Raw genomic sequence first — 144179 nt, 5'->3', positions numbered from 1 at the left:
GAAAATTGGTCTGGACAGGTGGGGGGTTTAAGTGCCCAGTAAGCAAGTGGTTAAAGTATAGGATAGAAGGGACATATGAGGGGCGTTCAAATCAAAACGGGACTTTTGAGTTTATATATTAGAAACAAATTTCAAGGAGTGGAAACTGCATTTATTTTTTTTGACATACTCCCCTGCTACATTTATGCACTTATCCCAGCATTATACTAATGCCTGGAAAGCTTTGGCATAGAAAGATTTGTCAGTACGCCTTAACCATCTTAGGACAGCTTGCTTCACCTCATCATCAGAAAAAATAGTCTCTTTTCATGACAGGTTCTGTGTCGATTATTCAAGATCAGGCATTCCACTCACTGAATGTTCACAGGAATGACTGCTGTGGTCTGGGAACCACCATGGCCGGGATCAGACATACGGCCATCTTTGAAACGTTTATACCATTCAAATGTCTTACTGCAGCTGAGCATCTCATCACTGTACTGTGCTTGAAGTCTTTTGTTGACATCCATGAGTTTTACGCCTTCATTCACAAGAAACTCCATCACCACATGCGGTTCCATGCATACACTAACACTGTTGTCTGCCATCTTGATTAGTAGTCTCTGGACTGACCCACAACATATGCTCCGCCTATCAGTAATAGGACACACTTGCCTCTTACTACTGCGTGTAGTAACACCATGCTAGTATCCCTTTTTATACCTGTAAAATTAAAAGTCCCTGTTTGACTTGAACGCCCCTCTCGTAGATTAGAACACTTATCAGTTTTTAATGCTGTCTGTGCCCCTGGTAAGGAGATTTACCTTGTTTACCATCATCATTGAAAGTGAAAGTAAAAGAAAATCCCAAATTTTGGGTTGTGCACAGAAAGTAATAGAGAAGAAATCTTTGAATGGTGACACTAGTTCTGGTGGCCTGGGGGTCCCTAATTGTTTACCTTAATTTTCAGGGATTTCCTCTCACTTCCTGTTTGGCTACAAGAAGTAAAGGTAAATCTCCCCAAAGGGACAAAGATGGGAAAAATAAATCCTACAGGTGTTATAACCCTCCCTTACTCTATTCAAAATTATGAAAAAAAGTTTTGCCTATAGTTCAACGTTAAGGCTTCATGTACACAAAACATTTCTCAACCTCTCCTGAATGCTGGAATCACAGCTAGTAATGCACATTTAACCCCCCTGATGGTCTTCCTGAGTCTGGCTCGGGGTGGAATTTTTATACCAAAAGCGGTAACCCCGAGCCAGACTCGGGACCGCATCGCTGGATCCAGGAGGAGGTTTACTTACCTTCTCCCTCGTATCCAGCGTTGTCTCCCCGCTGTACGAACGAGCCGTGTCTCGCTCGATCTATCACATCGCCGATCTCCGTTCCCTGCGAGCGTTGCGACGCAATGGGGACGGAGATCGGTGCCAAATTCAAAAAGTGAAACACACAGTATACATACAGTATAATGTAATCTTACAGATTACATTGCTGTATGTAATTATTTCACATCCCCTTTGTCCCTAGTGGTCTGCCCAATGTCCTGCATGCAGTTTTATATTATAAAAACTGTTCTTTATGCCTGGAAACTGGAGATTGTCCATAGCAACCAAAACTGTCCCTTTACATCAAAAATGATTTTAGACCAGCTAGAAAACAGCGATAATAAATTGGAATCACTCGCAGAATTGAGGGATATCGATTTGTGCGGAGATCCGTCATCAAATATTGAAAAGTAATGACAGTGACAATTCTGCAACTGAGCAAATTTCAGTGTTTTTGATTTGATTACATTATTGAATAATTTTTATTATTGTTATATTATTATTTGGTACAATTATTTATAATTATTTATTATATTATAATTTATGATTTCATTTTTCAAACTTTATTATATCCGGGATGTCTGCTAGACTCTGGTTTGGACAGATTTAAGAGAGTTATTCCTAAGAATTACAGGACTACAATATAAAACGCCAAATTTTCATGCAAAATAATTGTACCGCTTTTAGCACCTAAAATCCAAAATAATCGTACCACCAGGGAGGTTAAAAACGTGTGTTTAGCAGCGTTTACAAGCCGAATTCAGCTGAGTTTACTAAAGATAATCTCAGAAGTCCCTCCCAAATGATTAGAAAGCACTAAAAACTAGTATTTATTAACTATTTCAGTCATTCTGAGAGAGAACAGTGTGAGTAACAGTTGAGAAAGCCGTGTGCTTGTAAATAGCTGTTATTTTTTGGTTGGTTTGTTAATATGGATCCCATGATGAGCGTGTGTGAGGAAATGTGTGAGGATAGCAAATTGCTTGAGAGGACCAGAGTTTGTCGCTACTGGACACATCCATTGATGTGGGGGTCATTAGCTTAAATTCTCAATGGTTGACGGATGAGTGAAATTCATATTCAACTTCAGAGTCAAGTAATGCAAGTTGTGTATTGTACAGCATAATTGCCTGATGAAGGGAATATCATATGGTATATCAAGCTAGCATACAGTGATAATTGAGTTTTTGGTGTGTTTTTAACATTTCCCAGGCTCAAAAATAATAAATAAAACGTTTCCCTCTAAAAACGCTATTAGACTAAAACGCGCCTAAACGCAGGTAGCCGCGTTTAACCGCATTTGGCGTTTGAAATGCCTCTAAACACAGATTCTGAATGCATTTTTTGGGTTCCAAAAAAAGCTTCTAAACGCAACTGCCTAAAAACGAGATAAGATAACATAGAGGAGAGTTGAGGTATAGTGATTGACGAAACTTCCGACGGGACGTTTCGCGAACGCGATCCGCGAATGTGCCCAAATGTTTGTGAACCGCAAGGTTCGTGGTGGACCCCATTCACTTTAATGGCAGGCGAACCTTAAAAACCCCCAGGTCATATTTTCAGCCACAAAATACTTACTGGCTGTGCACACATCGTCCCACAACATGGACACTGACATACCAGAAATATTAAGTGAATCTGGGATCGACAACGACAAGCATTCTTTTTTTATCTGTGAAATTTTGTCAATTCAGGAGCGCATGAAGGCCATGGAGGAGAGGGAAGGTCAGGCCAGGCTATGAAGGGGGTGCAGGAAATGATCAGTGCCACAGTCAGGGCAGCGCAGTCCTGTGCCAGTGTCCCAGTGTGCCAACCTGTGCTTGAGCCCTTGACCCCTCCCTCTGAGCACTGACACCAGCACCGAGATAGAGAGCACTGACACCAGCACCATGATAGAGAGCAATGACACCAGCACCGTGATAGAGAGCACTGACACTAGCACCGAGATAAAGAGCACTGACACCAGCACCGTGATAGAGAGCACTGACACCAGCACCGTGATAGAGGGCACTGACACCAGCACCGAGATAGAGAGCACTGACACCAGCACCGTGATAGAGAGCACTGACACCAGCACCGAGATAGAGAGCACTTCTGCAATTTCCCACTTTGGCTCAAGCCTGTTGCCCCTGCCCTACCCCTACCACCCCTGCGGAAGGGCCTGCCTCTTCCTCTGCCTGTCATTTTTTAAATGACCCTGTGACAAAAGTCTCTAGAGAACTGCAGTATATGTGGAAGAAGGTATATAACACCCCACTTCAATCTGTCGTTTTGGGGGGCCACTGGTCTATCACACCAGTTATAATACTTTTTTCTAATTGCGTTTGTCACTCTTTGTAGTATCGCTGCAGAACCGCTCAGCAGTCACAATGCTGCACAGTGGAAATGCACTATATTATGCTTTCTATATTTGAAAGTATTTTATACGTGTATTACACCCTTGTATACTGCACACCAAATAGTACACCTATACCAGTCCTTAAAAGTAGCTAGTGAATTGCAGACTGTCCTTGCTCCAAACACCAAACTGTCCCTACACTGAGAAACGACAGCTGCAGAATCGGTCAGCAGCACTGCAGTGCACTATAATATGCTTTCTATATTTGAAAGAAAGTATTAGGGTATTACAACCCTATATACTGTACACCTATACCAGTCCTTAAAAGGACCTTTGTGGACCTAATAGTAGCTAGCTAGTAGCTAGTGAATTGCAGACTGTCCCTGCTCCAAACACCAAACTGTCCCTACACTGAGAAACGACAGCTGCAGAATCGGTCAGCAGCACTGCAGTGCACTATAATATGCTTTCTATATTTGAAAGAAAGTATTAGGGTATTACAACCCTATATACTGTACACCTATACCAGTCCTTAAAAGGACCTTTGTGGACCTAATAGTAGCTAGCTAGTAGCTAGTGAATTGCAGACTGTCCCTGCTCCAAACACCAAACTGTCCCTACACTGAGAAAAGACAGCTGCAGAATCGGTCAGCCCTGCAGTGCACTATAATATGCTTTCTATATTTGAAAGAAAGTATATTATAAGTGTATTACAACCCTATATACTGTACACCTATACCAGTCTTTAAAAGGACTTTTGTGGAACTAATAGTAACAGACTGACTGTCCCTGCTCCATACAGCGTCCTTTCCCTACACTGACAAAAGACGGAATGTAAAATGGCCGCCAGATCAGGTCTATTTAAAAGGTAGGGGGTATGTCCATGTGCTGAAATGTCTCAATTGGCTGTCCTGTACCCCATGATGGATGTGTCATGGGTCAAAGTTCTTCACAATGTAAACGAATATGTCTGCTGTGAACAGCGCCAGAAGTCCGCCGGTTTGGCGAATCACGAATGAGCAAAGTTCGCCGCGAACCAACCGCCGGGTGAACCGCAAGGGCATCTCTATTCAGGAGCAGTTGAAAATGCCCCACTGCTCTTAAATGTCCGTTTACCAGCAGAAGTGTACATGAGGCCTTAGCGAGAACCATGCAAGTCTTTGCCCTACTGAACCTCCTCAATAAGGCAGTACAAAGAACTAATGTATGTAGAGTATATATATCTGTTTAATTGTATCTGACTTTTGCCAATACTATGGGCCAGATCTGTGAGCACCATGTCTGATACTCCTCAGAGCCTTTTCCAAAGAATTTTCTCGGCAAACTTTTAAGAGGTAGGTCACCATGAATTTCCCCAACCCTCCTAACTGCTTAGGTGGAATGTGATAATTCATGTATATAGCCAACTTGTACACACATGTTAAGGGCAATTTAGACAGGAGCCAATTAACCTGCCAGCATGTCTTTGTAGTGTGGGAGAGTACCAGAGTACCCGGGGGATACTCATGCAATTATCATCTGTCATCTGCAGTGCCACATAGGAAATAATTGTTTCCTATGAGTCCCATTCACACTGCAATGCAGCCTGGTGCTGCAATGCAGTGTGCTCCGGTAAAACACAGGCATGCTGCATTTTATCGCAGAGCACCGTACCAAATCTCACTGTAGGTCAGTGCAGAGCAGTGCACTGCCCTATATTGTATTGAATGAACTGTATGTTTTGTATACTCAGCAGATAACCTTGAACTTGATTGAAGTTCTTATCCATTACACTATGAGGCTGCATGACCCCTGACCCTCTGTCTGGACAGTGCTGATTGGCCCTGTGCTGATCACATGCACTCTTCCAAAAAAAAAAAACTCTAGCAATACACACCAAACTGAGCAAGCACAGAGTGACTCCAAAGGCTTTATTCTATCAGGAGAGGGATTGGGGACAATGGAAAAAGGAGAGGATCAGAGAAGATAGGATCAAACACAATGTGGAGGATTAACCCCTTAGGTTCCACAGTGAGGTATAACAAGCATGCTTTACTGCATATACAGACTGATTTTACTGTTGTTGTTTAGTAACACTTTAACGCAACACAACACAGGTCAACATAGCATTGTAGTTTGAACAGGGCACATAAAAAACAATGTTTTTTAAGTGTTCATACGTTGACCTGTGTTTTACAGCTGCACTAAAATTCAGATCAGTGCACCAGTATGAATTAGCTTTAAAGTGGTTGTAAACGATCACCTTGTAAAACAACCCACTCAGTTTGAAATAGAAATAAAAGGCAAAACATTTGTGTATAGATTAAAAAAAATACCTTTTTTCTCCTTTTTTATAAGTGATCACATTCCCTCTGTTCTCAGCTACATAAGAGAGACATAATAATCTTCCCAGTGAAAAGCTGTGCAGGATAGGTACAGGCTGAGTTCCCAGCATTAGACATGGGCAGTTTGTTTTGTTCCAAATCAATATTTGTAAGAATTTTTCGTTATTCTGAGATTCAGATATATCTGAATACCCAAATTACACGAAGTTTACCAAATGCTCTGAATAACGAAACAAAATTCAACTGAATTAGTTAAGTCAATGAGTATGCAGGCTAGATACTGGGCCATGGGGAGCAGAAAAGAACAGTCAAAGGACCTGCGTAACAGGGTAATGAAACTTTACAAAGATGGAAAAGGATATAAAAAGATATCCAAATCCTTGAATATGCCAGTCAGTACTGTTCAATCGTTTAATAAAAAGTAGAAAATTTGGGGATCTCTTGATACCAAGCCAAGGTCAGGTAAATCAAGAAAGATATCAGCCACGATTGCCACAGAAATTGTTCGGAATACAAAGAAAAACCCACAGGTAACCTCAGAAAAAATACAGGCTGCTCTGAAAAAAGATGGTGTTGCTGTTTTTAACCACTTAAGCCCCGGACCAATTGTCAGCCTAAGGACCAGAGGTCTTTTTACAATTTCGCACTGCACTGCTTTAACTAGTAATTGCGCGGTCATGCAATGTTGTACCCAAACAAAATTTGCGTCCTTTTCTTCCCACAAATAGAGCTTTCTTTTGATGGTATTTGATTGCCTCTGCGATATTTATTTTTTACAATATAAAAGGAAAAAGACTGACATTTTTTAAAAAAAAAGATATTTTCTACTTTTTGTTATAAGAAAAATCGAATAAACTAAATTTTAGTCATACATTTAGGCCAAAATGTATTCAGCCACATGTCTTTAGTAAAAAAAATGTCAATAAGCGTATATTTATTGGTTTGCGCAAAAGTTATAGCGCCTACAAACTAGAGTACATTTTCTGGAATTTACATAGCTTTTAATTTATGACTGCCTATCTCATTTCTTGAGGTGCTAAAATGGCAGGGCAGTACAAACCCCCCAAATGACCCCATTTTGCAAAGTAGACACCCCAAGAAAATTGCTGAGGGGCATGTTGAGCCCATTGAAAATTGTTTTTTTTTGTCCCAAGTGATTGAATAATGACACAAAAAAAAAAAAAAGTTTACAAAAAGTTGTCACTAAATGATATATTGCTCACACATGCCATAGTTATATGTGGAATTGCACCCCAAAATATATTCTGCTGCTTCTCCTGAGTACGTGAATACCACATATGTGGGACTTTTTGGGAGTCTAGCCACGTACGGCACCCCAAAAACCAATCACTGCCTTCAGGATTTCTAATGCCGCGTACACACGTAGCGGACTATCTGGCGGACTGTTCGCCGGACTTTCCGAACAGGCTACTTGCCCACACAGGGCACTTTTTCAGCGGACTAATACGGCGTACTAAGTCTGCCAGAATATCTACTTTTGAAATGAACGGACTCACCCACACACGCGAATGAAACTCCGCTCATTTTGAGCACGTCTCCAGGGGCCAGCGAAGGAGGCGTCGCTGGCCCCGTCACCTGGTATGGACTTAAAAGGGAACCCCAACGCCGAAAAAATCGGCGTGGGGGACCCCCCCAGGTCCACATCAGACCCTTGTCCGAGCACGCTACCCGGACGGCCAGGAAAGGGGGGGGCGAGCGAGCGCCCCCCGAGCCGTACCAAGCCGCGCGGCCCCCCACCCCAAAGCACCTTGTCCCCATGTTGATGAGGACAAGGGCCTCTTCCCGACAACCCTGGCCGTTGGTTGTCGGGGTCTGCGAGCGGGGGGCTTATCGGAATCCGGGAGCCCCCTTTAATAAGGGGGCCCCCGGATACCGGCCCCCACCCTATGTGAATGAGTATGGGGTACAATGTACCCCTACCCATTCACCTGTAAAAAAAAGTAAAAAAAAAACACAACACACAAGGGTTAAAATAGTTTATTGCACAGCTCCGGGGGTCTTCCGTCTTCGGGGGTCTTCTCGCCGGACTCCTCCGCTATCTTCTGCTAGCTCTTTTGCTAGCGGAGGAGCCCAGCTTTCTTCTTCGCCGCCGCCCTCTTCTTCCGACTTTGGGGGTCTTGTCCCCCTCTTCGGTTCTTCTTGCCGGGCCACCGCGCCTTCTTCTAGCTCTTTTACAGGCGGTGGCCCGGTCTTCTGTCGCCGCTGTTGCCGCTTTCGCCGTCTTCTGTTCTTCTCTTCTTCTCTTCAGATGTTGCCTCGTTGCATCCTATGCTCACCATGGCACGGACGCGACGCGCGGCGACTTATATAGGGACATCACCGGATGATGTCCCCGCCTATTATGATGTCACAGTCCCAGCATCCTCTGGGACTGTGACATCATAATAGGCGGGGACATCATCCGGTGATGTCCCTATATAAGTCGGCGCGCATCGCGTCCGTGCCATTGTGAGCCGAGGATGCGACGAGGCAACATTTGAAGAGAAAAACAGAAGACGGCGAAAGCGGCGACAGAAGACCGGGTCACCGCCTGTAAAAGAGCTAGAAGAAGGCGCGGTGGCCCGGCAAGAAGAACCTGTCACGAGGATCCTGGCAGCAGTGGTCAGTCCGGACCTTCCACCGCGCGTCCGCGCGCCTGCGCGGGTGCGCGCGGTCGTGCGCGCGGTCGTGCGCGCGTGGGTGTGCTCGTTGGCGCCAGGCGGGCTATTTAACTCAGTTGATCACATCCAGTTCTTGCTGTCTGATCTACAGCGTGCGAGTACCCTGATTCCGAGAACCTGCCTTCTGTGACCTGTTGACCCGGCTTGTTTACTTACTACTCCTGCTATCCGCCTGTATCTGACCCCGGCCTGCCTGACCTCCCCTCTGCTTGATCCTTCGGTGCCTTGCTGCCTGCCCGTTTACCGACCCGGCTCGTCCGACCATCCACCTGCTTGATCCTTGGTACTCTTGCTGACCGTCTGAACTCCGACCCGGCTTGTCTGACTGCTTTGCTTCCAGCCTCCTGTTCCGGTGTCGTCTGCGGCTCTACCTCCTGTAGTGGTTCCAGCACCTGCCTGAAGTCCTGCCTCTGCCAGAGTTCCTGCATTGGTGTCCTGGTCCAGCCTCTCTGCCTACCACTCTGCTTCAGCTTCCTGCACCTGCCTGCTGATCCTGTTTCCCTCCGATTCCAGTCATTCCCTGATCCAGCCGTTGATCCTGCCAGACACTCGTGCCCCTCTTGACTCTTGTGTTACCTGTATACACTACCAGGGCCCTTGAGTCGGAGCCGCAAGAGAGGTTTCCTCCTGCAAGTCGGGCTCTACCACCAGGTACGTGACAGTATCAGACAGCCATGTCCGAGTCCGCGCAGGGAGCCTCTCCCATGGACGAACTTTGTTTGCATCTGGCTGGCCTCACCCAGGCTGTTAAGAGTCTCCAGGAGGGATACACTCGTTTGGAGGAAAAGGTCCAAGCTCTCACTTCACCCACAACCGCTCAGGGGCCTCTTCCGTCCGCTGCCGTCTCCAGCACCTCTTCTCCGACAGTGGTAATGTTGCCTCCCGAACCCAGGGTTCCCACGCCTGAAAAGTTTTCTGGAGAGCGAAGTAAATTCAGAGCATTCCGGAACTCTTGTGAACTGTACTTTGCCCTACAGCCTCGCACCTTCTCACTTGAGGCCACCAAGGTGGGATTTGTGGTGTCCTTGCTCCTGGGAGATCTTCAAGCTTGGGCTCATCGTTTGCTGGAACAGAAAGCAGAGGTCCTAACCAACCTGACCACCTTCTTTGATACGATGGCCCAGCTCTACGAGGACCCTCCGCCACGGCCGAAGCCGCTCTGCATACCCTTCAACAGGGGCGTAGGGCCGTTGAGGACTATGTAGCTGAGTTCTGCCGTTGGAGTACAGACTGGAATGATGTGGCTCTTTGTTACCAGTTTCGTATGGGGCTCTCAGACCCACTGAAAGATGAACTGGCTCGTGTGGGAGTCCCACAAACTCTGGATGCCCTGATTAATCTGGCCATTCAAATTGATCGACGGCTGAGGGAGCGAAGAGCTGAAAGAGGTGCTGGGTCTACTTGTCCCTCCTGGATGCTGCCTCGGGTACCTAACTACTCTTATCCGGCTCCCACTCCTAGTCCTGTTCCAGCACCTGATACTTCCGAACCTATGCAGCTCGGAGTCCTTCGCCCTGCTCTCACGATGGAGGAACGCCAACGTCGTCGGGTCAACAACTTGTGCCTTTACTGCGGGGAACCTGGGCACTATGTCAGGAACTGTCCTGCCAAGCTCCGTAAGTGCATGTCTGTCTCGTCTGGCTCTACTACTGCTTGGCTTAAGACCTCTTCTCACCTCGCCCTTTCTGTCTCGTTGCAGCTCCCAGGAAGGACTTTGCAGGTCCCCGCTATGATTGACTCGGGGGCTTGTAGCTGTTTCATGGACTCTTCTTTTGCCAGTAAACACCAAATCCCTTTGCTGTACAAGGCTCAAGGACTCTCTATCCACCTGGCCAATGGCTCAACAATAAAATCTGGACCAGTTACGCAAGAGACTACCCCCCTTTCAGTTTCTGTCTCCAATCTGCATCAGGAACTGCTTCGCTTGGACATTATCCCATCTCCTTTGTTTCCAATCATCCTTGGCAAGCCATGGTTGCAGGCCCATAACCCTGCTATAAACTGGGTGACCAGGGAGATCACATTTTTCTCTCCTTATTGCCAGCAGTACTGTCTCCTGAAGAATCCTGGCGAATCCTCTGCCTTACTATGTCTGGACTCTGATTCTGAGCTTCGCCAAGCAGTTCCTGAAGTATATCATGACTACCTAGACGTCTTCAGTAAGAAGGGGGTGGAAACTCTGCCGCCCCATCGGGCATATGACTGCCCCATTGAACTCCTTCCCGGGGCTGAAATTCCCTTTGGTAGGATCTTTCCACTGACCGAACTGGAACAGGAGACTCTGAAAATGTACATAGACGAAAACCTGAAGAAAGGCTTCATTCGACCCTCCACTTCCCCAGCGGGTGCAGGCATCTTCTTTGTGGAAAAGAAAGACCATACCCTCCGGCCCTGTGTTGACTACAGAGAGTTAAATAAGATAACAGTAAAGAATCGATAGCCGCTTCCTCTGGTACCAGAATTATTTCAGAGACTGGGAACTGCCTCTACCTTCACTAAGCTGGATCTCAGAGGGACCTACAATCTGGTTCGTATCAGAAGTGGGGATGAGTGGAAGACAGCTTTTCGTACCCGCTTTGGCCATTTCGAATATCTGGTGATGCCCTTCGGATTGTGCAATGCTCCCGCTACCTTCCAGTATTTCATTAATGATGTCTTCCGGGACTATTTAGACTTGTTTGTCATTGTCTACCTTGACGATATCCTCATTTTTTCCCCTTCTCTGGACTCTCATCGCAAACATGTTAAATGTGTCCTGGACCGGCTCCGGCAACACGGGCTGTACGCTAAGGCTGAAAAATGTGCTTTTGAACAAGAAAGTATCTCATTTCTGGGCCTAGTTATTTCTGTGGAAGGAATAAGGATGGATCCACAAAAGATTTCTGCAATTCTTGACTGGCCAGCTCCCACTGACAAGAAAGGGGTCCAACGTTTTGTTGGCTTCGCCAATTTTTACAGGAAATTTATGAAGTGGTTCTCCGCTATCATCTGCCCAATCACGCAACTAACCAAGCAAGGGGTGCGTTTTCATTGGTCCCCGGAAGCTCAAGTCGCTTTCGAGTCCCTCAAGAGACTGTTTACCTCCGTGGATGTCTTAAAACATCCCGATTCTTCTCTACCATTTGTCCTGGAAGTAGACGCCTCTGAAATCGCTGTTGGAGCTGTCCTCTCCCAACGACAAGGTACCAAAGCTTCACTTTTTCCAGTTGCCTTCTTTTCCTGAAAGCTGTCCCCCGCGGAGAGAAATTATGAAGTAGGTGATCGCAAATTACTGGCCATAAAATCTGCCCTGGAAGAATGGCGATACCTGTTAGAAGGAGCTGCTCATCCTATCCTGATCTACACAGATCACAAGAACCTGGAATACCTGAAGTCTGCAAAGAGGCTGAGACCGCGACAAGCTAGGTGGGCCCTGTTCTTTTCCAGGTTCTCATTCCATGTTACTTACCGGCCCGGCTCCAAGAACACGAAACCCGATGCCCTCTCTAGGATGTTTCACAAATCCGAAGAAAGTTCGCCCCCTGACACTATCCTGGCCCCAGGGAACTTTCTCCTGCTACAGGAAGATCTGCTCTCGCGGTTGAAACAAGCTTCCATGGGGTCAACACCCACCGTTGGAACTGAGTTACAGGTCAGGGATGGACTGTTTTGGTACGGCAGCAAAATCTTTGTACCCGAATGCTTACGGGTGGCCATTCTCGAACTTTGCCATGATCATGCACTAGCAGGGCACTTTGGTGCCTACAAGACTGCTGTTCTTGTCCAGCGTACTTTCTGGTGGCCCCCAAGTACTTAAGGACTGTAGGAGTTACGTGGAGTCCTGCACCACCTGTGCTCGGAGCAAAACCCGTAGGTCCAGAGCCTGGGGGTTACTGAAACCTCTGCCCATTCCAGACAGGCCTTGGAAGATGTTGTCTATGGACTTCATTGTCGATCTACCCCCTGCAGCTGGGCATACTGCCATCTTTGTGGTGGTAGATCGGCTGTCTAAAATGGCCCATTTCATTCCGATGAAGGGTACCCCCTCTGCTTCCGAGACTGCCCAGATGTTTATCAGGGAAATAATTTGACTTCATGGAATCCCGACCAATATAGTTTCTGACCGCGGAGTGCAATTTACCTCACGGTTTTGGAAAGCGTTGTGTAAAGTCCTGGGAATTATGCTATCATTCTCCACCGCTTACCATCCTCAGACGAATGGTCAGACCGAGAGGACCAATCAGACCCTCGAGCAATACCTGCGTTGTTTTTCATCCTTTTCTCAAGATGACTGGATCACACTGCTTCCGTTGGCCGAATTTGCTTATAACAATTCCATGCACTCTGCTACCAAGCAAAGTCAGTTTTTTGCTAATTATGGTTTTCATCCAGCTTTCCTTCCTAATTCCATTCCCGAATGTTCTGTGCCAGCAGTCTTGGAAACTATACATTTTTTCTCCTCGAACAACCAATTATTACAGAAGACCATGGCAAGATCCCAGGAGCAGAATAAGGAAGTGTTCGACAGGAAGAAGAGGGGTGAATTGTGGCTCAAACCAGGTGACCGTGTATGGTTATCCTCTGCGAACCTTAGATTGTCTTGTCCTTCCAGGAAATTGGGTCCCAAATTCCTGGGCCCTTTCCCTGTAAAGAGGAGAATTAACGAGGTGGCTTATGAGCTGGAGCTCCCGGATTCACTCAAAATCCACCCTGTTTTTCACGTCTCCCTGTTGAAACCCCAATCCTTTTCCTGACCGGAATGTGAATCCTCCGAATCCTGTAATAGTGAATGGGGAGGAGGAATTTGAATTTGAAGCTATCCTGAATTGTAGGAAAAGGAATAACCAAGCTCAATTTTTAATTAAATGGAAAGGCTATGGCCCGGAGGAGAATTCTTGGGAGCCTGTGGAGAATATCCATGCAAAGACTTTAATCCAAGCTTTCAGGAGATTGCACCCTGAAAGATGGGCCCGGTTGGGCATCCGGAGGCTGCCCCTTGAGGGGGGGCAATGTCACGAGGATCCTGGCAGCAGTGGTCAGTCCGGACCTTCCACCGCACGTCCGCGGGTGCGCGCCTGCGCGCGTGTGTGCGCTCGTTGGCGCCAGGCGGGCTATTTAACTCAGTTGATCACATCCAGTTCTTGCTGTCTGATGTACAGCGTGCGAGTACCCTGATTCCGAGAACCTGCCTTCTGTGACCTGTTGACCCGGCTTGTTTACTTACTGCTCCTGCTATCCGCCTGTATCTGACCCCGGCCTGCCTGACCTCCCCTCTGCTTGATCCTTCGGTGCCTTGCTGCCTGCCCGTTTACCAACCCGGCTCGTCCGACCATCCACCTGCTTGATCCTTGGTACCCTTGCTGACCGTCTGACCTCCGACCCGGCGTGTCTGACTGCTCTGCTTCCAGCCTCCTGTTCCGGTGCCGTCTGCGGCTCTACCTCCTGTAGTGGTTCCAGCCCCTGCCTGAAGTCCTGCCTCTGCCAGAGTTCCTGCATTGGTGTCCTGGTCCAGCCTCTCTGCCTACCACTCTGCTTCAGCTTCCTGCACCTGCCTGCTGATCCTGTTTCCCTCCGATTCCAGTCATTCCCTGATCCAGCCGTTGATCCTGCCAGACACTCGTGCCCCTCTTGACTCTTGTGTTACCTGTATACACTACCAGGGCCCTTGAGTCGGAGCCGCAAGAGAGGTCTCCTCCTGCAAGTCGGGCTCTACCACCAGGTACGTAACAAAACCGAAGAGGGGGACAAGACCCCCGAAGTCGGAAGAAGAGGGTGGCGGTGGCGAAGAAAGCCGGGCTCCTCCGCTAGCAAAAGATCTTGCAGAAGATAGCGGAGGAGTCCGGCGAGAAGACCCCCGAAGACGGAAGACCCCCGGAGCTGTGCAATAAACTATTGTGTGTTGTGTTTTTTTTTACTTTTTTTTACAGGTGAATGGGTAGGTTTTTTTACAGGTGAATTGTACCCCATACTCATTCACATAGGGTGGGGGACCGGTATCCGGGGGCCCCCTTATTAAAGGGGGCTCCCGGATTCCGATAAGCCCCCCGCCCGCAGACCCCGACAACCAACGGCCAGGGTTGTCGGGAAGAGGCCATTTTCCTCATCAACATGGGGACAAGGTGCTTTGGGGTGGGGGGCGCGTGGCCCCCCTTCCCCAAGGCACCCCCCCATGTTGAGGGCACGCGGCCTGGTACGGCTCAAGGGGGGGGGCGCTCGCTCGTCCCCCCTTTCCTGGCCGGCTGGGTAGCGTGCTCGGACAAGGGTCTGATGTGGACCTGGGGGGACCCCACGCAGATTTTTTCGGCGTTGGGGTTCCCCTTTAACTCCATACCAGGTATGGGGTTAAAGGGGAACCCCAACGGGGCCAGCGACGCCTCCTTCGCTGTCCCTGTCTACCTGGAGACGCACTCAAAATGAACGGACTTTTCTCCGGGCGGGAAAAGTCCGTTCATTTCAAAAGTACGGCGGACTGGCACACGCGCGGCCGGATTGTCCGCCGAAATGCGAGTCCGGCGGGAAGATTGGAGTGCAAAAAAATACTTTCTAAGTCCGCCGTACTTTTGGGTAAAAAAAGTCCGCCGGAGGCTACACACGGGCGGATTGTCCGGCGGACTTGAGTTTGCCGGACTATTCCACCGGATTATTTGATCGTGTGTACGCGGCATAAGGGTGCAAATTTTTGATTTCACTCCTCACTACCTATCACAGTTTCGAAGGCCATAAAATGCCAAAATAACACAAAACCCCCCCAAATGACCCCATTTTGGAAAGTAGACACCCCAAGGAAATTGCTGAGGGGCATGTTGAGCCCATTGAATATTTTTTTTTTGTCCCAAGTGATTGAATAATGACACACAAAAAAAAAAAAAGTTTATAAAAAGTTGTCACTAAATGATATATTGCTCACACATGCCATAGTTATATGTGGAATTGCACCCCAAAATATATTCTGCTGCTTCTGAGTACGAGGATACCACATATGTGGGACTTTTTGGGAGTCTAGCCGCGTACGGCACCCCGAAAACCAATCACTGCCTTCAGGATTTCTAAGGGTGCAAATTTTTGATTTCACTCCTCACTACCTATCACAGTTTCGAAGGCCATAAAATGCCAAAATAGCACAAACCCCCCCCCCCCCCCCAAATTACCCCATTTTGGAAAGTAGAAACCCCAAGCTATTTACTGAGAGGCATGTTGAGTCCATGAAATATTTTATATTTTGCCACAAGTTGCAGGAATTTTAACATTTTTTTTTTTTTACAAAGTTGTCACTAAATGATATATTGCTCACACATGCTATGGACATAAGTGAAATTACACCCCAAAATAAATTCTGCTGCTTCTCCCGAGTACGGAGATACCACATGTGGGGGACTTTTTGGGAGCCTAGCCACGTACAGGACCCCGAAAACCAAACACTGCCTTCAGGATTTAAATATAAAACGCTACCAAAAAAAAACTGTTAGCGATCGCAGGGATCAGGCCTGACTCTGCGAACGCTGCAGTTATGTGTTTAGTGTTTTTGACAGTGATTGATCGATACTGCACTTGGGTGGGCTGGGCGGAGGGGCAAAACGCAGGTGCTAGCAGGTATCTGGGCTGATCCCGCTAACAATGCGTTTTTTTTGGAACCCTAAACTGCTGAGGACGCTAGTATAGATCTGATCAGATCAGATATTGATCTGTTCAGATACTATACCACTACGGGAGGTGTATGCTTTGCGCGTGGGTGTTAGCGGTACTGGCACTAACCTAGCGCTTCCTGGGCGACACAGACCCTGACCCTAAAACCTAATTGATATCACCCGTCAGGTGATCAGGGGGTTAAACCTTTATTGGGTAATAAATGGTGGGTGCCCTGATGCTATAAAAAGCAAACTAACTAACCAGAGTCACCCGTAACACTTATACGGTGATCACTGGTGAAAGTGTTAACTAGGGGCAATCAGGGGGTTAAAATCTTTATTAGGTAGTATATGGGGGTCCCTGACGCTATATAAAAACCTGACGGGGAACCTAAATAACTAACTGGCTAACCAGCGTCACCAGTGACACTTATACGGTGATCACTGGTGAAAGGGTTAACTCTAGGGGCAATCAGGGGGTTAAAATCTTTATTAGGTAGTATATGGGGGTACCTAACGCTATAAAAACCTGGCGGTGAACATAAAAAATAACTAGCTACCTAGCGGCACCAGTGACACTAATGCAGCGATCAGAAAAATGATCGCTTAGTGACACTGGCAAAAGGGGGTGAAAGGGTTACCTGGGGGCAATCAGGGGGTTAAAACCTTTATTAGGTAGTATATGGGGGTCCCGGACACTATATAAAAACCTGACGGGGAACCTAAATAACTAAATAACTAGCTGGCTATCCAGCGTCACCAGTGACACTTATACGGTGATCGCTGGTAAAAGGGTTGACTCTAGGGGCAATCAGGGGGTTAAAATCTTTATTAGGTAGTATATGGGGGTACCTAACGCTATAAAAACCTGGCGGTGAACCTAAAAAAATAACTAGCTACCTAGCGGCACCAGTGACACTAATGCAGCGATCAGAAAAACGATTTCTTAGTGACACTGGCAAAAGGGGGTGAAAGGGTTAACTCTAGGGGCAATCAGGGGGTTAAACCTTTATTGGGGGGGGTAGGGGGCTACCCTGGACCTAACACTAACTGCCCTGATACTTTTTACTGTCACAACTGACACTAAATGCAGTGATCAGTAAATAAATGATCACTGCAATCAGTGACACTGTGACTGGGGGGGGGGCGCGATCGGGGGGTGATTTGTGTGCCTATGTGTACCTACATGTCAGTGTAGTGTTTGGTGCACTTACTATTGTGTTCTCCTCGCAGGAGAATGACATCACTTCCTCCCTGCTTGTGTTTACACTACACAGGCGGGGGAAGCTTCTCATTCGCCAGGAGCGATTGAGAGGGGATAGCCAGAAACCAACGGCCATCCCCTCATCCCGGATCACTCCTGAAGCAGCCAGCGGGAGGGGGTCCGATCGGACCCCCCATCCGCTGGAAGGCAAGCACATACATGTACGTACTTGTGCCTGTCGGTGCCATTGTGCCGACGTACATTGCCGTGCGGCAGTCCTTAAGTGGTTAAGGAGCACAATACGATGATACTAATGATACTTGAACAAAAAATAACTGCATGGGCAAGTTTGCCTTTACTGTACAAGTTCCACAAAAAAGCCTGGTTACAATATGCCCAACAACACCTTGACATGCCTCGTTGGCTTTTTTGTGGCATTGGCACAATAAAGGCTTGCTTCTGGCAACTCAACCCTGCAGCTCTTTTTTGTTTAAGTATCGTTGAATGGTGCTCCTTAAAAACAACCACAGCATCTTTTTGGGGAGACGCCTGTATTTCTCCTGAGGTTACCTGTGGGTTTTAATTTGTATCCTGGGCAATTCTCCGGCCAGTTGTGGCTGCAATCTTTCTTGGTCTACCTGACCTTGGCTTGGTATCAAAAGAGCCCCGAATTTTCTACTTCTTAATAAGGGAGTAAACAGTACTGACTGGCATATTCAAGGCTTTGGGTATCTTTTTATATATTTTTCCATTTTTATAAAGTTCCATTACTTTGTTACTCAGGTCTTTTGAATGTTCTTTTCTACCTCCTCATGGCTCAGTGTCCAGCCTGCTTAGGGCATCCAAGTGAGAGCTAACAAACCATTGACTATTTATACACAGACACTAATTGTGATTTAAAAAGCCACAAATGTGAGAAATGAACCTTTAAAGAGGAAGTAGACCCCAATGGGTTTTACTTCCTCTTTTGGTCCCCGCAAAGCCTGCAAATTAAAAGCATAATGGACTAGTATGCATTGCATACTAGCCCATTATATGACACTTACCTGAAAACGAAGCCCGTGCTGTCCCCTGAGCAGGCTGAGTCCATCTTCACCCCTCTTCCTTCTGGGGCCGCGGACTCCGGCTTTGTGATTGGCCAGAGCCACGTGATGTCACTCCCGTGCATGCACATGGGAGCCATCAGTCACAGCACACGTTGGTAGAAGAAATGGCACGGTGGTCCGTTTCTTCACTGTGCATGCACCGATGACGACATTGACGCATTATAAGTGAAATATCTCCTAAATGGTGCACGTTTAGGGGATATTTCCACTACCTATAGGTAAGCCTTATTCTAGGCTTACCTAGAAATAAAAGTAAGACAAAAGGGTTTACAACCACTTTAACTGCCATTTTAACCTGTGTGTGCCACCTTCTGTGTCTGTACTAAGGCCAAACATTCCAGTATATGTAAACTTTTTATCAAGGCCATTTGGATGATTTCTGTTATCATTATGATTTAAAAAGGATCCAAAAGAATATTTGATAATACATGGCTTCATGCGATCACTATCCTTTAAGAAAAGACAGTTTTTTTGCATGATCAGTCATATTTTTACTATAAATGCCAAAATTGCACAATTTCTGCCAGGGTATGCAAACGTTTGAGCACAACTATAGCTAGACAACTGACCATAGTTTGCTCTCCTGCTTAGTGTGGTCAGTTTTTGATAGGAAAGCAGAGGGGCAGGCAGGAACACCAGGGATTTCACACAAAGGAAGCAACACAAGGAGAACAGGATAGTTTCTCATACAAGCACATGGTACAGCAGGTACATATCAGGACTATGAAATGTTGGGGTAACAAACACTTTAGGACTGGGTTGACATTGTTGCGAATCGGATGCATCTTTCCTCTCATCCAATTCGCATGATAGGAGACTGTGACTGGCCTTCAATGGAGCCGGGTCACACATCTTTGGGGCGGCCACAGAGTGCGTTACATAGTTAAATAGTAGGTGAGGTCGAAAAAAGACACAAGTCCATCAAGTCCAACCTATGTGTGTGATTATATGTCAGTAATACATTGTATATCCCTGTATGTTGCAGTCGTTTAGGTGCTTATTTAATAGTTTCTTGAAACTATCGATGCCCCTCGCTGAGACCACCGCCTGTGGAAGGGAATTCCACATTCTTGCCGCTCTTACAGTAAAGAACCCTCTACGTAGTTTAAGGTTAAACCTCTTTTCTTCTAATTTTAATGAGTGGCCACGTGTCTTGTTAAACTCCCTTCCGCAAAAACTTTTTATCCCTATTGTGGGGGCACCAGTACGGTATTTGTACGGTATCAAGCGTCTCTTCTCCAGAGAGAATAAGTTCAGTGCCCGCAACCTTTCCTCATAACGAATATCCTCCAGAACTTTATTAGCTTTGTTGCCCTTCTTTGTACTCGCTCCATTTCCAGTACATCCTTCCTGAGGACTGGTGCCCAGAACTGGACAGCATACTCCAGGTGCGGCCGCACCAGAGTCTTGTAGAGCGGGAGAATTATCATTTTATCGCAGGAGTTAATCCCCTTTTTAACGCATGCCAATATTATTTTTGCTTTGTTAGCAGCAGCCAGGCATTGCATGTCATTACTGAGCCTATCATCTACTAGGACCTCCAGGTCATTTTCCATTCTAGATTCCCCCAGAGGTTCTCCCTCCAGTGAGTAGATTGCATTCATATTTTTGCCACCCAAAGCCAATATTTAACATTTTTACACATTAAACCTCATTTTTCAACTTGTGCATCTTCTGGTCCGTTTAAGGTCCAAATTCAGCCAAAAATTCGAACTGAAACCAGATCTGAAACAGTGAACAGGGACGCACTGGACCCCTGCTGTGAACTGCTCCACACAGAGATGTGAACCCAGCCTGAAGGAGTGTCCCAGGAAGAAGTCACCTTTGACGAAACGACGTAGGGTTGAGCGGCGTGCTGACGTCACCACCATTTCCCGTCGGTCCAGGAAGCGACGGGCAGTGAGAGAGAGCCGGCCGGCTCATTGTTTGGATACATGCTTTTATACAGCTTAACTGTAAGTGCAATATTGACGCATATGTGCTTTTAATAAAATTATTTGCGGAGTTGCGCTATGGGACCTTTTCTGTTTTTTTCTGCCCCAATGACCATTTACTAATGTAGAAAACAAATAAGGTCTGGTGTCACCGGTAACACGCCTCCATCTTACTCTTGTTACTTTTATTGGCTTAGCGGTGCTCACCTCATCTAAAGTCCCAGGGCGAATTTCTCTTTTTTTGTTTTTTTTGTACCATTTACTAATGTGGCTGGGATGAGAGATCAAAGGAGGAGATAATTGGATCTGAGTCAGGCATGTACTGGCCATTGGGACTACCGGGAGTTTCCCGGTGGGCCGATGGCTCAGTGGGCCACTCTGATGTAAGGGGACTGCTGATGGGACACTCTAATGTACGGGGGCTGCTGATGGGACACTCTGATGTAAGGGGGCTGCTGATGGCCCACTCTGATGTAAGGGGGCTGCTGATGGGACACTCTAATGTATGGGGGCTGCTGATGGGACACTCTGATGTAAGGGGGCTGCTGATGGGACACTCTGATGTAAGGGGGCTGCTCATGGGACACTCTGATGTAAGGGGGTGCTGATGGGACACTCTGATGTAAGGGGACTGCTCATGGGACACTCTGATGTAAGGGGGTGCTGATGGGACACTCTGATGTAAGGGGACTGCTGATGGGACACTCTAATGTACGGGGGCTGCTGATGGGACACTCTGATGTAAGGGGGCTGCTGATGGCCCACTCTGATGTAAGGGGGCTGCTGATGGGACACTCTAATGTATGGGGGCTGCTGATGGGACACTCTGATGTAAGGGGGCTGCTGATGGGACACTCTGATGTACGGGGGCTGCTGATGGGACACTCTGATGTAAGGGGGCTGCTCATGGGACACTCTGATGTAAGGGGGCTGCTCATGGGACACTCTGATGTAAGGGGGCTGCTCATGGGACACTCTGATGTAAGGGGGTGCTGATGGGACACTCTGATGTAAGGGGGCTGCTCATGGAACACTCTGATGTAAGGGGGCTGCTCATGGGACACTCTGATGTAAGGGGGTGCTGATGGGACACTCTGATGTAAGGGGGCTGCTGATGGGACACTCTGATGTAAGGGGGCTGCTGATGGGACACTCTGATGTAAGGGAGTGCTGATGGGACACTCAAAATGTAAGTGGGCCGGTCTGGATGAATTCCAGGGCCAAATTTCTGTCCCAGTCCAGCCCTGATCTGAGTGGACCATCGTATGCATTCCAGCACAAAGACCCAGGCTGGTGGATAAGCCATAGGCACGTTGGATCTCCCTAAAAAGAGATCTAGCTAGCTGGTAAGCTGCAGTAGATCTATTGGTGGAGGATCTTCTTCTTGGTGTATTTTATCACTTCTTGAGGGTGTTGTGTGCAGTGTCACCTGAGAGGATTGAAGATCTATCTTTGCATCCCTTTCACTTCAATTGTAGATTTTCCATGAATCTGTGGACTATGTGCACTTGTAATTCACTTTCATTTTAAAGTATAATTTTTTTTTTACATTTATTTACACAGGGTTATTGAAATAATTGATAAAAATGTGATTTGGATTAATCAATATTTTTGCACGGTAGCAGTGGTTAATTATACTGTAATTTGTAGCACTTATTGTCATATAAGTGTGTAGTATATCAATCACGCACACCTTTGATTTTTCAGTGCAGCTTTTTCTTTTGAAGGAGTCACAAGACTCTCCGAAGTTCAAGTACCATCCATACATCTCTTTCTCTGCAGGCTGTCATACTATAAAGCTGCAACATCCTGCTCCAGAGTTATGACTTCCAGATATCACAGCATTGTTGATAACAAAGAGGACGGAGCTGGTATAAACGGGAGTATGACTTCCATGTGCCTAGAGTAGTAGACATTGTAAATACAGCCCTGTGTATGTATACCAACAAAGTGAGCCTAGGCTCCATCAAACAGAACCTAGCCTAACTATGCATTATTAACAGCCTAGCTGCAAGCCATTGTCTAAACCCGCAAAGCCTCGGGGAACGAAAGGTTTCACATTTCTGATATACATTATCCTATTAAATCACAGCAGCCCATTCGCCACCAACCATTGTGGCACGCCGTAAAATATTTGGCCACCAACCACTGAGCCTTTTCAATTTTTTTTTATCGTGACCAGCTTTTTATGTTTCCCTTTCTGCTTTCATTGTCTCCGGCTGTGCATGATCACGATGTACATCTCCCCACTATTTTGTTGTCTCCATCCTGTGTTCCTATTCAGCTGTTGCTAAGCAACAAGAAACCAATGTCTGTACCCCCCCCCCTCCCCTCCCGATCTATAACGCGGTCCCTGTTAATATGCAGGAAATCATGCAATCTAAGTTGATAATGTGACTATTTTGAACCAACCAGAATCCGTCAGCGCCGTATTGCTGGCTGCATGAGATTTTTCTTATATCTGGCGGAGCTCGGGGAGAGGGGCTGCACATCAACTGATGCCTCTAAACTAGTCACATCGCAGCAAGCATGGTCGTCTTAACTACCGTGAGATCACCCTGCATCCAAGAAAATAATGGCAAGGAGCTTCCTCTGGACTGGAACGTGGAGGAAGATGAACAGGGCAACAAGTAATAATGCATTTTATTTATTTTACGCCATTTATTTGCAACAGTGCATCATAGATATTGAATGCTGAATTGCAATATATACTATGCAACAAAAAAAATTGGTTTTTTTTTTTCCTTCTGATGCAAGAGTTTTATTTTTTGCAATTATCCAGTTATTTGCATGTATTGCTATTCTGCTGAATGCAGCAGATGTTTGTTAATATTGTATATTGCATATTAGAAATTGGACAGACTTGCATGCTTCTCGGGTACCAATTCTTCTCTATGGGGTGCATTCTTTTTTTTTTTTTTTTTTAAGCGCATGTCCTTAGATTAAGGTGTATTGAAGGACACCTGTCATCAAAAAAAATATTGAGGCTTCCATTGCTGACCTCTGCATCTGAAATTGCTAGCTGCCTGGCTGTTATAAGGATGCATTGGCTTCAGTAACTTCACAGATTCAGGATAAAGAATTCTGACTTCTCTCTTTCACTTGCTGCATGCTTGTATGGAGTCTATGAGAGAAGTAGTGAAGGCAGCCTGGACACTAGCCTTTGCGGAATGAAGCAAACCATGCACTATGCAATCTGATTGTACAATCTCCTGTAGATCGACCATCAACTGTGCAGTGCTGAGGCCTGCCTGATTGGATAAAAATGCAATCAACTGTTTTGGATTTTACATAGTTTTGGTAAGTCTAAAGGAAATTGGACAATCAGATTCTATAGTGGCCAACTTGGGGTCAGCCTTTCTCATATGGCTGTACTTTAAGGGGAGTGTTTCCAGTTCTTACGGAACCACGGACAGCGCCTGTTTTAACAGTTCCAGGTAGGAGCACAGCTGTGCTCATTGCTAACAGTTTACAGGAACAGTTGAGCTGATTGATTAATAAAAAATAAAAAAAAGTAGCACACAACCCAGGGGCAGATTGGGTGACGATACTGATATTCTAATATAGCAGCCGATCAAGTACCAATGAAACAATGAACCAGGTTGCGATAAAAGACAAGGGGCATATTTACAAAGCACTGCATGTTACTGTCACAAACCATTCACCAGCGGTGAATCAACTACGTTAATTTAAATCCCATGCAACAGGAAGATTCACCTGTAGTGAATGTTTGGTGAATGCCAGTTTCACTGCTTTATAAATACACCTCTTAAAGTTTAACTCCACATTTCTCCGCTCTAAGGATGCCGTTTCACCTGGAAACCTGTAAAGGCAACTGGGGTTATTTACTAAAACTGGAGAGTGCAAAGTGTGGTGCAGTTCTGCATAGAAAGCAATCAGCTTCCAGGTTTTCTTGCCAAAGCTTAATTGACCAAGCTGAAGTTAGAAATGAATTGGCTACCATGCACAGCTGCACCAGATTCTGAGTGCCCCAGGTTTAGTAAATCTCACCTCTCTGTGGTTCTTGGGGACCAGTTTCAGAATTGTTTAGAAATAAATCATACTGCTGCAGCTTTACATCTATAGTGCCCTGCAGCCAGTTCTCCAACAGATGCACAAAAAGCAAAGAGTTAGAGCTATCTATGTTATACATACTATATATATATATATATATATATATATATATATATATATATATATATATATATATATATATATATATATATATATATATATATATATATCTGTATATATACATAGTATATGACCAGCTGAGTACAATGTACATGGTGCTTACTCTAGTGAGACTACAAAGCTCTTCGCTTCTCTGTGCTACGTTAGCAGTTCTGTATAAAGACTGGCTGTCACTATGATGGCTTGGCGGTATCCCAGATCATTTTCACCAAGAGACTCATGTTTTCATGCTCTGTGACTTGCTTTTGCATTGTTACTCATTTGTAAGTTGCTCCTTTTGTTCATTCAGGAAGAATAATTACTGCCAATAATAATAATTATAACAATACTGGCATAAAAATGTGAGACGTACAGTCATCACTGCATATTAACTATGTTTGTAGTAATGTTCTGGGTAACAATGGGTTATTGTATAAAGAACATATTCGGGTCTGCTGTCTGCCACGTCTATCAGGAGTGTTAAAGAGTGAAGTCTTAATATTGGTCTTTGTATGATATTATTTATGACATTATTTAAAAAAATAAATATATATATATATATATATATATATATATATATATATATATATATATATATATATATATATATATATATATATATAAAACTCTTTATATATACATCTCTCTCTCTCTCTCTCTCTCTATATATATATATATATATATATATATATATATATATATATAAATCAAAGTTTGCTGAATCAAAGTATGCTGATATCATTGATATTTTGAACCTGTCATAGTGGATACGATAGAAATATGCATACATCTATATAAGTTTTCCCTTTAGAGGCATTAGGAATCTGTATTTTTACTGAGGAACTACAAGTCCCAACATACCATGCTAGGTACTGCTGGCACAGTAGGGGAATATGTGATAGCAGGAAGGTGTGAGGTTGTCCAAACTTACTCTGCTTCCTTGCTGGGTATATATATACGTTTGATATCAGATCAACAATTATATATGTACATGTGTACTTTCAATGTGATCTGCTTTAGATTTCTTGTAGCACAAAGCGGCGCCTCGTATCACATGGAAATACACGTGGCAATGTTACTAATGCTGTGTGTAGACTCATGGCATAACAGATGCCCTGGAATACATTGCATGGTGTGTATAGGGTTGATGTTCAAACAATGTATATTTGAAATGACTGCTTAATGATAGATAGATAGATAGATAGATAGATAGATAGATAGATAGATAGATAGATAGACAGACAGACAGATACATACATAGATACATAGATAGATATTATACCATGTGTAGATTGAAAATAGAAAAGATGACCAGGAATACATTGCACGGTGTGTATGGGTGTATGGAGCTGATGTTCAAGCAAGGCATATTTGAACTAACTGCTTACTAATACATATATGGACAGTAGAGACAGATAAATAGAGAGATACATAGATAATAAATCAGATAGATACAGATAATGTATTATGCTACAAGTTAGAACAGATGACCAGGAATAAATTGCATGATATGTATGGAGCTAATGCTTCCAGCAATGCACGTTTGAACTAACTGCTTAATAATTCCTATAGACAACAAGTAGAGGGTTTCACCAGGTATAGCCCCATCTGGGGAAACAAGCGATACTTGGAGTTAGGGAAACTACAATACGGCATTAGATGGCAACTTTACGGGATCACACATATGACACAAATATTTAGAGATGGTAAACTTTGCCCGTTCCCTGCTTTACAGTCAGAATTTAGACTCGCTGCCTCCATGCAGTTCTATTATTTCCAAATCCAACTCGCACTTAAGGCCCAATTGGACAGTGAGGCTTGGACTCAGAGCCCCACACCCATTTTCAATTACATGAGGGAAGTAACCTCATACAAAGGCTTCATTTTGTGCAGCTACTCTATGCTGCTTAATAAATTCCTTCCCGACAACGCAGCAGGGATCATATCCAAGTGGGAGAGGGATATAGGAGCCTTTGAGGAGGACCAATGGGAGGAGGCTCTTTCTGCAGTTCCCATATGCTCCTTAAACATGGCCCAAAAGTTGTCCCAGTCCTGTGAGTCTATCATATGCCAGCTAGACTGGTGAGAATGGGTGTGCAAGATGATCCTTCCTGTACAAGGTGTATGAAGGACCAAAGTGACTTGATCCACATACTGTGGAAGTGCCCTAAATTGCATATCTATTGGAAGGAGGTGCTGGAAACCATTAAATGGGTATTACATAAACTGTGCTTGCTGGGAATTAAAGACAATATCCCTGAGGAGGAACCCTCTAGACTAGCGATAGCTAGGGCTCTCTTACAGGCTAGGAAATTAATCTTGAGACACTGGAAATCAGTAGAACCCCCCCCCACGGTAAAGGTGTGGCTGAATCAAATGGGTGACACTATTATGCCCCATACACACGGTCGGAATTTCTGACGGAAAAAGTTTGAGAGCTGGATCTAAAATTTTCCGACAACAAAATCTGATCAGACTTTTTCCGATCATGTGTAGAGAATTCCGACGCACAAAGTGCCACGCATGCTCAGAAAAAATTTGGAGGCGAAAGCTATTGGCTACTGGCCTCTACGTACTCCCGTCATAGATTTTGTACGTCACCTTGTTCTGAACGATTGGATTTTCCGACAACATTGTGCGACAGTGTAGGCAACACAAGTTTCGGACAAAATCCATCGGATTTTGGGGTGAGAATGTCCAACCGTGTGTATGGGGCATTAGGCTGGAAAAGTACATTTATCAACACAGGGGAAGTGTGAAAAAATGGGACAAAACCTTGGCACAATAGCTAGACGTGCGTGGATTGGCTCCGGTTGATCGAATTATGGACCGTCTACTTCTGTAAAGGGGAGGTAGGGACACTGTAGGGAGTATGGCACCCGGGATATCACTCCTCATAGAAGGCCTCTTTTTTGAATGGTTTATTTTTGTCCAATCCAAGAAGTGTGATGCTGTACTGAGTAGAAATTATTTGTTGCTACTTAGCAAAGTTTTGAAGTAGTAAGTTTAATATGTACACGATTTTATAAACTGTACTGCTTATTTTCATTTATTGTTCTTTCAATAAAACTCTATTTGATTTAAAAAATATATTTATTCCCTTAGGGATGGTAAATAGATAGATAGATAACACACATGGCTTGATTTATGAAAACAAGCAGTTTTGATTGACAATCAATAAGCTTTGTTGTCTCACTTGAATGCATAACCTGTCTGCTGTCCCAATTTGTTTGCTCAACTTTTCAAAAATCAGTGTAGCAAAGGGATATCCCATGCCACAATTCTAGGAACAAAAATCTGACCATTCCTATAGTGGATGTCTCTATGAATGGATGAGTGTGTGATACCAGATTTCACCAGCAGATGGTGCTCAATGTGATATTTGTCCAGCACACAAAGTGGGTAAAACCAAAAGGTGCTGACCCCTCTTGGGAAATGTATCTGCATTATAGATGGAGATGCTGTTTAAAGAATTGCTCCTTGGAAATGCATAAACATGCAGCAAAAGTATAGAAAGAAGAGGAATCTCTGATACAATGTACACCCAGGTTCTTCTAGAACAATAGGATTGTAAGGATTTGTGTAATCCTGTAGAAATGAAGTCGTCACGTTGCAAAATTATTAGTTGGTCTTTCCATTTTCACCTTTTGGCCTCTTATATCTATATGTGGCAACAAGAATTCTGCATGCTGCCTTCAAGCTCCACATACCTGCAATAGCTATGGAAAGGAGTTTCCATTATCAGCTCACTTCATTTACTATTTTTCACTATTAAAGCTGACGTTTAGGTATGGCAACCTTTACATAGATACATAGATCCAGCTTGGAACAATGTAATGGTATGTGTGTGCCATACCTGTGGGATCCTCATGGAGAACCCATTCAGAGAATACTTTGCATCTTCTCAATGAATTCAAAGTGTTCTCTGACAGGACAAGGTAGAGATCATGATGTCATCACCCTGCATCTCCACCTCATCCAATCAGGGAATGCATTCATGCGGTAATTTAAAATGTTCCTTGAATGGAGCCTTTGCCAGGTGAGCAAGCTGCTGTGTTCACAATGCAGCAGAACAGCCAATCAGCACAGGACCCATAAGCTATTGGAGATTACTGGAGTAGCAGTGCCCTGTCCAGTGATTTCCAGCTTCCACGGGCATCCCACAGGTAGGGCACATACATACTTACATTAGACCAATGTAACTATGTAAAAAGTGCCGTACCTAAACTTCAGCTCAAATTTTTGTAAATACACCACGCGTTAAACAGCATTTCTGGACAGCAAATTAAAGCAATCATTGAGCTGCAAATGCGATACAGAAAACTCTACAACTGTGCTACAGTCAGAAAGTTAATTCAATTTACCTCAATCTGAGTTCTGTTATTTAGCCTCAGCCACTACTTTACCAATAGTTAAATGGGGCCCAAGAGCTGGTCTTATTAAGGGTTGCCTTTCTGGTGACTCCACTAAATTGATGGGAAAGTCTACTGGGACCACAACACTGGTGAAATGGGAATGGCGTTCTTCACTTCATATTGCACTGCAGTGCCCAATAAATAAATGCATTTGACTTTTTGTTGCATGTGCTGTATTGGTAGAAGATGGCTAAAAGCATGATACTTATTGTAAAGACCAGAGCTAAATGTGATATACAGACTGCCCCCACCCAAAACAAAATAAGTCAGAAATACTCATTGATTGAGGATTTTAGAGCTTTAGTATATTTGATAGGGACAGATATATACAGGCCCAGGCCCAAAACTCTACACCACCAGACTTTTTTTTTTATTCATAATAAGTTATGGCTGTAAAGACACAGTTGCAATGTGCTATTAGTAGGCTTTTCTAATTATTGTGGACCCATCTGCAGCATTACGAGTGAGACTTCATGACAGTGGTGGTACAGTTAAGAACTGTACTACCAATGTCAATCCATCAGCATCCACCTACAGCTGAGACTTTAATATCCTGGAACCCATAGCTTTAATATCTAGGACCCTTCCCTTACACTTTCGTGCTACATAGGTGCTGTATAGACAGATACGCTAAACCTAATTTTGCGGTTCTGTAACATATAGGGGTTGATTTACTAGGCAAGTAAACTGTGTACTTTTCAAAGTGCAGTTGTTCCAGAACATTGTAAATGAGATAAAGCTTATGCAAAGAATAACCAATCACACGCAAGCTAGATAAAAAAAAACAGCATTTTTGCTTGCACGTGATTGGATGAGGTAAGTCGGCAGAGCTCTTGCTCATTTACTAAGCTCTGGAGCAACTGCTTTTGCAGAGTGTAACTGCAATTGGAAAAATGCACTGTCTTTAGTAAATCAACCCTATAGTAAACTGTTAAAACTACATTCAAGGTTGACTGCACTAAGATGAGAAGAGAAGATCAGCTGTGGGGCCAATAAAGCCAAAAATGCAGGATACAATTCACATAATTTCAGCAAACACCGTTTTCAGTGTCTTGAAGGAACACAGTATTGCACATTATGTTAGCTTTGGGAGTAATCAAGCACATTGCAATGATCCTGACTGTGCTGTACAATGCTTTATAGATCTTGACCACTAGATGGCGCAATTTCAGAACTTAATAGCAAGAAGATTTCAGCAATCAGCAAGCACAGCAGGACAGGAAACCATCCAGAGCACATAGGGGTGATTATTTCTAATCATGCCAGGATGCCTTGGTAATCAAATATATTATTTTTTTTCTCCTCTTTTTTTAAACTGAAAGGAAAAAAAAATTAAATATAATTTTGGAGATTTTTTTTTTCAAATTATGTTTAATTTAAATTTCCCTACTTTAATATACATGTGATTAAAGCTCAGTGTTGTAGAGCAGTGGTTCTCAACCTCAGTCCTCAATTACCCCCAACAGGCCATGTTTTGGGAACTTCCCTTAGATAAAATAGCTCTTATCAATGCCAAGTCATTGATCTTGATTTAAAGCAGCTGTGCAAAGTAAAGGAAAACCTGAAAACATGGCCCGTCGGGGGGTACTTGAGGACTGAGTTTGTAGAACGCAGAAATCACATATGCTATTTGCTCTCGTACCGCCATTGCTGAGTAATCAGATGTGGAAAATTCATGATGCCAGTGCATTTTGTGAACTAATTTTGCACTGTAAAGGTAATTATAATGTAAGTTCACCTTGAAGAGATAGGAGAGCCTGGGCATGCAACTGTTCACTAATTAACATTTCATTTCTGCTTAAGGGGTTTGTTCACCTTTCAGAAAAAAAATCAAAAGATGAACGAACACCCTACACTCTCCCCACCCCACATGTCTTATGGAAAGGTGAACTATAACCCTTTATTAACCACTTCAGTCCCAGACCATTTGGCTGCCCAAAGACCAGAGTACTTTTTGCGATTTGGCGCTGCTTCATTTTAAATGACGATTGCACGGTCGTGCGACGTGGCTCCCAAACAAAATTGACGTCCTTTTTTTTCCCCCACAAATAGAGCTTTCTTTTGGTGGTATTTGATCACCTCTGCAGTTTTTATTTTTTGCAATATAAACTAAAAAAAATAGCATCAATTTTGAAAAAAACACATTATTTTTTACTTTATTGCTATAATAAATATCCCCAAAAATATATAAAAAACGTTCCTCAGTTTAGGCCGATATATATTCTTCTAAATATTTTTGGTAAAAAAAAATCACAATAAGAATTTATTTATTGGTTTGCGCAAAAGTTATAGCGTCTACAAAAAAGGGTAGAGTTTTATGGCATTTTTATTAATAATTTTTTTTTTACTAGTAATGGCAGCGATCAGCGATTTTTATTGTGACTGCGACATTATGGTGGACAGATTGGACACTTTTGACGCGATTTTGGGACCATTCGCATTTATACAGTGCAATTAAAAATGCATTGATTACGGTGTAAATGTGACTGGCAGTGAAGGTGCTGTAGGGGTTAAGCGTGTCTTAGGGAGTGATTCTAACTGTGGGGGGAGGGGCTATGTGTGACACGACACTGATCACCGCTCCCGATTACAGGGAGCGGTGATCAGTGTCAGTGACACTAGGCAGAATGGGGAAATGCTTGTTTACATTTGCATTTCCCCGCTCTACTTCTCCGTGAGACGATCCCGAGTATTCCTGTGGACATCGAGTTTGCGGGACCCACGATCACACTCACAGAGGTTGCATGCCCACTGGGCAAACTGCTTCTTAAAGGGCAATGTACAGGTACGTTAATCTGCCTGTACGTGCCCTTCTGCCAACATATATTGGCGTGAACCGGTCAGCAAGCGGTTAAACAAAAAGTATTTTTTTAAAGTAACTCCACTTTTGTTGAGAAAAAAACATTCCCCTCTGGGTGATCTCTGTACTTTGCAAGGATTATAACAAACTTTGTTGCAGATTCTTATCTTTTGTTATTCTAAAGAAGCCCCTGTGTGTTCCTCTGTGCCTCTGTGATCAGTGGGTCTAATGGGAGTGGTTTCATAATTCTCAGTCAGCTGTGGCAGCTGCAGGGCACTAATGAGGAAATCTGCTGGGCCTGCATCCCTTTAGACGTGTTCCTTTTGGAAATATCTCACCAAAAATGAAATTTTTGTTGCAGGGTATGCCTGAAACCTGACTTGTATCTTAGGCAGACTTCTGGGAAAATTGGTGAGCCAATCACACAAGCAGGAAATTATGTTTCTGAGGGGTGGTCAGTACACATTCTGTGTACAGAACAATTCCAGGTAGCCATATTGCATTTATAGAAAATTACAGCAGATTGAAAAGGAAAGGTATTTTTTAATAACATTCAATGGCAATATGATTTGTATCACAATTGTATATGCATTTGTGAGGTCAGGCATTGATGTTGGATGAGAAGTCCTGGCTCACAGTCTCCACTCTAATTCATCCCAAAGGTGTTCTATCGGGTTGAGGTCAGGACTCTGTGCTGGGCAGTCAAGTACTTCCACCCCAAACTCGCTCATACATGTCTTTATGGACCTTGCTTCATGCACTGGTGCGCAGTCATGTTGGAACAGGAAGGTGCCATCCCCAAACTGTTCCCACAAAATTTGGAGCATGAAATTGTCCAAAATGTCTTGGTATGCTGATGCCTTATGAGTTCTCTTCACTAGAACTAAGGGGCCAAGCTCAACCCCTGAAAAACAACCCCACACCATAATCACCCCCCCACCAAATGATTTGGAGGGGTGGCCCAATACTTATGGCAATATAGTGTGGATGAGCGCATTTTGGGTGGAGGAACTTGACTGGCCTGCACAGTGTCCTGGCCTCAACCCAATAAAACACTTTTGGGATGAATTAGAGCGGAGACTATGAGCCAGGCCTTCTCGTCCACGTCAGTGCCTGACCTCACGAATGCGCTTCTGGAAGAATAATCAAATGTTCCCATAGACACACTCCTAAACCTTGTGGACAGACTTCCCAGAAGAGTTGAAGCTGTTATAGCCTGCAAAGGGTGGGCCAACTCAATATTGAACCCTACGGACTAAGACTAGGGTGTCATTAAAGTTCATGTGAGTATAAAGGCAGGCCCCCCTACATTTTCAGTAATAAAGTATATACTAAGCTCTGAAGCAATAGTCTATTTGCCTTTAGTAAATCCACCTCTGTATCTGCAGATGAATGAATAAAAAATGCAGCATTTTCTTTTTTTCTTTTTAATGGGAGGTCCTGGTTCTACTTTAGGCTGGGTTCACACTGCTGCGGCTCGGAGACCCGGATGTGATTCGCACCGCACTGCAGTGCAAATCACATCCGATCTGTCTGTGCGATGCGAGTTCAGCCATACAGATAGTACGGCTGAATTCGCATCGCACCTGCTCCAAACTCGCACAGGACCCTTTTTTTGGTCTGCAGCAGAATCGGATCGCATGGGTGTTCACACCATGCGATTCGATTCCTGTCCGAGTTTGCAGATCGCACTGCGATATGCGAACTGATCTGGGGGTGTCATTAAGGTTTCACTGACACTCCCAGCAGTCCGCATAGGGCAGTGTGAACTGCCGGCGGGAGGCATGCGATGCGGGAACCCGCCGCGGATTCGCGGCGTTCCCGCATCGCTTCAGTGTGAGCCCAGCCTTAGACCCCTTTCACACTGGGGTGTTTTGCAGGCGCTATAACGTTAAAAATAGCGCCTGCAAAACGCCCTAAAACTAAAGCTGTTAGCGCTATATAAATCATGTATAATAATAATAATAAAACAGCTGCTCCGTTCACTCCTCGGGCTTCCACACTGGAGTGGTGGCCTGGCAGGGTGTCAGAAAAAGTCCTGCCAGCAGCTTCTTTGGAGCGGTGAAAGATCGGTGAACTCACTGCTCCTCCACCGCTGCTCCCCATTGAAATCAATGGGGCAGCTATGTGATACCGTCGGCAAAATGCCACACCGGCACCGTTATCTGTGGCCGATTTTACCCATTTTCAGCCGCTAAAACAACGGTAAAGCAGCACTAAAAATAGCGCCGCTTTACCGCTGACGCCGTTGGCGGCACAGTGTGAAAGGGGTCTTAAACACACATGAATTAGGACAACATGTCCCAGAGCCCAGTCTACCACAGCACAGGTAATTAAACATCTGGCGGACTTAAAAGGACCATTATCGCTAACAAATCATCCCTTTTTCCTCCGGGATTCCCTCCAGCTGTACTGGCGGCACAGCGATGGCATTGTTCTTTTGTATCCCTGCTACAGGATACAGGTCACAAAGTTCCAATGTAATCACAATGGTAGTATAATTCTGCCTTGTGCAGGGCAAGACTGTAATTTTGCAAAGTACGTCTTGTAATACTAGCTGGCATTTTTTATTTTTATTTTTTCAAAATGGCATTTCAGAGCCCAGCCTGAGCTCAGTTCTGTATTATTCATCTGCTGTAAATAAGTAAGAAATCATTTCATGCTGAGGAGTGGAGAATAAACAGAATCCCTTTGTGCCCTCGCCATTGTGTGCGCTCCAGTCTTTTCTTCGCCGAACAGCAATATTTTTTCTTTTTTCTTCCATTCCAAAAAGGAAACGGTGTTCTAAGCAGCAACAGAAGCTTGCCTGCGGCTGTTCTCCCTGCATTAACAAAAATAACAGCTTTAGTTTGTACGCTTGGTAGAACACAAAAAGCAATCATGAAGACAAAGAGCTATAACTGCACAGAGCGGTTGTAGTGCGAGTTTCGTCCCACTAGATGGCAGTGTGGCTAAAGTAAGTTGCTTACTGGGAGACAATGCTCTTCAAAGCTGGGTATTGCAGCAGCAAAGTGAGTTGAAATAGGTTGAAATAAATAAGAGAAAAACAAAGAATAATTAAATCTATCTTTAAATGCTGCTTGCGTTAGACATGTGCGCTGACAGGGAACATGTTGACAAGATTTAAGAACTCAGGGGTTGATTAACTAAAGGCAAATAGGCTGTGCACTTTGCAAAGTAAAGTTGCTCCGGAGCTTAGTAAATGAGCAGAAGCTCTGTTGACTTCCATCATCCAATCATATTCAAGCAAAAATTCTGTTTTTTTTTTAATTTTCCTTTTGCGATTGGGTGCTCGTTGCAAAGTGAAGCCTTACCTCGTTTACTAAGCTCTGGGGCAACTGCATTTACATAGTGCAACTGCACTTTGTAAAGCACACTGTCTATTTGTCTTTAGTATTTGTCTTTATTATTGTCTTTAGTAAATCAACACTTCAGTGAGCAGAGGGATGAGCCTATGGGGTTGATTTACTAAAGGCAAATAGACTGTGCACTCTGCACATTGCAATTGCAGTTGCTCCAGAGCTTAGTAAATTAGCAAAAGCTCAGGTGACTTCCATCAACCAATCATGTGCAAGCAAAAATGCATTTTTTTTAAAAAATTTCCCTTGCATGTGATTGGGTATTCTTTGCAAAGTGAAGATTTAGCTCATTTACTAAGCTCTGGAGCAACTGCACTTGCAGAGTGCGACTACACTTTGCAAAGTGCACAGTCTTTGCCTTTAGTAAATGAACCAGTATGAATCTTCTGCTGCCTTTTTACTGGCCAATAAATACACCAGAATGTGATTTGATCCGGTGATTTGTTTTTCAAAGGAGGATGAAGATCTTGTGATGTATGGAACGGGTGCTGGGTTCACAAAACTTCCTGAACAAAAATACAATTTTTGTTTAGGTAGGTAAAACAGTTTTCCTTTCTGTATTTGAAGTGTAAATGTAACTGTTTATCTGGGGTTTGGCTTTAGGGCTCATCTGCACCATCCTCTAAGTGGGCTTGTGAATGGATATGTAAGGGAGAGCGCGAGTCTCTGATGCGTTTCTTCCCTTGCAGAATGACATTCCCACCTACTTGAGGCTTTAACCTGCCACCACTTTCTATACCAGAGCTGCTCCCCACTGATAACTGGCGGGTTAGATAATAATGATAAAGAAGCATCAGAAGAGGCAAAAGAAGAACTGATTGCCAGAATAAATTAATTAGGAGCAGGGTGATCCTTGTACTACAGTTCTTCAGGGACAGCTTCCTCTCCAATAAGGAGAACAGTGAGCACCACAGTAGAGACATCACCAAATTTCACTGCAGATTTGTCAGACAGCAGTACCGTAGATGATCGAACACTGTAAATATACAGCTATGAGACTTAAAGCGGAGGTCCACCCTAAAGTGGACCTTCCGCTCATTGGAATCCCCCCCCCCCCGGCGCCACAATTGGCACCTTTCAGGGGGGAGGGGGGTGCAGGTACCTGTACAGTACAGGTATCTGCACCCACTTCCGGGATAGCTCTCTGCGGAAAGGGGCGTAGATCTACGCCCCTTTCCGAAAGTCCCCCGCTGCCTGCTGGGAAACACACAGATCCCAGAGGCAGCGGGGTCCATCCTTATTGAGCAGCGCGACTCGCGCATGCGCAGTAGGGAACCGGGAAATGAAGCCGAAAGGCTCCACTTCCTGACTCCCATACCCAAGATGGCGGCGGCAGCACCCGAGAGACGATCGAGAGATCGGCTTCGGTTCCCGACATCGCGGGCGCGCTGGGCGGGTAAGTGTCCTTATTTTAAAAGTCAGCAGCTGCTGTATTTGTAGCTGCTGGCTTTTAAAAAAAAAACGGCAGAACTCCCGGCGGACTCCCGCTTTAATACAAAGAACTGGCTAGGCATATTATATTTCAGAAAGTATACAAGACACATTGTACATTTTCAGGGTGCTGCTTGGAGACAATTACCTATTCTAGATGTTCTCAATACGATGGCAAATCTAGATTTCTTTTAGGTCAGGTGCACATTAAAAAGTGAGATCATCTTGATCCTTCCAGCACAATTGGTTGAATTATATGTCACTAAAGATGGTCATACATCATAAGATTTTGCTTGTTTAGCTCAGGGGCTGAACAAGAAAAATCTATTGATCCCAGAATTCTTGCCAAACATTTTTTATGGAGGAATCTCCCCTGCTGGCTATTGTATCTTGACAGTCTGCATGTGGATGCAACCACTATTGGGCCAATAATGTTCCAGCCAATCGGATTTAAGGATTTTGATTGGGAGGGTGCTGACAGGGCCACTCATGGCTCAAATTTCTCCAGATTCATCAAAAACTGGTAAAATAATTTTCTGTGTATGGCCAGCTTAATTTGCAACAGATTCCAGTGGTTGGGGTCTACTCCATTCCATGCATGAATACCAATGTATCATTGCTTTTGCTGAACATGCCCTATAACGGTAAGCCTACCCTTTAAAAAAAAACAAAAGTGCAAATATAGGTATATTGTTTGTCTAAGAAAAATCATGGATTGCTAGTAAAGCAATACACCCAATAGGCTAACAACACAGAAAAAAAATCAACCTGTGAGAGTGGATTTTTTTTTGTACATGTCCCGCTTACAAATGATTACACATCACTGAAAAAATATTCCCTGCTGCTTTGACCCATTGCAATCAACTGACAAAGAATGTCTATTTCACATGTCCCTCCTCTCATGGATAGCTCAGGATCGGTGGAATGGATATGGCATTCTCATGAACTTCAACCCTCATTGTGCTTGGAAGATGGGTCTAATTTAACAGGAAAACCTGTGGATATAACATAATAAACATACGGCTCTTCTACACCCCTGCTGGAAATTCTCTTACAGTTTGCTGCCTTTGCAGAACTCCCTTCCTTGCAACAGCTGGTAACAGTTCAGTAATGATCCCGGCCAATGGGAAGAGAATCGAATTACACCCATTTAGCACAGGCCATTATGCTATGCTTCCTGAAATTAGCTTATAGGTGTAATTAAGATTTGTCCTGCTTCCACTTTTAGAAACTGACAAATAAACTTCAATTAAGAACTCATCCAGACTCATTAGTCGATTTCTCATAGATGGGTAATTAAAGTGATTGTAAAGTTTCACTTTTTCTTTTCTTTTTAAACAAAAATTTTATACTTACCTACTCAGAGCAGCCCGAACCTTCTCCTCTTGGGTTCCTTACCAGCCCTCCAGGCAGCTCCTGTTCATGGTGTACCCCTATGGTAAGCCACTTCCTATGAGTGCTCCCGAGCTGCATTGCCTGCGTCCATAGACACAAACAGAGCAGTTCCATCCAGCCTTGCCCTGCTCTCTGCTCACAGAATTTGATTGACAGCAGCAGGAGCCAATGACTCCCCTTGCTGCCTCTGTGAACAGAGAGAGGAGAGCTGCTCAGACGAGCACAGTGCTGAATCGAGGAAGAATAAGGGGGGTGAAGGGGGCGATACAAATAGAGGAAAACTTTAAGAAGCATTCTTTGACATACAGTATTATAGTATTATATTTCCCTGTATTATAGAGGTCCCTAAGATCACAAAATTTATAAGTGATGCTCACAGATTACATCTCAGAGTCCACCTCTACAACCAGCAGGGTGTCCCTGACTGCAGGTAGCTGCTGATTGCGGGGCCGCTTCTGTTCACATATACCTGTCACCCCACCTATCTGCTAATTCTTGCTGCTGGAATCTTGTATACAGTGGTGTGAAAAAGTGTTTGCCCCCTTCCTCATTTCCTGTTCCTTTGCATGTTTGTCACACTTAAGTGTTTCGGAACATCAAACCAATTTAAACAATAGTCAAGGACAACACAAGTAAACACAAAATGCAATTTGTAAATGAAGGTGTTTATTATTAAAGGTGAAAAAAAATCCAAACCATCATGGCCCTGTGTGAAAAAGTGATTGCCCCCCTTGTTAAAACATACTATAACTGTGGTTGTCCACACCTGAGTTCAATTTCTCTAGCCACACCCAGGCCTGATTATTGCCACACCTGTTCACAATCAAGGCATCACTTAAATAGGAGCTGCTTGACACAGTATGGTCCACCAGAAGATCCTTAAAAGCTACACATCATGCCGAGACCCAAAGAAATTCAGGAACAATTGAGAAAGAAAGTAATTGAGATCTATCAGTCTGGAAAGGGTTATAAAGCCATTTCCAAAGCTTTGGGAATCCAGCGAACCACAGTGAGAGCCATTATCCACAAATGGCGAAGACATGGAACAGTGGTGAACCTTCCCAGGAGTGGCCGGCCGCCCAAAATTACCCCAAGAGCGCAGCGACGACTCATCCAAGAGGTCACAAAAGACCCCACAACAACCTCCAAGGAACTGCAGGCCTCACTTGCCTCAGTTAAGGTCAGCGTTCATGCCTCCACCATCAGGAAAAGACTGGGCAAAAATGGCCTGCATGGCAGAGTTCCAAGGAGAAAACCACTGCTGAGCAAAAAGAACATCAAAGCTCGTCTCAATTTCTCCACAACACATCTTGATGATCCCCAAGACTTTTGGGACAACATTCTGTGGACCGATGAGACAAAAGTGGAACTCTTTGGAAGGTGTGTGTCCAAGTATATCTGGCGTAGAAGGAACACTGCATTTCATAAAAAGAACATTATACCAACAGTAAAATATGGTGGTGGTAGTGTGATGGTCTGGGGCTGTTTTGCTGCTTCAGGACCTGGAAGACTTGCCGTGATAAAAGGAACTATGAATTCTGCTGTCTACCAAGAGATCCTGAAGGAGAATGTCCGACCATCTGTTCGTGTACTCAAGCTGAAACGAACTTGGGTTCTGCAGCAGGACAATGATCCTAAACACACCAGCAAGTCCACCACCGAATGGCTGAAGAAAAACAAAATGAAGACTTTGGAGTGGCCTAGCCAAAGTCCTGACCTGAATCCTATTGAGATGTTGTGGTATGACCTTAAAAAGGCCGTTCATGCTCGAAAACCCTCTAATGTAACTGAATTAGGACAATTCTGCAAAGATGAGTGGGCCAAAATTCTTCCAGGACGCTGTAAAAGCCTCATTGCACGTTATCGCAAACGCTTGGTTGCAGTTGTTGCTGCTAAGGGTGGCCCAACCAGTTATTAGGTTTAGGGGGCAATCACTTTTTCACACAGGGCCATGATGGTTTGGATTTTTTTTCACCTTTAATAATAAACACCTTCATTTACAAATTGCATTTTGTGTTTACTTGTGTTGTCCTTGACTATTGTTTAAATTGGTTTGATGTTCCGAAACACTTAAGTGTGACAAACATGCAAAGGAACAGGAAATGAGGAAGGGGGCAAACACTTTTTCACACCACTGTATGTGCATAAATTCCCATATGAGGGAAGTCTAACTTTGTAAACCCAACAGCTTTATGGTGCCATCAACGAAATTTGGCATATAGGTGTAGCTATATATGAACGCATATATGAATTAATATCATTACAATGTAAACAACCAAGCATGCAAAAATTGGTATAACTCAGGCTGCACTAAATTGTGAACCTTGGTCCGGACCCGATCAGAGTGACAGTCCGATCCAAAGCGCCAATCCCCAGCGCTGAATACCCACTTCTATAGCAGCCCTTGGTTGCTAGCACACCAGCATCATGTGCATGTTCTGGCAACCTCAGCCTGCTCCCTTCCGCTGCCTGCCTGGCTTAGACAAGACAAATTGCTAAGGGACAGGGGTACCTGATGGGTTGGGTCACCCGATGTGAGAATATTCTGCTTGGATCACCTGATGTATGGGAGTACTGCACTGTGGGTACCTGATGTAAGAGGGCACTTTAAAGTGGAAGTAAACCCTTCTATCGATTTCAGTCAAGGAAGCCGCCATCTTGGCCTCTAATAATTCTTCAGCTGCCATAATGCTGCACATGTGATCAGTTATGACACCAGCCATTGGATGGTTTGACAAAGTTTGGTTGAGAGCACAACCAATGTGAACGTTAGCATTTCCGGCATGCCGGGAATGTAACTGTTTTTTTAAACTGGGTTTACTCCTGCTTTAATGGTGCCACCTGCTATATGGGGGTAGTATGCTGGGGGCACCTGGTGTAAAGGGGTACTTTGATGGGAGCACATGTTAGATGGTACCCTACTGGGTGCACTTGATGTATAGGAGTACTCTGATGGGGGCACCTGATGTAAGGGGGTACTTTGAGACAGGCACCTGATATAAGAGTGTACCCTAATATCACAAACATGAGATTCAGACTTCTTTATATAAGATACATACAGAAAATTTTATTTTAAAAACATTTACAAAGAGTAAATTTGGTTCCTTCAAACCTTCCCACCCTTCTCCTGGGTCCCCAAACATTGAGATTCAGACTACTGCTGGAATAAAACTTTACTGACTGGACCTCCTTGAATTTTATTCAATACTCCTGGTATAACTAGTATTAGAAGTCACAACTAAACTTGTTATGTAATGCTGGAGACCTTTCAACACTAATCCTAGGAGCATCTTCAGCTCAAATGACTGTTAGGAACATACCTCAACCATGAATGCTATAAGTGTCGTGGTGCGTTCCTGATTCATTAGAAATGAGCAAGAAACTAAGATGTGCGGCAAAACATTGTCAACATTACATGAGTCGAGTTGGATGTTACTACTACTAGCAATACCAGATCTGGATAAATGGGAACCTTCAAAGACATTCTAACTTTTAGAAATTATGGGTTAAAAAATACGACATTAACAATGCAAAATCATACCTGCACATTATCCTTTCTCATCCCATTTTACAAATGACTGTTTATGTTCTGTTTCTGTAGATTCATTGGCCAGATCCCTGTTAATACCAAATAGTGATACAACAGGATTACATATGTGTGAAACACACTCTTAGTTGGGTGTGTATGTTCATGTATAATCCCTTGTGCTGAGAGATGTTTCTTACTTTCTGGAATGTGGCCATTAGTTGCTGTGGGATAATTGGGGTTTAAAGACCCCTTTCAGTACCTAATTTATAGTACTGATACTGGTCGTTTGACCATCAATGCAGTCAAATTCTCTTTAAGAACCACCGCCTGTACTCTATGATTATAGTCTGATGTGCATGAGCTGGATAAGCTACACAAGTGCTGATGTAATTACATCATTTTATGTTGGAAAAGCAGCAGTGGATGGACTGTTGAGTGAAAGATTTTACAGTTAAGAATATGGCCTGGGGCATTATTATCCTTCACTTAAAGAGGAAGTCCATTTTTTTCTTCTGATACACTTCTCCAAATTTCTGATTGTAGTTCCCTCTCCAAAAGCTCTAACAGGATCTCACTCTTCTTTACTTTAACCTTCACTCCAGGTAGATATTAAAAAAGAGAAATGAATGCAGTTATAATTTATTTTTAAAAAAAAAATGTCAGTGTAAAGATCGGAATTTGACTTGGTGTCAGCCTCTTTGAATGATAAAGCTAATACTGGGAGAGGGAAGGGCAGAACTATGGGCCAATAAAGTGCATATGTGCTAACAGTGTGTATGAGCTAACAAGAAGAGGACTTCGTTAATATGTTTCTGCTTCTTTGCTGTCCAATTACAGACTGAGGAAGGATTTACAAAATACAAAGGTTTTGGGGGTAAAAAAGCTCACGTATATATTTCAATAGTGTTTATAGAGGTTTGCCTGAAGTTTAGTGTCTTTCAAGCATGCTCATGGAGCCCCTTTAAGTTTAAAAAGCTGCAATATTAGGTTTCACCAGCAGATGAAGTCTAGAGTAGCCATTCACATCCAAGATTCCATGGAACCCTTGGGTTCCTCAAAAGGCTGTTAGGCATTCCTTGAGTTGTGGATGCTTGACCTCACATCTGACAGTGCCAGCATAGTTTGGAGCCAATATCCTCTTGGCATTCTCTTGTCCTCTTGAGCCATTGAAATGACACCAATGATCCTATTATTGGTCTGTATGGGTGACATTCTTACCAATGTAAGGGCTATTTGTCTTACTGATCCCATATTACCTGATTTTTAGCAGGGGTTCCCTGAGAACCAGAGAGACCAGGAATGTAATGCAAGGGCACCTCTAGGATAAAAAGGTTGAGATTGGCTTTGGGCTCAAGATAACCTTCAGGTTTACAGACGGGGAGACCAACACACAACAGACCTATTAAATACTGATGCTCATTGGCTTACATAAACATATGGCCACCTACATCCAGGTGAAACAATCACCAAATGGGCACTGCACACTCCTTGAGAAGAACTTATCTAAATGGCTCCCCTTGAAAATAACTGATTTAAATGGCTCCCCTTGAGGAGAACTGATCTAAATGGCTCCCCTTGAGGAGAACTGATCTAAATGGCTCTGTACATACAGACAGCACCTATAGAGGATTGCAGTTCTGAAGCTGCAGGTGAACTTCTGCATTCGGCATTAGTGTACAGGAGAGCTAAAATTTGAAAAGCGTAAATTTTGAAAAAAGCTTGGCCATTCAGTGAAAATTATTTGCAGGTCAATAATAATGTGCTCAAATAATCAACAGCAATCTACGGCTAATCAGAGCGGCAAATGCTTATCGATTGCTCATGCATCACCAGAAAAGTCCTTTCGGATCATTTTCACCAGTGAAATGGGAGGGGAATGGGGGAACAGGGGCTGACCACATGGGATGAAGCACGGGCTGGCCTTTGGTTTCTTGTTTATTTTAGAAAGAGAGCTTTTTCAAGTTCTGTTGCTGTTGCTATGTAGGCTTATTTAGTCTGCTAGGTGCTTCTTCTCCTCTAAAAATGTACTTCTAGCTTAAACGTATTTTTATATTTAGGATTAGGCTAGCCATACATGCTTAGATTCTTCTTGTTACACTCACATCCTTGCTAAACTGTGGTTAGAGGAATCTACATGGCTGGCTATTATATTCAGACAGCTGCAGCACCCGCAAATATCACTGATCACCCAAAAAGTGACTACATCCGACTGGATGCAGTCACTGTTCTGCTAAGAATTTGCCACCTGGTTCTTTCAATTTTGAAGTCATCCACCAACTTTTCAAATGTCTTTCTGTGTATGGCTAGCTTTTGTCAGTTATTTTTATTTATTTTTTGTTTATTTTTGCTATCTGTTTCTCATTGGGAAAAGATCCTTGCACTTCATTTTCCAGACACAAAACAGGATAAAGGTAGAAATCTCTTCAATGTGAGTAAAAATCCAGTCTTAGCCCTTGTACACATGGTCAGACATTCCGACAACAGAATCCGTTGGATTTGTCAGACGGATTTTGTCCGAAACTTGTGTTGCATACACACGTTCGGACAAAATTGTCGGAAAATCCGATTGTACGTAACGTGATGACATTATTTCATCAGCTACATCAGCTGAGGGCAGGGGATTTCCCACCCGAAGCTACATGTTTGACAAAGGGGATGGATTCTTGTGATATCACGGACCTAATATGGCCACATGGCCTTGGCCTGCAGCTGATTGCCTACCTTCCGGGTTTGGACAGACATGGGTTTGGGTTTGAACCCAAGCTGAACCCGAGCTCACTTATGATCATAAATAGAAAGGGTGACTCTTAAGCCCTTGTACACACGGTCGGAAATTGCAACGGAAACGGTCCGATTGGATTATATTTTCGGAAAATCCGATCGTGTGTGGGCTCTATCGGACTTTTTCCGTCTGAAAAAATTGGAGAGCAGGTTCTCAAATTTTCCAACAATAAAATCCGATCTGACTTTTTCCGATCATTTGTAGAGAATTCCGATTAGACAAAGTGCCACGCATGCTCAGATCAAAGTATGAGAGCAAAGCTATTGGCTACTATTCTGAATGTAGTCCTGTCGTAACAACTTTGTCTGACCGTGTGTATGCAACACCAGTTTTGGACAAAATCCGTTGGAAAAAAAACCGACGGATTTTGTGGTCGGAATTTCCGACCGTGGGTACAAGGGCTTAGAGTGGGCACATGCACAACAAAAACCTGACACAGGGTTCTGAACCTTCCTCATGCAATCCGAATCTAAAACAAAATGTTTGGGGCTACAGATACATTTTAAATATGTTACACATTTAGCACATACCCACACTAGGTGGCTTGTATTATGCCCAAGCACATTTGATCCCCAAAGTTTAGTTTGACTAGTTTTATAACTTGGTATCACGTTCAATGAACAGTTGTACTCAGGCAGGGTTTAGTTAGGCTTGAGCACAGTGCGCATCTGTGTGAGACAGGGGTGATCATGTAAATGTGCTTGTTCCTGGCCCAATATGAACAACTGTGTCTAGTGTGAGTATATCTAATTGTACAATCTCTACACAATCTCTATCGGATTTACTAACAACCATGCAGCATGAGACTCAGCACTGGGCCATGGTGCATCAATCAACAATTGAAAAATCTACAGCAACTTGCATCTTGTGAAAGCACTAAAAATGATGTAGGGCTCGATCAAGCAGTAGCTAAGCTGGGGGCTGGAAGAGATACAGGGCTGCATGTCTCCAATCAAATGCCTATCCTCTACATATGTTGCTCTGCCTGGGATACTAGGCATTTAGTCACCTAATCTCTGAGGAATACAAAAATTCAGATAGTCTGGTCCTCTTGTTCTTCAGAAAGATTATCCACCTAAATGCCCAGGATTTTTTCGTGTTTGCCAAACGCATAGTTTGGCTTTTTTCCTACCACCTTCCAAGTCCCCCTAACCTCTGCCTATAAACTTCTTTCACCCATTGCCACCACCCCATAACACCAGAAGACAGAGGCTGTTTTCATGATCATGCAACCACTGCAATTTGGCTATATGATTGGCATTTATTTTATTAAATGTATTTATTTAGTCCTGATGACTTTATGTAATTTTTTCAACATAATGCATATTCACATCCGTCCCTGTCCTCAAGGAGATTACAATCCAAGGTTCTTACCACACATGCATACATACACATACTAGGGATAATTTAGACAGGAGCCAATTAACCTCCCCTGTATGTCCTTGGAGTGTGGAAGGAAACTGGAGAACCCAGAGGAAACTCACGCAAAGCAAAGAGAGGACATGCAAACTTTACAACAAGCAGTGTCACGGTTGGGACTCAAACTGATGGGCCTAGTTCTGCTGATGGGCGCTAACCACTAAGCCCATTTTGCTGACTGGGAGCTGTTGGTGCCAGCTCATTCACTGTACTGGGAGTGTGCAAGGAGCACACACTCACTCAGCACAGAATGTTGCTTCCCCATGGAGCATATATGCTGGGTAATAAGGCCCACCAGTTCTTCCAACGCATATGAGTATACCATAGACGGGAACATGTTTTATCAAAAGTCCAGTCTGAATTTCCCATATGTGTGATGGGTCTGCTTAAATGTACAGATTTGTATATTAGCCAAAGGAAGGTGATCTGCATTTCATTACAATCCCAGACCCCCTTGCTTAACAACTGTTGAGGCATGGTAATGGCCCACATAGAGAGCACATTGTTTACAGTAGTCTTGATTTACTAAAGGAGTAGAGAATGTTCATATTGCTTTGTAAATAAAGATAAGCTATCATCATGCAGAATTCCTAATCATATGCAATGCAAACAGAAAAACATGATTTGCATTTATATGATTGGTCGGCTAAAGTGAACCCAGCTTCACATTGCAAAGTGAAGCTTCTTCACTCTTATAGTAAATTAACAAGTAAGACCCAACTAAGTCTTGAAATGAACAGTTAGGCACAACCACTGTACAGCGCTACAAAGCAGGAAGCAGAGCATGCATATGCAATGAGCTAATATGGCTGCCTGCCCCCACTACTTTATACATCACTTGAAGTTGTACAAAGTTTAGAACTCCAGACAGATATAACATGGACAAATTATAGGTAGGTGAGCAATAATTGTATTTTTTTAAATGCAACTGTTGTAAACACCTGACCTTGACTTGTCCGTTTCTTCCAATCCTTGTACAGCAGCACTAAGATTGTATGATGAAGGCCAGGACTGGGAGCCAATGGGGTGTGTTGCATGCATACATGCTGACAAGGAATGTGCTGATAGGAGGAGAAAGTAGAGTAAGTAGAGAGATAACCTCATCAGTCTATTGCTGCTCTTTCACCGTCCAATCAAATGGGAGTGGAGAGAGGACATTGCTGTCTTCTACAGTTTTTAACTGTAACAAGAAAGTAGTGTCATCCATCTGGCTGTGTTGTCTGGATAATCGCAGGACTTGATGGATAGAAATACAAATATTTTGGCAGGTAAAATGGCTCCCTTGTATGGATTTAATATATGTATGTAGCTATGGTATGTGTTTAACCAAGGTTATTTACTTTAAACTAATTGCTTTCATACGTATATCTAAAAAAACATACACACACAATAAAGAGACTATAGTTTCCCTTTAAGCCGCAGTCTGGGATGTAGTAAACAACACATTGCAGATCTGCAGACTTCTCACCCAGCCGTGTGAGCTTGTTGTTGCAAAAGTGCGATCACATCTGCAACGTGCGAGCGAAGTGACTGAAATACAGCCTGGTGCTGAGATTAGACACCCAGCTTTCTAGGCAAGTTAATATCTCTGGCTGGTGACCTACATCACCGGACCTGTGCGCTTGAATTGGTTTGCCATCACTCAAACTGAGAAGTTAATAAAATCTGAGCTAAGAGAGCAGATGATAATCTCAGGCCACATGCTCTGACTTGAGTTAAGGAAATAAATGTGAAAAAAATATGTATACATTGTATGCATTGAGGAGTTGGCTGACCTGCTTGGAAGAGTTCCATAGCAAATTCCCCCCCAGGCTTGTTACACATTACAGACTGGTCTTGTGATGGGGGGGGGGGTTCATACAATGCATCCATATTCAACCGGAGGCTCAGCTGGCGGTCAAACGTGCAGCTCAGCACAAAACAGAAACATTTGCACATGTTTTATTTTCTGGGTAGGAATAAGCAATTATGGAAAAATTGGTTCAGGGCAAAATGACCAATTTTTCTGTTTGCAAAAGTTTGCCAGGGCAGAAACTCCAAATTTTGCCCATTGAAGCAGTCTCAATAGTCTAACCTACAGGAGCTATGTTTCGTAAAGTTGTCTTTAATCCTCCCAATTCCCGAGGGCAGCCCACCTAGGATAAAGATTATCCTCCTTCTAGATCCAGCAATCTTTACTCCAACGAGATCTCAGCCATCTTGCCTTCATACTACATATGCATGCCTTATTCATTCCAATGGGTAGGCAACACTCAGAGAGACTGTTGGAGGCTGCCATGAGTATAGCTTGCCCAAAGGCATAAAAAAAGGCCACAGCACACATGAGCTGTATGAGGAAGAGGACCTGGGACCTTGTCCAGGATTGTGAAAGAAGGTTAGCTAAACTCAGGATGAAGGGATTTATTAAAGGACAACTCCACTGAAGGCAAAGATGTTATATAAAGCTAATTTTATCCTTATAAATGACCAGTGAAAACTTAATTGAAATCTGATTTTCATCAAAATTTAATCAAAATTGTGTAAGGAAATTACATTTCTCAATTGCACTTTTTTCTAGTGGTGGGGTACTAATCAGCTGATCTACTACTACTAAAAACATTCAAATGGTAACCCAAAGGCCACCTATGGACATTCTGGGTTTTTTGCTTGTTTCTTTGACTTAGACCAGAGGTTGTCAGCTTACTAAATATAAAGGGTCTCATGTGTGGCCCTCGATATCACCAAAGGCCTGTACATAATCTATAGTATATATAATGCTAACGAAAACTTCCAGAGACTGCAAATGTACATAGAAACATGATGGTCAGTGACTGGGGACATGCTACAGATTTGGTCAGAGACTAGAGATATGCTGTAGAAAACATTAAAAGACTGGGAAAATCCTACATGGGGCTAGTAAGGATCACCAGCCTTAACATTTTACAAGTTTATGCTCCCTCTTTCACTACAAGCTGCTGAGCTCCACAGGTTGGGCAACAGGAGTCTAGACAACCTAAAATTATTGTAGACTGTTCTGAATGTTATAACTTCTGTAACCACCAGGGGCTTTTTATTGAATTTGCCCTCCTCTCTTCAAGGGCAGCTCACTATTACCCTCTTCTCCAATTCAGCATTCTTTATTTCAAAAAGATCTCTTCCTTCTTCCCTTTTTACTACATATACATGCCTGATTCATTTCCATGAGTAAGCTACACTGCTGGAGGCCGCCATGAGTATAGTTTATCCATGGGAATGAAAGAGGCTGCAGCGTGCATTTCTCACTACAGACTGCTGAGGTTCACAGGTTGGGCATCAGGGGCCCAGACAACCTAAAATGATTGTAGACTCTACTGAATGATATAGCTGCTTGAACCCTCAGGTACCATCTTCAGTAAAGTTGTCCAGAGGCCCAGACAACTTCAAATTTGTGTAGACTCTGATGAATGATATATAAATATGTATTTTTAAATGAACACCCTATTCTACGCAGTTCAGGCAACTTCAACCATTTTTCAATTTTAAAACAACCAACCAGATGAATGAAACCTACCGCAGAGAAAATTTCTGCGGACACTCATATGATATGAAGTGTTGGTGGTGGGATCTTAGAGAGCTCAGTTCTTGGCAGTAACATTAGCAGTCCCACTTGTTTCCTGGAGCTGCTCTTGAAAGAGTTACACTTTTTTAAATACAGATCTAGGAGAGTTGCATATTGGTTCCAGCAGCATGGTTTCCATCGTGTGCTCTGCTGCTATTGAAGCGTACAGTTTCAGTTGTTCAACATCTGCCTCCAGACCATACATCAAACCCTCCATGACCTGAAGTGTTTCCAGTTCTCGTGCATCATTTTCACTTGCCACAAACCAGATGTATCTCTGCTCCCTCACAGACAGGACTTCTAAAACAGGACCAAGAACACATTAGTACACATGTGCAAATGTTTTATGGTGAGCGGGGTGACATTCTGGCATATTTCCCCAGTCTAAAGCCCCAGCTTTGTCTGTTTTTACGGAGACAAGTTTAACAAGTTCCTTAATCCAGCTGTTTTTACAAGATCACTAATTCTAATGCTAATAGTAATTGCATTTAAATTTAAGTAAAACTTCTAGAGCCTGAGGAGAGAATGGTGTATGAGCAAGATGCCCCGAGGGATCTCTTTTACCATGACACCTTACGGACCTGTGTATGAGTTGCATCTTGATGTATGCATTCCACAGTGACAGAATTTCTTGAGAAAAGCTTTTAAAAGAGGAGTTACCCATTTGGCTAATCTCGACCTAGTTTTAGAGCGCTTCAAGCTCAATTTCAAATCAGCTGTATAGACAAAGCATGGAAACTGTGTCAGTAGACTGTTGTTGTCTCAGAAGGTTTTTTTTTTATAGTTATAATTTTTTGCAGAGTTCTTTATCAGTTTGACAAATAACTATGCAGTGTGTGTCTTTTCAATCTGTTTTTCGGCTGTTAAAATCATCCTGGTCGTGTTACCAATGCCCAAAAAACTGAAAGGGTTTATTCTAAAGGCTATTGCTTTAGCCTCAAAGTTGGCCATGAAGACTATTACTTCCCAAAAAAGCTGTGGAGGGCATTCATCCAAATATTGGTTCATCTTTAAAAAATGACTGCCAGTGGGGTTCTGGGGAAAACTTGGGAAACACATTGGGTATCTACGCTAAAGACTTGACTGTTAGAGCACCTCCAAGTTTGGACTTTCCTCTAGGAGACTTCACCTGTACAGATAACCAGGGCCAGCCACAGTTAGGTTCAGTTAGGAATGGAATGTTGTTACATGTTATACATGTTTACAGTAAACATTGATTCAACAGTTCAGAGACTGGTCTGAAATTATTTCAAGGGGTGCATGTGAGGTCAAGGCATACTACTAAAGAACTTGGTTCTATCACCATAATGTGGGATATATGCAAAAAATATATAGTAAAGGTTCATCAGTGACTACAAGGAGATACAGCAACCAGTCGTTAGAGTGGTACCTGATAGGTGACAGGTTCTCTGGTAGTGAGGGGTCAGTTTTTGGACTAATTCCCTAGCTGTCCGTTTCCGTCAGTCACCAGGAATGGACTAGCATTACGGAGATCTATACCTGGTCACTTGGCATGGAAAGAGTTAACTGAAACCACGCATGAGGTTCTTGCTATGTGCTAATTGGGACCCCATTTTGTTACTAGGAGTGAGGTAACAGAGGTACGCTGATTGGTGGAGTGGACAGTGGCTCGGCCTGCCCCTCCGAATGCAACATATACATCAGTACAAAAGTGTAGAACCTGAAACAAAGAAGTTTAAGGAGGTACCTCAAATCCTGGGTACTGCACACACAGCTCATCATAAAGTTAGGAGACCTCCTTAATGTTGGAATTTTCATATGACTGCGGCTCCTGCTTGGTCCTAGTGTTGCCACCTCATCCCTTTAAACCCAAGCATATATGAATTACACTGGTTTTAAGGCTAATTTAATGCTGATAAGGCACCAAGTGAGTTTAATTACCACCTTATCAGCCACAGAACCTGTGTAATTAATATGTGTTCAGTTTTAAAGGGATGAGGTGGCAACCCTACCTGGTCATCAGGCGTTGGTGTGCACATCCTTGGGTGAAGCATTGCCCCACGCAAGGGTTAGTGAATCTGTTCAATGCCTGGCGTAGTCCAAGAATCCACTCCGAGGGGGAACCTCTCATGTGACCCTTGCTTGGTGCCCAATGAAATAGGGAAACATGGAGGATGTGACGGACCAACGGTCTGCCCCCCTGTAGGCAAACAGCAGTAACAAGTGCTTGTTGTCAGCCTGTTGGAACATAGCTTTTCAAGCCATTAGCAATCATCCTCTTATCTTCTGGACATTCAGCTATCAGGGAGAAGACTGTGGTGGGTCTTAGTGCTCTTATAGTAGTAGTTAGGAGTAAGATGGGTTGATTATTCTTTATCTATGGATTTATCTACAGCTGGGTCTATAAAATATCTTTTTCTACTGTTATATGTACAGTGTACTAAACTGACCTAACCACAGGGTTTAAATGACCTTCATGAATTACAAGGTGTACTAGAAGAGACCCTTCTATGAACCTATTATTGAGCCATATCTATTGTCCCCTTAGGCCAGGAATAGCAACAGTTTAAAATGCAAGATTCAAGGTGATTACTTGCATTGCCTCATTAAGCTAAATAAGGTTTAAGCAGGTCCATGTATTGTTTGCTACTGCCTTTTTTTTGTGACCAAAGGAATACAATGCAAAATTACCATTGTGTGGGGCAATACAACAGCATAGATAAATAAGAAATGCAAATTCATGCTAAATACCAAACTAAAAATGAAAAAAAGTGAGCTCAGAGCTAGGGAACTAAAGTCATGACAAGATATATAAGGCTCAGCATAAAAAAAAAATAAAGACTGCAATTTTAAATTTGAAAAAGCAGAAGGATCTTCTGTAGGAAAAAAAAATCACATTTAGCCTGTCTATCACTTTTATGCTTGCACGCTAATTATAGAGGTGCAATGCCATGAATTTCAAGTGCCTTTCAGCAGCCTTTGTTCCTCAGACTGACATTTCAGCTTGTTACACTCACCGTACATTTTGTGTCACAAAATGAGGTTTGGAGTGTTCCTCTCTTAGACAGAACCATGACATGGAATATTTTGGATCTCCCGTTTTACAGGTGGGCAGAAATAATGGTGGACATATGCGCCAGCACAGTGGCTATGATGTGCTTAACCTGGGGGTATTATAGTTCTGGGGTCCTGGGTTTGTTGCCCATATGGCTAAAGTTTGATAGCTCCGCACTCCTAATAAAATCTGCTTTCAATTCTAGAACCCAAACGAATTATGAAGGAACAACTCCAACCAAATATATTAAACGGAAACCTTAAATGCACCTATATTTATTTATTACAGGTACTTATATAAAGCTGTCAATTTATGCAGTGCTTTACATATACAGTATATTGTAAATTCACATCAGACCCTGCCCTCAAGGAGCTTACAATCCAAGGTCCCTACTCACATTCATACATACACATACTAGTGCCAATATTAGGAAGGTTCCAATTAACTTCCCAGCTTGTCGTAGGAGTGTGGGAGGAAACCGGAAGTACCTGGAGGACGCCCATGCAGACACAGTGAGAACATGCAAACTTCAGGCAGGTAATGGCGTGGTTGGGATTCAAACTGACAACTGCAGTGCTGTACATAATATAACTGGGTACTGACATTTATAGGTAAAGTTGATTGAGGGAAAATCTGATTCCCTCTCGGGGGGATCAGGAAGGAATTTTTTCCCCTGCTGTAGCAAATTGGATCATGGTCTGCTGGGGTCCATAGACACCAAGTGTATGACTCGGTCCCCCCCCCCCCGGCAGTCACCTCATTGGATGCAATTGACAGCAGTGCGAGCCAATGGCTGCGCTGCTATCAATCTATCCAATCAACGCCCAGACTCAGTGGAGAAGATTACGCCGAGGGACGCACACAGCAGGTGAACGGGCTCAGGTAAGTAGAACGGGGGGCTGGGGGACCCATGACAGCAAGGTGTTTTTTTCACCTTAATGCATAGGATGTTCTTCACTAGTGTGGGGATAGTTATAAGTAGTCAACAGAGCAGGCATGAGGAAGACTGGTATTGATATATTGTCGAGTCTGATCTTGATAGGTGCGGTGATGGTTACTAGTAGTCAACAGAGCAGGCGGGATGTAGTGCAGAATCATAGAGTCTGCAGAGCAGCAATATTTTAAAAAGTCAAGTTGGGTATTAGAAACATAAGAAAGTAAGCACCAGGTGGGTATTTTAGTGCCAGAGTAATATATTAATCACAGAAATTAGTTTTGAGGGTTCTGGAGCCCCAAACCAGGGATGAAAACAGACTTTCATGCTCATACAGTAATAAATTGGGCATTCCAAAAGTATATCTCCTGTCTTGATTCTCTGCTTTCTTAGCCCTTGTACACACGATCGGAGATTCCGTCGGAATGTGTCCGATCGGAGCGTTTTGTCGGATGTTCCGACTGTGTGTGGTCTGCATCGGACTGTTTCCGTCTGAATATCTGTCGGACCAACTTTTCCAACTTGCCGGAAATATTTTCTGACGAAATGCTCCGATCGGACATACTCCGATCATGTGTAGCCTACTCCAATGGACAAAGTGCCACGCATGCTCAGATCAAATTCCTAGGCCAAAGCTATTGGCTACTAGCCTGAACGTAGTCCCGATGCACGCGGCTTACATCACCGCGTTCTTGGCATCCGGAAATTCCGACAACTTGGTCCGACCGTGTATATGCAACATCACTTCTGGACCTCGTCCGGAATTAATCTGTCAGAATAACTCAGACGTATTTGGTCGTCGGAATCTCCGATCGTGTGTACAAGGGCTAAGAGTATCAGACCCTGATGAAGAGAGCCCTTCAGCACCCTTGAAACATGTTGGTTTTTAACAAGTACTGTAATTAATAAATTTATTTTGGTCTACAAAGTGTTTTTCTTCCCGTGTCTTCATATGCCATTTCTGATGCTTCCGAGTGACCCTAGTGTAGAAAATAGTTGCCTTATAAAAAATCTCCTATTAGAGGACACAGCTCATCGGGACACTTTAAAGCGGAGGTCCACCCTAAAATGGACCTCCGCTCATCGGAATCCCCCCCCCCCTCCGGCGCCACAATCGGCACCTTTCAGGGGGGAGGGGGGTGCAGTTACCTGGATAATCCAGGTAACTGCACCCACTTCCGGGCTAGCTCTCTGCGGAAAGGGGCGTACGTTACGCCCCTTTCCGCAAGCGCCCGCCCCCTTCAGCAAGTGCCCCGCTGCCTGCTGGGAAACACACAGCTCCCAGAGGCAGCGGGGACCGTCCGGATTGCGCCGCGCGGCTCGCGCATGCGCAGTAGGGAACCGGGAAATGAAGCCGAAAGGCTCCATTTCCTGATTCCCATACCCAAGATGGTGGCGGCAGAACCCGCCAGACGAGGAGCGATCGGCTTCGGGTGCCGACATCGCGGGCGCGCTGGACAGGTAAGTGTCACTATTTAAAAATCAGCAGCTGCAGTATTTGTAGCTGCTGGCTTTTAAAAAAAAAAAGAAACGCGGAGTCCCGGTGGACTCCCGCTTTAAGCTTAACTCTTAATATGTCCACCATTCTTCAGGAAAGATCTTCTATTTTTCCCAATGAACACAAAACATTCTTTGAATGGACAAGGCAGCGAGAAAGAGGATGTTGCAATCTCTCTCTCATCCAATCAGAGAATGTCTTGTATTCATTGAAAAAAAATCTGTGAATTATGGAATGGCCAAGCAAGTGACTCCCTATATTCAGTATACAGATTGCAAGGTACTCAATGTGGCACCCAGAACAGACCAGTGTTGACTGTATGTAGCAAAGACTACTGTACATAAATTTCTGCATCAAAAACGGACCTCTGGATGTGAGATATGAAGAATAATATTTAACGGGCTGAACCAAGTAAGTTTAAAAATCCTGGAGTTCAGATTTAACTCTTTAAGGACACCAAATTCCCACTTTTTCATAAGTCGGACTCCAAAGTTGCACTGAAAAGCGAACAACTTTGGAGTTGGCTAGTGTAAAAGGAGCCTACCAGAACAATCAAACATTGGATCTGGAACATACACTATATTGTCAAAAGTATCGCCTGCATTTACACACACATGAACTTTAATGGCATCCCAGTCTTAGTCCGTAGGGTTCAATATTGAGTTGGCCCGCCCTTTGCAGCAATAACAGCTTCATAGTTTCATAGTTAGTAAGGTTGAATAAAGACACCAGTCCATCCAGTTCAACCTGAGTGAGTGTCTATAATTGCCCCTATCCCTGTACATTGAACACTCAAATCAGTCCCTACCCTCAAGGAGCCCACAATCCAAGGTCCCCATTCATATACTAGGGCCAATTTTGGACAGAAGCCAATTAACCTAACTGCATGTCTTTGGATTGTGGGAGGAAACCGGAGTACCCGGAGGAAACCCACGCAGGCACAGGGAGAACATGCAAACTCCAGGCAGGTAGTGTCGTGGTTGGGATTTGAACCAGCGACCCTTTTTACTGCTAGGTGAGAGTGCTAACCACTACACCACTGTGCCGCCTTAAACTCTTCTGGGAAGGCTGTCCACAAGGTTTAGGAGTGTGTTTATGGGAATTGCATTTGTGAGGGCAGGCATTGATGTGGAACGAGAAGGCCTGGTTCACAGTCACCGCACTAATTCATCTCAAAGGTGCTCTATCATGTTGAGATCAGGACTCTGTGCAGGCCAGTCAAGTTCCTCCACCCCAAACTCGCTCATCCATGTCTTTATGGACCTTACTTTGTGCACTGGTGCGCAGTTATGTTGGAACAGGAAGGGGCCATCCTCAAACTGTTCCCACAAATTTGGGAACTTGAAATTTTCCAAAATGTCTTGGTATGCTAAGAGTTCCCTTCACTGGATCTAAGAGGCCAAGCCCAACCCCTGGAAAACAACCCCACACCATATCCCCCCCCCCCCCCTCCACCAAATTATTAGGACCAGTGCACAAAGCAAGGTCCATAAAGACATGGATGAGCGAGCATGGGGTGGAGGAACTTGACTGGCCTGCACAGTCCTGACTGCAACCCGATAGAACATCTTTCGGGGGAAATAGAGTGGAGACTGAGAGCCAGGCCTTCTTGTCCAACATCTGTGCCTGACTAACCTCACAAATGCGCTTCTGGAAGGATGGTAACACATTTCCATAGACACACTCCTATACCTTGTGGACAGCCTTCCCAGAAGAGTTGAAGCTGTTATAGTTGCATAGCGTGGGCCAACTCAATACTGAACCCTACGGACTAAGACTGGGATGCCAGTGCCAGTAATGTACGTGTAAAGACAGGCTTCCCAATACTTCTGACAATATAGTGGATAAGGTATGAGTATACCTCATAGGGGGAAATTTACTAAAACTGCAGCACTCGGAATCTGTTGCAGCTGTGCTTGGTAGCCAATGAGCTTCGAACTTCAGCTTGTTCAATTAACCATTTAAGCCCTGGGCCAATTTGCAGCCAAAGGACCAGGCCCCTTTTTGCGATTCGGCACTGCGTCGCTTTAACTGACAATTGCACGGTCGTGCGACGTGGTTCCCAAACAAAATTGGCGTCCTTTTTTCCCCACAAATAGAGTTTTCTTTTGGTGATATTTGATCACCTCTGCAGTTTTTATTTTTTGTGCTATAAACAAAAATAGAGTGACAATTTTGAAAAAAATGCAATATTTTTTACTTTTTGCTATAATAAATATCCCCAAAAAATATATAAAAAAACGTTTTTTTCCTCAATTTAGGCCTATACATATTCTTCTACATATTTTTGGTAAAAAAAATTGCAATTTGCGATTATTGATTGGTTTGCGCAAAAGTTATAGCGTTTACAAAATAGGGGATAGTTTTATAGCATTTTTATTAATATATATTTTTTTTTACTAGTAATGGTGGCGATCAGCAATTTTTATTGTGACTGCGACATTATGGCGGACACATCGGACATTTTTGACACATTTTTGACAAATTTTTTGGGACCATTGTCATTTATACAGCAATCAGTGCTATTTTAATGCACTGATTCCTGTGTAAATGACACTGGCACCGAAGGAGTTAACCACTAGGGGGCAGTGTAGGGGTTATGTATGACGTTATGTGTTTTTTTTATTGCAGGGGGGTGTGGCCTGGCATGTGACATCACTGATCGTCCTTCCCTATAAAAGGGAACAGACTATCTGTGACAGCCACACTAGGAAGCATGGGGAGAGGTTTGTTTACACAGACCTCTCCTCGTTCTTGAGCTCTGTGACCCGATTGCGGGACACCAGCAGCGATCGGGTCCGCTGGTCCCGCGACCACGGTCACAGAGCTCAGGACTGGGTCGGGAGCGCGCCGCTGCCAGCGCGCTCCCGTCCCATGGCTGGGCACTTAAAGAGCCACGTACAGGTACGTGATTGTGCCCAGCTGTGCCATTCTGCCAACGCATATTGGCGTGAGGCAGTCCTTAAGTGGTTAAGCTTTGACACAAAAATCTGGAAGCTGATTGGTTTCTATGCAGAGCTGCATGCTCCAATTTTAGTAAAACACTCCAATGGTGTACATACACTCACCTCCATGATCTCTGCTTGGGAGATTAGAACCCTATCGGGTCTTAGAAGCAAACACAGCTTACAGGCTGAATCCCTTTGGAATTTAGCCCATTACTACTGTCCAGTAAGAAACCAGTAGATTAGTCCAGCTCATAACTGTGTTTTGTATATTAAAGGAAAAAACATTACTAATGACTTGCATATCGTTAGTCAGACACAAGTCAGAGTTTCCTGTCAAAGTAATCCTATTAAATCATCTCCACTATTAGGAAACCACTTATTGGAGCTGCACCATTTACATTTATTATTTTCCCAACATGGCCGTGTCATATCCATTAACCAGAACGCCCTGTTGTTAAAATGAACGCGGAGCTGTATGAAACATAAATATAAAAATAGCAGTGTTTCCTCTTCTCATATATGTTTAATGCAGGCAGTACTTAACTCGCCACAACCTTGTACTTAGGCCCGTACACACTCCCACGTCACGGCTGTAAAGCTATCACACAGTCAGTGGTATATATTTGTAGACAGGGGCCTATAAAAATAAAGCCTGCGTACAATTAGCCGGTAAATCACACCATTACTCTGCAGCCGCAGTCCTTTAAAAAAAATAAGAAAAAAGAAACAAGCGGTTGGAATTAGAGGTCAATTCTTATTTTATTTACAAACCTAAATGACAACCACATGCCTTTCACTCCTTTTTTACCTTTCCAACATTACTCTAGAGAAGACCATACAAAGACCCTAATGATTATCAAACCATTTAAGCCTAGTGATCTGTCCAAGTCTTAAAAATAGGCAATAAAAATCCTTGAATGATAAAAATAAAAATAGGCAATGCCTGATATAAATTGGTTATTGGGCATCTGTGGTGGAAATGTGTATCATACAATAAAACATTCCCTGTAATTGCAGCTGTTGTATGAACTTTTCTCCTGCTGGTGCAACTTTTTCTCGGGTGCCAATTGGCGTCATCCAGATATGGCTTTAAACACAAATATAGGATAGGATATAGGACATGGGATATGGGACATAGGATATGGACTATAGATATCTGGACCTCTGCCTGATAGCAGGGCTATATTTAGACTTTGCATTGCCTACACATACATGGATAATAAAGCCCTCTTGTATAAGTCCTACTGCCAGTGTAATAAGAATATTTTAGTAAGAATGAATTCTGGAATGTACTATTAGAGGCAGCATTTAACAGAAACAGTTTTTGCAGTTGGGCAGGGTGGCCAGTGAGGGAGCTGTGCCCTCTGTCTGTGGCCAGGATGGCCAGTGAGGGAGCTGTGCCTTCTATCTAGTGCCAGTGTGACCAGTGAGGAACTGTCCCTTGTGTTTAGGCCAGAGTGGCCAGTGAGGGAGCTGTGCCCTCTGTCTGTGGCCAGGATGGCCAGTAAGGGGGCTATGCCTTCTATCTAGTGCCACTGTGACCAGTGAGGAACTGTCCCTTGTGTTTAGGCCAGAGTGGCCAGTGAGGGAGCTGTGCCCTCTGTCTGTGGCCAGGATGGCCAGTAAGGGGGCTATGCCTTCTATCTAGTGCCAGTGTGACCAGTGAGGAACTGTCCCTTGTGTTTAGGCCAGAGTGGCCAGTGAGGGAGCTGTGCCCTGTATCTGGGGCTAGGGTGACCATTGAGGGGGCTGTGCCCTGAGTCTGGGGCCAGGGTGACCATTGAGGGAGCTATGCCCTGAGTCTGGGGCCAGGGTGGCCAGTGAGGGAACTGTGCCTTCTATCTAGTGCCAGTGTGACCCCTGAGGGAGCAGTATCTTGTGTCTGGACAAAGGTGACCAGTGGGAGAGCTGTGCCTTGTGGCTAGGCAAGGGTGACCAGTAAAGGGGCTATGCCTTGTGGCAAGGGTGACCAGCGAGGGAGTTATGCGTTGTGTCTGGGGCCATGGTGACCAGTGAGGGAGCTGTGCCCTAATTTAGTGGCAGTGTGACACTTGAGGGAGCTGAGCCTTGTGTCTAATGCCCCAGGCTGACCAGTGAGGGACAAGTGCTTTGTAACTAGGCCCAGAGTGAACAGTGATGGAGCTGTACCTTGTGAGTCGGGCCAGGGTTAATAGTGAAGAAGCTGTGCCTTGTCTAGGCTGAGGTTGACCAGTGAAGAAACTGTGCCTTATGGCAAAGGTGACCAGTGAGGGAGTTGTATCTTGTATCTAATGCCAGTGTGATCCATGAGGAGGCCTCATGTCTAGGCTCAGGGTGACCAGTGAAGGAGCTGTGCCTACTGTCTAGGCTCACAGTGACCAGTAAAGGAGCTTTGCCTTGTGTGCAGGCTGAGGGTGACCAGTGAAGGAGCTGTGTTATGTGTCTAGGCTCACAGTGACCAGTAAAGGAGATTTGTCTTGTGTGCAGGCTGAGGGTGACCAGTGAAGGAGCTGTGTTATGTGTCCAGGCTAAGGGTGACCAGTGAAGGAGCTTTATTATGTGTCTCGGCTCAGGAGGACCAGTGAAGGAGCTCTGTCTAGGCCCAGGGTGACCAGTGAAGGAGATGTGCCTTATCTGGGCTCAGGATGACCAGTGAAGGAACTGTGTTATGTATCCAGACTCGGGTGACCAGTGAAGGAGCTGTGTCTAGCCTCAGGATGACCAGTGAAAGAGCTGTGCTTTATCTAGGCTCAGGGTGACCAGTGAAGGGGCTGTGCCTTGTCTAGGATCATGTTGACTGACCAGTGAAGGAGCTGTGCCCTGTCCAGGATCAGGGTGACCGGTGAAGGGGCTGTGCCTTATCCAGGATCAGGGTGATCAGTGAAGGAGCTGTGCCCTGTCCAGGATCAGGGTGACCGGTGAAGGAGCTGTGCCTTGTCCAGGATCAGGGTGACCAGTGAAGGAGCTGTGTTATGTGTCTAGGCTTAGGGTGACGGGCAAGGAGGGCATTAATCAGAGAAGCAGCCAAGAGGCCCATGGTAACTCTGGAGGAGCTGCAGAGATCTACAGCTCAGGTGAGAGAATCTGTCCATAGGACAACTATTAGTTGTGCACTCCACAAATCTGGCCTTTATGGAAGAGTGGCAAGAAAAAAAACATAAAAAGTCCCATTAGCAGTTTGTGAGAAGCCATGTGGGGGACACAACAAACATGTAGAAGAAGGTTCTTTGGTCAGATGAGACCAAAATTTAACTTCTTGACCTAAAAGCAAAATGCTATGTGTGGCAGAAAACTAACACTGCACATCTCCCTGAACACACCATCCCCATTGTGAAACATGGTGGTGGCAGCATCATGTTGTGGGGATGCTTTTTTTCAGCAGGGACAGGGAAGCTGGTCAGAGTTGATAGGAAGATGGATGGAGCTAAATACAGGACAATCTTAGAAGAAAACCTGTTATGCCGTGTACACACGACTGGACTTTTCGATGTACTAGGTCCGACAGTCTTTCCGACTGACTTTCGGCTGAGTTCTAGTGGACTTCACGAATGAACGGACTTGGACACACACAATCACACCAAAGTCCAACAGATTCGAACATGATGACATACGGCTGAACTAGAATAAGGAAGTACATAGCCAGTAGCCAATAGCTGCCCTAGCGTCGGTTTTTGTCCATTGGACTAGCATACACACGAACGGATTTCTCGGTCCGGCAGAGTTCCGGTGGGAAAATTTAAAACATGTTCTATTTGTAAAGTCTGCCAGATTTTTGGCAAGCAAAGGTCCAATGGAGCCCACACACGATCGGATTGTCCGATGGACTCGTTCCGTCAGACCTTTGCTGTCAAAAAGTCCGGTCGTGTGTACGCGGCATTAGAGTCTGCAAAAAACTTGAGACTGGGGTGGAGGTTCACCTTCTAGCAGAACAACGACCCGAAACATACAGCCAGAGGCAGAGCTACAATGAAATGGTTTAGATCAAAGCATATTCATGTGTTAGAATGGCCTAGTCAAAGTCCAGACCTAAATCCAATTGAGAATCTGTGGCAAGATTTGAAAATTGCTGTTCACAGACGCTCTCCATCCAATCTGACAGAGCTAAGGAGAATGGGCAAAAATGTCACCCTCTAGATGTGCAAAGCTGGTAGAGACATCCACAAAAAGACTTGCAGCTGTAATTGCAGTGAAAGGAGGTTCTACAAAGTATTGACTGGGGGGGCTGAATACAAATGCACCCCACACTTTTCACAGATTTATTTGTAAAAAGTTTTGAAAACCATTTCTCATTTTCCTTCCACTTCACAATTATGTGTCATTTTGTGTTGATCTATCACATAAAATACATGTATGTTTTTTGTTGTAACATGACACAATGTGGGAAATGTCCAGGGGTGTGAATACTTTTGCAGGGCACTGTAGGTGTCCAGGATGAGGGTGCCCAGTGCCTCCTCCCCGCCCCCTCCTGACATAGAGAAGTGAGGCGGCTCTCCCTGGCTGTGTGTTCGGTCAGGAGGGGGCGGGGAGGATGGAGAGGGTTGTAGAGCGCTGAGCGCACATCTGTTCCCCGCCGCCTGGGATGGGATTACATTACTGCACATTGCGAGTGAATGAGGCTCTATAGTCACCGTGTCCGCCTCTCCCTCCCCGTCCCGGGACCGTGCATTCATCCAGCCCGGATCATGTGCCTGTGATCTCCGGACTCTCCATTCACAAATCACACCGCCCGATCTATCGGCATCTACGAGCAAGTCAGTGCCCCGACCCTTCCCTATATAGAGCGATCATGGCTCTGCCAGGACTCTGCACCTACCAGGAGCCTCAGTGCTGAGGATTGCCCAGGACTGAGCATTGCCTATCTCTACCGGAACTGAACATTGCCTATCTCTACCGGGACTGAGCATTGCCTATCTCTACCGGGACTGAGCTTTGCCTATCTCTACCGGGACTAAGCATTGCCTATCTCTACCAGGACTGTGCATTGCCTATGCCTACCAGGATTTATTTGAGTGCGTTGTCTAGCTTTGCCAGGTCTGTACTTTGCTCATCTTTGCCAAGGCTTTTCATCCACTAGAAACCCCATCTCTGCCAGGGCTGTACATTGCCTATTCCTGCCAGGACTGTGCACCCAGTAAAATCCTTGTTGCTGTGAATATCCCTACTCTGCTGTGCATTACCCATCTGTGCCAGGGCTGTACACCCGCTAGAAGCATTGATACTGTGTATACCCTATATTTGCCAGGGTTGTGCATTACCTATTTGTGCCAGGGCTGTGTACCTACTAATGGCAATAGTACTGTGTATACCATATTTCTGCCAAGTCTGCGCATTGCTTTTCTCCCACGGAACGGTGCACCCTGTGGAATCCTTATTCCCACAAATACCCCTACTCTGCCAGGGCTGTGCATTACCTTTCTGTGCCAGGACTATGCACCAGCTAGAAGCATTAGTGCTGTATATACCTAATCTGTGCCAGGGCTTTGCATTACCTATCTGTGCCAGGGCTGTGCACCCACTAGATGCATTAATATAGTGTATATCCTATTTCTGCCAATGCAGTGCATTGCCTATCTCTGCCAGGACTGTGCACCCAGTAGAAGCCTTATTGCTGTGTATATGCCTACTCTGCCAGGGCTGTGCATTACCTATTTGTGCCAGGGCTGTGCACCCGCTAGAAGCATTATTGTTGTGTATACCCAATCTCTGCCAGGGCTGTGCATTTCCTATCTGCCAGGGCTGTGCACCCACTATAAGCATTATTTCTGTGTATACCCCATCTCTGCTAGGGCTGTACGTTACTATCTGTGCCAGGGCGATGCACTTACCAGAAGCAATACTACTGTGTATACCCTATCTGTGCCAGGGCTGTGATCTTACCTATCTGTGCCAGGGCTGTGCACCCACTAGAAGAATTATGTGTATACCCAATCTCTGCCAGGTCTGTACATTACCATTTGTGTCAGGGCTGTGCACCTACTAGAAGCAATACTACTGTGTATACCCTATCTATGCCAGGGCTGCACATTACATATCTGTGCCAGGTCTGTACATTACTGTTTGTGCCATGGCTGTGTACCTACTAAAAGCAATACTACTATGTATACCTTATCTCTGCCAGGGCTGTGCATTACCTATCTGTGCCAATGCTGTACACCCACTAAAAGCCCTATTGCTGTGTATGCCCCATCTCTGCCAGGATTTTGGCTATCTGTGCTAGGGCTCTCTGTATTACCTATCTGTGCCAGGGATGTGCACCCCCTAGAAGCCCCATTGCTCTTCACCCTCCTAGTTTGCTGGTCACTACAGTAGATCTAACTTGTGGCTCCTCTGTCTCCTCCAGGATGCCAGCTGCAGCCGGGGATGGGCTCAGTGAGTCTCCCCCCAGGTTCTTGCTCGGGGAGAAGACACCGGTGCAGCTTGAAGAGTCCTTCCTTCCATCCTGTGTGAGCAACGTGTCCCGGGAGACTCTGCGCAACTTCCAGCACACCAAGAGAGTGGGTAACTACCTGATCGGGAGGAAGCTGGGAGAAGGCTCCTTTGCCAAAGTCCGAGAAGGGCTGCATGTGGTCACTGGAGAGCGGGTAAGACACCACACCATACTATATGTCTGTGCAATTTTGCTGTGTTGTGTTAATATATGTTCTTTTACATTGCATTATTTCTGTGTGCCCACATTCCAGTACATCTGATACATTTGGAGAGGTGCTGGACTTTACTGCTGGCCACATTAATGTATCATTGACCATATTAATACGAATTGACCATGTACAGTATTTGGGTCATTCTAACTTTTCAGTCGGGATGGTAAACTCGCTTTAAATGACACAAATTTACTAGAAAAACTACACAGAATTTAGTAGATAAAGTTGCAAAATTACCACATATGTACAAATCAGAATTTTACAACTCATCTGATCAAATTAATCTTTGATTCAGTCTTACAAAAAAAATGTTTAATAGAGGATTAAAATGATAGTGACCAAAATGGGTAATTACTCGATTCCATAAAACTATAACAGAGATTGTTCATTGATCATATTGATACGTCTGTGGCCAGAATAAAGTCCAGGGGTAAAACTGACCACTTAAAATATGATTGTGCAATGTGATTATGGAGAATAGTACATAATATGTTTGAGCTCACATAGGATACAACATATTCCTAACATTAGAGTGATGATGTATAAAACGATGATTGGATAAGTGTGACAAATTTGTATTAGATCTAACAGAACTTTCCACACACTTTGCAACCTCTTCCTTCATCCAGTTTGACCTACTTTTTGATAGTTTCATTTTTGTTCCATTCAACCTATACTGAGCAGATTTTGCAGTCCAGCTGTAATGTGTGTGGCCAGCTTAAGCCCTTGTACACCACGGTCGGAGAATCCGTCGGAATGTGTCCTATCGGACTGTTTTGTCAGATAATCCGACTGTGTGTGGTATGCATCGGACTGTTTCCGTCGGAATATCCGTCGGACCAAATTTTCCAACTTGCTGGAAATATTTTCCGACAAACTGGTCCGATCGGACATACTCCGATCATGTGTAGAGAATTCCGATCGGACAAAGTGCCACGCATGCTCAGATCAAATTCCTACATCAAAGCTATTGGCTACGAGCCTGAACGTAGTCCCATCGTAACGAAATTACGTCATCACGTTCTGAAAGATCGGATTTTCCGACAACTTTGTCCGACCGTGTGTATGCAACAGTTTCGGACACAATCCATCAGACAAAATCCGACGGATTTGGTTGTTGAAATGTCCGACCGTGTGTACAGGGGCTAAGAGCTGTTTTCTCCTAAGGTTCATCTCCGATTTGAAATGTTTGCAATAATGATACAATTTTATTTGAATGAGTACACAATGTGATGTTGAGATTGTTTGCTGTGACTGTCAGACTTCAAGATTGACCAAATTGTATAGGATGACCCCCTCTAATATGTGTACTGTGCAGTTGGCTTTTCCATCCAGGCGGGATGACACCAAAAAACCTTGTCTAAATATATAATAGTTCTCTGGACTCTGACCATTTTTGCTTTTCAGGATTTTTCTCTAGATATTTCGGTCCAACTTTTATAGCATACAATCCTCTTCTTCCGTTTTAGTTCAGGTTTTATCACCTGTTGATCTACTGTGGGATTTTGAGTTATTTCTAATTTTAGAAGCATAAAAAACACATCATTATGATTATTTCTCAATATACTAAAGATCATATTATTGGCGCTTTAGCCTGCTGGGGCTTCTCTGTGACGGGAGGACGTGGAGAGTTTAGAAGGACCCATTTGGTGGAGGGTTTAGTTAGACTAATTTGGCAGAGAGTTTGGTTAGACCTGTTTGCAAGAGAGCTTAGTTAGACCCCTTTGGAAGAGAGTTTGGTTAGACCTGTTTGGCAGAGAGTTTGGTTAGACTTGTTTGGTGGAGAGTTTAGTAAGATCCATTTGGTGGAGAGTTTAGTTATACTTGTCTTGTGGAGAATTTAGTTAGACCCATTTGATCTAGAATTTAGTTAAATCTGTTTGATGGAGAGTTTAGTTAGATCTGTTTGCCTGAGAGTTTAGTTAGACCCTGTATGGTGGAGAGTTTAGTTAGACCCGTTTTGGTGGAAAGTTTAGTTAGACCCGTCTGGTGGAGAGTTTATTTGGACCTGTCTGGTGGAGTGTTTAGTTAGACACATTTGTTGGGGAGTTTAGATAGACCCATTTAGTCTAGAATTTAGTTTGACCTGTTTAATAGAGTGATTAGTTAGACCCGTTTGGTGGAGAGTTTAGGTAGACCTGTATGCTGGTGAGTTTAGGTAGACCTGTATGCTGGTGAGTTTAGGTAGACCTGTATGCTGGTGAGTTTAGGTAGACCTGTATGCTGGTGAGTTTAGGTAGACCTGTATGCTGGAGAGTTTAGGTAGACCTGTATGCTGGTGAGTTTAGGTAGACCTGTATGCTGGTGAGTTTAGGTAGACCTGTATGCTGGTGAGTTTAGGTAGACCTGTATGCTGGTGAGTTTAGGTAGACCTGTATGCTGGAGAGTTTAGTGAGACCTGTATACTGGAGAGTTTAGTGAGACCTGAATACTGGAGAGTTCAGGTAGACCTGTATGGGGAAGAGTTCAGTTAGCCCCGTTTGGTGGAGAGTTTAGTTACACCCGTCTATTGGAAAGTTTAGTTAGACCCGTTTGATCTAGAATTTAGTTAGACCTGTTTTATGGAGGGATTAGTTAGACACGTATGGTGAAGAGTTTAGCAAGATCCTGTTTGGTGGAGAGTGTAGGTAGACCTGTATGGTATAGAGCTTGGGAAGACTGTGTTTGGCGGAGAGTGTAGGTAGACCTGTATAGTGGAAAGTTTAGCGAGACCCTGTATGGTTGGAGAGTGTAGGTAGACCTGTATGATGGAGAGTTTAGTTTGACCTGTTTGGTGGAGAGTTTAGTTAGATCTGTTTAGCAGCAATGTTTCTTTAGAAATGAATATGCTGGCAGACATGTGTTTTTGTGTTTTCATGCATGACATGATCCTCTACTGTGGGTGGGAGCTCTGATATACTGCCACCGAGGAGGCACAGCTAGAATGACACATTTCAGTAGTGTTGAAAAGAACAGTTGTATAGTAATTGCCAATCAGGACTTGTCTTCTGATTTTAAAGCAAGCTTTCCTGGAGATTCTGTGTACCTGTGGGCTGAAATCAGATGCCCAACTGACATTCCCTGCATGTCCTGTCAGATTTCGTGTAGTGGGACCTGAAGCCCTCAAAACCGGAGTGATCCAATCTGCAGTAAGGCAGAACCTCTGTTAACACCAGATTTTATTCTTCCTGGTGCAAGAGAGGGGCGCAGTAACCCTAAAAAAGTAAATAGCTGCAAAATAACAGAGATTCCTGTTGAAAGTAACTGACAGCAGAGTCGGACAATATAACGTTTATGGTTTTACGGCATGGATAATGTCCTAATTATGGTATCATTCATAAGAGGGGTTACTATTTGACTGCTTAACCTGAACTTTTATGGGAATAGCAGCAAATTGTGTTTTCAGGCAATTAAGATCCTTAATTTTTGGCAAAAAAAGGTAAATATCTGGAAAACAGACAACAGTACATCGCCTTGTTCTCTCCTTGGGGTCATGTCATTGAGAGATGGCTCAGGCAGGGCTTTTTAGGTAGTAATTTACACTCGTGTGGTCCCTGTCCCAGAGGAACTGCCTGTGGCTGTTTGTAGCCCTTATAGTCCTATATACACCTTGTGGCACTTTATACATAGCACACCTGGCAGAACAAAAGCTGTTAAACAATGTGCCAGTGGGTGTGTAATTAAGTAGTTTTAGAGAGAGAGAGATAAAAAAATACATTAAGCAAGTGATCCATAGTGTTACTCATTCATTGACATTTCCGACAGACACAACAATGTTTTGATGATGTGACTGACTTCTTTTGTATTTATATCTCATTTGCTATTCATACAATAATATTTTTTTGCGTCTTCATAGGGATAATCCCATTTTTTAGGAAAAACTACAACTGGAAAGGCTGAGAATCTTGACTGGGTATTTATTGCTGTCTCTATCCCCATTGGGGCAATCTTCCAACTGACCTGTATGGTCACCAGGACAGGAAGTGAGTTGAAACCACCCTGACAGCGACACAGACAGCAATAAAAACTGAACTAAAACAAAAGAAACAGAGTGCACTCGATTGACAGAAAATCACTTTTTTTTTATAGAGTCTGTTTATTGTGTCTTAGACATAGGAGTTTATTTACTAAAGGCAAATAGACACTGCACATTACAAAGTTGCAATCTGCAAGTGCAGTTGCTCCAGAGCTTAGTAAATGAGTAGAAGTTCTGTTGACTTCCATCATCCAATCATGTGCAAGCAAAAAATTTTTTTTTTTTACATTTCCTTTCATGTGATTGGGTATTCTTTACAAATGAAGCTTTACCTTATTTACTAAGCTCTGGAGCAACCGCACTTTGCAAACTGCACAGTCTTTTTGCCTTTAGTAAATCCACCCCTCGGACTCAGAAGTTCTGAATTCATTGACTGCTTGTCTGTTCTTGACCAGTGACTCAAAAAGTAGTAAACAGAGAGAACCAGGGAATCCGAACTTTCAAAAGATTCAGCATTAGCAACCAGCTGTGTATCTGTCATGATAGTACCGTATGAAGATCCATTATGTAAAATAATATCCTGTGCTCAAAGTCCAGTGGATCTCACATGAAAATCTCTGACATTTAAAACTTTCGGTCCTTGCTGAAGTATTCCAGATTTGCTGGCTGCTGCGCACACCTCGCTAGTAATCCCGCACCTGGGAAGACTTAAACTTGTTATTTATTCTGATCCATCCATTACTGTCTATAAGAAAACTCGGGATAATACTTTAATATAAGGGCATAAGTTCACAGCCATACAGGATGAGGCCCCAGACATAACAACTGGGCTGTTTTAGATTTTAAAGGTATATATTCAAAAAAACGTCTTTAGGTATTATATAGGAAAAGGACAATTTTTTTCCAGTTACAGCAAAGAATATACAGTATGCCGTGCGGTTTACAGTGTGCCATAACTCATGATAAGCATCCAAAAACCATCTAGATTGATCAATCTGTGGGGAGCTGTTACTTGATTGGTTGATGTAGGTTGAGTATTTTTTAATTTCTTATTCAAGACCCATAAAGTGTATCTGTAACAAAACTCTTTTTTCTTACTTTTGGACAGAATAGGACATTGTTTTCTATGTGCCATTAGGGGGTTTCCCTTTATTTTCAAATCCATAAACCCAACAGGAAGTGAGAGGAATCCCCCTCTTAAGACAGCTGTTCCTAGACTAGGTGCCTCCATTGGAAGTTCTCTACTTACCTGCTCCAGTGGCACCTTTCACATTTTGGATTTCCTATCATCCAGAAACGTAGAGAGGGTTAATCTTCCTAGTGGGGCACATACAGTAAAAATGACTAAAACTCAAAACTAACACCCAAGATGCATACGTGTGACCAAGAGTGGCCCTCCTCTGATTCCCAACTATTTATGGCCTAAATCTACAGCTAAGGGTTAAATAATGTGAAAAGTGGATGCATTGACAACCATCTGGAAAGCATTTTTTTTATTGAAAAAACAGTTTTTTTGTTGCGCTAATGGGTCACATATAGCGGGGGGGGGGGGGGGACAGGGGAAATGGGATGGGGGGGAAAAGGATAGTGGATTATGGCTGAAGTATAGGACAATGTTTAAATTTCAGGTACTGTTTTTAGAGGAGTCCAAAAATTCACAAGCTTTTTATAGGGCAATAAGCCTGTAGTCACTTGAAAAAGGAAGTGTTGTTGCACCAGCACGGAGGCAGCATGTTGAAGGGTAGAAGACACCTTTAGAAAATATACAAGCAGAAAACAAACAGCGCCAACCTAAGTGCAGTATTGAAGTCCACAATTATTTATTTGGAATGTAGTACACTCACTCTGTATATGAGAAATTCAGGCACATCGTAATATGTAAAGGAATGTTCCAAAGTTCATCACAGGACTCCCAGGGGAAGGTGATCCTCTTGCGCTGGTGCGTCTCGTCCGGTGGCGCCGGTGGTTTCCAGCATCTCTGGCTCGGTTTTCACACAGCGTCACGGAGGTCAGCTGATGTGATGTCTGGGGTCGCACTGTGGTGATGCAAATGCGTGCACTGATGAAGGAGCACGCATGCTCTGAACACGTGCACGCATTTGCATCACCACAGTGCGACCCCAGACATCACATCAGCTGACCTCTGTGACGCTGTGCGAAAACCGAGCCAGAGATGCTGGAAACCACCGGCGCCACCGGACGAGGCGCTCCAGCGCAAGAGGATCACCTTCCCCTGGGAGTCCCGTGATGAACTTTGGAACATTCCTTTACATATACGATGTGCCTGAATTTCTCCTATACAGAGTGAGTGTACTACATTCCAAATAAATAATTGTGGACTTCAATACTGCACTTAGGTTGGCGCTGTTTGTTTTCTGCTTGTATAATTTTTTATTGAAAGCTGTGGAAATGATCAAGAAAGTTGACATCTTACATAGAAGATTTCCACTTTGCCCTGAAAGCTGTTATTTTCCCCCCTCTGGAAGTGGCATTAAAGTGCAATAGTATCTTCCAATAATGGATTGATGTCTCAACATTATCAAAAAATATCCTTTCTGACAGTTCTAACTGTTTTTTTTAAATGCATTGACTACCTACCTCATGGAAATTGGTCATCGCTTTTGTTAAATTATCTGCCACTTCCTATTTTATCATCTTTGACATGTACCACTTCATGTGCATTTTTTTTTGTTTTAACCATATTAACATGCATATCCCTCAAGGGAAGCAAATCCTATCTTTCTTCTGCAGTGTTTCAAAGGCCCCATTTAAATGGCTTCTAAAAATAGACATCGGATACTTGAATGTAATGAGATGATTAAGAATGGGCTGAGACTCGTGTCACTTGAGTTCTCATGACAAGGTCCAGCATTTGATTAACTGTTTGTAACAGGTACAATGTTTCAGAGCCTGCGTCATAATGTAGAATGTCTTATTATATCAGGGGAAAAAAAGCATGTTCGATGAGCCTTGTCATCTTTTACAGCTCCTTCGGAATTCTCAGAACAGAAGTGGCGTCCTTTGTGCGCATATTACAGCGAGAATATGCCATTTTGCTCTTTCTAAATATAAATTCTTGATGGCTGTCTTGTTTCTTGGTAAGTGAATCTCAAGGTGATCTCAAGTTAGTTAAGTTACCATGGCACTGTGGACTTCTCAAAAGGTCAATTGATAAGTTGAAGCAACAGAAATGTTGCTGTGGCAAAGAAGCAAATTCTAAATGCACCAGGCCTGAACGATTGTGGATTTCAGTCCTTGCCTGGTCCTGCAAAATTTCAGTGTAATGAAACTTCATTCTCTTACTTGACCATAATTTTATTGAAGAAATAGCCTGACTTTCACATGACTTGGCAGACATCAAAGAAGACTTTAGATCAGTTCACTTAAAGTTTTGTTTTAAGTGGAGTCTGCTGAGCTGGCCCATCATTATCTTTTGGGGACTAGTTGTGAGATCTGCTCTTTGTAGCTCTTCGTGTTCATCCTGTCCAGATTGAAATCCCAACTGTGGATACAGTGGAGAAGGGTCAAAATTGGCTACTGGGAATATAATTCTCTTATGCCGCATACACACGAGAGGACTTTCTGTATGAAAAATCTTGGATGGTTTTTCCGACGGAATTCCGCTCAAGCTTGGCTTGCATACACACAGTCACACATAAGTTCGCTGAACTTTCGGCCGTCAAGAACGGGGTGATGTACAAAACTGCGATGAGCCGAGAAAATGAAGTTCAATGCTTCCGAGCATGCGTCAAATTGTTTCCGAGCATGTGTACAAATTTTGTAAGTCGTAATTGCTACAGACGATTGGAATTTCCAATCAGAACTTTTTCCAACCGAAAAATTGAGAACCTGCTCTCATCTTTTGCTGGCTGTAATTCGGCCAGCAAAAGTCAGATGGAATTCTCATCGGTCTTTTGCGGGCTGAATTTCCGATCGTATATACGCGGCATTACTTTCAGTCCCTGTGACACCAAGACAAGGCTTGGAGAATAAGGGTGTAACTGGGATACAAAGACATGGACATCAATAAAAAACTGGGCCAAGTTTCTATTTCTTTCCCATTCTACTAAATAAAAGCCTCTGTCCCTATTTGGGAGATATCCCATCCTTTCCCTGTGATTCCCTTTCACCAGGACAGTAAATGAACAGTAATGTCCGTAGTGGTGACATACAGAACAATAAAAACCCTAAAAATGTTCTATGTAACTTTATTCAAAAGAAAAAGAAAATACCCGTAATTGAGCTTTAACAGAACTTAGAAGAAAAGGTAGTCTAACTCTCCAGCAGATACGTAAAATGGAAATAATAATTTTTGGTTGGAGTAACCTTTTCATTAAGCACCCTAGACTTTAAAAACGTCCAGTCCCAGTTTAATGTTTCTTTGTATTAAAATGGACTATTAATAAAGAGTTAAAAGCATTTTTAGGTTTTTATTGCTTTTGAGATAAGAGATGACAAGAGTGCCAGGACTAGTAAGTGTCATAAGTGGTCACTATTAGACATAGCAGCCAACAAAGGAAAGCCAACGTGTTTCTCAGGCTACAAAAGTCCAGTTTCATCAGAGCTGAGAAGTGGTAGTTCCAACGTTGTAAGCCAGTCTAATGACAGGAAATTTCTATTTCTCATATAAGCCAGGAGATTGAGCTGCTGAACCAGTGGTGCAGACATCATTTCTTAACCTTGATGGTTTCTACAAGGAACACTTATCAGACCCCTGTATGGATGGGGAGCTGCCAGCTAAACCCATGAAATAAACATAGGAACGAGGGCACATCTTCATCAAACCTACTGAACCCCAAACCCCAATTTCTCAGCACTCCTCCTTTACACAGAATATTTACTGAATATTTATGCTGTCTGTGTCCCTGTTGAGGAAATTTACTCTCATTTGCTTTCTTGGGGTTACCTATTACTTTGGCAGGAAGTAAAGGGAAATTTTTGATGTACACCTATTGTGCCAATTGACAACACAGCTTACATAACACAGCTTACATAACAGACTGAATTGTATTTCCTGATTCTACCCTACTCAGCAGCAAATACTACAGATCATAAGTAACCACCCAAAGAAAAGATATTTAAAACATTTTCTTAGGGCTTTGTTAGTTAGAGGCATGGGGACAGCAAATCCATTTGGAGACATTTGATAGGCTTCATTAGTTCTGAGTTGGTATCTTAATATAGAGCCCAGCAAGAAAAAAATGACATGCTCTGCGCCCGTAGTCTGCTTCTTCAAAAATCACTTAGCAATGGCAGCTCCCATTATTTCGTCCTGACCGACTCCCTTTTAGGTCCTTTTTTTATTACGACGAGTTGGTGTTTTGGCTGTGAATCTGCTGAACTTCAGTGTTTTGTCTATGTCTTTCCCTTAATCCTGTCATTCAGAGGTCTACAATAGCAATAGTGTATGATATTTTGTATGTGTATATTTAGATATTCACATCTGTGCTAGACTATCCTTGATGAGCAGCCAAAACTCATTCCCTCGACAGCTCTGGTTATGTTAAATAGCTTGTCGTTTTTTGCTGTTATATTTAAAGTGAAAAACCTCTACAAACAAACTAAAGGGCTAGATTTACTCAGTATATATGTCCGTCTCTGTGTGATCCTGATCTTAATCGCAAGATTATTTTGGCTCTGGAGTATTCCAAAACTATGTGCACCTGAAAACGGTATCAGTCTATATGACAGACACCAAGAAGGCAGTCGTCTTGGGGGCTTCATTAGAGTACATAAAAATGAATATTTCGTTTTAATAAATTATTTGAGCTGCTCGTAATTTTTTCTTTTGATTACAAGAAGCAACACAGAGTTCTGCTGATCTAGCTAAGGTTACAAAAATTAAAAACAGTTTGCAGTACTTTCTTAGGTGAGGCCTTGTGACGCAGGCCGTATGCTAGGCTTCCATTACCTCGGCAGATATGACCTGTGTTATGTAATAATACATCTTCAGTTTGCAATGCTAGCACTTGGCCAGGGGCCCTGTGAGCTGACACGTTCTATAACTTGAGGACGCAGAACTATAATCCCATTATGTAACTTGAGGCAGGTAACTGGCGTAGGAGATTTATACATAATCCTCTTGATGAATCGCTTCCTCATCATGTTGTTTATGATTATGTCCGTCATCCCCTGACAGTTGGCAAAGGCGTATATGCTCTGGCTCTGTCTTGTATACAGCTCTGGACTCCACTCGCCAATTTTATTTTTTTCCTTTAACCCAAGGGGAATAGGAATAAACACATTTGAACTGCAGACTTCAAAGCAGATCCCCGGATGGTTTGACTGACCCTCATGTTAGACATTGCAGGTTGTATAGTATGGTGAAAGAGTCAGACCAAAATTGGCATCCAAGTATGAGGTGATGAATGTCAGGTACATTGCTTTCTCTGAAAGTTGTAGTCTTCGCCCTTGTACACACGGTCGGACATTCAGACGGAAAATGTCCGATCGGACCGTGTTGTCGGATAATCCGACCGTGTGTGGGCTCCATTGGACTGTTTCCGTCGGAATATCCGACGGACCAAGTTTTCCAGCTTGGCTATAAAATTTTCCGACAACATGATTCGATCGGACCTTGTCCAATCATGTGTAGAGAATTCTGATTGGACAAAGTGCCATGCATGCTCAGATCAAATTCCTACACCAAAGCTATTGGCTACTAGCCTGAACGTAGTCCCGTCGTAACGAAATAACGTCACCACGTTCTGAACGATCCGATTTTCCGATAAACTTTGTCCAACCGTGTGTATGCAACAGTTTCGGACAAAATACGTCGGACAAAATCTGACAGACAAAATCCGACGGATTTGGTTGTCGGAATGTCCGACCGTGTGTACAAGGGCTTTCTGTCTGAGTCAAGATCCATTTTTTGAGTAGCAATCAGATTCTCCCACATATTCTTTCATATCACACTAGGAGAATTTTTATCCTTCTATTGGTTGAACTAGATGGACATGTGTCCTTTTTCAACCAGATTAGCTATGTATGTAATTTGATTGGTTCTTATCGGCAACTCAGACAAATATCAGAGACTTTTGGTTAGGAGACCGTCCCTTACGTTCAGCTTGCTTCTGTTTGAATTTAACGCAAATGGCACTTGGGGGGTCACTGGGCAACTGTTAGACAAGCCTAATTCTAACCACACAAATGGCAATTTTGTGGCACATTTCAGCACTTAATAAAAAAAAGAAAAATATATAAACAGATGCCTGCAACCTACTAACAAATTTTGGAACAGCATAGAAATTTTCTGGAGTGTAGTAGTGAAGGTTGGTCACCATGCTTTGGTCAGCTGCTTTCGTGATCGAAAGATGGAGTTTAGTATAGCCTTGATACACACTAAGCAGTTTTCTGAAGGTTTCAATCAGATTTCGGTTGTAAATATTGGTAAACAGATTCAGGCAACCTACCAGGAACAGTTTTTATATTTCTATGGCAGAAACTTTGGTAGATTTCCTTACTTCATTTTTTTTTAAATGTAATTGAATGATTGAAAGTGGTACAAAATTACTTGCGTAAAATAAAAAATCTGAGACATAACAGCTATTTCCATAATTTGGTCAAATCTGGCCTCAAATAAGTTCACATTCTTGTAATCATCCCTGTGCCAAGCCTTGACTCTTGTAGTCTAGTCCACTTGGGACATGCTTGATGATTAGCAGTGGGAGAGTAGTCTAGAGGTTTTCCTATTTAAATCCCTTTAGAGCAGTGGTCTCCAGACTGGGGACTGAAAGCACACGTAAGATCCGCCCACATATGTAAACGCCACTCAAACCACACATGTGAGGTATCGCCACGTGCGTTAGAGCATGTGCAACAATTCTAGCACTAGACCTCTTTTGTAATTCTAAACTGGTAACCTGTAAAAAAATTTAAAGCGTCGGCTATGGAGATTTTTAAGTAATGAAGTTTGGCGCCATTTCATGATTGTGCGCAATTTTAAATGTTAGGTATCTATTTACTCAACGTAACATCATCTTTCACATTATACAAAAAATTGGGCTAGCTTTACTGTTTTGTTATTTTTTAATTCATGAAATGTTTTATTTTGAAAAATTATTGCGCAAATACCACGTGAGATAAAAAGTTGCAGTGACCCCTAGGGTGTCTGCTAAAAGAAACATATATAATGTTTGGGGGTTCTGAGTAATTTTCTAGCAAAAAAATGATGATTTTTACATGAAGGAGAGAAGTGCTAGAATAGGCCCGGTATTGAAGTGGTTTTTAAATAAGTGCAGATAGCAGTAATGTGAAAGAGTAGCCAATCAGAAATGAAGTGTTCTCATTCTTGAAGTCCGTTCACTCTGTTTGCTATTTCCAAGTCCAAAAAAAAACTGACATCACCGAAGCATTTGCCATGTTAGACATGATATGAAACATCGTTTCAGCATAATGGCCCTTTATACAGAATACGTAAATGTGCAAGTATGACATTTTGCCACTAAATCTCATTAAAGAAGCTTCATTTAGATTATAATAAAGACAGGCTGCCCACTCACTTTGCTTTCTCCGCTGTCTGTGCTTAATGAATGTTTGTAGGTTATTCTGATTTTAATTTTTTTTTTCTTTTCGATAATTAATTTCTATAAATAAGGCAGTGATTATTTCAGATTAATGCAAAGGCTAATTATAATAGAAAACTCATTAAAATTGGATTCTTTGATTCCCCTTTCATTCATTGTCAAGCAGGAGGAGGAAAGGGAAGTGGACTCCGGTGCAGTATGTAGGAATCAAAGGAAATGTTTGGAAATGTTTTGGAATACACGAGTTCAGTAGACATGTGCCTATCATAGCTGTTTGTATATAAGATGATTTCCGCCATTCTTGTGCTAAGGGTGCTACACAGATTCTGCCCCCCTGGCACTGATTCCTTGTGGCTCATTCAAGGCAGCAATTAAGAAAGAACTTTGTACCACGCCACCCCAGAAAGTACAGCCTTCTTTAAGAAGAAGGCATTTAATAAATGTAAATTCCCAAACCCATTAAAGGCATCAAAATGGCAGTCTTTGTGAACACCTACTTTTAAGTGTTGAAAGTATCTGTGTTACGGAAAGCAACCGATCACGTTTCAGCTGCTAACATTTGTGTGGTTAGAAATGAAAGTGGCTAGTCGCTTTGGGCAACAAAACTTTCGGTATAGAAAAGGCTTTTGGGTACTGAAAGATCTGGAGGATAAAGTATATCAGGAGAAACCACAGGAACTTCAAGTAAAGTTTTAAGGAAGGTAGGGAATAGGGAGACATTTCTCAGGCTTTTAAATACAATAGGGGTGTGAATAAGGTTTCAGGAGGGCAGTATTTCAATATGAAGTCAAGATCAAGAACACAGGGACATGATCTCAAACTAGCAGGAGGAAAGTTCAAAACTAACCTTAGAAAGTTTTTTTTTTTTTTTGCCAGAAGAGTAATTGGAGCTTGGAATAGGCAACAAGCGGAGGTTCAAACATGCTTGGGACAAACATAGAACAAGGCAAACTAATGCCCTATACACACAGTCAGATTTTCTGATGGAAAATGTGCGATCGGATCCTGTTGTCGGAATATCCGACCGTGTGTGGGCTCCATCTGAATTTTTCCGTTGGATTTTCCGATGCAAAGTTTGAGAGCAGGATCTAAACAAAATCCGATTGCATAAATTCCGATCGTGTAGACAATTCCGACGGACAAAGTGCCACGCATGCTCAGAATAAACTAAAAGACGAAAGCTATTGGCTACTGGCCCGTTTATAGTTCTGTTGTAAGTGTTTGACGTCACCTCGTTCAGAACTATTGGATTTTCCGATAACTTTGTGCGACCGTGTGTATGCAACACAAGTTTTGGCCAAAATCTGTTGGAAAAAATCCGACAGATTTTGTGGTCGGAATGTCCGACCGTGTGTATGGGGCATTCGACTGGTAATATGTGAATAAAGCTCGGTTTAGCAAAATCTTTTTTTTTTTTAAAGCTACTACTAACTTTGATCAGATTTTTCTATAAAATTTGGTGGAATTGTGGGAACACTCAATTCCATCACAGCATGAGACAAAAGGACTGTAAAGTGGTTTACATTTCAGCAGACACTATAATGACATTAGGGAGCCTGTGTACCAGACAAGCACCAGATTAAAGAAGGCACGAAAGTGACCAAATCCTCTGATCACTGCGGCGGACCGCCGAGGTCACAGATCAGACATGTTGGCTTATATTCACTGCTGATGTCAGTCTGAGTCAAGAGTCACTGGGGCTTCTTTGTTAAGAGCAATGTAATCCCTGAGGGTCCTTTAGCTGGATAAACCTTATACAGTAGCTATGAAATGTGACAATATGCAGAGAAAAATGATGTAAAATAATGTTTAGCTGTGGTTTGGCTGCCATGATATCTAGCTAGTTTTTATTTATTTCCTTATACGCTTCACTCATCACGTTAGGTGAGTGAAAAGTCACCCTGAGGCAAGTGAACGAAGTGTAGGAACTTTCCTGGTCTTCCAAACGTGTGCACCAAAATTACTAGATAGGTTAATTAATTTACATTTTAATTTTTATACATGTGGAAACTGGATGAAGAGCTGAAAGGGGTGAAACGAGCCTTAGGCCGCGTACACACGGGCGGACTGTTCGCCCAACTAAGTTCGTCAAACAATCCGACAAACAGTCCGTTCAAAATTAGCATGAACGGACTTGACCACACACGATGAACGAACAGTCCGCTGAAAACGTGCATGATGATGTGTACAGCACGTACGACGGGACTAGAAAAACGACGCCCTATACACTGCAATGCAACCTTCGGCCGTGTAAACCCTTTCTGAGCATGCGCGATACTTAGTCCGTCCAACTTGCCTACACACGAGCGGACTGTCCGCTGAAACCAAGTTTGGACGGACAAAACCAAGTTTGAACGGACTGTCTTACGGAAATTCCGTAAGACTTTGTTCGTCAGACTGTCCGCTGAAACAGTCCGCTGAAGCCCACACACGAGCGGACTGTCCGCTGAAACACTGTTCAGCGGACTAAGTTGGGCGAACAGTCCGCCCGTGTGTACGCGGCCTTATGGTATCTATCTATCTATCTATCTATCTATCTATCTATCCATCTATCTATCTATCTATCTCAGTGTTTCTCAACCTTTTTTCAGTCAAGGAGGAAGGCACCTTTTTAAAATTATGGACAATCTTGAGGCACCCCATTATAAAATGTAAAAAACCAAACTAAAAGTTTTCCAGAACACGGCAATATCCCCACACGTAGGATACCCAATGTTCAAAGTCATTTATTCTTCCAAAACCAATACACCTTTGCAAACTGGCACTGACTAGTATTCTGATATTTCTCTGCTCCCTCAGCTTTTCTCCCTCATTCAGCTAATGTGACCCCATTGCTGATGGGGAGGGGCACAGACGTATGCTGTGCAGGTGCCCAACATCCACCTAACAACCAATGACGTAATTGGTTGTTGGAACGCCAGTGGCTGGGAAGTTGTAATGGTGCACAATGAAAACCTGTGGCTTTGTGTAACTGGAAGGTATGCCCACGTTTGCATTTTTTTTACTTACAGCCCTTGTATTAATTTTCTGTTTTACGAAAAGTAGACAAACACAAAAAAAAAATTAGGCTAAATCAGCAGCGTAAGGAGGATAGATTAGTATACATATCAACCAATGAGAATCTATTTTGTAGGGCTCTGTATTCAGTAAAATAAATTCTGATTGGCCATTATGGCTAATGACCCTTTCACTCGTGCGTTTTGGACAGATTATTGCAAATTCCATGTTATATATTTTTCTTTGCATATCACAAATCAGTGTCATCCATTATAAAAAAAAATGTGGTGGTAATCCTTGTTGTGAATTAGCGCGTGGGTGACAGTATCAGTATCATCTTTGAATGACATTAACATAGCTTTCAAATGTAAACCCTCCTTGTTATTTTAATGTGAAAAATACTTTTTCAATGTGTGTGAAAAGCAGACTTTTTTTAAATTGCTTGCAGAGGGAAATAAGATTTAAACTCTGGTTGGTTTGTTTTTCTTTGGGATTGAGTTTCCCCCGTAGCTGAAACCTCTTCATTATTAGGGGCTATCAGATTGCTGCTTTCCATCCTATACAAAGGAAAGATTTTTCATGGACTGGTCATACCACATTATGCTTTATCTGACTGCAAGGGAATGTGGGGAACAAGTCCTAGGTACTAGGGATGGTGAGATTGACCTTGACTGGTGCATGTGCAGCATTTTCTACTACCAAAATGTATACATGGTAGATAGGGTTGTCACGTTTTCTAGGAAGAAATGCCAGCCTTACGACTTCTTTCCTATTATATTTATAAAAAAATTATTAAGTGTATTTTGAGTGTAAACTTGATCAGAAACTCTTATCTTTGTCTGTACTACATCACCGACCTCATCTTTAGATATCGCTGAAATCATCCCCTCTACTTCCCCCAAAACCTCCTGCTCTCTAGCTCCCTTGTTACCTCCTCCCATGCTCGCCTCCAACACTTCTCCAAAGCCCCTGCCTTCCTCTAGAACTCCCTGCCCCAGTATGTCCGGTCAGCCCCTACCCTGTCCACCTACTATAGCAGTTTGAAAGAGGAAGGGGCATCACCAAGAGCCAAGCAGGAGCCCTCCTTGACAAGGAACTGCCCATAGGAGGAGGGTGACATTATCATGCTATTGCTACTCCTTCCCTCTACGGTGACATGCTGGGGGCAGGGTGGCAACACAGCTTGAGTTATTGGAAAAATTGGAATTTTAGATGATGGACATTTTTAGGCATAATGCTCTGCACACACGGTTGGACTTTCCAATGGAAAATGTGCGATCGGATCATGTTGTCTGAAAATCCGATCGTGTGTGGGCTCCATTGGACTTTTTCGGTTCGTGGAATTTCAAAGGAATTTTCAAAGATCTGGATCTCAAATATTGACAACAAAATCCGATTGTTTAAATTCCGATCGTATGTATACAATTCCGACGGACAAAGTGCCACGCATGCTCAGAATAAATTACGAGACAAAATCTATTGGCTACTAGCCTCTTTATAGTTCCGATGTACGTGATATACGTCACCTCATTATGAACAATCGGATTTTCCGGGACCTTTGTGCGACCGTGTAGGGCATAACACAAGTGTATATAAAATATATATTTATTACAAAAAAAAATCAAGACAAAAACATAAAATGACATCAAATATTCACAAATTGCGCCTATGAGCATGTAGAGCTGAGCTGAGTTTTTTATAACACACTACCTTTTCAAATTTCTTAATACTGTGGAGTGATCAGTCTGGTCCTCTGAATTTTTCGAATATTATATGTATGTAGGTGGTGTGTTGTTTAAGCTCATAGGCACAATTTGTGAATATTTGATGGTGGTGAAACGAATTTTAATCAACACAGCTTGAGTGTTGCAGAGAAAAGTCAGGTTAAGAGGCTTCTTCTGTTATTCTTACTAATAGCATTCCATAGTGATAAAAGAAATAGCCAGGTGGTTTAACTCTTCTGCATCAAGCAAAATCTGAAATATCAATTTTGAGTGGACTGTCCCTTTAAATGACTTGGATTGGTGGCTTTGGATTACTGTAGTTGCATGCTGTATGAATAGAGGAGTATTATATTTTCCGCTGTATTACAGCCCAGCTGAGCCTTATCTACAATAAGCTGACCTGGGCGTTTTATTAATGCTCTATGAGTGTTGCAGCTATTACGATGGTACCGCGTGACATGGCTTTCGTTTCCAGCTTGCAGCCTGGCGTCTGGGACAGCGCACATGTGGCAGACACTTGCTGATCCTCTTCTCCGTAATCTCCTTTCCATCTTCTCTGTGTTGTGGCCTGTTTGTTTTCTAAGGAATAATCTTGTAAGCAATACTAGGGGTTGTGACATTTAGGTTTGTAGTTGCCATCAGGGAGCACTATATGAAAATCATGTTAACTATTTACTAGTAGGAGTTAAAGCCATCCTGCGTGCAGTTATAAAAACTCCAGTTCACTAATAAATGAAGGAATTTGTTAAAAATTGTTACATGAGTGTAAGGCAGGCCATGGATGGTGCAAATTTCGCACTATTTGCACTATTCCCCCATCAACACAGACAGTCCTGACAGGGGAATCCCTCTTGCCAAGCAATTGTATGTTCACATGTGCCAGCAGAAAAGACTAATTGGTCCCCAGGTCCGACCCTCCCTCCCCCAAGTCCGACCCTCTGAGTTTGAGTGCTTTTATAAAAGGGGATTGCAGGAGGCAGATACCAAAACCAATCCAGGAACGTATGCCGACCATTCCTGCTGAATTAGCTGAGATTAGAACCATGTATGGGCAGACTGAATGTACCAAGTTGATCGATCAATCAGCTTGGGTACAACCAGCCTACTGGATTCACTTGCAATTATCACTATAGTGGCTGCTATAGCTACTAGCAATAATCGCTGTCTTCTCTCAGCATGGACGGCTTCCTCCTCCCCCTCCACTGGGAGAAGACCGTGATTATTGCTAGCCGCTATAGCAGCTGCTATAGCGATAATCGCAAGTGAATCTGGCAGGCTGGTTGTACCCAAGCTGATTGATCGATCAGCTTGGTACATTCAGTCTGTCCATACATGGTTCAAATCTCATCCGATTCAGCAGGATTGGCTATGTCCAGCATACGTTCCTGAATTGGTCTTGGTATTTGCCTCCTGTATTGAGCAGAGGGATGACTTTTCAGTGTCCTACTGCTTGTTCATGATCCAATAAGCAGGCTGGAAGTGTGTATTTAAGCTGTTGAGGACCTGACTGTGCAATCTAGTTGGGGTACCTGGATCACGAGACTTACTGGGGTGGATTTACTAAACTATAGAGTGCAAAATCAAGTGCAGCTGTGCATGGTAGCCAATCAGCTTCTAACTTCAGCTCATTCAATTAATCTTTGACAATATAACCCGGACCGGTCCCAGGGGACCACCAGCCTCCAGTCTGTCACACACACAAAAATAAACTTTTAGCAAGAAATCTGTGAGGGTGAAAAAAACACCTGTCCATGGAGTTCAACCAAAATTCGGTTTCAGTTTAAAGTAGGGTCCCATTGGGATGATTTATCTTCACTTCCTATCCCATAACCAATATAGAAAGTGAGAGGAAATCCCTATAAATTAAGGAAATCCCTTGGCCCCCTCAGGTTACCAGAACTATTGTCCCCATAGGAAGGTTTTCCTTCCATTACTTTTCTGGGGACAACCCAGAATTTGGGATTTTCCTTTGCTTTCAATGATCATAGTAAACAGGACAAATAGAGAGGGTGAATCACCCTAATGGAGATACAGACAGCAATGAAAACCTACTAGGTGTTCTAATCCATCTCCACTCTAAATGTTTTGTCTTTAGTTATACTTGAAATATTTGGTAAATGAGTAGGCATCACGTTTCTATTTAAAATAAGGGTTCCACTCGAGGTTTTGGTCAGAACATTTTAAATACAATGTCCCTGTAGACGATGACCCAGCTCCACTCCATCATAGGGCTGTTTTTGATCATTAAAGTAAAAGTTTTGTAACTGGAGTTCCTTTAACTGAAAAGTTCTCTTCCTCTGAATAATCTGAATCTGGTGTAGATTTTCCCCTGCCTAATCTAGAATTCATTATTCAGCTTCCTGCAGTGCTTCCAGGTTCTGCAGAAAATGTGATATATCAGTATTATTATGATTATTATAAGACACTATACAGATGACAGTTTTCCCAGCTTCTATCATAGTGAAATAGTATTTTGCTGATGTTGAAGGCATATTATAATGATCACAGCAGTGATTTTGGATCCTGCTGAGTTTTTCTCTGCGGGGGCCTTAAGTGTTCTATTGTACCATGCTATCCATTTTTAAAGTTTCCGTCTAAATCAGGCAACTTGAGATCTGGTAGCATGGAGATGGAATGGATGCGGAGGGTTCAAAGAAGGCAAGAAAATCCTTTACCAGCCTAGTGTGTACATTTCAAAATGGACATGTCTTCTTGTCTTTTTGCTTTTCTCGTGCTTGTCAACACAATACTGTATATAGCCGGAGGTTTGCGGACACCTGACCATCACAACTATAGTATAAAGGTAAAAGTATGTGGAGACCCCTTCAAATTGAACTTAGGTTTTTTAACCTGAAGGTAACTGAATGCTAAGGCATACAAAGATATTTTAGACAATTATGTGCTTCCATGCTTGTGGCAACAGATTGGGGAAGGCCATTTTAGGATCCAGCGTGACTATGACCCTACGCTTAAAGCCAGTTTCATAAAGGCATAGTTTGATGAGTCTGGTGTGGAGGGACTCAACCCTATTGAACATTTTTGAGAATTTAAACACTGATTCTTTTCAATAAAATCTAAGTGAAAGAGACACTGATTCCAAGTTAAGTCTTCTTATCCATTAATAATAACAAAAGTGTAGCGTAACACCATATTCCATAACGTCCATAATCAATCTTCCATTACCATCTTGAACCAAGTGCCAAAAATCTTTAAAAATCTGATTAACAGTGTCAGATTCATCTCCACCACCAGTAACATGAAGTTAGCTTGCAACCATTTATATGTATTCATTTTTCACTGCATTGATTAGTATCTTGTTTATTCCCTATTTAAAGTGGAAGTCCATGCAAGATCTAAAATTCTTGCGTCTATAGACACCAAGGATCTAACACTAACCTCTCCATCCCTGTAAAGAAAAAACGAGTATACATACCTTTTTGGAAGCACCCACTCCCTCCGGATCCCATGCTGAGCTGTCAGCTGCAGCTTCTCTGTGTAGGCGGGTGCAGAGGAGACGGAGGACAACGGAACCCCCATAGTAACTCTATGGGTGACGTCACTTCCCATTCATTTCACAGCTGTTCTCGCCCGTGTCTTCTACAGAGCTTCCAACGCTATTGATCGGGGTCGGAGCGGGTCAGATCGGCTTCCAAAAATTTATGTATACTCATTTTTTTCTTTACAGGCATAGAGAGGTTAGTGTTAGATCCCTGGTGTCTAATAGATGCAGGGATTTTCGATTTTGCATGGACTTCCACTTTAAGTCTTCGTATCCAGCATCAGTAGCTGACCTAACAAATGTTCCTTTGGAGGAGAGGGTACAAATTGCCATAGACCTACTCCAAAATTTTCTAGAAAGCCTTCCCAGAAGCGTGGAGGACTTTAAAACAGAAACTTGGGAAGGCTAACTCTATAATAAGCTAATATTTTATAATAGGATGTGCAACAAGCTTATATAAATCGTTGCGTGATGGTCAATTGTCTACAAACCTATAGCCATAGTGTAGGTGTGATGGTCAGGTTTTCCACAAAAGTTTTGTAAGCATATATTAAAATGGAGGTGGATGACACCAACCTAGCTTTTAAAAAAAAGTGTTCATAGATGGTTGAGCTTAACAGGTCTATCCAAAACCAAAAATGTCACCTTGGCAAATCTGTCAAGTAATTTGATCATATCCATGAGTCACTTTCTGTAAGAAAATTGTCTGTGTATAGCAATAGGACATTTTTTCTAAAGCTCTATCAGACAAATGACCAACTAATTTCAAACTTGAAGAATGATATTTGGATAACCAAAGCTTGGATCTGATTGATTGCTCTGAGTTGTCTGAGATATGTCCTCCCTCTGACCTTTTTAAAAATGAGGTCCCGTGATTGCGCTTAGCTTACACCAGATAGGTGCCATTAGTTGTAGAATGTAAATTTCCTGGAAGACCTTTCTGTGGGGTGACTGTTTTTCAATTTTATTTAACAAAATATAGGATGTCGTGATCTGTACAGTGCTTGCAGCCATGTTTAAATATAATAGCTTTAGACAGCTAACCTACTTATCACCTCCTCACCTGTTCCTCAGACATGATTGAGTTTAACAAGCTGAAAGTCAGTCCTTGCAGGAGAGCTTTGCTTCACTGGGTTGCCTCACTCAGACAGACACAAGCGCAAATATTACTTTTAGCGTGAGGACCCACAATGCCCTTGTGTTCACATCTTCTTGTATAGCTGCTTTGACAGAGACCAGTCCTGACAACAGCTAAACAAGTCCTTGAACCAGTGACATTTCCCAATTATGTCTTCCAGCAATGTACATGCAATATTCTAGAGTGTTTTTGTTATGTGTGTGTCTACTGTTGTTCAAAATGCATTTTGGTTGTTTTTAGTAAATTACACGTTTCTTTTTAATCCGTTAGAAACTTAGATATAAGTTTATATATATATATATATATATATATATATATTTTTTTTTTTTTTTTTTTTTTTTTTTTTTAAAGGTCATACATGCTGCTTTTGAACAGGTGGTTGTGGCTTGAACCAACAGAGTTGGTTATGACAATTTCCTTTACTGAGCAAATCCCAGGTGACTCCTTTAGCTACTTTTTCAGCTTGATTGGATGACAGCTGCCTGACGCCCACTGATATCCACTGTCAGGGGAGCCGTTATATATTTCAGAATCCCGAATTTCTGTAAATTCCCCCCATCCCAAGATAAGCCATGCCAAGAACATCCACTAGCATTACTTTATCTCCTCATCTCAACTTTGCCTCTCTGTTCACAACAAAAATATATTTGGTTCATGGTACCTGCACCTCAAGCTCCCTTCCTACTCAGTACTTATTGGTTTTCTCAAAGGGAATTTCATGTTGTACCAAGTTGTTTTTACGTGACACAAAATATTAAAGTTCATATGGATCAGGGTTCTCCAAACTTTTGCAACAAAGAGCCAGTTTACGGCCCTTCAAACTCTAGAGGGCCAGACTGTGGCCAGTTGGTGTAGAAAATGCCATAGTAAACAATGTCATTGGCTTGGAGGTCAGTGGGAATAAAATAGTAACATCATTGTTTTCTGTGAGAGGAATAGTGCCCTATAATTGGGGTCCGTTGGATAATTAGTTTCCCATCTCTGGTGTAAGTGGGAGGTATAGTATCCCATTGCAGGTGTCAGTGGCAGGAATAGTGTCTTGTACCAATGGAAGGAATAGTGGCAAGCAAAGCAAAGGGCCACATCCGGCCTGTGTGCCTTAATTTGAAGACCCCTGATATAGATGAATTGCAAATCCATGAAACTATATGCATTATTATCAACTGTTTTTAATCTATCCTTTACACAAACCATTCACTACCTGTAAAAGTCACATATACTAATTTGTTGGTAATTCATCAGAGTATATCACGTGTATCATGATGTTTCACCTGCTAAATTCCATAGAATGATATACTGCTGTACTTGAGCTACCTAATGACCAACATGCAGAAAATCACTGGAGATGGCTCAGATGAATAAAAAGCATAAAAATGCTGTAAAGGCATAAAAGTTTATTTTCCTGCTGCTGTAATCACCGTGACGGATGTCACAAGTGGTTAGGACAAGGATCCAACTTTGATCCGATTTCAATGATATTGAATGAGCTGAAAACAGACCAAAGTCTGACCAAAGTAGTGCAGGAACCTTTTTCAAAGTCGGACAAATTTGTGTTGGACCAGTTAAGAAGGCTCTCTTAGGCCGCGTACACACGCGGGGACTGTCTGCCGAAACTAAGTTCGTCAAACAGTCCGCTCAAACTTTTGAATGAACGAACACGCCCACACACGGCACTTTTTGAGCGGACAAATACGGCAAACTTTGTTCGTCGTACTAAGTCCGCGCAACTTTTGAAATGAACGGACTCACCCACACACGAGGCAACAGTCCGCTCATTTCGAGCGCGTGTGCAGGTAGGCGGGGCCCGCCGCCTGGAATGTACTTAAAGGGGAACCCCAACACCGAAAAAAATCGGCGTGGGGGTCCCCCCAAAGTCCACAACAGACCCTTGTCCGAGCACGCTACCCGGCCGGCCAGGAAAGGGGGGCGAGCGAGCGCGCCCCCCCTCCCGAGCCGTACCAGGCCGCGTGCCCTCAACATGGGGGGTGCCTTGGGGAAGGGGTTGGTCACATGGGTTGATGTCACATGGGGACTATGACATCCTAAGGGGGCGGGGTCACCATGTGACCAACCCATGTGACATATACCATGTGACACTGCCCCATTGATTTGGGCGTTTTTCTTCTTTTAACATTGGTGACCTTTTGCCCTGCACAAAATCGTGGCAAATCGTGGTAAAAAACGCTGCAAAATTGCTGTAAATTCGCAATATTTTCTGCTTGAAAACGCTACGCTCAGGTGAATGTAGCCTCAGGGAGGAACACCGGAATATAGAGGTTTAGGAGTCAGTCAGACTAAGGCCTGGTTCACACTGGTTCGACATACGCTCTCACTTTGGGATTATGACGTAAACAAATCAATGATTCCCTAAGGCCGCGTACACACGGGTGGACTGTTCGCTCAACTTTGTCCGCTGAACAGTGTTTCAGCGGACAGTCCGCTCGTGTGTGGGGCTTCAGCGGACAGTTTCAGCGGACAGTTTGACGAACAAAGTTTTTCGGAAACTCTGAAAAACTGTCCGCTGAAACTTGGTTTGAGCGGACAGTCCGCCCGTGTGTAGGCCACTTTCGAAATGAGCAAACTGTTCCCGCTCGGAGGAAAGTCTGCTCATTTCGAGCGCGTCTCCAGGTAGGCGGGGCCCGCGAAGGAGACGTCGCGGTCCCCGCCGCCTGGTATGGACTTAAAGGGGAACCCCAACACCGAAAAAAATCGGCGTGGGGGTCCCCCCAAAGTCCACAACAGACCCTTGTCCGAGCACGCTACCCGGCCGGCCAGGAAAGGGGGGCGAGCGAGCGCGCCCCCCCTCCCGAGCCGTACCAGGCCGCGTGCCCTCAACATGGGGGGTGCCTTGGGGAAGGGGTTGGTCACATGGGTTGATGTCACATGGGGACTATGACATCCTAAGGGGGCGGGGTCACCATGTGACCAACCCATGTGACATATACCATGTGACACTGCCCCATTGTCACTATATAAGTGGCCGCACAGCGCGGCTCTGGCATTCCGGCCGGAGAGAGCGACGTGTCAACATCTCCTGGAGAAGAAGAAGAACAAGAACAAGAACAAGAAGAAGAACGGAAGGCGACCGGAAGGCGACAGCGGCGACAGAAGACCGGGCCACCGCCTCTAAAAGAGCTATAAGAAGGCGCGGTGGCCCGGCAGAAGAACGGAAGGCGGCGGCGTCAGAAGACCAGGCCACCGCCTGCAAAAGAGCTATAAGAAGGCGCGGTGGCCCGGCAGAAGAACCGAAGAGGGGGACAAGACCCCCGAAGTCGGGAGAAGAGGCCGGCGGCGGGGAGGAAGAAAACCGGACTCCTCCGCTAGCAAAAGAGCTACAAGAAGATAGCGGAGGAGTCCGGCGAGAAGACCCCCGAAGACGGAAGACCCCCGGAGCGGTGCAATAAAATATTTTATCTCGTGTGTTGTGTTTTTTTTTTGGGTACTTTTTTTTTACAGGTGAATGGGTAGGGGTACATTGTACCCCATACTCATTCACATAGGGTGGGGGGCCGGTATCCGGGGGCCCCCTTATTAAAGGGGGCTCCCGGATTCCGATAAGCCCCCCGCCCGCAGACCCCGACAACCAACGGCCAGGGTTGTCGGGAAGAGGCCCTTGTCCTCATCAACATGGGGACAAGGTGCTTTGGGGTGGGGGGGCCGCGCGGCCCCCCCTTCCCCAAGGCACCCCCATGTTGAGGGCACGCGGCCTGGTACGGCTCGGGAGGGGGCGCGCTCGCTCGCCCCCCTTTCCTGGCCGGCCGGGTAGCGTGCTCGGACAAGGGTCTGTTGTGGACTTTGGGGGGACCCCCACGCCGATTTTTTTCGGCGTTGGGGTTCCCCTTTAAGTCCATACCAGGCGGCGGGGACCGCGACGTCTCCTTCGCGGGCCCCGCCTACCTGGAGACGCGCTCGAAATGAGCAGACTTTCCTCCGAGCGGGAACAGTTTGCTCATTTCGAAAGTGGCCTACACACGGGCGGACTGTCCGCTCAAACCAAGTTTCAGCGGACAGTTTTTCAGAGTTTCCGAAAAACTTTGTTCGTCAAACTGTCCGCTGAAACTGTCCGCTGAAGCCCCACACACGAGCGGACTGTCCGCTGAAACACTGTTCAGCGGACAAAGTTGAGCGAACAGTCCACCCGTGTGTACGCGGCCTTAGGGAATCATTGATTTGTTTACGTCATAATCCCAAAGTGAGAGCGTATGTCGAACCAGTGTGAACCAGGCCTTAGTCTGACTGACTCCTAAACCTCTATATTCCGGTGTTCCTCCCTGAGGCTACATTCACCTGAGCGTAGCGTTTTCAAGCAGAAAATATTGCGAATTTACAGCAATTTTGCAGCGTTTTTTACCACGATTTGCCACGATTTTGTGCAGGGCAAAAGGTCACCAATGTTAAAAGAAGAAAAACGCCCAAATCTGCTCGGTTCGTGACAAAAAAGGAACTTGTTTGAGCTTCAGGCGTTCGGCTTCAGGCGACATGGAGTGGAGATGTGAACCATCTCCATTGAGAATAATAGATTTTTTCCCCTCTAGCGTTTTGTAGCTACAGGTTTCAAGCTACAAAACGCTCAGGTGTGAATGGGGTCTTAGGGCATTGGTTATCAAACTCAGTGCCCTCAACAGGTCACGTCTTCGTGGGGTTTCTTCAGCGAAATGTGAAATTCCAAAAACACGTTAAAGCTGATGGGCATCTTTTGGTGTCACAACACATAACTAAAACGTTTTTTAAATGCACTTTTGTTGATAAAAAAACATTCCCCTCTGAGTGATCTATGGGCATTAGAAGATTTATAACAACCTTTGTTGCAGATTCCTACCTTTTGTTATTTTGTTATTAAGAAATTTCTGTTTGTTCCTCTGTGTCTCTGTTCTGAGTGGGTCTAATGGAAGTGATTTCATAATTATCCATCAGCTGTGCAGCTGCAGAGCTCTAATGAGAAAAGATGGTGGGCCTGCATCCCTTTAGACGTGATTTCCTATGGAAGTATCTTACCAAAAATTACATTTTGTTGCAGGGGATGCCTGAAATATTACTTGTGTCTTAGGCAGACTTCTGGAAAAATTGGTGAGCCAATCACACAAGCAGGAAATGATGTTTCTGGGGAGTGGTCAGTACACATTCTGTGTACAGAACAACTCCACTTAGCCATATTCCATTGCATTTTTAGAAAATTAGAGTGGCTGCAGATTGAAAAGGAAAGGTAATTGTTAATAACATTCAATTACAATATGAGTTGTGTCGCAATTATATATGCTATAATATTTTTTCTTTATTTGCTATTTTTTTTCCTCCACAAACCCTTTAAGACTGCAGCCCTATTCAGCCACTGTTGAACATTTGACCTCACTGACCCAAAAATCAGTGTTATTATCTAAGCCACGAACATGGAATCTGTTTGAACTTGGCATCTGAGTTGGGCCTTGGGGCCATCTGCAAACTTGTTTTACAACATTATTCACCTGTAAACTATGTGCTGGATCATCTGGCCTGCTTCGATTACATTGCCTTTTTGCAATAATCTGAGAACATTCTATTTTTTTTCTGTCAAAAAGAAAAATATGCTCTGTTCAGGGGAAATCAAGAGACCGGTTATGTGTTTGCATGCTAAATGTTCAAGTCTGACCAAACCCTAATGAATAAGTGCAGAAAAACAAAGGAAGCTGTCGGCCATTGACACTCTGTGATAGAACATTATCAGTGTCATTCCATATGTAAAATTTCCATCTTAAATAGAATTGCTCAAAGCTTAACTTTATACATTTTTTAAGAGTAGAGAAAAAAAACGAACTTCTCTATTGAATTCATATTTGTCAGTGACATCATTTAGGACATTTTCCATTACATCCTGTCCTTGTCAAGCCCTTACAAGAAATGAAGGGTGCAGGTGTCACAGGGGTCAAATAGGCAAGGACAGCAATAAAAACTATGGTCAGAAGTTGTAACCCATTCCCGCTGTCAAGATTTCTAATTTCTTCGGGACAGGAAATTAGGGAAATCTCCCAAAGGGTCTATTCACACTGTTACGGTGCGTAAGGGCCTGTTCGGTAATGCTTGTTATGCCATACATAGCATTATGGCAACCCATTCAATTGGAGGAAAAAGAAAAGGTACATGTTCCATTTTTGGTGGTGCAATGCATGCCCGTCATGGATTGAGGTACCATTCAGTCACCCCAGTAAATGTATCGTGCCTTTCCATGTATTGCATATAACAGCTAAACAACATTATGAATGGGCCCTATCGGGGACACAGAAAGCAATAAAAACCTGACAGATGGCAACTCTTTCCTGCTCTATCCAACATTAAATAAAAGATTTTGGTGAGTGTTGCACTGTTGAATATTCTGACCTCAGCCCATGGCAACACTACCTTCTGCATTCACATCACATGGATTTTTAAGATTTTTTTAGCTGCATGTGAAAAGAAGGTGCAACGCAATATTAGTCCGTGTCCACCTTTAAATAAGGGAAAAACGCCAAGTGCATTTTGACGCGTGCTGTATGCTTCCCTATGCACAGAGGTCAGGTTTCCCAAATAACAGAGGGTCTGCATTAAATGGAGGACAACTGAATTAGACTCTTTGTTACTTGACCAGACTGTCACATTCTGTATGCATCACGTAATCAGTCCATGTTCTGGAGCAATTATTCATCATCCATAATCGGGCAATAATATGTCCTTACAAGGCTGTTAGTGGACCAGACTGCCAAAACTCCAAATTCTTGGATTCCAGTAGAAGCTTGGCTTCTGAGGTTTGCTATGCTACATTTACATTTGTTTTAACTTCTTTTTTTTCACATTAATGTTAGTCTGTACCACAGATAGGCATATTTTCTGCTGCGATTTATAGCCTTTAGCTGCCTCATATATTGGTTTAACCTGCAACCTCCAGACAAAATTTTAATAGAGTTGAAAACGGTTAGATCTTTTGTTAAGTATTTAGTACTGTCTTTAGCCCCAATTAAGAGTCTTAACCTCACTTCCTGTGCCAGTGATAGTTTTTCTGCTAGGACAGAAAATGAGCAAAAGTCTCCATTCGGGAATTAGATAGTAGTAAAAAGCGAACAGAAGTTCTAACCTTTTTCAACTGCATTAAAGAATTCAGTTTTTATTGTGGGCATGTTCCTGTTAGATAGATTACACAACATTTCAGGCCTGGTGACAACTTTGTTAAAGGATTTCTATTTTGGCTGTCAAAGTAAATAAGTCTTTCAGAGCCGCAGACAGGGCAGACAGTAGGCTTGATGTTGTGTCAGTCAACCCTGCTGTGCCCCTTAGGACTCATGTACATGGCTGTATCTGGCCATTGACTTCTATGGGCAGCTGTACACAGCGCCTGTGGACTCCCTGGTGGGGAAATATGCTAGGATTTTTCTATACGTCTAGATACGGCTATATCCATGAGTCAAAATGCCCATAAACTTCTGAGGGTGATTGGATATGCATTCATAAACTGACTATCCAGGATTGGATGGTACTACCATAAAGAGGAGCATACAGTATATCTTGGTTAAATGTTCAAAATGGAGAATGTGAATGGAGGGAGGTGAGTAAGGAGTAAAACTTCTCTGGCCGTGGCCATATCTGGCTATTTACTTCTACAGGCAGCTGTACGCAGCACCTGTGGGCTCCCTGGTGGGAAAATATGCTGGAATTTGGTTAAATACAGCCAAGTGCATGAGTCAATATACCCATAGACTTCTGAGGGTGATTAGATGGGCATGCCTAGACTGACCACCCAGGATTAGGTGGCACTAAAAACAGGAGCATATATCTTGGCTAAACTTTCAAAATTGGAAATGCCAATGGAGAAAGGAGGGCAAGGAGGAGAGCTGCTGTAGCAAAGTAGGACTAAAAGTTATTGTGACACATTTTCTATCTTGCCTGATCAGTATCACCCTTCTTCACCAAAAGTGTTCACCTTGCTCAGTCATATGCGAAGGATGATAGGATTTAGGTCATTGCCCAACGTGGCTGAAATGGGCAAGGAGGAGAGCTGCTGTGGCAAAATAGGACTAAAAGTTATTGGGACACGGTTTCTCTTCTGTCTGATCAAAATCACCCCCCTTCACCTACAGTGTTCACTTGCTGTCATATACAAAGGATGATAAAATGTAGCTGATTGCCCAACCTGGCCGAAATAGACAAGGAGGAGAGTTGCTGTGGCAAAGTAGCACTAAAAGTTATTGGGGCACAGTTTCTGTCCTGCCTGATCAACATCAACCTCCTTCACCAAAAGTGTTCACATTGCTGTCATATACGAAGGACGATAGAATTTAGGTCATTGCCCAACCTGGCTGCAAAAATGGACAGTTTGGGTATCTTTATCCATTTTAGTAGCCATTGTCTCCCTTGACTGAACGTTGCAAATTTCAACCTTGCTGTACTATACAGCTTTTGCTTTTTTTAAGCTTAGCTTTGCCCTATGAATCTCTTGCTTCTTGAACACAAGACGGGAATGGGTCATTCAGAGGTTAAAAGCAAATCCTGTTAAATTATTAAAATAACTCCACATTGAAATAATAACATCTACTGGATTCATATCTTTTCAAGCGCTCAGTTCATTTAACAAAAACACTGAATTATTAATACAATCCACATGAATCTATGGAGGATATGGAAGACTGAATGTGTTTGTAAAAGATTTATAATAGCCGCGTGTGTAATTGACCGGTCATGCAGACTTGATAAAATAATATTATGAATTGCTGCCGCTGTACTGTTAATTAAAACAATCGGCATTTTATCTGCCACTGGTGGTCCGTAAAACATTTTGGCTCCCGTGGAGGAAAAATATAAGAGCATAAAATTTGCATCTTCAAAGGTGCCAAACTGCTGAAAAAAATAGACAATTTTATTATTGAGCATTGTAATTGTTTTAGCCTTAGGACTGGATTTCATTATTAGCACACCCCCCCCCCCCCCCCCCAGACCCATCATATTTCATGAAATTTTTAAAGGAAATGCAGCCAATTCAAGTTTCATTTCTGTTCCTTGGCTCCTTACAGTGAAATTCTAGCTTATGGCATGCTGTTCTGTGGGGGGCACAATTAATAACCCCCTTACCGATATAGGACATAGTCATTATAGGTCAAGGTTCAAGAACATGTAAATCACAACTGATACTTCTTGTATCATAAATAGTTGCCATTTGTTTTATTTACAGTAAAATACAGTTTTCACCTTTCTTTTATCCTTTGTGCTGATGATCCCCCGCAGTCTCTTTGCGGCAACTTTTTCTCTACATGTCCATCTGTGATGGTTGCATTGCATTTCTCAAGTTGGGTTTCTTGATACTGGCCACACTTGACCATGCCTGCGTTGTGTATTCTGAAAGAGCCACGTTATTTCCTTGGGAAACCTATAGACAATGTGACAATACAATAGCATAACTTGGGAATAGGGACAAAATGTTTCACCCTATGATAGAAAGTGCCTGAACAAGGACCCAAGGATCCTAGTACATTTTATATCATTAAATAATATTAAAGCATTGCATAGCATTTTTAATACAATCTACAGATTTAAAGATATTACAAATGGAAAATTGAATTTATATTACAGCTGAACTATTGGCAAAATGCTTGTTTTTACATTTTGGATAGAGTAAGGGATAGTTATAAAAACCTCTGTCTATCTGTGTCCCATTGGAGAGATTTTCCTTCACTTCCTGTCCCATAACAAAAACGGGAAGTAAGAAGAAATCCCTCTAAAGTGGGAGGAGAACTAGTGTCCCCCATGGAAGGTTTCCCCTCTATTGCTGTTCTTAGGATACCCCAAAATTTGGGATTTTTCTTTCAACAATAACAGTAAACAGGACAAATAGAAAGGGTGAATCTCCCTAAAGGGGGCACAGGCTGCAATATGACCTAATAGTTGATCTAATCCCTCTCCACTCTATCCAAAAACTAAGAAAAAAGTTTTGACTTTAGTTATACTTTAAAGCTGAAAGGAATTCCAAAAAAAAATAAAAATACTGTTGCATCGGGGCCTCCTCCACTGCAAGAGTTAAAGCAGAACTAAAGTCTGCAATATTTACCTTAGCACCAACAGTCTGAAACCCACAATGTCCCTGCCGGTGTCGGCACATTCACCCTAGCTTCTGTCTTTGTCCATCTTTATTGGCCGGTGTGGGAGCGGCGTAACTCCATCATGCCCAGGAGTGTAGTCATCCCAGCACACAGGCACTGTACCAGAATGTATACATTTTAAAGAAGACTGCAAGCAGGCCGGTAGGTTTATTTTATTAGGAAGGAGGAAGAAACAGCCTGCCTGCTCACAATTTGTTAAAGAAAGAAAGAAAGAAAGAAATTTACGTTCCACTAAATGCTTGTTGAGGCTAGGTGTAGAGGAATAAACTGTGTTGCTTAACTTATTGATTGCTGTGGACAGGCTTCCAATTCTCTACTCTTCTGTCTTACGCTCCATTTTGTGGGCTGGTCCACACTATCCTCATATACCTCAGGATTATTGATCCTGCCTCACCAAATAATATGTCAGCCCCATCCACTTGGTACTTGAAAAAGCCAGCGCTGGAGTCCATACATAATCCACAGAGTTTATTAAAACTCAAGTGATCTCCTATACAGCAGAAAACAAACGCATTTCGGCTCGAAAAGCCCTGAGTATGGTTTTGCAAGCCAAAACGGGTATGTTTCTGCTGTTTACTGTGCCACTTGATTTTCTTTCACTTGAATTTTATTATTTTTTAGAATTTACAAGAAAAATAGTTACATAGCCAAAAAAACTATGCGAAAATATGAACAAGTACAGGAGGAGTTTCTCTCCGTAGATACGGAACGTTAAACAGTGATCTAGAAATGAAGGACTATTGGTGCCAAGCAATATGATACCGTTAGTCAGTTGTCAGAGCCTTGCCTGGAAATGTGATATGCTTTGTTTTTTTAAAAAGAAGGAAAAAAGGGGCCTTTCAACTAGGGGCCATTGAACTAGGAAGAACAGTACAGTCGCCCATAGGGGCAAAAAATGGCACTGCTTTTGCTTATAGGCAAAAAGGCAATGCTAAGGTGGAGAGGATCCAGAGAGAAAGATAGAAAAGTAATGCCCCATACACTCGAGTGTAATTTCCGCCTGAAAAATCTTGGTTGGTTTTTCCGATGGAATTCCGCTCAAGCTTGGCTTGCATACACGAGAAAATTAAGTTCAATGTTTCTGAGCATGCGTCAAATTGATTCCGAGTATGCATAGGAATTTTGCATGTCGGAATTGGTACAGACGGTCAGAATTTCCGATCTGAACTTTTTCCAACCGAAAAATTGAAAACATGCTCTCAATCTTTTACTGGCGGGAATTCGGCCAGCAAATGTCCGATGGAGCATACACGGTTACATTTTCCGTCCAAAAACTCTTGTCGGTCTTTTGCTGGCCGAATTTCCGATCATGTGTACGGGGCATTAGAGGAAAAGGGAGAAAAGAGGGAATGAGCAAAAAGGGGGGGGGGGGAATGGGGGGTGAGAGGCCACCTCTGTCACTAGGAAACGCGTAGTTGGTTGTGCTAATGGGAGGTAATCTAACTAGGGCTGCCAGGTACGTAAACATTTATTGCACGTGTCAGTTATAATCGCCGTCAGCTCATTCACCAGGGTAAAATGCATCCGGGGCCGCTTGATTTTCAATAAATAAATTCTGCCGATTATGTATAGACGTCAACGTTGATGTCGGAGCACAACCTCCAGCCGGTGAGCCTTATGTCCTGTACACATGGTCAGAATTTCCGACGGAAATTGTGCGATCGGATCGTGTTGTCGGAAAATCCGTATGTGGGCTCCATTGGACTTTTTCAGTCGGAATTTCCGACACACAAAGTTTGAGAGCAGGATCTAAAATTTTCCGACAACAAAATCTGATCGTTTAAATTCCGATCGTGTGTAGACAATTCCGACGGACAAAGTGCCACGCATGCTCAGAATATATTAAGAGACCACAGCTATTGGCTACTGGCCCGACATAGGTGTTGTACGTCACCTCGTTAAGAACGATCGGATTTTCCGACAACTTTGTCCAACCGTGTGTATACAAGACAAGTTTGGCACAAAATCAGTTGGAAAAAATCCGATGGATTTTGTTGTCGGAATGTCTGAACGTGTGTACAGGGCATTAGAGAAGAGGCTTTGGGAGACCAGTTGCGTGGCATGGAGGATTTAAAGATTGGGTTTGAATCTACATTAAATTAAGAGATTTAGCAGTCAAAACCACATACCCATATGTACCTTCTTTCTCATCCTAGTAATATTAAAGTAACAGGGACCAGTTGACATTAGAAATGACAGGGCATTTTGTGGCACAGCCTGACGCACAGCAGATGTCTATACAGCGATCTCTCTTATGATCCCCCAGGAAAAGGCACAGCTGTCAAACAGCTCCTAAAATAAATATGTTTTAGAATATTAGAATCATGAATAGGACCCAAGGCAAGCTTTCTACAGATTACATATTCAGAAGTGATTTGTCATTAGTGGCTGTGTGAGTTTGCTGTTATCCTGGGACGTGGTTAATCACCGTTGCATACTGAAGTTGGAGCAAAGCCAGGATGGTATTTGCTGACTTAAGTCAATTTTCTAGTGTTTGAACCACATGCTTCTTGGCATTTGTAGTGTATGTGTGTGCGTGTGTGGTTTATAGCCCTGTCCAATGTTGATGTTTCAAATGGAAGAGAAGTTTTGGAATGCATATCTTAAATCTAGAACTACTATGATGGTTTTTTTTGTAGTGAAATGTGTTGGCCTGAAGCCTGTGTCATCACTGCAAACTACTTAGGCCATAATATAAATGTAAAGATTGTATTTTCCATCATTTTTTTCTCCAAGATTTAAAGGGGTAATGAATTAAACTCTCCCCCAAAAAACTGGAAACGAAATTACAAGTCTCTATTATGTGTATGGATACTTTTGGCATCCACACTATATTGCCAAAAGTATTGGGCCACCCCTCCAAATCATTTGGTGGAGGGGGGATTATGATGTGGGGTTATTTTTTTGTTAGGGGTTGGGCTTCGCCCCGTAGTTCCAGTACAGGTAACTCTTAGACCTCTTTCACACCGAGGGCGTTTTGCAGGTGCTATAGCGTTAAAAATAGCGCCTGCAATCCGCCCTCAAACAGCTGCTCCATTGTCTCCAGTGTGAAAGCCCTCGGGCTTTCACACTGGATCAGTGCGCTGGCAGGACATCGGGAAAAGTCCTGCCAGCAGCTTCTTTGGAGAGGTGAAGGAGTGGTGTGTATACCACTCCTCCACCGCTGCTCCTCATTGAAATCAATGGGGCAGCGCTGCTATAACGCCGGCAAAATGGCACTATTGCAGCGCATTGCGGGCGGTTTTTACCCTTTCTTGGCCGCTAGTGGGGGTTAAAGTGCACTGCAAATCCGACGGTAAAACGCAGCTAAAAATAGCGGCACAGTGCGAAAGGGGTTTTAAGGTGTCAGCATATCAAGACATTTTGGACAAGTTCATGCTCCCAACTTTGTGGGAATAGTTTGGGGATGGCCCCTTCCTGTTCAATATTGAGTTGGCCCCCTCTTTGCAGCTATAACAGCTTCAACTCTTCTGGGAAGCTGCCCACCAGGTTTAGGAGTGTGTCTATGGGAAAGTTTGACCATTCTTCCAGAAGCGCATTTGTGAAGTCAGGCGCTAATGTGGACAAGAAGGCCTGGCTCACAGTTTCCATTCAATATCATCCAAAAGATGTTCTATTGGGTTGAGGTCAGGACCCAATCAGCAGGCCAGTCAAGTTCCTCCACCCCAAACTCGCTCAATAATGTCTTTATGGACCTTGCTTTGTGCACTAATCCAAGTCATTTGATGGAGGGGGGATTATGGTGTGGGATTGTTTTTCAGGGGTTAGGCTTGGCCTATTAAATCCAGAAAAGGGAACTCTTAAGTTGTCAGCATATCAAGACATTTTGGACAATTTCATGCTCCCAACTTTGTGGGAACAGTTTGGAGATGGCCCCTTCCTGTTCCAATGTGACTGCACGCCAGTGCACAAAGCAAGGTCCATAAAGACATGGATGAGCGAGTTTGGGGTGGAAGAACTTGACTGGCCTGCACCTCAACCCGATAGAACACCTTTGGGATGAATTAGAACGGAGACTGCGAACCAAGCCTACTTGTCCAACATCAATGCCTGACATCACAATTGCGCTTCTGGATGAATGGTCAAACATTCCCATAGACACACTCCTAAACTTTGTGGTCAGCCTTCCCAGAATAGTTGAAGCTGCTATAGCTGCAAAGGGTGGGCCAACTCCATATTGAACCCTACGGACTAAGACTGAGATGCCATTAAATTTGATGCGCGTGTAAAGGCAGGCGCCCCAATACTTTTGACAACATAGTGTATGTTATAAGGTTGCCTACTAAAAATGAATGGGCTGCCAATGCACTGTAATGCAATAAAAATTCTAGGTAACCTCTTTTTGTAAAGCAACACATTACAACATCACGCTCCAGCACAGGTACCTTTCCTTAGTGTGTTGGGGTGCCATTCAAAATAAATTGCGGGGCCCTTCAAAATGAAGGGCCCTGCAATTCATTTTGAATGGCACCCCAAGATTTTTGGAAACAAAATGAGTGGCACCGCAACACAGTAACAAATGTTACGTGCATTGCCATGAGTTGCAGTAACGCACACATTACCACAACTCAGTGGGCCCTAATTCTTTCACTTCAGCAAGACAATTATTGTAGTTTTATGTTAACAATTGGGTATAGGTCATCTTTATACACCCTCGTCAAACACAAAATACTTAATCAGAGTCTTCCTCTAATGATCCATCACAACCTCTGGGAGTTTATTCATAGCTGGAGCCCATTAAAAAATAAAAAAAAGTTCCTTCTTCTCTCAGTTACGCATATTCCATTTTCCCGAGTGATGATAGATAGGCTTTAAAACATTTCTTTTCTCGCAGGCTTTTTGCTTTTCATTCCTCAGCGTTTCAGCCCTTTAAGTGCTCCGGGAAGGAATCAAAAAGTAAGTTGGATGATAATTGCTTCCCACGAAAAAGCGCTGTTCTAAAACTTGTGTAAGATCTCTGGGGAGTTTCCCTGCGGCACAAAATGAAACGCAAGATGAGAGCGAACAATCTAAAGCGGCCTTAAAGATTTTTTTTTTTTTTTTATGTAATGTGGAGGATGGATGTACTGGACATTTCAACAAGGGACGTGTTCATGTTTATAAAAGGATTTGTAGGAATTAATGGGGTTTTCTGCTTTTAATATCCAATCCCTTCTTGGTAATTTTAAAAGGAAAACTCAACTGACACTAATTAAAGTATGCATGTGTGTGAATATATATATACTGTATATATCTATACATTGATTTAACAGGCAAAAAGATTCAAATGTCACATGTGAGGGTCAAACCATATATTTACCAAATAATTGAAGGCCAAAAACAATCCCTATAAGGTCCTCTATTCATCTGGGTCAGTATCAGAGCCCCCCCCACATCAGAAACTCCATCGGGGTCCTGCTTTAAATCAGAGTTCTTCTTACATTAGAATCTGCGATCAAGTTCCCCATCAGAGCTCCTCTTAAATTAGAATCTGCCTTAGCAGTCCCACCTTGGGCGGCGCAGTGGTGTAGTGGGTAGCACTCTTGCCTAGCAGTAAAAAGTTTTTTTTGTTTGAATCCCAACCACGATACGACCTGCCTGGGGTTTGCATGTTCTTCCTGTTCCTGCTTGGGTTTCCTCCGGGTACTCCGGTTTCCTCCCACACTCCAAAGACATGCTGGTAGGTTAATTGGCTTCTGTCCAAAATTGGCCCTAGTATATGCATGTGAGTTGGGGACCTTGGATTGTGGGCTCCTTGAGGCTAGGGACCGATGTGAGTGTGCGATGTATGTGTAAATTGGTGGCGCTATATGGTTACCTTAAATCGGGATAATTGTTGACACGCACCCACACTCACTCAGGTTGAACTGGATGGACTGGTGTCTTTATTCAACTTACTAACTATGCAACTATGTAACCTTATGTCAATGTGCCTATCAGAGTTCCCCCTTTTATCAGAAAGGGAGACCATAGGCAACCTCTGCTCACCTTCATCCTCAATTAGTGAACATTGAGAATATGCAATTTTACCTGGCCTAGCTGTGGGCAAGGTAAAATCTTTTAGCAAGCCAGATGTGGCTCATGGGCCGTAGTTTGGAGACCCCCTGATCTACAGCACAGTCCCAGTAGTTTTATTTTATACTCATGTGATTGGTTCACTGGCACTGATCATGTGCTGATAGCATGTGGCAACACTGATACTGATCATAGTGTATGACAACACTGGTACTGATCATGTGATCATAGTTTATGACAACACTGATACTGATCATGTAATCATAATGAATGATAACCCTGGTACTGATCATGTGATCATAGCGTATGAAAAACTGGTACTGATTATGTGATCATAGTGAATGATAACACTGATACTGATCATGTGATCATAGCTTATTACAACACTGGTATTGATCATGTGGTCATAGCATATGACAACACTGCTACTGATCATGTGGTCATAGCATACATACGACAAGTCTTCTAGAAATAGCTTGAATGTCATTGTAATAATGATGCCATTGGGTCTAAAATAAGGAATGTAATGAAAGTGAAAAGGTTTTTTTTAATATTTGAATTTTTATGTTGATGGGGGGATGGAGGACAGAGGAAGCAGGGTAGAAATCTGTGGGATTATAGATGGAGAGAGGTTATGTTGCTCTTCAGAATCTGATTTCCTATGTTTTGGTTCCTACAGGTGGCTGTGAAGGTGATTGATAAGAAGAAAGCCAAGAAGGACACTTATGTGACCAAGAACCTGCGCAGGGAGGGTCAGATCCAGCAGATGATCCGACATCCCAACATCACTCAGCTGCTCGATATCTTGGAGACAGAGAACAGCTACTACCTGGTGATGGAACGCTGCTCAGGCGGGAATCTCATGCACAAAATTTACGAAAAGAAAAGATTGGAGGAAAACGAAGCCCGGAAATACATCCGCCAACTGATTCAGGCTGTAGAGCACCTGCACCGCGCCGGGGTGGTACACAGGTGAGTACCGGTGTAATTTTCCCTGCAATTTTTCCGGTACTGAAAATATTTCCCATCATGATCCTAGTGGTCTCAAGCAGTATAGTGTCTTAGCTCTTTTCCATTGAAGTTCATGCACAGGGAAATGGGAGGAAAAAGGTTAAAGATTTTTCTGTAAAAAGTATGAGTGACCACTCACTGGTGATCCAGGCAGTAACACACTTCCTGTCTAAAGCCATACATGGATCGAAATTCACCCTTTTCAGCAGGGACAGACGAATTCCAAACCATGCATGGACAAGCCTGTCAGATTTTTGGCATGCAATTACTGCTGGCAGTAGTAATCATTGTGTCCTGCCAGCCAGGAAGGCTTTCCATGCCCCCCCCCCCCCCGCTGGCAGAACACGGTAGTGCTGCAAGAGGCATTCCTCCAACACTGGATTTGTTGATGAGGATATCAAGTGATTTTTCTCCCTTCCACCCATGGTGGAAGGAAAAGGAAAATCAGATCATCTCTGGGCTGCCTTAGGGCAATGGTTCTCAACCCTGTCCTCAAGTTCAGGCCATGTTTTGGGAATTTCTCTTAGATAAAATAGCTGTCCAAAATACCAAGCCATTGACACTGATTTAAAGCACCTGTGCAAGATAAAGGAAAACCTACAAACATGGTCTGTTGGGGGTACTTAAGGACAGGGTTGAGAACCACTGCCTTAGGGTGTCTCCACTCTGGATGGAGGATTAAAAAAGCCAACCATAGAAATTAGCATTATCATCAATCTGGGGAGAGGGTAGTTAGATGCAGTAGCATATTTTAGTAGACCTAACTAACACAATCAAGCCAAACTCCAACACTTATGCCCTGTACACTCGTTCGGACATCGATTGGACATTCCGACAACAAAATCCATGGATTTTTTCTGACGAATATTGACTCAAACTTGTCTTGCATACACATGGTCACACAAAGTTGGTCGGAACAGCAAGAACGTGGTGACGTACAACGCGTACGACAAGCTGATAAGTGCGGCTCATATATGTGGAACTTTGTGCGTCGGAATTGTGGAACACACGATCGGAATTTCCGACAACGGATTTTGTTGGCGGAAAATTTGAGATCCAGATCTCAAATTTTGTGTGTTGGAAATTCCGATGGAAAATGTCAGATGGAGCCTATACACGGTCGGAATTTCCGACAAAAAGCTCCCATCGAACGCTTTCCATCGTGTGTACGGGGCGTGACACTTTTTAAGGAGTTACAGAAACGTTTTCTTGTCCTTTTGGGATAAAGGTTTTACATAAATGAATAAAATGTGTCTATTATGAGCACCCCTGTCAGCGGTAAATGGTTTGTCTAAGCCCCCGTACACACGGTCGGAATTTCCGACAACCAAATCCGTCTGAGTAATTTCCGACGGATTCATTCCGGAAGAGGTCTGGAAGTGATGTTGCATACACACGGTCGGACTAAGTTGTCAGAAAATCCGATTGTACATAACGTGATGACCTTATATTGTTACGACGGGACTACGTTCAGGCTAATAGCCAATAGCTTTGGTCTAGGAATTTGATCTGAGCATGCGTGGCACTTTGTCCGTCGGAGTAGGCTACACATGATTGGAGTATGTCCGATCGGAGCATTTTGTCGGAAAATTTTACCGACAAGTTGTAAAAGTTGGTCCGTCGAATATTCTGACGGAAACAGTCCGATGCAGACCACACACAGTCGGAATATCCAAACAAAAAGGTCCGATAGGAAGCATTCCGTCAGAATCTCTGACCGTGTGTACAAGGGCTAAGCCTTCTAATGCCCCGTACACACGAGAGGGATTAAGTCTGACAGACCTCCAAAGGAGTTCCGCCGGAGTTCCGCCGGAGTTCCGACGGAGTTCTGGCGGACTTTTCGACCGAACGGACTTGACCACACACCATCACACCAAACTCCGACGGAGTCGAACGTGATGACGTACGACTGGATTCGACGTAGGAAGTTCCTAGACAGTAGCCAATAGCTGCCCTAGCGTCGGTTTTAGTCCGTCGGAGTAGCACACACACGAGCGGATTTTTCAAAGGGGACCGGGTCCGGCGGAGTTCCGTCGGGAAAATTTAAAGCATGCTTCATTTCTAAAGTCCGTCAGACTTTAGCTTCGCTAAAGTCCGTTGCAGCCCACACACGATCGGATAGTCCGCCGGACTCAGTCCGTCGGAGTTTGGATGTCGAAAAGTCCGCTCGTGTGTACGGGGCATAACTGACACTTTTACTGAACAGCTTGGTATGTTAAAGGAAGTTGAAAAATAACCAACTGGGTTCAAATAAAGAAACAAAATCAAAAAAGTAAAAAGAAAGTGAATGCAGACACCATATCTAAGAATTAGTAAGCTGCAATAAAATACATTTTTGTTTTTGTGTTTAATACCGCCTTAAATAGAGATCATTAACCACTATCAATTCCTCATTAAAGACAAACTAGAAATAACACAGCATGATTGGAAATTGGTATAACTAGCTGGTCATAAAACCTGCTTTCCAGTTCCTTGTCAATCAGGCAGGACTAAGCAGGGAGCCGTGGCTCTTTTTACCCAGCAACAAAACCATTGCAAGCACAAACCTCATATGAAAAGGGTAAATGCTATTATTAGACCTTACAAAGAAAACACACATAAAAATAGATTATGAAAACACACAGCAGATAATTGCTGTCCCTGTTAGAGCCCTTTCTGGATATGCGCTCTTTTTTTCTTCTTGTGTCAGTGCGTTCTTTTCCCATCAGAAAGAAAAATATCTCTTCAATAGGAAGAAGGCCATTTATTTATGACAGCGGAATAAAATAAAAATAAATGGCACAGGACAATTTTAGTTGTAAATGGTTTGTTGTAAAGTGAATGAATGGGTGACTCACACCTATTGTTAGCAGAAAGATCACACGTTTGTGTGAAGATTCCATTATTCATAAATTTCTGCCGGAAAAATGGATTTCAGCGGCATGAAAGGCAGGCGCTCTAAACGCAGGAGAAGTCACGACGAGACGAGGACATACCTGGCTCCCTTGTGAAGACGATGGACTTATTAATAGAATAGGAGTGGAGAGGCTCGCTGAAATAATATCTTTTTGGATGTGATATGTTAGAGTCGCTCTGAGCTCATCTCTAGTTTGGAGGAAAAGCGGCCGAGATGAAAGGAAAGGTCGCACACCTCAATTTGCAGCAAAGCTCAGATGAGCGCTATTTTTATCAGCCGTGTAATTGCTGTCAGTGCTGCTCCATTGAAATAACACTCTATAAACAGCTTGGTATTCTATAGTGAGGCATAAATATCCACTCTGCTTTGAAGAATGTACTTTTTTGTTTTGTTTTGGTGACTATTAACCATTATTAAGTGTAACTCCCACTGCTGTGTCAATCATACCCCTGGTGCCCAACTGGCAGCTCAACGCCACATGCAGCCTTTCCATGCCCCAGTATTCGGAGTAGAAACATTGATTTACTAATAGGCTGCTAATTGTGATCTCTGACAGTCACACATTACACATCCCCAGTCTTCAACTGTTTTCTGCGGCAGGCTTCCAGTCTCTGACCATCTCCTCTACTATGTCTCTGATCTCTTACCATCTCCTCTGGTATGTCTGCAGTCTTTAACTATCTCTTCCAGTATGTCTGCAGTCTCTGACCATCTTCTCTACTATGTTTTTCATATTTCAGGCCATCTCCTCTAGTGTGTCTCCTGCCTTTGACCATCTCCTCCATTATGTTTGCAGCCTCTGACCATCTCCTGTAGTATGTCTGCAGCCTCTGACCATCTCCTGTAGTATGTCTGCAGCCTCTGATATCTCCTCTAGTATGTCTGCAGTCTCTAACCATCTCCTCTAGTATGTCTGCAGCCTCTGATTTCTCCTCTAGTATGTCTGCAGTCTCTCTCTGACCATCTCCTCTAATCTGCCTACAGTCTTTGACATCTCCTCTAGTCTGCCTGCAGTCTCTGACATCTCCTCTAGTATGTCTCCCATCTCTGACCATCTCCTCTGGTATGTCTGCAGTCTCTTATCATCTCCACTCGTGTGTCTGCTGTCCCTCACCATCTCCTTTTAGTATGTCTGCATTCTCAAACCATCTCTTCCACTATGTCTGCAGTCTCTGACAATCTCCTCTACTATGCTTTCTATCTTGGACCATTTCCTCTAGTGTGTCTCCTGACTCTGACCATCTCTTCCACTATGTCTGCAGTCTCTGACTATCTCCTCTACTATGTCTTCCATCTCTGACCGTCTCCTTTAGTATGTCTGCAGTCTTAAACCATCTCTTCCAGTATGTCTGCAGTCTCTGACCATTTCTTTTACTGTGTTTCGTATCTCTGGCCACCTCTTCTGGTATGTCTGCAGTCTCTGATCATCACCTCTAGTATGTCCTCTGACAATATCCTGAGCTATGTTTTCTGTCTGTAACCATCTCCTTTGGTATGTCTACAGTTTCTGACCATCTCCTCTACTATGTCTGCCATCTCTGACCATCACTTCCAGCATGCTTACAGTCTCTGACCATCTCTTCCGGCATGCTTACAGTCTCTGACCATCTCCTCTGGTACGCCTGTGGTCTCTGATCATCTTCTCTAGTGTGTTTGTTGTCTCTCACCATCTCCTCTACTATGTCTTCCATTTCTGACCATCCTCTTTTGGTATGTCTGCAGTCTTGAACCATCTCTTCCAGTATGTCTGTAGGCTCCTCTCCTCTACTTTGTTTACAAACTCTGACCATCTCCTCTAGTATGTCTCCCGTCTTTGATCATCTCCTCTATTATGTCCGCAGTCTCTGACCATCTCCTCTAGTATGTCTCCTGTCTCTGACCATCTCCTCTAGTATGTCTCCTGTCTCTGACCATCTCCTCTAGTATGTCTGCCGTCTCTGACCATCTGCTGTGTAATATATGCAGTCTCTGATAGTCCTCTGTACCATTACATAAACTGAATATTATGTGTGGCCCTTAAGTGTGTTCAGGGGCTGCAGTTGACACTCCCTACACCTCATGCATTGATAACCATTGAACTATATTGAATATGTGTTAAGGATATTAGAAGACCATATTGCAGATCCTTACTGGTTTCTGTTCTGTGTGTAGTGAGATAGGCTCTACCATTGCAGTTCATAAGATCTTCTCAAATGAGAATGTTTTTCCATTACACTAATGATATGATCCATACCAGTGTTTTACTAAGGTGCACTGGGGTTGATTTATTAAAGAGGTACAGTTAGTTCACATAGCAAAGTGACTGGTAGTAAACAAGAGGATCCGGAGTTCACTTTGAATACCAAATCATGTGTGAGGGAAGTGGTACAAGCAGTTCACGTCGCAAAGTGAATGTTTGTACATACGGTGATCCTGAGTTCACTCTGAATACCAAATGATATGTAAAAAAAAAAAGGACTTTTGCTAGCATATTGATGGTTGATGTAAGTGAACAAAGCTTTACATTTACTAACATGCATCTAAACCCAGGAGTAAAAAGGCAATACATTGAAGCTTACAGGTCCTTAGATGTGGTGGCTGTATTAGTTTTAATTTCCAGGATTTTTTTCCTTTATTCTAACCTGGTGATCCTGCCAGTAACACACTTCCTGTGCTAGGGTGACAGCGTTTACTCATCGCACTATATCAATGGAGGTGGTGTGTTGTCACCCTAGGACAGGACAACAGAGCCACCCTTCCCCTTCTCCATAACATGGGAAGTTCTGGAGTCCGCAGAGAAAACTGAGAACAGTGCTAACTGATAACATTGCAGCAGAGGCAGAAAGCTCAAGAATTTATGAGCTCATATGATTTCTGGCAGGATCAACAGATATTTCTTTTCACTTATTAAACAGCGTTCAGTTATATATTTAACAGACCAAAAAGGAGCAAAAAAGAGAAGTCCATCGTTAGAATTAATCCCATTACATAGCCAATATCCCTTTAGGTGTACGTCTCTTTTTTTCTTTTATCTAACCAAAGAGGAAAATCCCAATGCAGTAAACTTAATAATATTACCAAAGATGCAGTATTCCTTAGAAACGGAGGCTTGTAATGTAACCTCATATTCCGTGCAGATTTCTTGGAAAGAAATATTAGGGGAAGTGTTAGGAATTCCTTCTGGAAATCCTATACCTTTGCCATGGTTGCAGAAAAGACACACTTAGAATTCTGTTGCCAGTTACTGAAAAGCATGGCTGAATGCATGCTGCAATGGAAAGTTAAACATTAAATACAATCCTTATCCTTTCTGCACTATTTAGTAAGTCACTGACTCCAGGCAAGAAAAATCAGAACTCCTGACTTGTTTGTTGTGGGTCAGTGATTTATTAAAGTGGAACTAAACTGTATCTGAGTACCACAAACCGAAAACGTTATTTAAAGGAGAAGTACAAGTACAAACCAGATTTGGCTGTGGATCACAGGAGTGCAGATCGTTTTGTTCTCCTGTGACCTGTTTTCAGCAGGCAGCATGCTGAAGTCCGCTGTCTGCTGATGTCACAGAGCTGGTCCAAGCTCAGGCATGATGGAAAAAAAGAAGTCGGGATCCTCCCACATGCCTGGACCGGTACCTGGCTCAGCCTCTGAGCAAGCCACTGAGAGCCTGAGCTGGCCACTCTCGCACCTTCCACAGCCCAGCGCTCCAGACTGACAGTCTACAGCTCTCTGCTCAGGGAGCTGTGAGAACCGAGCGATTGGCAGTGTTAGATCGATTGGTTCTCAATGTTAGAGCCCGCGGGGGACAGATGCAGCATTGGACCGATGCTGCATCCACCTAGGTAATTCATTTAATTCAATTTTGACATACAAAGCAAATTCACCCATCCATTTTCCATACTTTCTTTTGTTGAGAAATTACTTTGAAAAACACCCCTCCTTTCATTTCTAGCCGCGGCCATCTTCAGCAAGGGCATGTGATTCATGTAGCATTTTCTTTCTGAAATCCATCTGCCCTTAGCACAGGCATACAGAAGGGTGTGCTTAGCTGGGAAAGCCCATCCAACACTTCTCTAGATCAGTGGTCTCCATACTGTGGCCCAAGGGCCAGATGTGGCCATTTGCTTGATTTTATCTGGCCCTTGGGGGACTATCCACTCATACCAACAATGAGGCATAATTCCAAAAATGGGGCCCAATATCATCAATGATGGGGCACAATTCTCTCAATGACACCAAGGATGGGGCCCAATGACATCAATGATGGGGGCACAATTCCTCTCAATAACACCAAGGATGGGGCCCAATGACATCAATGATGTGGCACAATTCCTCTCAATGACACCAAGGATGCGGCCCAATGACATCAATGATGGGGCATAATTCCTCTCAATGACACCAACGATGAGGCACAATTCCTCTCAATGACACCAAGGATGGAGCCCAATGGCATCAATGTTGGGGCACTCTCAATGACACCAAGGATGGGGCCCAATGTGAAGTACAGTAAACTGGCCATTTGTTTACAAAAATTTTAGACCCCTGCTCTATATTAAAAAATAACGCCCTTGAAGACCCCTGGGATGTATGACATCATTTTGGCCAAGGCCAGAAACCAGGAAGCAATTGAAGCAATGTCAAAAGTAAAACAAAAGTTTAAAACAAGTAATAAAGATATTCCTTGGTATCTATTTACCATGGCTAGCAGAATAAGGAGTAATATAGTTAATGTTGATTAAGAGAATTTAGTTCCGCTTTAAGAAAACAAAGATTAGGATTCATCAATAAACAGATTGGACGTATCACCTGCCATCCTTGTACTTTGCACTGTCTTAGTAAATAAGTCTGAAAGTTCATGTGACTGAAGTCTCCTTGTTTCATCAGCAGATACTTTTCTTAAATACATAAAAACATTTTTTCTGGTTAAGTGTTGCAACATGGTGTCCCCAAATCCATGAAATCTTCTGATTCTGACAAGTACGTGATCAGCGGCAGCCTGGAAGCAGTGTTTTGATTTGATAAGAGCCGACAAATGCATCCTTTTCTGTGCGATTACCTTCAGCGAGTCAGGGAATCAAGCTGTTCCAGGGAAAAACATAGACGGGTGCTGCACACTTATGTCTTTTATTATGCACTTTGTTGGTAAGACGTAAACTGCCAAAGGCCAAAATCACAGGGCAAGAAGTTGCCGACCCTTTATATAAATTACGCTGTACTGAATCTCATGGTGCAAAATCATGCCGCAACTGCTGATTTGTGGGGGTGCCTTTAAAGCCTAGTATACACCATTAGAAAATCGTATGACAAATACCACTTTCGGGAAGCGATCGTATGATTATCTGATCTTTAGTATACAGCTTTCAAGAGCCATTCAGGAAATTATCCCATGGGACAAACACAAAAATGTTTCTCGTACAATACCAGATCATACCATTTTCGTTTAAGCATTACAGTATTTATCCGAAAATACAATACAGATAATGACAACCATCAGCTCACTGCTATATGTACGCTGCACCATCCAGTAGATGTGCATAATAGGTACAGCGTCCCTAAATTGTAGACTCACCAGTTAAGGTGCGGTCTCCGAGATTTGGAAATCAGGTAAAAATAATAATAGAGGGGGAAGAAGAACCCCCTGAAAAAAAGAAGTTACGGGCGGGCCAAGCTGCTTATATCAGGGAAATTTTTATTGCACAATAAAAAAAATACAAAACTACACAAAAACTAGGTACCCACCACCAACACCTAGACTACATTAAAATGAGACAATGTTGTCTGTGTAAAAGCATCGGCGCATGCGCACTTTAAAAAGGGCACGATCGCCATCACGCGACTCCGGCCAGTCACAAAGCCGGAGTCTGTGGCCCCCGGGAGGAAGAGGGGTGAAGATGGACGCTTCCAGCCAGCAGGGACAGCAACGACATCACAGGCTTTGTTTTCAGGTAAGTTACACATAATGGACTACTATGCGATGCATAGTAGCCCATTATGCTTTACCTTTGCAGGGAAATAAAGAGGAAGTATAACCCATCAGGGTTTACTTCCTCTTTAAAAGGGACGATTCAACAATCAGTTTTGACCACAGCGAGCGAAAAAATTGATGGACAGAATTGAACAAATGTTGTGAAATTGTCACAAACTTATTTCTAATTCTTGAATTGGCTTCTGGCCAATTCAATTGGAACTAGTCTATGCACATGTATTTGTCAAATCTTTCTACCAAAATCGAGACATTGACATGGTACTCAAAGAAAAATTTGTTCAATATTAATTGAGTCAATTAAGGCCCATTGAATGGTCAGATGAGATATTTTTATACTTGTCCAAATGTTAAAACATAATTCTACAGGTGTAAGGCCAGCTTAAGACTTGGGGCCCATTTAGATCCATGTGTGTGCGTAAAGGAGCATTTTATTTTTGGAGCATTAGGTAGGTGTCTCTCGTGATAGCCGTTAGAAGTAGGCAGAGCAAGCACTACATAGACTATAAAACAAGACAGTAAAAATAAAAAAATAATATTATTATACATAGTAAACTAAATAAAATGCAGGTCATATCCATGTTATACTGTTTGGGAAAGCAGTTATTTTTGGAGGCTCTGAACTTATTTTGCAGCACCCTTTATGGCCAGTTATTCCTCTTATTAACTATTAAATTCTTCTCCTAGCGCAATAATGACTTGTAATCTTTGTTACATTAACTTGTTTGGGAGCAACGCTTCTCATCCTCATTAATTGTTGTCTTTTCCCGCAGAGATTTGAAGATTGAGAACCTGTTACTTGATGAGAACAACGACATCAAGCTCATCGGTATGCAAATTCCTTAATGAGCTCCCCATTAGCATTGTATTCCTCAGTTTACTCTCAGTATGACTAGGCAAAGACTACACGAGGCTTCAATAGGACTTCTGTTGTGTCCTACTTTCCATCTCCTTCCTCAGTGCCAAATATCACTGCTGACTCTGCAGTCCTGTAATGACTCTTGCAATTGTTTTAGTGGGGGAAAAAAAATTGAAATAAGTTGAATGTACATTATTGTCTCCACTTGGGAGTAGAGGGGCCAAATGATACTGCAGTGTTCTGATGGTATTGGTTGAAACATCCACCAATTTATTGCATTCTTTGGTGATTCCTTCATAATATTTTGGTGGACTGATTCTTAAAAATGGCCCTGTACTCAAATGTTATCAGAGAGCTTTATTACTACTCTTACTGGGATGGAAAATAAGGAATGAAAGGGCTCAAATTCCATTCCTGGAAAAAATGTTGCCCAAGCTAGCCTTAGGCTGCTCTTCACTATCTAACCTAAGGTCTGGGCCAGCATTTCTCAACCAGAGTTCAGTTGAACCCTAGGGATCCTTTCCTAGGGGTTCCTAGAGCAGTGAGCAATTTCTGCCTGTCCAATAAGTAACCACTGATGATCTTTTTAGCTATGGGATGGGAGGGATTCTTCCCAACGAAAACAAATGTTAGGGGCGTTCTAAACAGTGACCATCACTGTAAAGTACTGTTAGCTGTAGATATAGTAATTACAAGAAAGGGTTTCCTGATACTGGAAAGTTTTTTCAAGGGTTCTTCCATGTTTTAAAAGTTTGAGAAATATTGGTTTAGGCAGTTAGACATGTGATCTCTGTTGTAGAGTGCGGTTATGGTTCTGATTTGATGATCATTCCCTTTAGTAAAAAAAAAAAAATGGGCCCAAAGGCTTATGCTTTTGGTCATGAGGCCGCCACTGAAGGGAGCCTGGAGCAGCATTCTTTCCAGGAGAGGCAATTGCCTTCTTGTACTCTTTATAACATCAGGCCTAAAAGTAGACATTAAAAGGTGACTGCTATTATCTTCATTAGCCATAATACCCTCCACTGTGCCCCTCTTTGGGTTCATGTTGTTACCAGAGGACTGACTTAAGGACTAAGCCCCACCAATTCCCCATATATATCCAAAGATAGTCTAAAATAGCTGACATGTTTGATTTAAATCCATATAAATGTGTTAAATTGTTTGAAGAATTGTAAAATGAGGGTCCTTATTTGCAGATTTTGGCCTGAGCAACTGTGCCGGAATCTTGGGCTACACAGACCCGTTCAGCACACAGTGTGGCAGCCCAGCCTATGCAGCCCCGGAACTCCTTGCAAGGAAAAAATATGGCCCCAAAGTGGACGTCTGGTCTATGTAAGTATTTTTTCTGAATTTTACTGGAACATATTCTGACGTATATACAGTTTTAAAGGGTCCACGCACCTAAAATGAACATTGATTTTTGGGTAGATATTAGCAGGCTGAGGCATCTCTTGGGAAACACACTCCACCCATTAGCCAATACAAGGTACATTTACTTTGAATTCATTTTAGTTTATTTTGCAATAATGAGAATGTGACAAGAAGATGAAAACGCCCTGCTGTTACAAGAGAGAGAGAGAGACTTTACTATATGTTTGAGGATGAGCGATAGGATGGTAAGATCATTGAATGTAGGGCGTATGAAGTCAATGGGTTATTTAGCCCACCTGGCTATTCCCATAACTATATCAATTCTAGGTAATTAAATTATAGTAAGTAATGATCTATCATTTATACTTAATACACAAACTTGCACAGATCATATTCTGAAAAATGTATTAGTGCCGCAGAACTTCAGCAAAGCACAAGGCTTCGCATCTGGTTGTACAGTCTAGTGTAACAACTTACAAAGTTTAGTAAAATAGCTTTTTCCATTGCAATTGATAAGTAGGACAGGGGGGACCTATAAGCATTTTTATACTGAGGTGTGTGACTGTAATAAGTGCTTCAACACATGGTTACTTAAAATCACAAGGTAGCTCTATGTTTTTGGTCATCTATAATTCCAGGCATATAGAGCAATGTCGATAGTTACACCCTTGACATAAGCACATCCTGGCTTCCAGGATTTTCTCAGGCCAGTCCTGCTATGGGAAAAAGATAAGGAAAGACACCTTATATCATAGTAGAGATTTAGACACCTTGCTTATATGGGCATTCCTATAAGGCCCAGACAGACAAAGTGAGACTGGAATGTTGATAAACAGCCTTCAGTCAGAGCTGTTGACCTTTGCATGTGCAGATGTCCTTCACCAAAAGTTTTCACTCTATTATGACATGCAAAGCACAGAGCTTCTAATGAGTAAGTCATCCTAGCAATTTCCCAAATGAATAAACAAGCAGGGGCTCTGGGGGTTGCTTGAGCAAATGGTGCTGAGTTGTATGCTAATGGAAAGCTACCGTCAGGCTTTAACAATTAGACCACCAACTCATAAAAGATACCTGACAATCCTCCTGTTGAAAGATATTGACGAACAATTGTAAAAATTGGGCACATGTGCATAATTGTGCATAGGAAGGAGATAGAAGGAATGTTTACCAGATATCATTAGTAATAGCCATTCAAATAACTATTGCCTGTGAAGAAACCAGCCAGGCCAATTGCCCCTTCCTCCTGCAAAGCTTGAGATGGACTGTTCTCTGGTGGTCTGATGTCTTTAGAAATATGAATGTACCTCAAACCAACTATGAATGAGGGGACTTGATCTGTGATGTTTGTTGGCAGAAAATAGATGTCTGAAAGCTAATGCATCCTTGTCGTTAGCATTAGGCAATACATGTGCCATGGGCACAACATACGTAAATTACTGACCATTCACTGAAATAGTCTTAACTAATGCTTCAGATTTAATCAGTTAAATTAATTTCAGGTGTATCAAAGCAAGTAGTATCCAAAGCAAGCAGCCACATCCTAGTTTTAAAGCCTGTCCCCGGCCAGCATGCTATAGATAAGGACTCTTACCTTCTTTGTGGAAGCAGTGGTATCTCTACAGAGGTCTGACAACCCACACCCTCTCACCCTATCTACGCTGAATCAGGGCCAAAGCTCTTCAGTCAGCAGGGAGCATGAGCTTTGCGGACTGGAGAGCTTTAGCTCTGACTCAGCAGGGGTGTGTCAGACCTCTGCAGAGAAACCATTGCTTCTACACAGAGAGTAATGGTCCCATTGGGTTTTAATCCTGAATTTACTTACTGATGCTATATGGAATTTACTCTATTTGATATAAAATGAAATACGTAAAGAAGAACTTCATCCAGGCAATATTGTCCTCCTCTCTCTCTCTCTCCTCGTTCATGCCTCCATCTTTGGATATCCTGTGCATGCGTAGATGTGCCACAGGTCTCTACCAGGTCTTCAGAACCTGGCAACGGTGTCCGTCACATCTGTGCACGTGCGGGTGTACTTCCACACATGCACACAGGCCTCTGGTTTTTGGTGTTGGACCTTGTACAGTCCTGCAGCGTGTGTGCACATGTGGGGAAACCACATAGAACTGTTTAAGAGGGTGGGGGAGGGTACAAGGAAAGAAAATGACGTTTTTCATGATATGAGGTCTGTTTTAAAGTGGAACTAAACCTGTAATTTTAACAGTTTCCCAAAGCAGTTACATTCAAAGCATGCATGTCAAGACATTAAATGGCTGGTGTCATAAGTGATCACATGTGCAGCACCATAGCAACTGCAGATCAAACAGAAGCTAAGATGGCAGCTTCCTTGGCTGTAAAGAATAGAGGAGTTTAGTTCCACTTTAAGACAACTCCAGAGTTAAAGTTTGCTTGTCTTGTAAGTTGAATAGACATCTGTATAAGCTCCAAAGCCACCTCCTTTAGCTTTGTTATATTACTGCCATTTAACATTCGTTGATATGACCATTTAAAATATGTCTAGTAGCTGTTACTGGGGGTCTCCCTGGAGCATGGCACAGGCTGGCACGTTACTATGGTAACTGCATGGAGGAAAGCAGAACATCTAAAACTCTCACTTTCTACTGCCTGTGTTGAGGAGATGTAAAAACAGTTGGCACCAAGTGGGAATTGCTATATAAATACAAAAAACATTTCACTGCCTATGAAATCAAACACTTTCCTTTTTGCACCTTCATGCTAAAACTTTTTAATAATATTCTAAGAGTAATAGAAATAAACATTGCATACAACCAATATGGAGGACACGGTCTCCCATTTGGTCACTCTACTCCATGGCCCTAAGGCTCCATGCACACTGGGCTTAAAAAAAATGTCTGTTCTCTTTGGAGTAAAAAATGCTCATATAGAGTATTTTTTGTACAAAATTTAGATGAGTTTAGGAGAGTTTTATGTTTTTTTCTGCCAGTGAGCTCCAATCAGAAACGCGAATGAGAAAGGTTCTTTTTTCCTGCCTCTAAACGTTGATCTCAAAATATGCCTGTAAACGTCCAATGTGTATGAACACATAGGAGAACGTTGATTTGCTTCTATAGGCAAAACACAAAACTCCTGTAGAAGCAATGTTTTTCACTCCAGTGTGCATGGAGCCTAAGTCATTAACCTTCACTTAAGATGTGCTAAATATCTCTTAAGGCATGCTAATGACATGACATATAATAATATTGACTCAGAGGCCACTTAAGCATTCCTTAAGTGCTGCTTTAAAGGCTAAGTTCTTCTTTCCATTAAAATACACTATAGCATCTAGGGGCCCCAGTGTTAAAGAAATTGCTGTGTTTTCAAAGTGTGTCCTTTAATGCCTTACCAGTAGGCCATGACCATCATCCCAATCCTGCCATGAAAACTCTGATTGAAGTGATCAGCCGTTTCCTGCCTAATTTCCAGAATGGTCGAAATATTGGATGCTTGCTCCCGGCATCACAGGAACAAGCGCACTACTGCATTCTGAACCCGTGCAGTGCTCTCACTGGCTATAGGTTAGGGAGAGCACACTGAGCATGCATGGGTTTGGATTGCAGAAGTTGTGATGCTCTAATGAGGCCTTTGTCAACCTTTTTAACATGGAGGAACATTTGAAACAGAATTCCAGGATCAGGGAACCCATACTACTAATCAATATATCTACAGGTTTCAGTAGATTGGAACGATGGTCGTTGGACAAATACTCCTTACATTTCTGGTCATTGGAAATAACCCTAACCCCCACCCCCACACTTACAGTTAGCTAAAATTGATTGCAGTACTTACTTATCTGAAACATAGGCATTGCCCATTATTCAAGGAACCCCTGGCAACCTCTAAAAGAGCCCTAGGATTCCAGAGAACCTTGGTTGATAAAGGCCTATTTAATGAGTGGAGTTAGGGCTGCTGTTAGAAATCATAGGACCTCATACAGCCTTCCTGATGGCCCCCCCTCCCCCCAACCCTGCCTACACAACCCATCCCTCCAGATGCAGTGGAACAACTTTACTGACTTCATCCACCTATGCCCTGAAGATCAAAAAAAAAAAGGTTCCTCTGCTCCCACCTCCTGGGCCACTCTGTTGATGTGATGGGGCAAATCAGTGTATTAATTTAGGCAGAAATGAACAATAAAGCTTCCCCCTGTTTAGCTAATGAGACCTGGGCCCAGTACAACAGGACCAGTTGTACTGCCATCAGCGGCCCTGAGTGGAACTTGGGCAGGATGCGGCTGATCACTTCCATTGGAGATTTTGTGGCAAGCTTTGGGAATGTCAGTCATGGCCTACTGGTAAGGCTTTAAAAGGACACTAACTGCACCGTGTTTTTTAACACGCTGGGGCCACTAGACAACATGGTGTGCTTTAGTGAAAAGGTGAACTTGGCCTTTAAGCTTGATGATCCAGGACCCATGTCTTATTGATCACCTGCTACTGGCAATTTTATTTTGTTGCCCGACTCTAACCTTGGCCTTCACAATGTTCTCTTTTTCAGTGGTGTGAACATGTATGCCATGCTGACGGGCACCCTGCCATTCACAGTGGAGCCTTTTAGCCTGAGAGCATTGTATCAGAAGATGGTGGACAAATCCATGAATCCTCTCCCGTCCCACCTCTCTCCCGGTAAGCAGTGCCACATCTTAGAAACCATTTACCATCAGACACGTGTCTCTGCAGTGATTGTGGCCAGCTTGTCTCGCCAGCCATCCAGACCAAGGGTATATTTTGCAATGTCATTATTACTGCACACGGCGGTTTATAAAAGGAAATTATCTCCTGCAAATTCTCTTTCTTTGTCAGAAAATGCCTGCAACGTGCTGGTAGGTTTTGTAGAAGGAGCTCTTGGATTGTGCCATGTAGGTTTAGTAATTTTTATTGTAAGCTCCATCATGCAGAGGGGCACTTACATCTCAGTTCCCTGCTGGGTGTTGTATTGTTAGCAATGTGCGTATGTTTACAATGCACCCTGCTGTAATATGCCGGGAAAGGAATGAAGCTACATAAATAAAAGGTAATAGTTGTAATTATAATAAACTGTTAGGATAAATCGAATGCACCATACAGCAGAAGTCTTTTCCTCTTACAGATTTAATCTGTCACCTGTACGAGTCAGGTGACTAAACGATAACGCCATTTCATTGTTATGCGTTTTGATTGCAAACAATTCATATTCCGAAAGATTTTATTGCACAAATTAGGTTTATTTTTTGTATGTATTACTCTTGTTGTGTTATCAATTTTTCTGGTGTAGGTATATAAAAGTCAGTTTACAAATGCTATAGTACAGGGTTTTTGCTCCTTAAAGTGGTTGTATACCCCTACTTATACCCACTGAAGATACTGGCCTCATGTTTAGAGATATGAAGGAAACCCTATCTGTTTATCCGCAGCCTTCTCTTTTCTACATCGCTTCAAAATCCAGATTTTACACAGCATTTCTGAACTTCAGAATGCAAGGGGCAAGGATCTGATTTCACACACTGCATAGCACAGAGCAAGGTGCTCAGTGTAATCTGAGACCTGAGTAAAGGGACAGGGCACACCCCCTCCATACAGTCTCATAGAGAAACATGCACAGATGAGGCTGTCAATCATCTGCTGTGTACTGGAGGGGGGGGGGCGGGAGGTCTCAAAGATTGTCTAGTGTAGGCATAGACCAGTGGTCTCCAAACTGCGGCTCGGGCCGGATGTGGCCCTTTTCTTGCATTTTTTCGGGCACCTTGGCTCTCTATTCCTCCCTCTGATATGAAACATTATTCTGCCACCTGACACCAGCAATGGGGCACTATATTCCTCCCTATGATACCAATGATGGGGCACTATGGCTCCCCCTTAATACCAAATGTGGCAATGTTTACTTCCATTGATGTCAGGGAAATTTCCATTCCTGCTGGTCACAATCTGGCCCTCCTAAAATATGAAGGACAATAAACCAGGCTTTGTTTAGAAAGTTTGGAGACCCCTGGCATAGACTTTTTAGAAGTGACCGGTTCAAATAGCAGAGGGAGGAGAGAGCAGACAGAAATCACACTCGGTGCTTTGGCCAGAGGCAAGCACACACTATAGAAGGATTTTCTTTGTTCAGTTTTCATTTCAGAGGTTATCAACCACTTTATTTTTTTTATTTTTTTGAGCTATTGGATAGAGTGGAGTTAGCAGCACTGTTGGGTTTATATTGCTGTATGTGTCCCTGTTAGAGAGATGAAGGCTGACAATACAATATTCAGTCTTCTTTGTATCTACCATCAACTATGTAGTTTAAGGGCCTGCCTGATTTAGTATATATTGAATGCATTGTTTAAGGTTAACCTTAAATTGCATAGTTTTGGTAAATCGAAAAGAAGATTGTAAGGAGGCTTTCTATTTATTTTTGTGACCAGAATGGACCACATGCAGTTAACGGTATCCCTTCCATTCTTCTTCAGCTGCTGTCACTTTCATGCGCTCTCTGCTGGAGCCGGATCCAGTGAAGAGACCCAATATCCAACAAGCACTGTCCAACCGCTGGCTCAATGACAACTATCATGGAAAGGCCGTGCAAACACACACTTACCCAAACAGGTAGGTACAGCAACTCCCGTGCTCCCATCACAGCATATTGGTGTTTTATATTTTGGAATGGTCTATTTTACTATATTGTAGTCTTTATAATGAAGAATTATGCACAATACAGATACTCTTGTTAGAACCATAGATTATGAGGTTACAAGATCTTAGGAACACACATTACCCATCAGTATCTGGTGCCACTAATCATGGGGGCCTAATCTGGCCATAGATAGATAAAAAAAAAGAAGAAAAAAAAACAACAGATTCTCCTATCCCCACAAGTAAGGTGGGTGGAGGAATCAACCCTGCTGTGTTATTGTATTCTATGAGGACTTTTAGAATACAATGATCAGTGCTGCAGCCAATTGGCTGCAGCTGCTGATCAAATGAAAAAATTCTTGTTTGACAAAAGTCAGTTGTTAAGCCCCATACAGACTATCAGATTTTCTGCTGATTTTTGTCAGATTTACCAAAACCATGTAGTGCAAAGGCCTGCCTGATTGCATACACATTGAAACTCCTAAGGTTTGACCCTCATATTATATGGTTTTGGTAATTCTGAAGGAAAAAATCTGCAGAAAATCTGATAGTGTGTATGGGGCTTTAGAGCGACTTCTGTCGAGTGGGATATTTCGATCCATCCATGGCCAGCTTTAATCAATAGTGTCTACTGTGGAGATTTCTACAGCCAGATGTAATGTTAGGGGGCTTCTTGATACACTATGCAGATATGACTGTTGAGATTACTCTTAAGCTGGGTACACACGGGCTTAAAATCATCCAAAATCAGTCAACTGGACGACTTTCAGGCCTACGTGTACAACTTTCTGTTCTTACTACTGGCTTCTGTCGGTCCAGCATGCTGGAAAACCAGCAGCCGATCAGTGCTGGCAGCCAATGGCTGTGTGTTCTGGGGGGGACAGTCCCGCTGTCAGCACAGAATAGCACAGCGGGGGAGATCGCCGCACCAACATCACTTGTGTTGGTACGGTGATCTCCTAGCCCACTGGGTTGAAACACAAAAAGACTTATAGTGCATACCCAGCCTATAGTTGGCCAAACAGAGCAAATTTTGTCTGGTTTCTGATGAGATGGCCAAATTTGAGCCATGGGTGGCTCTGTTGGCACCCTCCTGCCTGGCATCCTTCAATCCGAAACTCAAAGGAGCCAAGTGGAAAATTGTAAACTGAACAGCATCTTCATCCAATCAGATGCAGCCACTGTTTGGGGATTTGGACAGTCGTGGATTGTTATCACAACCTGCCCGGGAATTTTCCAAGTATTGCTCAAACCTTGCTGGTTTTGTGAAGGGCCAGCTTGATGAATGAATGAAATACTTGTACAATGCGAACTGAATCGCCTCTTGATGCATTGAGGCTGTTCCCACTAAGACATTAGTGACTGTAATCTGTTTATCTGATTGTTGACAGCAAACAAGAAGATCTTTGTCTTATCAATTAACACAGGTGACACATGATCGTTTAACAATAAGGCCGAGACTAACAATACTCATCCATGCAGATAGAGTTACTGCACAAACAAGGATCGTTAAAGCAGACTTAACTGTGTTGTTATCCCCCATCCCCCACCGTCCTGCCATAAGGTTGTTTTATACGTAATCTGGCCATACACCAGTAGAATTTTAAACGTTTGTGCGGAAGTTCTAAAAAACTTTCATCAGAGCATTCAATCTTGCCATCGTTTTCAAATAAAAGCCAAATTCACAGGTAGAATTTCATTTGGGAAAATTTTTCAAACCTGCTCCCTTGAATTTCCCCATCGCTACGGTCCAAAACGATCAACGATTTTACCCCACCAACCATTGGAGAATTGAATGAACGTTCTGAAAATAAATATCTTAAAATTATCTCCAGGTTTTATTTAACTTTAAATCGTTTGTTTGCACCAAGCTAGCCCTGAAGTAGTCCATATATTATGCAGTTTTACTTCCTTGAACCACGGGTTGAAAGAAAGAAAATTGCTCGATCCCCCCCCAATAACACTGACTGAATCCCTCCCACTGTGCTATTGTATTCTGACAGTGGGAGGTTTCCCCACCATCAGAATATATTGATCACTGCCGGCTATAGCCACCGGCAGTGATTGAATAATAATAAAAAAAAATAAACAACAGTATGGTTGTACTGAAGTTGATAGATAGACTGACTTCCGTACAACCAGCCTGCCCATAGATGGAACTAAACTTGGCTGGTTCCTGCTGACCCGGCCAAATTTTGATATGCCTATGGCTGGCTTTAAAGTGTATGGTTGAATAAGATTCAGGTTTTTACACTGTTTGAATTAAAAAAAAAATAGATCTTTATAGGCCCCTTTCACACTGCAGTTTGGCCTCAGTGTGGGCACAGTGCAACTTACCCGCATTTTTTCATGCGGTTTCCCATAGACTTCTATTATATCTCGTGTTTGCATGCAGGACTTTTGGTGTGCATTCAGCAAATGCTCTAAAAATGGCAAACTGCAGTGTGGCAACGCCAAACTGCGCTCAAGATGTATCTAGTGTTGCCACCTCATCAATTTAAACCCAAACACATATTAATTACACAGGTTCTGTGGCTGATTAAGGTGGTGCCTTTACTGCAATAAATTAGCCTCAGAACCTGTGTAATTCATATGTGCTCGGGTTTAAAGGGATGAGGTGGCAGCCCTAGATATATCAGTAATTACAGTTGCATTCATTTGTGCCTTTTATATCTGCCTGGAGTTCAGTTTTACACATATGATTTTTGACCAAGCAAGATTTAGAGTTATTATTATTATTATTCAGGATTTATATAGCGCCAACAGTTTGCACAGCGCTTTACAATATGAGGGCAGACAATACACTTACAATACAAATCAATACAGGAGGGATCAGAGGGCCCTGCTCGTTAGAGTTTACAATCTAGAAGGGAGGGTCAAGTTGAAACAAAAGGTAATAACTGTGGGGGGGGTTGAGCTGATGGAGAAAATGAAAATAGAGGTTAGGTGTGGGTGGGGTAGGCTTGCTTGGGGTAGAGTTGCCACCTCATCCCTTTAAACCTGAACACATATGAATTACATGGGTTCTGAGGCTAATTTAATGCAGATAAGGCAACAAGTGAGTTTAATTACCACCTTAATCAGCCACAGAACCTGTGTAATTAATATGTGTTTGGTTTTAAAGGGATGAAGTGGCAACCCTAGCAAGATTGCACCTTTGTAGGGTAATGAAGCAGGGCTGGGACTCTCCCAAGGCTGGGGAAAATAATAACCATCAGGCAGGATTATCCACATTGCCGATCGTTTTGTTCTCCAGAAATGTTCGTTCACAGCTGTTGGACGCTGGCCCATTGACAAAGGTTCACTGCTCAATCTGGCCAAGGAAGAAGCCCATAGAATGTCTGTCCTTAGCTTTAGAAGCACAATGAATATAAGTTTGCAATTAAAAAGGTGGTAGACCTTCCCCGGATTTTCCTGCCATTACACATTAAGGCTCCATGCACACTGGAGCTCATAAACTGCAGTTTATTGGAGTTTGGGCGTTTTTTTTTAAAAGCCCATAAACTCCACTCTATGTTAGCCTATGTGTCCATACACACATGGACGTTTTTCAGCTTTAATGAGCAGTGGAGTTTATGGGCTTTTTTCTAAACACCAGAAATTCGCGTTCAAAGTGCCGTTTTTCACCGCCAAAAAACGACAAACGCTGATAAACGCTTATAAACGCTGATAAACGCGCGTTAATTAGTGTTCGGCATTCTATTTTTTCAATGCATTGTGGGAGTTTGGAATGTACTGTGAGATTTTTGGAGTGTCCTCTGTGTATTTTTATTGAAAACGCCCATAAACGCTAACACTAATAAACGCTCATAAACGCTAGTGCAAAACTCTGTTAAAAGCAAGTTTTTCAACCAGCGTTTTCTGCCAGCAATCTGGCATCCAGAAAAAGCTTTTTTGAGCTTCAGTGTGCATGGAGCCTAAATAAATCATCCTTGATTGACTGGGCTGCGGCAGGTGAGCTCTCCCAGCTGCTAATTCTTACACCTTTGTTTATATATAAATAGGAGAATTGCATGGGGCGATGGCAGACGGTATTACAGAAGGGCAGGGCTGGGCGGTGGATCGTTTGTTTATATTGTCTTATAAAAAGGGTGTTTAGACTGTAAAATATGTCTGGGAACTTCAGTCTACACAAATGCGGATAATAAAGACTGTTTGCACTGGATTGTCTGAGTACCGGGTCCCATCTCAATGGCTGCACCCAAAATAATGCATTCTATTAGATTTAGGCTGGCCATACATGGATTAAAATCTGGCTGGTTAAGCAGAAATCCGCAGAATGTCTACCCATATGTGGGACCCTGTTTGTATAGAAGTCGATGTACCAATTGACTTCTGTACAACCAGCCTATCAGATAAATGCCCCTCCTGGAACAAAATTGAAATCGTGCATATAGCCGCATCTAGCCATATATCGTAAATCATGTTTTTTTTTACCCTGCCAGAGAGCCCACTAGTGGTGACTACATCCACCTATTTGTGTTCAGAGTTGTACTTTCATAGGTTTCAAGGTGGCTGATTACGGTGGTAATTAAACACTTGATGCCTTATCTGCATTTAAAGTGTTTGTAAACCCTTTTGTTTGTCTTTTATCTATAGGTAAGCCTAGAATAAGCCTTACCTATAGATAGTGGAGATATCTCCTAAACATGTCGCCGTTTAGGAGATATTTCACTTGTAGTGACAGCGACATCGGCGCATGCGCTGTGAACAAACGGACCACCGTGCCGTTTCTTCCCCCAACGTGTACCGTGACTGACGGCTCCCATGCACATGCATGGGAGTGACGTGACGCAACACCGGCCAGTCACAGAGCTGGGGTCCGCAGCCCCGGAAGCAAGGGGGGCAAAGATGGACGCGGCCTGCACAGGGGACAGTGCGGGCTTTGTTTGCAGGTAAGTGCCCTATAATGGACTAGTATGCGATGCATACTAGCCCATTATGCTTTTAATTTGCAGGCCTTGCAGGGAGAAAAAACAGGAAGTAAAACCTATTGGGGTTTACTTTCTCTTTAATTAACCTCAGAATCTGTGTAAGTCAAAGGTTTTCCGGTTTAAAGGGATGAGGTGGCAACTCTACATGTACAACCACTGACTCCTGTAGGTGACTGTAGACAGAACCTGTGGATTCCTTGGAAGGAAAATATAATATACGCTATATGGCTAGGTACACTACATTACCAAAAGTATTGGGACACCTGCTTTTACATGCTCATGAACTTTAATGGCATCCCAGTCTTAGTCTGTAGGTTTCAGTATTGAGTTGGCCCACAAAGACAGGGATGAGTGAGTTTGGGGTGGAGGAACTTGACTGGCCTGATTCCTGACCTCAACCCGATAGAACACCTTTGGGATGAATTAGAGCGAAGACTGCGAGTCAGGCCTTCTTGTCCACATCAGTGTCTGACTTTTGGAAGAACGGTCAAACATTCCCATAGACACACACTCCTAAACCTTGTGGACAGCCTTCCCAGAAGAGTTGAAGCTGTTATAGCTGCAAAGGGTGGGCCAACTCAATATTGGACCCTACGGACTAAGTCTAGGATACTATTAAAGTTTGTGTATATGTAAAGGTAGGTATCACAATACCTTTGGTAATATAGTGTATGTCTGTGTGGATAAAGGAATCTCCACTTTCAGTTCTTTTATTGAAGCAGCTGCAGCCCCATGGCTGCCTGAATATCCCACCTGCATCTGATTGGGCGCAGGCACAGTTCAGCTGACAGTTTTCCACCTGGACCAGTCGATTTTTAAATCAACTTTTGCCAACTCCAATTTCAGCCCATTTAGCAGGAATCGTACAAAATTCGAGGTCTGTATGGATAGCTTTAGTATCAGCCTGCTGCGGTGTACTGTACAGTCTGTTAAGCAGAGCTCATAAAATGGGAGGAAGAAGCAGCATTAAGCCCCAAACACACGATCAGAAATTCTGCCAGCAAAAGTCAGATGTGAGCTTTTGGTCAGAATTTCTGACCGTGTGTATGCTCCATCGGACTTTTGCTGGCCGAATTCCAGCCAGCAAAAGATTGAGAGCAGGTTCTCTATTTTTCGGTTGGAAAAAGTTCCAATTGGAAATTCCGATCGTCTGTACAAATTCCAACGCGCAAAATTCCTACACATGCTCGGAAACAATTTGACACATGCTCGGAAGCATTGAACTTAATTTTCTCGGCTCGTCGTAGAGTTGAACATCACCGCGTTCTTGAGGGTCGAAAGTTCAGAGAACTTTTGTGTGACCGTGTGTATGCAAGACAAGCTTGAGCGGAATTCCATCAGGAAACCATCCAAGTTTTTGCAGACGGAAAATCCACTTGTGTGTACGTGGCATAAGAAGCAAGCGAGGTGCAGAGGAGAGACCAGAGGTATTCTTTATCTTCCATAAACAACATAAGGGGTTATTCCTTATCTTGTATAAGGAAGGCACTGCCCCAGGAGACATAATGAGATCGTTGGATCATATGCACATCCAACCATTCTCTAATGTCTAGATAACCATCTTTAGATTTTTATTTTCATAGCAAGTAAATGTTCATAATATAGCTCACTTGCTGAGAAGACCCTTCCAAGAAATATATGTGACCGCTAAAGCCAACAGACCCCCTCCAGCAATAGCTTCAAGAAGGGCAGCCATAGACTCCTGTGAAATGTCATAGTGTGCATGTCCCACGGAGAGGTAGTATAGAATATCAAGTGTACATTACAGGGAGGGTGGGGATCTGTATTCAAGAGATCACTACCATGATGAGATCAGTAGGTCAGGGGTAAGGGAGAGGATGCCTGTAGGGTGGTATTTAAACATCATACAGGCAAATGAATTATTGACACTCCAGTCTTTTGTTAAAGACCAGCCCTTGTGACCTAAAATCTAAAGAGCAGCTCCAACCAAATGGGTGAAACCGTTTAAAAGGTTTACTTGTCAGCAATCTCCATAAGACTTTGGTAGTAAAAAAAAAAGCACATTTATGCATAATACATAACATAAGTATACGGGCCTGTACATCAGATATAGACGAGGGATTTTGTAAATGAAAGAGGAACAGAGAGATTATAAAAAAAAAAAAAGACACAAATAGTTATTATTAAACAGGATTTTTATAGCACCAATAGTTTGCACAACACTTTACAACATGAGGACAGACAGTACAGTTACAAAACAATTCCATAAAGTAGGAATCAGAGGGCCCTGCTTGTCAGAGCTTACAATCTAAAACTAAGCTGGGTAGTGCTGTGTAAATCACTGGGTGCACAGAAATACAAATCTATGTGTTGGTAATTCAACCCCATATATACTATATTACCAAAAGTATTGGGGCACCTGTCTTTACACACACATGAACTTGGTGTGTACTAATGGCATCTCAGTGTTAGTCCGTAGGGTTCAATATTGAGTTGGCCCACACTTTGCAGCTATAACAGCTTCAACTCTTCTGGGAAGGCTGTCCACAAGGTTTAGGAGTGTGCCCATGGGTATGTATGACCATTCTTCCAGAAGCGCATTTGTGAGGTCAGTCTAGGGTTGCCATCTCATCCTTTTAAACCCGAACACATATGAATTACACAGTTTCTGTGGCTGATTAAGGTGATAATTAAACTCACTTGGTGCCTTATCTGCATGAAATTAACCTCAGAGCCTGTGTAATTCATATGTGTTAGGGTTTAAAGGGATGGGGCGGCAACTCTAGGTCAGTCACTCATGGACGAGAATGCCTTGCTCACAGTCTCCACTCTAATGCCCCGTACACACGAGCGGACTTAAGTCCGACAGACTTCCAAAGGAGTTCCGTCGGAGTTCTGCTGGAATTCCGACGGAGTTCTGACAGACTTTTCGGCCGAACGGACTTGGCCACACACAATCACACTAAACTCCGACGGATTCGAACGTGATGACGTACGACTGGACTCGAATAAGGAAGTTCATAGCCAGTAGCCAATAGCTGCCCTAGCGTCGGTTTTAGTCCGTCGGAGTAGCATACACACGAGCGGAGTTTTCGAAGGGGACCGGGTCCGGCGGAGTTCCGTCGGGAAAATTTGAAGCATGCTTCATTTCTAAAGTCCGTCAGACTTTGGCGAATCAAAAGTCCGTTGCAGCCCACACACGATCGGATAGTCTGACGGACTCGGTCCTTCGGACTTTGGATGTTGAAAAGTCCGCTCGTGTGTACGGGGCATTATTCATCCCAAAGGAGTTCTGTCAGGTTGAGGTCAGGACAGGCCAGTCAAGTTCCTCCACCCCAAACTCACTAATCCATGTCTTCATGGACCTTATGGTTTAAATCATTTGGTGGAGGGGGGATTATGGTGTGGGTTGTTTTTCAGGAGTTGGGCTTGGCCCCTTAGTTCCAGTGAAGATAACTCTTAAGGTGTCAGCATAGCAAGACATTTTGAACAATGGTGTCCCAATACTTTTGGTAATATAGTGTATGTATTATATCTGTGCATTTAACTGTTTGCCACTTTAAAATGTCTTGCTTTCTGTATTGTATACTGCATATCCTACATTGACAATTTGGAAGTCACACCAGATCTTTGTCTGCTGAGTTGATCACCTCCAAAAATACACATGTAATTCATATTAGCAAAATCAAGCAGTCAAACAAATTAATATCAGCAAGAAAAAAATGTTTAAAAAAATACAATTAAAAAAAAAAGTGACATAAAAATAAATAGAATTCTCATTCTTTGCTTTTTAATGTTTTTGTAAAAATAAAATATTTTTTTTGAGTTTTTGTAAGTTTTTATTGCTGATGTTGATTTGCTTGACTACCTCAATCTGTTTCTAATATGAATTACATGTGCATTTTTCTCCATTGTACTTTGTAGAACAGTACAGAACATATTGGCTCTTTATTAAGGAATAAAGTGAGTATTTATTCTTTCCTGTTTAGAATCCACCTGGAAGATCTGAGCCAAAGCGTGATTCGTCACATGTCGGAGAAGCTTGGTTACAAGCACAGCGACGTCATCAACGTCATTCTGTCCAATCGGGCTTGTCATACCCTCGCCGTCTACTTCTTGTTAAACAGAAAGTTGGAGCGCTACCTAATCACCATGAGGGTACGTTCACCTCTATAATTATTAGTCTTTATTATCTGTGCCATGTTGGCTGTGCTGGCATTGGGGTTGGCTTTGATGAGAGAAGGGGGGGATGGTTGGGGGTCGCTGAAGGATGGGGATGGAGGATTTAGTGAGGATTACTTGGAAGCAATGATTATCACAATCACACTGCTCTGTTATCTGCTTTTACTGCAGAATGTGCTGCGCTGTGTAATTAACATCTGTTTCCTTTCATGCCAGAAACCTGACATTAACGACAATGTGTGCCACAAGAACCAGATGCACCCATTAGACAAATACAAGGCAAACAAGAACTCCTACGAGGTGAGAGCCCCAATCATCACAATTTTCTCTTCCTTAAATACAAGGAAAATATAACACAAGAGCAGTGTATCAGTGGGCATTTAGGGTGGGTTCACACTACCCTTTTTCTCTGCGGGTAGTGATTGCAGTTTTGAGTTTTTACAACGCTAGGCACTGTTTCCCATTTTTTTTCTAAACTTTTATGGAATGTCAAAAAGCAACATTACATTAATTTCTATGCACAGCAGCTCATCTTCTGTGCATAGAAACGCAGGGTCGCACAGACAGCTGCGGAGCAGTGCAGAAAAATGCAGACAGGTTGCCTTTTTTTTCTGCAGTGTGGCAGTGCAAACAGGTCAGGTTTTCTGTGTGCCTTTGTGGAGAGCTAAGTTTCATCTCTGCAGAAAAACACAGCTCTCTGCTATATAGTGTGAACCGTCCCTCAAGTGTATGTCTGGGCAAAACAAAAAGCATCTTCAATACATGTCTGCAATTTATGCACATTTCCTTCGGTTTTTTTTTTTTGCTTTTAAAAGCCTGCAAGTACATAAAAATACCTGTTGATCTGCCAGAAATCCAGTGAGCTCCTAATGTGCATTGCGTCAAGGTTCTTCTGCAGCGCATAGATGTGAAAGGGCCCTGAGCACTTCAGTAAGTGATCATGTGTGTTAAAGCCAAAATAAACTCCACTTGACTCACCTTTAATGCAGCTCTGCAGTGTGTGCGAGCATTGTTGGCACATCTTTGACACCTTTGCCCGTTCTTCTGGGCAGGCGTGAGCACAAGAGTTAATTCATCCCAACACCAAGGTATGCCAAGATTGTACACTAAGGAGCAAATGCTAAATCCCATCCCAAAGGTGTTCAATGGGGTTGACGTCAGGGACATCTCTGTAGGCCACTTGTGTTCAAGAAGAAGAACCGCTGCTCCAGGTGTATAAAGATAAGGCTGATTGGAATATCTTGCAGAGTGCTAGCCCCGGCCGGCCTCCGTGGGAAACTTGGAAAGAAGAAAGAATTGGCTACACATCCAGAACTTCCGATTGCCTTTTATTTTGCTTCATAAAGATAACACCAGAGACACCAAACTGTGGTCACGTAGACGCATTTATGTGACCACAGTTTGGTGTCTCTGGTGTTATCTTTATGAAGCAAAATAAAAGGCAATCGGAAGTTCTGGATGTGTAGCCAATTCTTTCTCCTTTTCCAGGCCACTTGTGTTCCTCCACACCAAACTCATCAAACCATGTCTTTATGGAGTTGAGCTTATACATAGGACAGTCATGCTGGAACAGAAATGGACCTTCCTCAAGCTGTTATCACTAGGTTGGAAGTGCTCATACTACAACAATTTTCACTAGGTTGGAAGTCCTCATACTACAACTATTTTTCACTAGGTTGGAAGTCCACGTACTACAACTATTTTCACTAGGTTGGAAGTGCTCATACTACAACAATTTTCACTAGGTTGGAAGTCCTCATACTACAACTATTTTTCACTAGGTTGGAAGTCCACGTACTACAACTATTTTCACTAGGTTGGAAGTGCTCATACTACAACTATTTTCACTAGGTTGGAAGTCCTCATACTACAACTATTTTCACTAGGTTGGAAGTGCTCATACTATAGTTGTTGTCCCAAGGTTAGAGGTGCTCATACTACAACTGTTTCACCAGGGCTTTTTTTTTTCAAAGAATAGGTACCGGTACTCCCCTCTTCCAAGTCACCCCTTGTCACTGTCTCCTACTCACCCTTGAGCACTGTCCCTTGGTTCCACTCCCTACCCACCTACCAATACCACCCCTTTTAGAGAAAACAGAACCAAGTATAATTTTGTGGTGCAAACTAATTTGTATCGAATTTGTTAATGATAATATACAAAGCAGTAAGATAGATCTCCTGCAGCCAGCAACAATAGACCCCCCAAGCAACAATAGATCCCTCCAGCATCAGTAGACGCCCCCCCCAGCAATAATAGACCCCCTGCAACAAAATACCCCATAGCAAGAACAGATCCACCCCAGGAACAATATAGCCCTACCAGCAACAATAGATCTCCCAACAGCCAGCATTCATAGACCCTCCAGCAGCCAGCAATAATAGCCCCTTCCTCAGACAATGGTAAAGTTATTTTTTTTTATATTGTGAAAGATAATGTTACTCCAAGTAAATTAATATCCAACATGTCACGCTTCAAAATTGCCCCCGCTCGTGGAATGGCAACAAACGTTTAGCCTTAAAAATTTACATAGGCGATGTTTAAAAAATTCTACAGGTTGCATGTTTTGAGTTACAGAGGAGGTCTAGGGCTAGAATTATTTCTCTCACTCTACTGATCGCGACGATACCACACATGTGTGGTTTGAACAGCGTTTTGATGTTCAGGCGCTACTCACGTATGTGCTTGCTTCTGCACGCAAGCTCGGTGGGACGGGGTGCGTTTAAAAAAAAGTTTTTTTCCTTATTTATTTTTATTTTTTCATTTTTACACTGTTTAAAAAATAAAATAAAAAATGTGTCACTTTTATTCCTATTACAAGGAATGTAAACATCCCTTGTAATAGAAAAAAAGCATGACAGGACCTCTTAAATATGAGATCTAGGGTCAAAAACTAAGACTAAAATGCAATAAAAAAATGGTCCTTTAAGAGCTATGGGCGGAAGTGACGTTTTGACGTCGTTTCCGCCCTGCATTGATATGGAGACAGGTGGGGACCATCTTCTTCCCCTCACTCATCTCCATGCCACTGATGTGAGAGGATCCGATCGCCTCCACCACTGCCGATGGCTCTGGTAAGTGGCGGAGGGCACTGGAGCAAGACGGGAGGGGAGGGGGCTTAAAAGTAATCTTGCAGCGAATCTGCCACAGAGACCACTATTACCGGAAAGTGGACCACCGGCTGAAGAAGAGAGTATCTGGGGTTATGGCAGCTAGCTGCTGCCATAACAACACTATTCCTCTTCAAAGTTAGGATGTATAACAGCGTGTGGTGGTCTGTAAGTGGTTAAGAAATATTTTTCATCCTGCTCCTTCGAATTTTCTCATAATTTGGTCTAAATCGATTGTTTGGCCCCACTAACGATTAGAAAATTAAACAAACATTCTGAAAATGGAAATTCTCAAGCAAATTTCTACTTATGTATGGCCAACTTTAAACAGATCGAGGTCTAAAAAAAGAACGTTTTGAAGCTGACTTTTCAAACCGGGAGGCCTAATGATACTCATCCGGTCATTTTTCGGCAATACATTCAGAAAAAAATAGATCAAAGCAGAAGGAAAGCAATTCTTCTAAAATCACTGAAAAGTAAAAACAGATCTTTGCAGAAAGCTAGCAGGATGTGAGCGCTCCATTCATTGTGTTCCTTGGCCTGCTGCAGATAAGGAAGCCTCTTTGTTGACATCTAATGTTACAAGTCCGGTTATTTAGGGAGAACAGAACCTCGACACGGTCTGGTTCAGCGGTTTCTCCGCTGGCTCAGGATGTAATACAATAGGCAAGTGATGAAATGCGGTTAAGGCTTGGCAGATGGAGCGTGTGTCAGTGATGGTCAGGGGAGAAGCTTCCTGTTCAGTGAAAAGCCCAGAGAGAATCGGAAACCCCTCCTAAGGTTCCACTTTCTAAAGGAATGAAAGCGGAGGCTGTGCCTGGAACATGTGATACAAGGAAACGCTGCACCCCCCTTCCCCCCCCCTTCCCCTTACTCCGCACTGAACTGTGACATCACCTCTGTACACATGGGAGCTCCAACATACCGCAGTGTAAAACCACTTCATTCATTCACAGCATAAAGACACATCATTCAAAATCCTTTTTATCTTCAAAAGTTTTATTGATGAATATAGAAGGCTTTGGGTATAGTCCCCAGGCAAGCAACAAAAAGGTAAATCCTGGATAGAAGCATTTTTTTATGCTTCTAAACACAGCTCATTATTAACCAATTTTCAGTGCACATTGTGGCATTTACTGTATTTATCGGTGTATAACACGCGCCAGTGTGTAACCCGCACCAATTTAAGAGGGAAGTTTCAGGAAAAAAAACTTTTTTTTTTAAATAAACCACTTTGAAGCAAATTAATGGCCAGTGAGCATCAATGCAGCCTGATCTGTGCCCATCTGCAGCTTCAGTGCAGCCTGATCTGTGCCCATCTGCACCTTGATCTGTGCCCATCTGCAGCTTCAGTGCAGCCTGATCTGTGCCCATCTGCACCTTCAGCCAGGGCCGTCTTTAAGGCAGGGCAAAAGGGGCAGTTGCCCTGGGCCCTGTCATTATTGTGGAGCCCAAAGCAGCTGCCTCATACTTGCCAACTATCAATTCCATCCCTTCTAAATCCCTAAGGGACAAGGGAATTTAAACCAGGATAGTTGGCAAGTATGAGGCAGCTGCTTTGGGCCCCACAACAATGACAGGGCCGAGGGCAGCTGCCCCTTTTGCCCTGCCTTAAAAAAGGCCCTGGGGACTGCCTACATGGGGATGAATGGGACACTGTGGCACGCCCATGTGAACGTGTGAGTGTGTATATGTGTGTATGTATATATATTTTTATATATATATATATATATATATATATATATTTTTTTTTTTTTTTTTTTTTTTTTTTATTTGAAAGTATTGGGACACCTGCTTTTACACACACATAGACTTTAATAGCATCCCAGTCTTCGTCCGTAGGGTTCAATATTGAGCTGGCCCACCCTTTGCAGCTATAACAGCTTCAACTCTTCTGGGAAGGCTGTCCACAAGGTTTAGGAGTGTGTCTATGGGAATGTTTGACCATTCTTCCAGGAGTGCATTTGTGAGTTCGGGCACTGATGTTGGATGAGAAGTCCTGGCTCACAGTCTCCACTCTAGTTCACCCCAAAGGTGTTCTATTGGGTTGAGGTCAGGACTCTGTGCAGGCCAGTCAAGTTCCTCCACTCCAAACTCGCTTTATGGACCTTTTTTATAATCACATCATTTCTGTTCTCAGCTGCATAAGCGGCTTAGAGAACTGGGGGTGGAGAAACAGCAGCACAATAAGCTTCCCAGTAAATGACCATGCAGGGGGGGGAGCATCAGCACAAGTCTGACCACTGGAGGACAGGCAGGATGATCTCCCAGCCTAGCCAGAAGACTGACTACGCTGAGATGAATGTGCTCTCATGCCTAGTGTGGTCAGTTTCAAATAGGAAAGCAGGAGAACTGGCAGTATCACCAGGTATTTCAGACAAAGGAAGCAATACAAGAAGAATAAAATGCTTTTTAATACAAGTATATTATATCACTGGTACAAAAGTCCCCACAATGGCGGACATATGTGCTCTGTTCACATCACAACAGAGCGGAGAGGTGCAGAAAATTGCAGACATGCTGATATACGGTGTATTATGAAAATGTAGGAGGAAAACTAGTTTTTGATGAAGGAGTCTTTAGTTTTCAAAGAAGAAGAATTATGACAAGCTAATAATGAGGAGAGATCAGATGACAGGACTCAGTGACTTTGGTATGTAGGATTGCAGCCAATCACAGAAGGGTTACCAGGTAGGTATGTCAGGACTTTGCTTTAGCCAGTTGCAGATACTTGCTAAATACAGGGTCGGTTTGAAGTTAAAGTCATAACACCTTTGTTTATTTCCTGAGCTTTGAACTGCAATTACCATTGTTTAGGTTAAAGGATCAGTCCACAGCACAACTGGTAGAGGCTCATGAATCAAACCACAGATAGCTTTATGATCCCTTCCCAAGTCTCATACACATACATAGACACCTCTTCTGATGTTGCAGTGGGCATCCTGTCCTAAGCCATTTTGAAGCCATAAGCGGTCTCCTATGTTTATATTTTTCAGGGCCCATTCAGACTGGTGTTAACACCCATCCTGCTTGCATGAGCCACTATTCATTCACATCTGCATCCAACCCGAGCTGCATGCAGGCAGCCTATAGAAGTGGATGCAGATGTATCCACGTGTCAAAATTTGACAGGCATGCAGGAGCGGGCAAATGGACTCGAATGCACACTGTCTACAACATTTTGAAGCTAGCCAGCAAAAATGCTGTTCTTCTTAACTTAACTCGGTTAACTCAGTCCTTAAGTGGTTAACTGCCTGCCCACTCACATGCAGGAAAAACATTGACATTGTAGAATTTGTGCTAATGCATGAAAAGTGCAGAAAGAGTTGTTTTTCGGTTAATAATAAGTTCAAGTGGGAAGGAAATACCTACAGATTCTTTTAATAGCCTCTATAAGAGGTAAATACTGCTTGTGATAAATAAATAGGAGTATGGGCAGCAGATACAGATGCTAGGCAAAAAAAACTATACATAGCATTACTCTTGTATATATTATCCAGCATGCTCAGCAATTTATTTTGCTTAATAAGAAAAAAAAAACTTAGCTGAGAGAACAAAACTTTTATCATTTAGTACAGTGATCTCCAAGGGCTTGCCTTTATCTGACCCTTAGGGCGCTATTCCTCCCACTGACACCAACAATGGGGCAATAATTTCTGCACAGACACCAACAGTGGGGTACTATTCCTCCCACTGACACCAATGATGGGGCACTATTTCTCCCACTGACACCAACAATGGGGCAATAATTTCTGCACAGACACCAACAGTGGGGTACTTTTCCTCCCACTGACACCAATATTGGGGCACTATTCATCCCTCTGAAACCAATGATGGGGCACTATTCCTCCCACTGACACCAATATTGGGGCACTATTCATCCCTCTGAAACCAATGATGGGGCACTATTCCTTCCACTGACACCAATGATGGGGCACTATTCCTTCCACTGACACCAATGATGGGGCATTATGCCTCTCATTGAGACCAATGATGGGGCACTATGCCTCTTACTGACACCAATGATGGGGCTCTATTCCTCCCACTGACACCAATGATGGGGCACTATGCCTCCCACTGACACCAATGATGGGGCTCTATTCCTCCCACTGACACCAATGATCGGGCACTATGCCTCCCACTGACACCATTGATGGGTCACCAGTCCTCCCGTTGACACCAACGATGGGGCTCTAGTCCTCCCACTGTCACCTATGATGGGGTATTATTCCTTCCACTGACACCAACAATGGGGTTTCTATTCCTTCCACTGACACAAATGATGGGGTACGATTCTTCCCACTAATGCTAATGATGGGGTACTATTCCTTCTATTGACACCAATGATGGGGCATTATTCCTCCCATTGACACCAAGGATGGGACATTAATAATGCCCCTAATGCCAAAGGTCTGACATTGTTTACTCCCAGTAATGCCCCCTAAAGTCTGAAGCACAGACTGGTCCTTTTGTTTGGAAAGTTTGGAGACCCCTGATTTAGTATATGAACTCATAGAGAATTTAGTACTCAGCAATCTTTTGGAGAAAAAAGACTTTTTGATTGCGATCTGCCTGGTTGTGATTGACAGTTAGGTCACATTCATGAAACAGTTTTGCTGACTTGTTTGCTCTGCCTTACTGCCCTTTGCTTTGACTTTAGGTTTTGTTATCTATCATATCTTGTATTGATGGTTTGGTCTGACAGTCAACTGTGCTCTGATTTTTAGGAACGAAAGTCTAAAGACCACGAAAAGCGAGGGGAGCAGCGCTCTGCTCAGAAGAAGATAGAGAAATACTCTCCATCTCATAGGCAACCCCCATGTCCAATGACACACAATGGAAAGCCTCCCGTCAAGGAACGAAAATCCTCCAAGTCTGAACGAGGTAAAGGATACTGCCTATGGGATCCTCAATCAACACTGGATGTCCCTGGATCAATCAGGGACAAGATGTGTTTAATATTAAAAAAATGGGGGATTGAGCGATTATCTTTCCTGATTCATCTATGGCCAGCTTAGGAATAAGGGGATTGTAACACTATCTGTGCACTTGTGACAACACAGTGAGTACTGTACGTGCAGCAATGGTTTGTTTTTAAGCTCTAGCTTTTGAGGGATCTACTGCTTGGACTGGAAAAAGAGAGTAGTTCTTTTGAGAGTTTGGGGTAATATAATACCTACAGTGCTCAAATGTCTTAACTCGACAAAGCCGAGTAAAACCCAAGTAAATATCAGTAAATAATGTATGATAGAGTGGTAATAAATGTTGTATTCAGAAAGAGGATGTTGACATTTGTTTCCTCATTGCAGAATCCATTGGAGGGTTAAGTCCATTCCATGAAGTCAGAATTACCAAAACTGGATGTGTCACTTCCTGCTCTTTGGAGTATCTGGAAATGCAAAGTCCGGATCCAAGAACGCCAAAGATGATGAGACGCCAAGACTCCCACTCTCAAGAGACTGTAAACATGAATATGAGTTGTCGCATGAGAGAACCCCACCTCAATGTTGTGCGTTCCTTCGAGTCTGTGAACAGAGAAGACCAAATAGAGTCTTTATCCCCATCCCACCAGTACCGAGTGATCGGTTCACCAGTCTCCTCTCCTCGTCACTCCAGTGAAAGAACTCTGTCCCCAATCTTTCAGTTTGACAGCACCACCCCAGTAAAGGCCCATTCCACACTGTCCTCCTTCACCTACGAGGACAAGAGCAGCCCGTCAAGCTCTGAGTCCATGTCCCCAACTTCCCCCCATTCCCCATCCTGTAATAACAATGGAAACCTGGGTAGCCCAAACAGTGTCAGAAGCCGAGGGCGATTTCCCATGATGGGTATTGGACAGATGTTGAGGAAGAGGAGCCAAGTTACCTCTCCAAAACCTGATAACGCCCTGGACTCCCGAATGCCAGCTTTGCATCAGATGAGCCCGGGATATGCCAGCTTCAACTCCAGTGACATGAACGTGTTTTGCTGATGGACATCTTTAAAGAACTGTTCTTTTGCCCCGCCTCTGAGGAACTCCCAGATTTAGAGAGAGAGAGAGAGGAGAATGTTGCTATTCTTGTAAATGTGAATTTTGTAAAATTACAGATTGTATCCATAAAGCTTGATTTTGTTCTAATATTTCCTCATTGATAAACATTGTCACTTCCTCAGCTTGCACTTCTATGGTATTGATGGCGGTGAGTCTCCAACCTCCACCTGTCTGGTACAGTGTAAGAAAAAGGAAAACTTCCCTTGAAGACTACAAAACTGTGTTTTTGGACATCTGCTACATACCAAGTGCTTCAATCTGCTGTAACGAAACTTTATTGACATAAACAAGGCTGTGGAGAAGTTACACTACCTACCAGGGTACCTACCAGGTTGCTTTCTTGCACTGACCTTGATGCACTTGACTGTTCAAAAAAACAGAACTGCAGAACTGGAGCGACTTGTGCTGGAAACAGCAATTATAAAAAAGGACAGAATCTTTTCACAACTCGTTGAAGAGTAACGGTGTTTATATTTCATATTGCGTTATCGTTCCATTCATTGTTCCATCTTCCAATGTGTTCCCAGTACAATGTTTTGTACATACCTGTATGGTGCTCACAGGACAGGAGCATGAAAGACAGGGTGACCGTGTTTCCTGAAATAAGAGTTCAATTACCGATGCATCTCAGCAGAACAGTTTTGCCTCTACCCTTAACCTCTCCTCCCGTTCCCCCGTGTTATTTCATAAGTTACAGTTAGAGCAGCTAGTGTATAGGCCAGTGTTTTATTACTACTACTAATTCACTTTTGGTGAGTTTTTTTGTATATACTATAGGCTAGACATACCACTTTCCAAATCCTACATTAATTTCCCTACCCCAATTTAAAGCTGAAAAGCAAATATAAGAACATTGGGCATGGTGTATTCTTACTTGAACTTTGTTGCCCTTTGTGTTATTTTTCCCTGTAATTCAGTATAAAACTTTGCCTCTGTATAGGAACTTCCTGTAATAAAGACCAGTTGCTGCTGCTCTCTTTCCTTGTGCAGGGTGACTGGTCTGGTCTCCGCCCCCCTCCTGCACAGGCAGCCTGTAGTGGTTGGACCTGTTAGGCTCCTCCCACAGCTCTGCTCTCTGAATAGGCTACATGCAGCACAGTGGAGGTGTCACCGCTGCTTTCAAAGTAATATCTAGATTGGTAGAGGCATTGGCTGCACACAAAGTGCATTTATAGCCTTTGTGGCTAATATATATATATATATATATATATATATATATATATATATAGAGATATATATATATATATATTATATAGTACATATGTGGCTAATATATTTTAATGAAAGTTTTTGTGCCCCTATTTTACCTTTAAGGTTGGCCTGTTATGTTTGCAAATTAAAAGTAGCCATTTTACCGCTCTTTGAGGCTACATTCTAACTTAAGCGTCACGTTTTCAAGCTTTTTGAGCAGATTCGCACGTTTTTGCAGCTTTTGTCAGACCTTTTTCAACGAAAAGATGTGCAGCGCTGCTGAAAAAGGGGCGGATAGCTGCTGTTTGAGCTGAAACGCATGACAAAATGCTTGAAAAACGCTATAAAAAAGCTAATTTTGCGCATTTCAGGTGTTTCCTTCCAGCTCGTGACAGGCATTTTGCTACAAGCAGTGAACAACAGTTATTGAAAGCAAAAGGCTTTCGGTTGTTGAACATTTTTGAGCTTCAAGCTACAAGACGCTCAAGTGTGGGCCTTGAGCTGAATTCCAGGCAGACGTAAAAAATAAAATAATAGTTAATACAGTTATAAAGTTATAAATTACATTTGGGTACAGTAGTGTTGCATTACTGAGCAAATGCCAGTTAAAGTAGCACAGTGCTGATTGGAAAATATACCCTGGTCATGAAGAGGGTAAAAGCTTTTGGAGGTCAAGCGGTTAAAAAAAAAAATCATTCAGTTATTTTAAATATTCTTGTAAGCACCTGCATTTGAATCGATATCAGCCTCTTGGCATCCCCTGTAAAGCAGAGCACAGACTAGGTGAAGGAAAGGCCCACACTAAGAGCCAACTAGGTGTGCTGTACTGCTAACAAGGAACATATTGACAGGAGGGTGTCTTCATCAGGCTCCTGCTGCTCCCTCACTGTCCATTCACAGACTAGGGACCAGCAGGAAAAATCAGGTCAGGTGGCTGTTCCGTGCTGTATGGCGAGGCGGTGTAAATCTCAGGTTGGGATGGACTGAAGTATAATCCTTTAGGCTTGCAAAGCAGCTCCCATGTATACATTTGAGCGGTGTATGTAGGTGTTTGACTGTAGTTTAGCTTTAAGTATACGGATAGAGGCCAAAACTACTTTTCTGACTTTTCTAATCTAAAAACAAAGTCTCCTCTTCCAAAGCTGAGATTGTTACAAACCCTGAGAGTAAATTAGTCTTATCTCCCTGGAATTCACCAACTTATGAAACAAAACATAAATCTATTCTAGACCTACTCAACATTCTTGAAATAATCGCCAGTTGCAACCATAGGATGATCAAAGTGCGAAGGCTTTGAAGTACAATAGCATTTCCATAACGTTCTGTTTACAATTATACAACCCAGTGACAATTAATAGACTGCCATGTCTTTGTATTATTTTTTTTTTACAGGTGTTTAGGTCTCTTAACATAAATGCGTTTTAACCTGTTTTCCATAATAACCAATGACTTCAGAAACCTCTGCACGGTATAACTGCGTCTCCTGCCTTCTCTCATATAGACCTAGACCAGGGGTCTCCAAACTGTGGCCCACGGCAAGATTTTATGCAGCCCTTTAATGTAAGGGGGGACTCTGATGGGTACCTGGATGTAAGGGGGGACTCTGATGGGGACCTGGATATAAGAGGGACTTTAATGGGGACCTGGATATAAGGGGGACTTTGATGGGGACCTGGATATAAGGGGGACTTTGATGGGGACCTGGATATAAGGGGGTACTCTGATGGGGACCTGGATGTAAGGGGGTACTCTGATGGGGACCTGGATATAAGGGAGTACTCTGAGGGGGACCTGGATATAAGGGGTACTCTGACGGGGACCTGGATATAAGGGGGGGTTCTGATGGGGACCTGGATGTAACGGGGGACTCTGATGGGGACCTGGATATAAGGGGGTACTCTGATGGGGACCTGGATATAAGGGGGTACTCTGATGGGGACCTGGATATAAGGGGGTACTCTGATGGGAACCTCGATATAAGGGGGGACTTTGATGGAGACCTGGATATAAGGGGGCACTCTGATGAGGACCTGGATGTAAGGGGGGACTTTGATAGGCACTCTGATATGGGGGGTTCTGATGTGGACGCTGATGGGCTTGAGTTTATTTCCAAGGTACCTACAGGTAAGACTAAAAGTTTACCTGTAGGACAAACTTTAAAGCGGACCTCCAGCCGACCCCCCTATTTTGTTTATGGCCCCGCTTACCTGAAGGTGGTATCTGCACATTTCAGATACTCACCAATCCAGTGGATCCGTCGTGGTCCTGTAGAGATCCTCTCATGCCTGACCACAGCTCCGTCCCGCGCTGCCATGTTCTTTCTGATGTCATAGAGAGGCCCACCAGCTCTTCCAATTTCAGTGGGTGGGGCCTCTCGATGATGCACCGATAGGCATGCCCCCTCCTCCTTTCTTTGAACAAAAGGCTATGCCTTCTGGGATATGTGACCTGCACGTCCCGGGAGGCACAGCGGGCAGTGTGTGCGTCAATCGCCTAAGGAGAATGACATGCATGGGGAGGCAGGGCTGGAATTTTTTTTCTTTAAAAAAAAGCCGGATACTTCTGCAAGATGTGAGGGGTGGAATGGAAGGGTGAAGGTCTGCTTTAAATTTAGAGTGTAGTACTACTTTTAAGATTTGCTTTAAGCAGCTGTTTCTTTGTAACTTTCTGCCATTCTCTTTTGAAAGGCATCTAAATCCAATAACATAAATGTAATTTATTTGCAGCTTACCAGTCCGTAGTTGTGGTGAATGCTTTCGTTTTCACTCTTTAGGCTGAGAACATTTCAACAATTGGTCTTAACAAAAATTCAAAAAGTGTCCTTGTCACTTCCTGCAAAAACAGCATAAACCATCTTTTCTCTCCTTTAAAAACGACTAATCCTATCAACCCACCATGTAAAGGCTTGTGCATCTTTCAAAGGCATTTGAGCTTCTTTTTTCTCAGCCTCTAAACGCCCCTCCATGTTAGCCTGTGTGTCCATACACACTATAAGGTTCCTTTCACAGGGGCTTTCCGCTCAGGTCCTGTCAGTTTTTCAGGCGGACCTGACCCCCATTTAGCTCTATGGAGCGGCAGATGTCAGCGCTGACACCCGCTGCTATCTGCTCCGATCCTGTCCGCCAAATCCAGACAGATGGAGACCCTATTTTCCATCCGTCTGGAGGATCGGATCGGATGGGGGCTTCTATGAGGCTTTGATGAGCTTTTGGTGGGGCTTCGGTGAGGCTTTGTGGGGCTTCAAGCAAGCCTTTGCCATAGACTTCTATGGAAGCACCTCTAAAGCTACATGAGGTATATTTTTTGAAGAAAAGCAAGGTGTAAACAGGACTGTAGACTAACCATTTTATTTCGTGTCAGGGGCTTTAACTGGCGTTCAGGGAGCTTTAACAAAGCCTGTCTGAAGCCTTGTTTTGAAGCAATTGTAAACTAGCCGTTAATGTGCGTTGAAGCCAAAGCAAGTGTAAATGAGCCCTTAGAGGCAGGGGTGATTAAAGGCAGTAAAAACTCCCACGTCACGTTCAGGAGATGAGCATATAAACGCCTGTTAACACCAGTTGCGTTTATGTGTGTATTATTGTTATGTGCGCACTATTACATTTTAATGGCCAGAATAAATTAACATTTCGGCTATTAGACTGCATTAACACCAATGCATTAACATGAATGCGCGTGCAAGAATGCATTTTTCTGTTGCTAACCTGTAGGCATCATAGAGAATACAGGGGTAGATTTACTAAAACTGGAGCAC

General features: G+C 43.2%; 1 protein-coding gene across 2 annotated transcripts; it reads left to right on the top strand.

Annotated features, from left to right (window-relative positions):
- The first annotated feature begins 22972 nt into the window (after positions 1-22972).
- Positions 22973-141783, top strand: HUNK (hormonally up-regulated Neu-associated kinase). Of its 2 annotated transcripts, none has more exons than XM_077479992.1 (11): positions 22973-23128; positions 64094-64334; positions 103000-103292; positions 112960-113015; positions 114242-114377; positions 118929-119056; positions 120859-120994; positions 129906-130074; positions 130315-130398; positions 137934-138090; positions 138516-141783. In XM_077479992.1, the coding sequence occupies exons 1-11, from the start codon at positions 23028-23030 to the stop codon at positions 139175-139177; spliced, it is 2163 nt and encodes a 720-aa protein (XP_077336118.1). In that variant the 5' UTR covers positions 22973-23027; the 3' UTR covers positions 139178-141783. The 2 variants fall into 2 exon arrangements, with proteins under 2 accessions (XP_077336118.1, XP_077336119.1); XM_077479993.1 differs by lacking the exon at positions 22973-23128 and adding an exon at positions 62251-62784.
- Positions 141784-144179: the final 2396 nt, after the last annotated feature.

Source organism: Lithobates pipiens, unplaced genomic scaffold (assembly GCF_037356315.1).
Source record: "Lithobates pipiens isolate NorthernLeopardFrog02 unplaced genomic scaffold, aLitPip1_a1.2 Scaffold_16, whole genome shotgun sequence".
In the NCBI taxonomy this organism is placed as follows: Eukaryota; Metazoa; Chordata; class Amphibia; order Anura; family Ranidae; genus Lithobates; species Lithobates pipiens.
This window is presented reverse-complemented; position numbering and strand designations above follow the sequence as displayed.

Excerpts from the sequence above, each read along its gene's own strand:
- HUNK (XM_077479992.1), top strand. The coding sequence starts at position 23,028 with ATGGTCGTCTTAACTACCGTGAGATCACCCTGCATCCAAGAAAATAAT. Across the intron at positions 103,293-112,959 it reads CGCGCCGGGGTGGTACACAG|AGATTTGAAGATTGAGAACC; the intron begins GTGAGTACCGGT and ends CTTTTCCCGCAG. Across the intron at positions 119,057-120,858 it reads CCCGTCCCACCTCTCTCCCG|CTGCTGTCACTTTCATGCGC; the intron begins GTAAGCAGTGCC and ends ATTCTTCTTCAG.